The 142,822-nt window shown below is 44.9% G+C and overlaps 3 protein-coding genes and 1 non-coding gene across 16 annotated transcripts; 3 read left to right on the top strand and 1 right to left on the bottom strand.

Annotated features, from left to right (window-relative positions):
- Positions 1 to 9,205: 9,205 nt before the first annotated feature.
- LOC121460991 lies at positions 9,206 to 9,339 on the top strand. Its single transcript, XR_005976134.1, has one exon. It is a non-coding gene; the product is annotated as a small nucleolar RNA SNORA70 (small nucleolar RNA).
- A 19,742-nt stretch (positions 9,340 to 29,081) lies between these two features.
- Positions 29,082 to 113,407, top strand: Septin11 (septin 11). Of its 9 annotated transcripts, none has more exons than XM_041671217.1 (11): positions 29,082 to 29,276; positions 75,559 to 75,673; positions 84,000 to 84,195; positions 90,249 to 90,435; positions 93,100 to 93,261; positions 95,543 to 95,639; positions 96,445 to 96,613; positions 102,470 to 102,602; positions 104,770 to 104,957; positions 110,458 to 110,522; positions 112,954 to 113,407. In XM_041671217.1, the coding sequence occupies exons 1-10, from the start codon at positions 29,250 to 29,252 to the stop codon at positions 110,477 to 110,479; spliced, it is 1,296 nt and encodes a 431-aa protein (XP_041527151.1). In that variant the 5' UTR covers positions 29,082 to 29,249; the 3' UTR covers positions 110,480 to 110,522; positions 112,954 to 113,407. The 9 variants fall into 9 exon arrangements, with proteins under 9 accessions (XP_041527151.1, XP_041527146.1, XP_041527150.1 ...); XM_041671212.1 differs by having other exon boundaries at positions 110,455 to 110,522; XM_041671216.1 differs by lacking the exon at positions 112,954 to 113,407 and adding an exon at positions 112,318 to 112,942.
- Positions 113,408 to 118,481: 5,074 nt separating this feature from the next.
- Positions 118,482 to 133,947, bottom strand: Ccni (cyclin I). Of its 3 annotated transcripts, none has more exons than XM_041671222.1 (7): positions 133,467 to 133,942; positions 130,279 to 130,436; positions 125,511 to 125,639; positions 125,113 to 125,187; positions 124,167 to 124,307; positions 123,675 to 123,905; positions 118,482 to 119,982 (listed from the first exon to the last, which is right to left on the bottom strand). In XM_041671222.1, the coding sequence occupies exons 2-7, from the start codon at positions 130,390 to 130,392 to the stop codon at positions 119,539 to 119,541; spliced, it is 1,134 nt and encodes a 377-aa protein (XP_041527156.1). In that variant the 5' UTR covers positions 130,393 to 130,436; positions 133,467 to 133,942; the 3' UTR covers positions 118,482 to 119,538. The 3 variants fall into 3 exon arrangements, with proteins under 3 accessions (XP_041527156.1, XP_041527155.1, XP_041527157.1); XM_041671221.1 differs by lacking the exon at positions 133,467 to 133,942 and adding an exon at positions 132,679 to 132,745; XM_041671223.1 differs by lacking the exon at positions 130,279 to 130,436 and having other exon boundaries at positions 133,467 to 133,947.
- Positions 133,948 to 136,141: 2,194 nt separating this feature from the next.
- On the top strand, positions 136,142 to 137,732 carry LOC121460846 (nucleolar protein of 40 kDa-like). 3 transcript variants are annotated; one of them, XM_041671490.1, is made up of 2 exons: positions 136,142 to 136,400; positions 136,459 to 137,732. In XM_041671490.1, the coding sequence occupies exon 2, from the start codon at positions 136,479 to 136,481 to the stop codon at positions 137,052 to 137,054; it is 576 nt and encodes a 191-aa protein (XP_041527424.1). In that variant the 5' UTR covers positions 136,142 to 136,400; positions 136,459 to 136,478; the 3' UTR covers positions 137,055 to 137,732. The 3 variants fall into 3 exon arrangements, with proteins under 3 accessions (XP_041527424.1, XP_041527423.1, XP_041527422.1); XM_041671489.1 differs by having other exon boundaries at positions 136,142 to 136,979; positions 137,043 to 137,396; XM_041671488.1 differs by having other exon boundaries at positions 136,142 to 137,726.
- The last annotated feature ends 5,090 nt before the right edge of the window (positions 137,733 to 142,822 follow it).

Here is a 142,822-nt window from a genome sequence, read left to right as displayed (position 1 = left end):
AGTTAGGGTTAACCAGCTGGTTAGTTAGAGTTTACTTCTTACTTTATCTATTTAGTTGGCTTTGTGTATTTATATGCTCATTCATTTGTAGGCAGGATGTTCATGAACTTGTGTGTAGGTGGAAGCCCGGGGTTGATGTTGAGTGTCTTCCTTAATCTTTCTTCACCTTCCTTTTTGAGACTGAATCTCTCAGGAAACCTGGAGCTTGCTGATTTGGCTAAATATGCTGGTTAGCAAGCCCTGGGGACCCTGCTGGCGCCAGCTCCTCAGCACTAAGGTTACAGCTTGTGTTTCTGCACCTGATGCCATTTTCCCGTGGTGCTGGGAATTGAACTCAGGTCCTCGTGCTCCTGCAGCAATCACTTTCCTGAATGAGCCACCTCCCCAGCCCCGGTTAGAGTTTGTCTGCCGCTCACCGTTTCTGCGGTCTCAGCCCAAGGTCAGTTGGCCCTGTTGCCTTTGGGCCTGTGGTGAGGCGGTGTGTTGTGATGGGGTAGTGTCGTGATGGGATGTGTAGAGGAGCAGGCTGCTCACCTCAGGGTGAGCAAGAAGCAGAGAGCTGGAATGGGGCTACAGCCCCACTGTTCTCAAGGACACATTCCCGGTAACCTTCACCCCTTCGAGGTTCTACCAGCTCCATAGTGACAGTGCCAGGGCAGGGAGTGTGACTGATTTCCAGAGATAGTTTTCAGATACTATTATATACGAATGGTATATACTTTAGATATATATCATTATATCCAAACTGTGGTATGGATTCCTATAGCAGTGGTTCTCAACATTCCTAATGCTGTGATCCTTTAATATCATTCCTCATGTGTGGTGACCACCAACCATAAATTATTTTCATTGCTACTTCATAACTGTAATGTTGCTACTGTTATGATTTGTAATGTAAATATCTATGTTTTCCGATGTTCTTAGGTGACCCCTGTGAAAGGGTCGTTGGAATTCCCAAGGAGGTCGTGACTCACGGGTTGAAGCCCACTGCCTTAAACACACTATGACATGGAGGGAACCTGAAGAAAACTTGCTAGGTGAAAGAAGAAATCTCATACAACCACACATTATAGGGTTCCTGTTACGTGATATGTGGGAAACAAATCCCTAAACAGGGCTAGATTTCTGGAGAGTGAGAAGAAGGGTGAGGAGGAGTTAGTGGTTCTAACAGCTTGTGCCCAATTTTCCCCACTACCAAGTCTTAAGAAACTCCCGCCATATTAGGGAAAACTGAATAGGCCACAGGCACAAACATGCACAAGTCCAGAACTTCAATTTATTATAATTTATTGTTTCTGTTTTATGAGCATTGGTGTTTTGCTTGCATGTATGTCTGTGTGACGGTGTCAGATCCTCTGGAACAGGAGTTACAGACAGTTGTGAGCTGCCATGTAGCTGCTGGGATTGAACCTGGGTCCTCTGGAAGAGCAGTCTTAACTGCTGAGACATCTCTCCAGCCCCCTGCCCCATAACTTCAGTTTTTCAGATGTGAAATGCATCACACATGCTGTTTTGAACTACAAATCGGCAAATAAGTATTGAGGGGTTTTGTTGTTTGTTTTGATTCTCTGTGTAGCCCTGGCTATCCTAGAACTCACTCTGTAGATCAGGCTGGCCTCAAACTCATAGAGATCCACCTGCCTCTGCTTGCTGAGTTCTGGGATTAAAGGTATGCTCCATCACCACCCAGCAAAATATTGATTTTTTTTTAATGTAAAAGCAGGCATGTGTGTACTACCCATTGCCAATGGCATGTTCAGGGGCCTTCAATGTTATTACTATCATGTTCTTCCTACCCCACAGTAAGCTCATATATATATATGTGTGTGTGTGTGTGTGTGTGTGTGTGTGTGTGTAATATTTTTATTGATTATTTGGGAATTTCATATCATGAACTCCAACCAAATTTACTTCCCAGTCCTTCCAGATCCACATTCTCACCTTTGTGACCTCCCCCAGAAGAGGAAGAGGAGGGAGAGGAGGAAGAGGAGAAGAAGGAGCAAGTCTAATTTGTGTTGTCCATATATTCACTGCAGCATGGGCAAACTCCCATGGCCAGCTCCTAAGCACAATTGCTAGGATTTAACAGAAACTGTCCATCTACATTGGCTATGTACCTCCGGTTCCTCCTAAAGCCCTTGCAAACTCTGGAGTCTTTTGTCATTTCTCTATGACTTCTGGAGTCAGCAGGTGTGTCCTTTGTCATTCCTACTTAAGTCCCTTCCTGCCTTGTCTGAACTTATGCCAATGCGGTGACTCAGAATAGACCTTTAGTCGGGCTCAAAGATGAGCCAGTCATACCAGGAAGGCTGCGGACATGACTGGAGGGTTGGGCTGTCAACTGCCGTCAATGAGTTGCTTTTCTTATCGCTGTGACAAATACCCGGCCTCTTAAGGGAGAGAGGATTGGGTCTGGCTGATGGTCTCAGGGAATACAGCTCATCAGGTGAACGGAGGGGAGGGTATCTCTCAGTAGTTGCAGGAACTTCGGGTGGTATTTCCTTCCCACATTTTAATGGAATAGAAAGCAAGGAAGGGAAAATAGACAAGATCTCCTGAGTAAATTGGGAGCATGGCGGGGAAGGGGAGTGAGGAAGAGGAGAAAAAAGAAAGCAAAGAAATGGATCAGAAACAGAGCCATGCCCACGACCCATCCCCAGTGGCCTAAGTCCACTTAGGTCTGTCCCTAGCCCTGGAGGTTCACTAACCTCCTCAAACAGCAAACACCATGAGCCTGTGGGCCACATTTCACAGTGGCATCATCGCGCCCGCTTCCACCTCTAGGGAGGGAAGAGGGGTCAAAGAATGAGTCCAGTCCCATGGTTAGCAGTTAGTTAAGCTTCCCAGTTGATGCCAGGCAATGTGGACAGGGGTCATGTCACACACCTCTCCTTCAGAACTGCCACCTCTCCTTCAGACTTCACCCAAATTGTCTTTAATGTGAGACTGTTTTTAAGCAATAAAAAGACAGCAAGAAGAAAAACCAAATGACACAAAACAATCCTGCGGCTATTTCTAACAGAAGGATGGCAGGCGCTCAGCATTTGCTGGGTTCTGTGAGTAGGGGTAAGTCCTCAGTTCTGAAGCGAGTCTTGGGAACCCTGAACTGATAGCTGCACTGGGTAGTAAGAACCATGGGTAAGGCCCTGGGATTACCCATGCTGGTGTCCGTGGGCTGAGTTCCAGATCTGCAGGGCTGTGCAAACTGCAGGTCTAGAGAGAACTGAATGTAACTGCCAGGCGCCCAGCTGGTGCCGAGGAAGTGTTGGAGCACATGCGGCAGGGAGCACTCCAACATTGAAGAACTAACTCTTTTTTTTTTTTTTTTTTTTTTTTTGGCTTTTTGAGATGGGGTTTCTCTGTAGCTTTGGAGCCTGTCCTGGAACTAGCTCTTGTAGACCGGACTGGTCTCGAACTTACAGAGATCCGCCTGCCTCTGCCTCCAAGAACTAACTCTTGAATACTAAACAGAAGCAGTTGTGTGACCAGAGACGTTTCTTCCAGTGAGATTGAAGCAGTAGATCTCAATGTATGGGTTTTCCACCCCTTTGGGAACTGAAGGATCCTTTCACAGGGGTTGCCTACCAGATATCCTGCATATTAGATGTCTACATTACTGTTCATAAATGGCAAAATTACAGTTAGGAAGTGGCAACAAAAATAATTTTATGGTTGGGGTCACCACAACATGAGGAACTGTATGAAAGGGTCTCAGCATCAGGAAGGTTGAGAAGCACTGGATTACAGTACTGACTTTTTAGAAGGTGTATTTATTTTATTTTATGTATATGAGTGTATTGCCTCACATCTATTGGCGGACCATGTACAGACCTCATCCTTCAGTCAGAAAAGGGTGTCAGATCCCCAGGAACTGGAGTCACAGATGGGTTGTGAGCCACTCTGGTTGCTGGAAACTGAACCCATGTCTTCTGCAAGTGCTCTTAATCCTCTGAGCCATCTCTCCAGTCCCAGGATCGATATTAAAAATGATTTATTTTGTGTGCAGGGGTGGTGTGAGGGAGTCCATTCTCCACTTCCTCCATCCCTGGGGATCAAACTCAGGTTCTCAGGGTTGGCAATGGGCATCTTTTCTTACTGAACCATCTCTCCCGCTCTTGAAAATTATTTAAAGTCTCTTGTTTTGTTTTGTTTTTGAGACAAGATTTCTTTGTGTAACAGTCCTAGCTGTCCTAAAACTTGCTTTGAAGCCCAGGGTCGCCTTGAACTCACCAAGATATGCCTACCTATGCCTTCCAAGTCTCTGAGATTAAAGGCACTCACCACCACTGCCAGGCTAAACTAAGTCATTCTTAACTTTACAAATGCTACAACAACAGTAAAAACCACAAACAACTGTCTCTTCTTATTGTTCTACTGACCCCATCAAAGGTAATGAATCTGGTTTGCACGAAACTGTCTTGAGGTGTAGACCCGGCTGAAGGCTTTGTTAGCGGCTTGATTCAGTTTTCTACCATCTGGAGCCAGCCTGCAGGGAGCTCGAAACAAAATAGCCACGGCTGTGGAGTGCCTGGGCTTGGCCCTCTGAGGGGAACAAATTCTATTTCCTTCAGCAGAAATGGTCTTTACATCGATTCTTTTAGAGGAATTACTGTTTCCACACTTGCTCCCACTCTCCTCTTCTACCTGACTGCCCATTATTCAACTTGCTAAATTTTGTCTCAGGCCAGGCTCCCAGACCACACCAATTGAACTAAAACTCAAAGTGAAGGCATTCTTTTTAAAGTTCTATGCAACGAAACTGAATCTAGATTGCTCTCAGAACTTTTGAGACACCAGGAGAGATATAATAATAGCCAATTTTCCCAAAAGAACAATTCCACTTGACATACAGTTTTTCCTGCGCTAACCCTCACCCCTCCCCTTGACCAGGAGTGGAAGTAAGCTGCTGTGAAGCAATCCCTTGGTTGGGGGTGGTTTTTCTCTTACTTTGTTTCCCTGTTCCTGGTTGAAAGGAAAGTAACTTTAACATAACCCGTTCAGAGCTTGGGCTCTAGGGAGGTTGGTAGAGCGTTTTGAGTAGCATGCCTCAGGCCCTGCCTCTGTCCCAAGCACCACGTAAAACCACGTCTGTTGGCACATGTCTGTAACTCCAACATTCAAAGAGTGGAGGCAGGGGGATCAGAGACTAACCTCCAGTCTCAGCTGCAGCATCCGGCACTGGGAGAAGCAGCCAGCCAGATAAGAGACTCTGTGCGCCAGGCCCTTTCTTTGAGGCCACCATTCAGCTCTCAAATCATGACACAGAGACTTATTATCAGTTTTGAATGCTTGACCTAGCTTCGGCTCGTTTCTGGCTAGCTCTTTTAACTTAAATCAACCTGCTTCTCTTCACCTCCCTTTTGCCTCAGGACTTTTTAGCTGTTCTTTCTGTGTAACTTTCTTCCACCACTCCTCTGTCTGACTGGCCAACTTCTTGCCCTAGGCTTGTCCCTCCTTCTCTCCTCCGCTCTTGTTTCTCATCTTCTCAGCTAGCTGTCTCCTCCTATTTATTCCCTCTCCCTACAGACCCTGTCTATCCCTTTTCTGCCTTGCTATTGGCCACTCATTTTAATTAGACCAATCTGGTGCCTTAGGCAGGCAAAACAAATGCAATATAGTTTCACATAATTAAACAAATACATCAAAAACAAAATAACACACCTTTACACAGTTAAAGTAATATTCCACAGTAATACATCTTTGCCCAGTTAAAATAATAATCCACAACAACCTTGTCTTTAAAAATGAATTAAACATCTCTGCTCTGCCCCTTGCATTGAAACTCATGTTCTGCTTTACGGAGTGAAAGTATTACCAGAATCATAAATAAAGTAAAGCTGTTGAAGATATGCAAGGCAAACTGTTTAATTTTGGCCGTAAGACGTCCTTTACTCCCTCATAGGAAGGACATTAGAAAAGCGTACCATGAACAGCACAGTGGCAGAAATACTTTAAAGACTTTAAGAAATGACATCTCTTTAGGGACATGGGGCAAGGGCTATTGCTTTTGCATCCTTAGGGCATGGGCAGTCAAATGAAGGAACACTTTCAGATTTGGAAAAGGACGAAACATTAAACCAATTCATGAGGTACAACATAGACTAAATATTTGCAAAGTGACCATTTTAAAATAGGTTTCTAAAACTAGTTATTTTTTCTGTAGCTTTGGAGCCTGTCCTAGAACTAGCTCTTGTAGACCAGGCTAGCCACAAACTCACAGAGATCCACCCACCTCTGCCTCCTGAGTGCTGGGATTAAAGGCGTGCACCACCACCATGCCAGCTACAGAGAAAAACCCTGTCTTGAAAAGCCAAAAAAAAAAAAAAAGAAAGAAAGAAAGAAAAGAAAAGAAAAAAAACTAGTTATTTTTTATTTTCTGTGTAGGGTGTTTTGTGTACACAACTTTGTGTATGCAAGTATACCTGGCACCCGTGGAAGCCAGAAGGCCAGAAGAGGGTGTTAGAACCCTGGGAGCTGAGGTCACGGAGGACTGACAGTTGTAAGCCACCATGTAGGTAGTGGGATTGGAACCCCCCTCTTCTGGAAAGCAGCCATTGCTCTAAATAAACGCTGGACCCTCAATAAAGATTTTGAGAAGTTGAATCAGATGTGGTAATACACAACTTTAATCCCAACACTTGAGAAGTAGAGGCGAGGTAGAGCTCTGTGAGTTCGATGCCAGTCTGGTCTATACTGAGTTCCAGAATAGCCAGGGTTACATAGTGAGAAACTGTCTAAAAAAAAAAAAGTAAAGACATCGTTAAAGTGTAAAAGAGGTAGCGAAGGCAAGAGAGGATGGAGTCTGCCTTTCGAGGCATAATATCCTCATTACTGGAACTTGATCTTAGTAAATAAGTTAAAAACATCTCACTATTTAAGGTGTGTTTGTTTATATTTTGTTTGTTTGGGTAGTGCTGGGAATTGAACCCAAGGGCTTGTACACGTAAGCAAGTTTCTATCTCAGAGCCATATTCCCAACCCTAAACCTTTTTTTCTTTTTAAGAAAATTTGTTTTACCACCGGATTGAAGCAATAGTTTTTTTTAATGGTTATTTCACATGAAAATATTCATGACTTCACCATTATACTTCATCAAATCATAATTGGAAGGACATAATGGCATTTTTCTCATCTCAAAAGATTGTAATCAGTCTTATCATGATGGTATTATAGACTTCCTTTTGTGCAAAAGATGATATCATGCGTTACCTTCCTAATATTTCAAAACTATATGAAACTGTTGATAATGCCTCCAGAGAACTGTGAACATGAGTAAAATTATGCAATTTTAGCTTGCTAACTGAACAACACTTTAGCTCATCAAAAACGTTCCTAGAGACTATAACTAGGTCATTTATTTTAACTGCTAACTTAATTTCAGCAGTAACAATTTTATTTAGGAAATGATTTCATAGGGGGAAAGTAATAGGCAGCAGGAAGGAAAAAAACCGACTCTATAGAAGCTAAGATTCCATTAGATTTAGACAGAGGATGGAAAAATGGCTCAGCAGTTAAGAGTGCTCTTTTGGAGGACCTGGGTTCAAATCCCAGTGCCCTCAGCTTACAACAGCCTGTAATTCCAGTCCCCAAGGATCCATCCTTTTCTGGATTGCTTGGGCATCAGGAACACACTTGGCGCACAGACATTAATGCAGATAAAATGCCCATAAACATAAAAAACCAAAAAGATTTTGTGAGTTACCAGGTTTATCATACTACTTAGTATTTTATGGGTACAGTTCCTGTCCTAGAAACTTGGCAATGTCTAGTGAGGTCTCAAATTTCCATGATGAATTCCATATTCTCCATAGTATCTAGGACAGTGACTCTCAACCTGTGGGTCATGACCTCTTTGGGGTCACATATTAGATATCCTTCATATCAGATATTTATATAATGATTCATAAAAGTGGAAAGACTACAGTTATGAAGTAGCAACAAAATAATGGGGGGGGGTTCGCCATAACACGAGGAACTGTGTTAAGGGGTCACAGTGTTAGGAATGTTGAGAACCACTGCTCTAGAACATTCGAGTGTTCTGACAGTGTTGATAACCATGGGGTAGGATCATATATATAATATATAGAGAGATATGTATATATATACATATATATGCGTATATATATATATATCCACAAAGATACTTTATGCAGAGCAATGGTTGATAACCTGCACACACAAAAATTTCTATTGCTCAAGACAGGAGTAAAATACCCTCTTGGAGACAGGTAAATGATATAAACATGGAATTTACAAAAAAATAATGGGGCTGGGGAGATGGCTCCATGGATAAAGCGTTTGCTATTCAAGTGTGAGGATCAATGTTTGAGTCCCAGAATCCACTTAAAAGTAGGCAGGTATAGAGGCCACTGTATTCCCAGTACACAAGAGTCAGAGACAGGGAGTCAAGGGCAAGCTGGCTAGTTAGCCGAACTGGTGAGCTCTGGATTCCATGAGAGACCCTCTTCAACAAATTAAATGGAAAGTAATCAAGGAAAACCAACAAAACAACCACCCCCTTAAACCTTGTCTGTTTGGTTGTGAACCTGGCCTTTAATGGTTGAGCCATCTCTTCAGCCCCATCTCAAATCTTAAAAATGGAAATCAGGTGTGTGCACCAACCTACTAAGGCAGAAAGGGGCACTGGATCCCCTGGAACTAGAGCTACAGGTAATTGTGAGCCATCATGTGGATGTTGGGAATCGAACCCAGGTTCCCTGCAAGAGCAGTCAGAGCTCTTAGCTGCTGAGTCATCTCCCCAGCTACTTCTTTTTCTCTCTTACATAATGTATGTATATTCTTATATCCATGTGTGTATGTGTGCCATGCATGCATGTAGGGATCAGAAGACAATTTCCATGAATCTGTTCTCTCCATTCTCTCTGTGGTTCCACAGGATTACACTCAGATTATCGGGTTCAGCTGCAAAGGCGTCTTTACCCTCTGGGCCATCTTTCTGGTTGTCTCTCCAGCTCAAGCTAGTTAGATACTGAGAGATTGGGAAGGAAGTACCACATAGACCCTAGGTCTGAAAGGCTGAACAAGGAGCGACCATTTCCACAGCATTCTGGAGAGGCAGAACTACAGGGTTTGTGAAGAGCTTTGTAGCTGAGAAGAGCTTGTGAAAAAATTGGTGAGTGATACAATTTGTTCCACTGTAATCTATAATTAGGTAATCAATTAACGATTAAAAAGCAGTGTTCCTCTGTGACCAGTTAAACTAATCAGGTTCCTTTTCTCAAGGGGACCTGGTGTGCAATGGGTACCAGCAGCAGCCCCCTTGGGAGTGCATGCGGCCTCTTGCTTGTACGGGTTCTCTAATGAACCCTGATGTTGGGTACGCGTGTCTGTGATCTCACACTGTCCCCAGTCTAGGCTCCAGACAGGTGAGTGGGATGCCTTTCGAAGCCCAAGGCACAGTAGCCAAATTTAAGTTCCCTGACTGACGGACAGAAGAATCCCATTTCAAAGGGGTGGGCTTCATCTACTGCAATGCTCACTACACTAGTCAAGTGTGCTGGTTTGAAAAAGAATGCCCCCATAGGCTCATATACTTAATGTTCAGTCACCAGGGAACAGAACTTTTTGATAGCACTGGAAGAATTTGGACAGGTGACCTTTTAGAAGAAGTGTGTCCCTGGGGGTGGGTTTTGAGGTTTTCAAAAGCCCACACCCAGTCCGGTGTTTTTCTTTTTCTCTCTCTCAGCCTGTGGATCAGGATGTAGCTTCCTAGTGCTCTCCAGCACCATGGCTGCCGTGCCTGCTGCCAGGCTTCCTGCCACGAGGACAATGGACTAAGCCTCTGAAATTATAAGCAGGCCCCCTGTTAATTGTCTTCGATAAGAGTTACTTTGGTCATGGTGTGTCGTAACGGCAGGAGAACAGTGACGAAGACACCAGGAAACTGCTCATCCTGAACGGAACTGGACCAAATATATCCCTAAGCATGGCCCCTCCAGAGGTGGGCCCTAACCTCCAAAAGCTTCCACTGGACCTTATCCTGCCCCCCCCCAGTTATATTTATGAGTCAATCTTCCATTCAGACTAAAACTTTAAAAAATTAAAAGCAGTGTTTTGAAAGATTTTCAGCAATATAAAAGTAATATATGAAAGTGCTCCAGGCAGTGGTGGCGCACGCCTTTAATGCCAGCCCTCAGGAGGCAGAGTCAGGTGGATCTCTGTAAGTTTGAGGCCATCTGAGTTTCAAGACAGCCAGGGATACACAAAGAAAATTTCTAAAAAAAATTTTTTAAGTGCTATCACCATAATACTATAAAAACATTCACTATCTTGGAAGAAAATAGACTCTTGTATATGCTTTTCTTTTAGTTTAGAATAAAGATTCTCAGATATTTAAAAATAAATAAGTGTGCATGTTTTTTAAAATTTGTGCCGGGTGGTGGTGGCGCATGCCTTTAATCCCAGCACTCGGGAGGCAGAGGCAGGCAGATCTCTGTGAGTTCGAGGCCAGCCTGGTCTAGAAGAGCTAGTTCCAGGACAGGAACCAAAAAGCTACAGAGAAACCCTGCCTCAAAAATAAAAAAAAAAATAAATAGAAAAAATAAAAAAATAAAAAAAATAAAATTTGTTTAACTTTATTTTATGTGCATTGGTTTTAATACCCTGGAACTGGAGTCACAGACAGTTGTGAGCTGCCATGTAGGCACTGGGAATTGAACCCAGGGCCTCTGGAAGAGCAGTTAGCACTCTTAACCTCTGAGCCATCTCTCCAGTTCCCAATATGCATGTTTTTTAACATTGCAAAAAATATGTAATTTATTTAAACAAAACCAAATTTAAACCAAGGAGCAGCGTAAACCCTGCTGTTGTAAACAAAGACGGAGTTCACGATACACTTAAATTCCAGACCTTTCTGATTGGGGTATTTGATCTGATTGGGAAAAATGAAAAGAAAAGAAAAGAAAAGAAAAGAAAAGAAACAGAGGGAGGAGGAAGCAGGGGAAGAGACGAGGAGAGGGAAAGGAGGTATACAAGCTGGTCAGATTTGGGAATCTACTGTGGGATTAACTCTAAAAAGGATTGGTGAGTTGAAACCTCAGTTCTTTTCCCCAACCCATCTTTGAGGACCCATTTGATTCGGTCAGTTATTCATCTAGTACATAATATAACTGATCATAGACATGCACGCCATGTTAGCCCCCAGCAGTCATGCCTCCTACTGACCAAGGAAGCCACCTCTTCCCACTGTGAGTGCCCTTTGCAAACTGGTGTTGTCTGAGGCCTTCAGTGGCAGTATGGAATAGACATCTGATATATGAACAGTGTTTGTGCCAGGCACTTGAACCACTGTAACCAAACCTGCCATAATCAACTCATAATGAATTCTGGCACAGTCTAGGAGGTTTTAGGTGGGGTTGGCTGGCCCCATTGCCTTTAGGCCTGCGGAGAAGCATCACATTGTGACAGGGACGTATGGTGGAGCAAAGCAGTATGAAAAAGCAAAAGAAAGATCAGAAGGAAGAGATCAGGGTCCCACACGCTCCAATCCCAGATGGTGTCCACAGGGTCCCAGCTTCTGAAGCTTCTGCCACCTGCAAGTGGTGGTAAGTGGGAACCAAGACTTTGGTGTCCTGCTTCTATTTCTGTTGCTGTGATAAAAGCAACTTGGGGGAGCAGGGGTTTTATGTGTGCTCATAGTTTCAGGTTACCGTCCATCAGATTCAGAGAAGTCAAGGTGTCAGGAACTTAAAACAGCTGGTTACATCACTATTGTTACATCCTTAGTGAAGAGAAAAGGGAAATCCATGCTTGTTTGCTTACTGCTTCTTGCTTGATGCTTGTGCTCAGCTCCACTGTGTACTGCTCAGGACCCCCTGCCTAGGGAATGCTACCATTCACTGTGGGATGGGCCTTCACATTCCGCCAGAGACATGCCCATAGACCAACTCAGTGTAGGTAATTTCTCACTGAGAGTCTTGCCAGGTGAGTCTAAGTTGTGTTAGGTTAACAAGTAGAAGCCACCACCACACGGATAGTCAAAAATTCAAATATTCATTAAACAGTAACAACAATTCAAAGCCACAATCGACAGTATGCTACCACACCAGAGGAGGAGACACAGTATTAGGGCAGGACTTAATAGTCAAAAGTGCCTCATGTCCCATCACACCCTACCACTTTCTCATTGATGGCATTATGTTCCCTGTAGACAGAAGTTTCTGTCCTGCCCAGTCCTGCAGTCATTCAGTCCCAACAAAACACAAGAGGCTTATATAATTAAAAACTGGTTGGCTTATTAGCTCAGGCTTATTATTAACTAGCTCTTACAACTTAAATTAACCCATACTATGTTTAGCCCTGTGGCTTGGTACCTTATTCAGTGAGGCATTGTCATCTTGCTTCCTCTGCATCTGGCTGGTGACTGCAGACTGAATTTTTCCTTTTCCCAGAATTCTCCTATTCTTGTCACCTGCCTATGCTTCCTGCCTGCTACTGGCCAATCAGCATTTTATTAAACTAATGCAAGTGACAGATCTTTCTTTACAGGGTACAAGAACATTATCCCACAGCAGTTCCCCATCTGTGAAATGGAGACAATAGTGGCTCTCCATGCTAATCAAGATGGTGCCAAGTGAGTCTTGCCTCCTGGCACCAACACCTTTTTATAATCATCTTCTATACAGACTTGAGTTGACGCAATAAGCAACAGGGCACTGTAGGCAGGCAGGAGGTGATTTCTATGACTAGCCCATAAAAGACCTCTTTGCTTCATCTTGGATCACTTGTTATAGCTAGCCAGTATTCTATATCATAATACATGTGATCTTTGCTTTCTTTAGCTGCTGATCTAACAAAAGGTGATAGAGAAGGCGAGGTCATGGGGTCACATTTTTGGGAAAGAGGAGGAATGCTGAGGCTATAAATGAAAGTATCAGTTTATACATGTAGGGACATAAGGAAACTCATGGTGGGAAGATGCAGGTTTTCATTTGTTGTCAGAAGGACACATGGGATTGCTGCTAGAGGGACTGATGGAAGACAGGCACAACACTTCTGATAATTGGTGAGTATACAATCTGAACATCTGGCTCTTGTCTTTGTCAACTCTCTGTGACCTAAGGCAGAAGTGATGAAAACAGTTCATGGAGAAAACCCAAGGGAAACGTTTCTCAGTGTCCTGGCTATCCCAGACCCTGGCAGGCAAGACACGGGTATGTTGACTGCTGAGTCCTTGTGTGGCCCCAGGGACTTGTCCTGAATTAGAGCAATGAGGGAATGTAGAAAAGACAAAAACAAGACATGGATGCCATGGGTTCAGGTGCAGTTGACTCTCTGATAGAGCAGTACGGCACCTTGTATCTGCGGAGTGTTTATTATAGAATTGAAGAGAGAGGCGGGGTTATTGCATGCAGCTGGAGGAGGTGGGGTTACTACATAGAGAAAACATGGAGGCAGGGTTATTATACACAACTGGATCAAGGACACGGGCTTAGCTAATCTCAGTAGGAGCAGTCTCTGTAGGGCAATGGTCTTCAGGTTGTAAAGAGCTGAGGGAGAAAGCTAACATGGACATTTTCTGCACACACTGTCTATCAATACCCACTTTTGAACCCTGAGGAAGGATTTGCTATCATCTCTGACACTCACCCCAGGAGGAAGGTTTGGCTATTTCCATCTGGGCCCGTGTCAACCACACACATTTGCCAGGACCTCAGCACTCAGGGCTTCCTTCACTCCCCACAGTGGCTCCTGCTTAGTTCTTTGTATTGTATTGCTGATATTTAATCGCTTTGACCTACATAAAAGCCAGCTTTGAGGAGGTCAACCTATGTTAACTCTGTAAGAATAAATCAAACACGAGTGTGGATGGCTGAACCCGTCTCTTTAGAAACCACATCTTCTGGGACTTGTTTTTTTAGAGATTAAAGGCATTTTTTTTTCCTTAAATAGTCTTTGTTTTCTAGCACCTAAAACACAGTACACACTTCTAATCTCTCTCCCTATCATCTATCTCCAGCCACCCAGATACATTCACATGATTGTAAAAGAAAAATAGGGCTGGGGATATGGTTTATTGGATAAAAGCATTTGCAATGCATTCCCAATAACCTGAGCTTAATCCCCAGTACTCATGTAAGAAGCTGGCTGCAGTAGGGACATCTATAATCCCGGAACCTCTGAAGAGAAGAGAAGTGGAAATGAGAAACTCATCCTGAAGCTCACAGGCCAGCAAAACTGGAATGTGCTGAAAAATGCAGAGACCCTGCCTCAACAAGGTGACAGGAGAAAACCACTCGGTCAGTTTTCCGAGTGCCTAAAGTGTCTGTGTCTTGCCTCATGCCTGCCTGTGCACCTTTCACTGAGGCAAGGGTGATTCCCAGTTTTCTGTGAACCTTACAGACAGTATTCTATAGGTGACTCCTTTCTTCCCTTTTGTACAGGAAGGATGGCACAGGGTACATGGTGTCTTACACGGCTTCCTATAGGACATTGTTGTTAAGTGCTTACTAAATATGATTAGAACATGTGTTTTGTAAGTCAGAGTAGGTTTATGTTCTAACTATGCATCTTGTTTATTTGTCTTATGTGCCCCAATAATGGTAGTCTTATTACCAATATTATATTACTTTTTTTAAACTCCAACAATATTTTTTAGGCTAAGGGGAATCAGCAAGGGTTTTGGTTTAGAATGGGACTAGGAGGTGACCGAGGATCAGCTCTGGCTGACCTCTGGCAGCCACATCAGAAAGAAAGAGAATCCCAAGACCAAGCCATATAAACTGCAGCAATAACAATGGATGCCACTATGTACTTTTTATACACATGCCCATTTGCAATATTTATTTTATACATATACACACATATATACAACATTACAGGATGTATTGAGCAAGAACCAAGTCAGGCCAGGTGTGGTGCACACATCTGTAATTTAGCACTCAGGAGGCTGAGGCAAGAGTTTTGAGTTTGAAGGCAACTTAGATTTCATCATGAGATGCCCCCTCCACCAAAAACAACAACAGTTAGGTTTGCTTGCCCAGCTGTTCATACAGCTAAAGATTCTCCCTGACATACACTCAGTGTTTATTAGTGTTTTAGTGACACGCGTGATTCTCTTAGACTTTCTGAGTGAACTCCAAAGGACTTTGCTAAAACGTGAGTGACACAGCACATGACAGGAACTGGACAAAGGCTCTAAGACATTTGTCCTTGAGTCCTAGATGTTTGGTGAAATTGCTCCTCTCTTCTCTGCCCTCCTCTTGTCTCTTCTCCCAAGAAATATAAACAAAATTAGATGATCTCTGATTTCTAAAGAAAGATACCTTCACTTAGAGTTTTTGATATAACCAAACAACACTAGGGCTGGTGCTGTGGAATAATCCTCCTGTATATTGTGAAGATGTGTTTCTCTTATTGGTTTAATAAACAGCTAACTGGCCAATAGCTAGGTAGGAAGAAGTTAGGCAGGAAAGCCAAGCTGAGATCAAGCAGGGATGAAGAAGGGAGCGCTGCCAGGAGATGCAGGGAGAAGCAGGATGAACATCTCGTGTTGAAAAAAGGTGCTGTGCTACATGGTAGAGTGTAGATAAGAAATATGGGTTAATTTAAGTTGTAAGAGCTAGTTAGTAACAAGCCTAAGCTATCAGTCAAGCAGTTATAATTAATAATAAGTCTCTGTGTGGTTCTTTGGGAGCTGGCAGGTGGGACAGAAAAGTTGCTACAGGCTGGGGATTCAGCTTAGTTGGTAGAGTGCTTGCCTGACAATACGAGGCCTGGGCATCTTGGTGTAATGGCACACCTGTGATCTCAACACTTTGGGAGATGGAGCAGGGGGCTCAGGTGATCCACTTGCTATAGAGGAAATTTTAGGCCAGCCTGTTGTACATGAAACCTTTCCTAGCCCAAGCAAACAAGCAAACAAACCAAACACCAGTAGAGCAATGTTTTTTTTTAAAAAAAAAAACAACAAATTTTACCTACAACCTTTTTATATGATTGTACACAATATTCCATACCCATTTTTAAGATAAGTGTGTTTGTTGGGGTCATTCATTCAGCACCATGCTGACTCAGTGCATTCTCATCACTGGGATTGGTTGGGGGCTCTTTCAGTTTTCTCTCATTGTCCTAGGTACATTTTTGTTGTTGTGGCAAACACTCTGTCCAAAATCATCTTAGGAGAGTAAGGATTTATTGGACTTATAACTCCAGGTGACAGTCCTTTATTGAGGTGAAGACGGATGCTTAAAAGAAATCTCACACTGAGTATAATAGAGGGTTATTTATTTAGGGGTATACTCACAGATTACAGTTCTCTGTTCAAACAAGGAACAGAAACTGAATCCCGCAGCTGGAAGAGAGGTCGGACGTGTGCTTTTCCTCAGCATTTATACTATAAGAGGCCATGCCCAAGTGGGCAGGTAACTTAAAGGCTACTGGCTGTAGGAATTCCTACAGCACCTTCCCCTTTTGTTTAAATAAGAAAGTTCTACACCTAATATAAAATTACATTCAATAAGAACAAATATCAGGTATAAAAACTGGAATTACAACCAACATAAACAATATCAAGCAAGAAACATGATAAATGTTTCAATAATTATCCAATCTTAATGAGTTTAAGTCTTGTATAATAAATAACCTGGCCAAGTCATGATAGGAAAGAAACTACAACTATCTAGTCTTCAACCCCATCTCAGACCCAAGAAGGGAAATAATATTACTTGAGTAAGCAGGAAGTACAATCAAGCAACTTCCAAAATTTGCAACAAATGACAGAGACAACTGGTCACCTGGGCAATCACCCAAAGTCTGGTTTGCAACATTGGAGCAACCAACTTTGGCTAAGGTCTGGAGTAACTGACCATTTTCAGAGGCCAGAAATTTTTCAAAACCATCTTACCCTGTCTTGGCAAGATAAAAACCGAGACTTTATCAATTTTGATGGTATCCATAACTTTTCTTCTCCTGTTGAAAAAAGAACAAAACCCCTTTCCCAATGTAGCACATCACCTGGCTTCCATTGTGAGGTTAACACATCCTTGAAATACACTGGTTGATTTAATTCAGAAGACTTTTCTATTATCCAGTCCCTCTGCTGCTATTGTCCCTTTCTCGTTAGTGTTAATAAAATTCAAGGTTGGGCTGGAGAGATGGCTCAGAGGTTAGGAGCATTAGCTTATCTTCCAGAAGTACTGAGTTCAATTCCCAGCAACCACATGGTGGCTCATAACCATCTGTAATGAGATCTGGTGCTCTCTTCTGGCGTGTGGGCATACATGGAGGCAGAATGTTGTATACATAATAAATAAATAAATCTTTTTTTTAAATAAAGTTTTTTTAAAAAGAAAATCAAGGTTAATAAAGCATTATGTAATCTATTTCTGGGGGCATTTTTCATCCCTTTCTGTTATTTTAACATATCCTTTATAGTGCAATTTGATCTTTCTATAACTGCCTGACCTGTAGGATTGTGTGATATACCTGGAATATGCTTTACATTATGATTAGCAAAAAAACTGTTTCATCTTCTTAGAGACATATGCTGGACCATTATCTGTCTTTATTTGTGCAGGTATACCCATGATGGCCATAACTTCCTAATAAATGTGTGATTACTGAATCAGCCTTTTCAGAGGCTATTGGCAATGTTAAATCCTGTCCTTGTACCTTCTTTCCCTGCTCATCAGCTCCATTAATTTCCTCAGTTGTTTTAAATCTTTTTACTACTGTCCTTTGTAAAGCCTGAATCTCCTGGCTTGTATATATTTCTAGTGATTTCACTGAGGCACCTATCTCCTGGCTTGTATATATTTCTAGTGATTTCACTGAGGCACCTATCTTCTGGCTTGTATATATTTCTAGTGATTTCATTGAGGCACCTAGCCTCTGGTCCTCATTCTGCACATGTGATTCCAAGGTTGGAACTTTTTCCTTTAAAGATAACACCCCATCCTTGGACACTATTGAGATAGCATGCAGATTTCTGTCCTGGAGAGATGCTCTATCTGCTAACGTATCATAACTTTTTAACAAATTTTGATTGTCAAATTCAACAGTATGAATTCTTTCAGATAATTTCTCATTATCCTTTGACATGGATTCAATTTTTTTCTGTCAAATTAATGTTACCCTTTTCAATAGTATTAATTTTTTCAAGTAACTTTTGATTATCAATGGTATTAATCCTGTTAGCTAGCTGTTCATTATTAGTCTGGAAAGACTGTATCATTTCTAAAAGTGCCTCATTCTTGGCTCTGTTATCCAACCATTTTCTTAAGAATATAATATGAAGAAAAAAAACTGAGACCCAGTATCCAATAAATGGATGCATCACAATAACCGTATGACCCTTGCAGAATGCAATCCATAGTATTAGCAAAAAAAAGTTACTATAATTTTCCATGGTAATGTTGTTTGCCATTATATAACTTTCAAGTTTATTGATTTATTAATTACCTGTTATGAGGTCTGGTAAATTGTTTTAGGTGTAATGATCTTTATTTTCTAGCAGGAGTCGTGTTTGCAGAGTCACGACTAGCGACAAACCTGGTACCATGAACAGTCCTGAGCTGCTTTGGTTTTTTTGGCCTTGGTGCTGGTTAAATACTGAGAAATATGCTTTGCTTGACAAATTAAAAGCAATTACATCAATTCTGTACATGGAGCAAGAAGCCCAGAACTCAGGAGCCGGGAGTACAAACTAAAAGCTGAGCAAGTCACCACGTGGCAGGGAACAGGCAGGAAATGTGGCAGGGAACGCGGCGGGGTGGGGGGGGGCAAGGGGGTGGTGCGTGCTTAGGAAATTTCCAAGTCGCCGCACGCATTTAGCTTCGCTGTGGCAGAAGTTTTTACAAAAACTGCTTAGGTAAAAGCAACCCAGGTGGTGGGCAGGGTGGGGTGGGGTGGGGTGGGAGACTTTCTGGGCTGTGGACTGGTTAGGCTTCAAGCCGGTCCACCCAGTAGGTGTGGAGTTCGGATCCACGTGGGGTGCTAGATGAAGACGGATGCTTAAAAGAATCCCACACTAGCTCAGAACTGAGTAAAATAGAGGGTTACTTATTTAGGGGTAGATCCACAGATGACAGTCCTCTGCTATAACCAAATCCCATAGCCAGAAGAGAGGCTGGGTGTGTGCTTTACCTTGGCACTTACAGTATAAGAGGCCAGGCCCAAGTACGTGGGTAACTTAAAGGCTGTAGGAATTCCTACAGCAGTGAGGGGAAATCACCCAAGCAACTGTCATACCCACAGCCAAGAGCATAGAGAAACGTGTGATGCTACTTACATCTAACTCTCTCAGCACCATTTCCTGTGCCTAGGGAATGGTGTAGCCCACAATGGGCTAGGTCTTCCTACATCAACAATCAAGACAAATTTCCCACAGACGTGCCCATAGGCCAATCTGATCTAGACAATCCTCCCTCATTTAGGCTTCCAGTGAATCTAGCCTGTGGCAAGTAGAAATTCCAAACACACTGTAAATAGAGACTGTTCTTTTGTTTCCCAGCTGCCCAGACCTGAGTAACCACAGAAACTATATTAATTACGACACTGACCAATAGTTTAGGCATATTCCTAGCTAGCTCTCACTCTTAAATTAACCCATTTCTATTAATCTGTGTCCCATCATGAGGCTGTGGCCTACTGATAAGGTTCTGGCATCTTTCTCCTTTGGCGGGTACTTGGCATCTGCTTGACTCCACCTTCTTTCTCCCTGCATTCAGTTTAGTTTTCTCCCATAGCTCTATTCTACCCTGCCATAGGTCAAAGAAGCTTCTTTATTAACCAATGGCAATAAACCATATTCACAGCATATAGAGGTGAATCTCACACCAACAAACCATTACTATTGTTGCTAAGGTTTTGAGACAGGATTTCACTACAGAAGCTGGTTTTGAACTCACAATACAGCCTCCTCATTCAATCTCCTTCCTTCGTGCTGGTCCAATAGGCATACATCAGGCACTATTTCTGTCCTCCTCCCTCCCATTTCACATTACCTATGCTTGTCTTGAACCCCTGATGATTCGGTCTCTATCTCCCAAGTGCTAAGATTACAGGGTATGGTAATCAAATGAGGCACAATCTGTCAAAATCCTTCACACCAACCAGTCAATGTCTGCTTCTGCTGGCCCAGGTAAGACTGGTGCACTGGGAGGAGGACACATGAAATGTTGATTATTGCAGGAATCTTAAGATTGGGGTAGAATTAATGGCAAAGGAAAAGAAGTTGGAAAAACGAACAAAATGTGAACATAATTCACAGGCATGGGTAGATGAGGAAGCCAGGGTGATGAGTGAGCTAAACAGAGGAAATTTTACATCACTCACTCAGAGGATCGGGCCATCAATAAGGGAGAAGAGATTGCAGAGTGGTCCTCGTGCATCAGATCTCATCATCTGGTGACACTGATGAGGGAGACAGTGGCTGATTGTAGTGCGTGGGAGGCTAAGGTGCCGCCCAAATGTCCAGATATGTATGGTTACCTTAGTCTAGAGGCAATATTTAGTAGGCATAGAGATTAACTATGTAAAGTTTCCACACCCATGAGAAAATAATCCTGTGACTACTGGTCCCAGGAAGAGAGGAATTCTCAAGGAGTGAGCCATGACAGAGCTAAGGGACACTATCTTGCTCCAGGGCTGGCTGCCAAGGACAGTGGCCAGTAGGCTGTGTCATCAGACCCCAGGGAGTGTGCTGCTTTGTGTAACTCTTCATGCAAATAGATTTTAAAGCACTAAAGAGTGGCATAAACCCACAAAATACCTTATAGGGTTAGGTAGTTTTCATTTTTCAAAAGAGTGCAAAGAAGTGTTAAATTTTGCCTTTTCTTTCCCGAGTCATACTTGCCTGGAGAGGGGGACTAAGGATGAAAGTCCAGTTAGATGCTGATGATATAGTGCCCATAGGATAGTGTGAAAAGGTAAACCTTTGAGAAGAATGTTATAATGAATGTCATAATACCTGGCTATGAGGCCACTGAAGTCCAATATGGTACGTAAGCAACCAACTGTTTTAAATGCGGTAGTGTCCAGGCCTAAGTGAATAATCCATAAAAGACGCCACCTGATGATTGGAGCGTCAGTATTAGTCAGCTTTGGAAAACTAAGACACAAGAGGATTGACAAGGACAAATCCACTCCTGATTTTTCAAAGAGAATAAAAGCCATTGGAACAGTCTGAGAATTAATAGTAAATTTAACATAGCCAAGCATGCCTCAGCAGTGAGTTTTAAATAATTTTCTACTTGTATTTATCTATTTGCTTTTGCTTTTTATTTTTAATTTTTACTTGTATTTATTGGCTTTTGTTTTTTTTTTTTTCTTCAGTGCTATGGATTGAACCCTGGGACTCACACATGCTAGGAAATTGTTCTATCAACTAGCTATATCCCCAGCTAAACAATTTTGCATGTGTGTGTATATGGTGCAGGATGTGCGTATGTGCACATGTGACTGCCTGTGGAGGCCAGAGGTTGATATTGAGTGCCTTTCTTTATTTGTTGTCTACCATACTTCTTTGAGGCAGGGTCTCTTACTGAGCCTCAAGCATACTGACTGTCTAGACTGGCTAGCCCAAGAGCCCTCAGAATCTCCCTGCCTTTGCTTCTGAGCACCACTACTATGGGTGTATGCTGTCATAGTTAGCTTTTACATGGGTGTTGGAGAGCTGAACATGGGTACTCACGTTGTCTGGAAAGCAGTTTACCCACTGGACCAGCTCCCCACAGCCCCTGAATAATAATAATAATGATAATAATAATAATAATAATAATAAATTCTTTTCTTCTTCTTTCTTCCCCTTTCCCTTCCCGTCCTCCTCCTCCCCCCTACTCCTTCTCCTTTTTCTTCTTCTTTGCAACAGAGAGTATTTTATGACTGGAATATTTGCTACTGTTATAGGTTAATTTTCCTTACATTAGAGATTTAATGCAGTTCCAACGAGAATCCCAACATTTGGGATAGAATTGCAGACACTATAAAATGTATGTGGGAAGGCAAAGCAATTAGGGTAGCCAGATAAGTTAAAAAGGAGATTATGGGGTTGGAGGATTCGCTTTTCCTGTGTTCAACACTCAAAGTTACATGATGAAAAGCACAGAGATCAATGAGGCAAAGCCAGTGATTCACATTCTGGTCCTCAAGCAGGAACAGCGAGCTATTCACTAAGCTTTTTCCCTAACCTCTACTGAATGCATTTTTGACAAAGGTACAAAAGGAATCCAGGGATGGGAGAAGGACGGGGCAGGGGAGGGAGAAACTTCCCTACATGTGATAATGGAAGAAATGAGAAAGTCATCACCCTTTTAATTCTTACCTCATATTATACACAAAATAACTAGAAAATAGACTGATTTTTTTACATTTATGTGTTTTGTGCACTCATGCATGTGTGTGCCAGTGTGTGCACGCGTGCACTACAGCACACATGAAGAAATCAGAAGTCAACCTGCAGAGCTGGTTCTCTTCCTCCACATGAGGGCTGAGGAACAAACTCCAGCTGACAGGCTTGGCAGCGAGTGCCTTCATTTGTTGAGCCACCCCTCCAGCCCCAGACATAAAGCTTATCAAGAAATACAGCAGGTGTGGTGGTACACACCTGTAATCACAGCAGACAGGAGGTGGAGGCCTCAACAAATAAACAATAACGGAACAACATAAAAATCCTGAGAACAATGAAAGTTAGAGAAAATAGCCATAAAGGTGGCAAAGACTCCTTAAATACAGAACCCAAACCAAAACATAATCCATAAAAGAAAAAAAGTCACATAAAGATCTCTGCTTTGACCATCAAGAAAAGGAAACACCAAGTTTTGGCCAGAGTAAATATCTGTAAAGGACATTGTTTGGGCGGAACTGTCACCCAGCCCCTGGCATCCATATACCCAAAGAGTCTGGAATGCTTGGGTGGAAGTTCCATCCCAAGCCCCCTTTCCTGGGAGTTGCCTCAGTCCAGACTCCACCCCTGAGAAAGCCTGCCAAATGATGATCCCTCCCCAGAGATGCTCAAGACCACTCCCACAGGGTATTTAAACTGCCCCCCAGAGAACAAACGCATAATGTTCCGACTTCCTTTCCTGTGTCCTCTCTGGAGGGCTGGAAGGCCATCCGGGAGCGTTGGTATCCATTAAACCTGAGCTTTATCTAATTCAATTTGATTTGGTCTGATTCAGATCATTGCATCAGTGGAGGGGCTTATTGGGGTGCAAAAACTTTTCAGAGATACCTGTTAGAGGGCTTGTATCAAAGCTAACAGGAAACGGTTGTGCAATATTATTTTAGCTGGGTAAAGGCATGCTACATTTGTTTCTACTGCTTTTATTAAGGATGCAAAGAAGTGTTACATTTGCTTGATTAAAGAAAATTAGCCTGGGGTCAGGAGGCTGAGTCAGCAACTAGCTGACAGGAAGTGGTAGGGAGGAACTAAGTGTAGCGAGGGTTCTTTAGTGGGGGCTGAGCAGGCGGCCAGCCATTTATTCGGGAGCCGGGAGTAAGGAGAGAAGGTTAGCTACTTGCCAGCAGGATTTCACCTCAATCTTTGAATCCTGAGTTCTACAGAGGGATAGAGATTTAGATGTTTCCTTTAGCAATTGTGAAAGAGCCGGTGCCTGAGGGAACCGAATTACCACCTACCACCTGGCTGCTGCCCCTAATGGCCGAATGCTGCTGGTAGCCGTGGAGTTGCAATTGTGGGTTGGGACAGCTGTTGCTTAAGATGCAGCCACTGTACTGAATGCAAAACAACAGGAAACTCAATTTGAGAGATGAGGAGTTGATTGGGGGAGGGGGAGGGATATGGGAGGCGGTGGCGGGGAAGAAACAGAAATCTTTAATTAAAAAAAGAAAGAAAAAACCCGCAGGAGAGCCAATCATGGTAGCCCGTGATTCTAATGTCAGCACTGGAGTCAGAGGGAGGAAGATTTTCACAAGTTGAGGGGCTGGTCTGATTAGTGAGGTGCAAACCAGTCAAGGCTACAGAGTGAAACAATGTTTCAAACAACCAAACAAAACAAATCAACCAAACCGAAAAACCCAAAACCCAATAGGAAGCAAGGGATACAACATCCAAGAAAGTGTATCCTTGGCAAGTAGATGCTGAACATCATTAGAGATGAAGGAAAAGTAAATTAAAGTCATCCAAGGGAACCGTGCACACAGGTAAAACTTAACGGGCCAAATACACTGTGGCCGAGAGCTTCCTTTAGGCATAGAAATGAGTTTCCGCATATTCTCGGAAACAAAGCCCACGCCTCTTAGCCGTCTCCAGGCCTCCTCTTCCCTGACAATGAGCGGTCTGTCTCCAGATTCAGACATATAAGTGGAGTCATACCATGAGGGCTCTTTTGAGACTCTCCGCTTTCACATAGCATAATGTTTGAAAGGTCCATTCATGTACTATGTATCAGTACTTACCCCTTTTATGGAAAAATAAATACTCTACTGTATGGCTATACCGTATATTATCTGTTCATCAGTTGATGGGGTTATTGCCACTGTTTGGCTATAGTGTTGAACCCTGTGAATGTCATTGTATCCACTGCCTTGTGGATGTGTTTTCATTTCTCTTGGGCATCTATCCAGAAGTGACATTTCTAGGTCATAGCATAACTGTGCTTAAAAACCTTTCAAACTGTGTCATGGCTGCACCATTATCCATAGGACCAGTCTATGAAGCTTCTGACCTTTCTTTTCTCAGTCTTCATCAACACACTGTCAGAGCCTGAGGGTTTTCTGTTTTGTATTTTTGAGGCAGGGTCTCTCTAAACTGGCTGTCCTGGAACTATGTAAACCAGGCTGGCCTCGAATTCACTGTTTACTGCTTCTGCTTCCGGAATGCTGGGATTAAAGGCCATCACCACCATGCCCAGTGGCCTTTGACTTATTATAGCTGTCCTAATAAATGCGAACTGTACCTAGTTGCTGTTTCTCCTTGCATCAGAAAACAAAAATCAAGAAAACAAAAACAAAAAAAGCATACACCTTCCCCACTGAGTGGTCTTACCATCCTTGTTCAATCAGTTGACAGCTGACAGAGATCTGTTTTGGGATCTTAACTCTATCCCATTATTAACGGGTCTATCTTGTATCTGTCTGTGCTACTGTGGTTCCTACTGCTTTGTGGTCAAGTTTTGAAGCCCGGAGTATGAGTCTTGGAACTTGTGGCTGTTGGGGGTTTCTGAACTTGTACAGGAATGGGGGAATCGAACCACCAGTTTTTACCCACAGGTTAACTGAGCTGCTGAGAAGGCTATGCTGACTCTGTAAATCAGCATGGAGTATGTCACCTCATGGGTTTCAATTCATGCACATGAATAATTTTCCATTTATTTGGATTCAAAAATTGGGGTGGAATTTATCTCATTATGGAATGCTTGCCTGGCAAACCCTCTGCAAGATCCCGGTTTTGATTCACAGTGTCTTATTAAAATTTGTTTCCAGAAATATTTTTGCATGTCTTTAAAACCATTTTCCTACACAACTAGTTCCAAAGTGGCCAGAGGTACACAGAGAAACCTTGTCTTGAAAAGCCAAAAATAAGGTTGAAGAGGTAGGTTAGAGGTTAAGAGACTGTTCTTCCAGAGGTTCTAAGTTCAATTCCCAGCAACCACTTAGTGGCTCACAGCTATCCATAATGGGAACTGGTGCCCTCTTCTGGCATGCAGACATATATGCAGGCAGAATACTATACATAATAAATAAATAAACAAAATCTTAAAAAATTCAAAAAACCAAAAACCATTTTCCTAAGTTTTTATTCATTTTTCTGTGAATATAAATGAAAGTGTTTTCTAAATTTTATTTTCATATTGTTCATTGCAAATGTGTTCAAATACAATTAATTTTTTGAGAATTGATCTTGTATCCTATACATCCTTGCTGAGCACATTTATTAGGTTTAATAGTCTTAAGATTGTCTCTGTATAAATTCATGTCATCAATGAATAAAAAGTTTCAAGTTTTCCTCTCTAATTTGCATGTATTTAAAACTTTTTGTTAAATATCTTAACGCAATATTGAAGGAGTTCAGAACCTAGTGTTTTACTCTCTGAATGGAATGTAGTGATGGTTTCTGACTCTTCTTCTTTCTTTCTCTTTTTTCTTTTAGAGGGTTTCACTATGTAGCCCTGTGTATCCTGGAACTGGTTACATAGACCAGGCTGTTTTGTAGTCTATCTTCTTGTATTTGTTTTGTGTCTTTCTCATTGTAACTGTATTGTTTATTATCTGTTTTGTGTTCTTTCTTGTACCGTCAAAGTGCTCTTACATTAGATTTTAAAGAAGAAAGTGGAGAACTACAGAAACAACCTAGATAACTTACTTAAAAATAACAATAAACTCTAGAATGCGTAAGTCCTGTCTTCACGTCCCTTAACTCCAGATCCAAATTTAGCAGTGTCTACTCCTCAAGCTCAGCTCAGGTAATCTCTTGAGGGCTCTGAGGGGAGGAAATGAAGGGTCGGATGAATGCTTTACCTTCAGGAATCTTTTAGAAGAGACATTTACCTCCCTCCAAAGTGTATCATTCACTTGAAAAGCTCCCCAAATAATCAGGGGTTCCACTAAAAAAGGGAATCGATCCTACATGAGTAACGATGTTAAACATTCACTATATTATTTTTTCTAAAAATCTTCTATGCTTACTCACCCCTTGGGCTCTTCACTGAATCCTGCCCATGCCAATGACGATGGTTCATAGCCTTCGTCCCTGGTTCCATCTCCATCCAAACGTGACTCAACATTTATAGACTATGTAAATATTTATTGATCATTCAACTTTACTGAGTGTTGTCGTGTTGCTCAAATTCTTTTAAAGGGAGAGGTGCTAGCAACATCTACCGAAGGTCCAGAGATAAACTGAGGCCCCATTCTACCAAAGTTCACTCTGGGAACCAATGAGTTTATTGGGCTTCCCTAGACCAAAGGTGAAGGGAGGTGCTTACTGGAGGGAGGTGCTTTCTTCCTTGAGGCCGTACTGACAAAGGACATCACCCATAAAGGCTTTCCAAAAGATTGATTCCCTCTCTCCTAATCTTTCCATCCTATACACTCTAACCCTTCCAAAAAATCCGAGTGCAGTTAAGGCAGAGGTACACAGAAAACATGGTAGTGGGTGGCTGGATACCATGAGGGGATGCAAACAGTCAACAGGCCCAGCTGGGATGGTCTTTTGCAAACAGGCACAGCTGAATGCCCCAAGATGGCAGTTGTTTGGCTCAGAGGCTACTACTGTACGTGTGTGCTAGATGCCAGAAGACAAAGACATACTCTTAGGCTGAGTTCATGTGTATTACTATGGCAACCTCTCAACTGCCTGGTTCATTTGCAGCAATGGCTAGGATGCCAGTCAGTCATATCCTGCTTGTTGCCATGTGAAGTTATACACAGCACGAGCCTCCCTTTTTTAATCTTAGACGTTTAAAGTTTGGATGAGAAACTATACATATCCTCTTATCCACCAGCCCCGATACCCCCACCTCGACCAAAGAGCAAGAAGCCATTAGAGTCAGAAGAAAGGAATTCTTGCTTTTGAGCGTCCTTGCACGGCACCCACCCATGTGATATCTTACAACCCTGACAGGGTTTTGCGTACTGTGTTTGTTTGGCGTAAATGAGGTTCCCATTCTCAAAAGATTTGATGTCTATAGAACAGAAAGCGATCAAAACAGAAGTTAGTGCAGGCCTTATGTCAGAGCCCCCACCCTTCCTTCGTCATACTCTTCTCTAGGTTCCTTTGCTAAGGGTGGGATTCACCCACCTATCAGAGCAGCCCAGCATCAGATCAGCCACTGGCGAGCCAGCGCCGCAGGGCCACTCATCCTCAGCAGAAGGCTGGGCAGGGCATCTGAATCCTGCAGCCCACAGTGGGTGGCACAGGAGAGGTACACTTACGCCCTTCTGAAACTTAGATGTTTGAAGTCTCAGGTCAGACTCTGAGGTGCCCAGTTCAAAGAGGCAGCTTGTTAATAGACCTGGTTTCCCTTGAGGGCGCATGCACGTGGGTTGAACACAGACAGCCCTTCAGTGCCTCTTTCCCAGTGCCTCAACCCACCTGGTTTCCTCAACTCAATCAAGTAGCTAGCCTCTTGTGGTCATAGGTTCCCCGTAGAATGTACAGAGTGTGACACCTCTCACTGTTTAGCCTAAGCCTATGTCAGATGCATGCACAAGGACCCATCATAATCGCCTGCCACCCTGACACTAATGATCCATCTGTTGGAATAATCCTTCCTGATGGTGGGGGAGCTACCCAGTCCCACGCGCCGCTGAGTCGCACCCACTTGTCAACCGCTTTGCGCCTTTCCTTCGCCCCACACCTGGCAGCCAGGATTGAGCATGCAATGACTCCCGCCCCTGGGTCATTGAGTCTGTCTCCGGGGAACTAATGTCGTCGGCTGACCTCTCCGCACCAGCGACCTCTCCAGTGATACCGTGGAAAACGCTCTGGAGCAAGCCCACAACGACCTAAATTCTCCAGCGGGCACCGGAGTTTTTCTCCTATCTTCAGCAGCCGAAGGTTGGGTCGTTCACGGCACCAATTACTACAGCTTCTTCCTCTCCAAAAGCGGTCCCCACGCTACAGCGACGGCTTCCAGCAGCTGGTTTAGTCTCCTTTCTGATGGGAAGCCCAGCAGACGGGCAATTCTTTCCTTGTGGGGCATGCTCTGCCCTAGTGGATTGCCCACCACACCTTCTAAGCGGGTTCCACCGGGTGCGGCGTGTCACCCGAGCAACTTTCCTCCATATGCAGCCCCTGCTCCCGGTAGTCCCCTAGCTTCCCTGCCCCACCCGACAGCAGCTCCAGGTGCCGGCTCCGCGCAGCGCGTGGCAGCCCAGGGTTGGGACCTCCGCGCCTAGGTTTTTACCCGGACTCCAGCACGTGTTGCAGTGGGGGGAGGCAGGCAGAGGCCAGGCTCGGGACATCCTAGTGGCACAGTAGAAAGTCACAGAAGGGAAGGTGACTCATTCTAGAGGTTCTCTTCCTTCCAGCTGTCCAGGATCATGGCATGCCCACTGCATTCGATCACTTGGCTGGGGCGGGGAAGCTCCCTACACCCCCGTCCCGAGGCAGCCAATGGTCGCGTCCAGGCGGGAGGCCATGTTGCTGGAATAAAGCGGGCGGGGCGGCGCGGGCCAGCAGATGCGGCTGGAGGCGCGCGGGAGCTGGGTGCGAGCAGGGCGCAGTCGCGAGGGAGGCGCGGGGGAGGCCAGCGGGAACCGGGGCGCCAGCAGCAGCAGCCTGTGTCGGCGGAGAGCAGCCGGGCACAGCCGGAGTCGCAGTCGCGATGGCCGTGGCCGTGGGGAGACCGAGCGTGAGTGCCGGGGCCTCGCTTCCCCAGCGTGCTGATCCTGGGGCGCCGGGTGGGCTCCGCTTTGGGGTGCGTGCGGGTGGAGACTTGCGGGAACAAGAAGGGGGCTCTGGGTGGTGGCTGCTGGGGCTGTGGGTGTGTGCATGCATTTAGGCGCGCATCTGGGGCGGAGGGGAGCTTGGGGAGCCGGCAGGCTCAGAGCCTACCTGATGCAACAGTGGATCTTCTTGGCGCGCCCCTATTTCGGGGATGCGGGAGAAAAAAAAGACCCCTCTGCGAGGCGCCCTTTAAAGGGGTAGCTTGAGCCGCTGCTTTCCCCAGCTACCTCCCTCTCCCGGCGCACGCCGCTCGGCTGCTGATCGTGGAGGAAGGCGCCGGCTGCGGAGGGTTTCCTCGTGGTTCTCCTGCTCCCCGGGGGCGATCGGGGCACGGGAATTGGGAGCCGAAGCGCTGTGTCACACGGCTGTAGAAGCGGGTCCAAGAGGTGGGATTTCCGTGGTCTTACCCCCGGTGTACTGTGAAATTCCGGACACCCTCAGGCGCCCACCCGGGTGACCCGGCCCTGCCCAGGATGTGGACAAAGCCCTAGACACACACACAAAGTTTTCAAAGGGCTCCCTTTCGGGGTGGGTGGAAGTCTTGAAATACTCTGTGGCTGGCAGGCCGGGGGCGGCGGTAGTGAATGCGGGGCTCGTGGAAGAGGAAGGGTGGGTGCCTGGAGGAGGAGTGCCCCAGCACCCGAAGGCAGGGAGGGGATGCTCCTGTCCGGACTCTGGGCCGGGGTACACGCCGCGGGCCGCGCCTCTTGGAGTATTTGCCACTCTGGAGCCAGCCAGACCGAGTGGTACTTTGAGGATGTAGTTCAGGGTCTTGTTCCCAGCCTTGGGTGAAAGGGAGGGAAGGGGCGGTGGCGGCGGCCTTTCCTTTTTATTGAAAGGAGCCCAGCCCAGTGGGAAAGGCGGAGTCCTCTTTTCTTTTTCTCATTTTCTTTGTCGACGATCTTAGCCCACTTTTGCCTGGTCTGCCTTTGGGGCGCCTCCCGTGTGGTCCTTCCCTGTCTAGTACCCCATCTTCTTTTTCTTCCCTTTCGAACTTTGTAGCTTGCTGCTGGTGGTGGCCTGACAATTTGCAGATATAGAGAAAAGTCTTAGGTAGAAGCTGAAAGCTACGAAACCCAGATGCTCAGACTCTTGGCTCCCCCCTCTCTGCGCCTCTCTGCACCCCTGAGGAGTCTCAGCCCTGCAGGAAGTTCATGGGGGGGTGGGTCACCCTTTGCAACACCTACCTCCATTTGGTGGTTCAGTTGCTTTTTCTGCTGTTTGAGGTGCTTTAAAAGACTTTTTCCACGGTGAGAAAATGTGCTTTGGTCATTGCTAAGTGTTCCTGTGGGTCTTTTAGGCCTTTCGAACTCTATTACATGACACAGCGTGGATCTTTTATGTCTTCTGAACTCTGTTTCATGACATAGTCTTAAGAATTTTGTCTTCCTCTTTATACAAATTATGCCCTTGTTAATTGGTTCTAGGCAGTCATTACTGAGGGAATTTGCATAGTCTCTGGACTGATCTCTTTAGAAACCAAGGTTAAATCTTGCCCTCGCCACATTTATTTTCAGGGCACAGATTCAAAGGACTAAAATAACAATATATGTTTTAGATGCATCAGCAAGCGTCTGGGAATGCAAGTATCCTGTGTAGGGGGTGTCTTTTTCAGCAACACTTATTGCGGGTGCATTCTTGAGGGTTGGGGGAGGTGGAAGAAATAATTTGTTGCACATTTCCAATAAATTAGTAGGTTCATATATGTCAGTTAAATAGGAACAATATGTGGCTTTGAGATTTAGTTGTGTGGCTGTAATCATATCCAACACAGGGTCTGCCAGCCGTATGTGGACTTAATCCTACAGAGTTCTCGGGTAAGACCTCGCATTTAGATAATAAAGTATGGGTATACAGAAAAGGCGACTTCTTATGCATATCCTGTGTTGTCACTGGAATTAAGATCAAATTCCTTCAAACTAAAAAACAAGACACCCCACCCCCAGTTGTAAGCGTGATCTGGAATGAACTAGGAAGCTGAATAGCCCCTTCGGAGGCTACTGAGAAAGTGTGACACATTTGCATGGGCTAGTTGGACTGTTTGCCCTGGGGGATCTTTTGAGTGTGGCCTCTGAAACTTCCTTCGCAGATCTTCAGCAGAGCAGCGCCAGCGTTGCAGAAAGGTCTCCGAACCCAGCTCCAAGCTGGCTGTGCTGCATCTCTGGTGTTGAAATTTTCAACCTCCCCAGTCCCTTTATCTGCCCTGGGGTTTGGACAAAAGAAGGGAAAGGGGTAAGAAAGAAGGGAGAGAGCCACCCCGAAGTGGACTTATTCACAAGTGGAATTGCCTTACTTCTTTAGAATTTATTAAAACATTTTAAAAAGAGCTGAGGAAAACAAAACTTTCTCCTGCCTGTACAAACCACCATTCCTGTCCAGAGAGAAGAATGACTTTTAGTAAGTCGCTCTTGGTTTTAGATAGTCTAGTGTGACATTTGCAGTGGATGACAATTGAGTTTTAATGAACAGAAACACTTGTATGAGGGCCTGGTTTTTGCATGGTTTTACATTCTGAGTATTAAGTCCAGGTCCCTGTGCTTATGGTCTACCGCTGAGCTACCTGCCCTGTCCTTCAAATACTGTGTTGTCTATATTATGGAATGTGTATATTCAGTTCCAACTGCTTAAATTTCCGGGTTAAATTCACACGTGTCTTAGGTAGAGAGGCGTGCTCTTGGTGACAGAGCAAAGGCTGTAGTTGGATTGGATGCTCTTCCATTTTTAATCTGCATTCCTTTGCCCACTGGCCCCAGGCTTTGGCCCTGAGAAGACCCCACACGTGCTGTTTCCAGAGTGCACCTAGGGTAGCAGGAGGGCTTCTCTCCTAAGGCCATGGCTCCATTTTGGATGGATTAGGGATTTTGCGTCCACATCCCAAAGCAGCTGTTGATTCTGAACAAGGCATGGTGATTACTCTGCCTGGGAACCAGGCCTTGTGTAGATGCATGTGCTCTCTTTTAGGTCATCTGTGTTACAGTGTCTGGGACCTGGGAAGAACTTTAGGAGTGAAATGGTTTCTGCCCCAGTGAAGAAATATTGCCTCTCTTTTTCCCCTAGCTAAAGCTCTGTTTTAACTTTTCCAGTGGAAATGGCATATGACAGCCTTTAAAGAATTTGTTTACTTGCCCTTTCATCCATTGAGCTGAAAGGAATGGAAAACCAAATTACTTGTTTGCCCATTTGATACTACACGTTTGAGCGCCTGCTTCCTGCTGGTCTCTGTCCCTGGAGTTGGGGGTATAGCTGCGGAGAATAAACTCCCTTCTTCCTTGCAGCAGTTACTTATTTGTATTTATTCATTTTTAAAAGGCTCAGAAATCCCTGTGTATTAAAGTGACATGGGATTTGTAAACTGGGGAGAAAGGAAGTATATGCTTATTAGGGATCAGGTGGTGTTTTTTTCTCTGAATCACTTCAGATACTGCCTCTCTCCAAGACGTGGGGGTTGTCTCCTCAGGAGGTGGGGGTTTTCTTGTGTGAGGAAGTAGGGACAATGACGTGCTGTTCCCTTTTGTTCTAAGTTGACATTACTGAGATTTGAAAATGTGAGGGCAGATGGAGGACTCGGAATTGATGCCTGTGGTGAACGATTGATGATTGATGGATGATTGATGGATTGAGAAGAGCCAGGGAAGAGCCATTTATACAAAGCGTGGACTTTGGCTGGGGAGTTTTCTAAACCATCATAACGCTTTAGCCGGTGATGGGAGCTTTGTACGGTGAGGACCAAAAAGTGTCAACGATTAAGAGTCAGAAGAACACTTTAAAGTGTAGTAAAGCTTCTTCTAAAACTGCTTGGAAACCAGTTAATTTCTTTAAAAGAAATCTTTTAAATGATCTTTAGCAATGTGTCCATACCACAGTGGAAGTGGGACTCAGGAATCCAGTCAGAGAAGGAACACACCCACCACTGTCAGGTGACGGCCTTCCACCAACTTCTAGAGGTTTATTTCCCCAAGCCTAACCCATCTTGCTTAAACTGCTAATTAGAAACCAAACTGTGTGCCTGGCCCAGCCTGACCATCTAAACGCTTTTACACTGGATGCTTAGTGTTGGGCATGGGCCACGGTGTGTCTCGGCCAGGACAAAGGGATGAATGATGGCGGGGACCCCACGTTGCAACGATTTGGAGAGGCGGCTTTGATTGATTGCCAAAGCACTAAGCATTTCCCCCCATTGAAGATGCCACTCCGGAGCGGGCTTCAGTTTCTTTTCTTTATGGGATCTTAATTTGTTTCAGGGAGAAGAGAGGCTACATTTAGACTTTCTTCCCCCAATTGGGACTTGTCTCTTGTGGTCTGGTTACACCTGTCACAGTTGGGGATCAGCAAAGCTGAACCATTGTGTAAGACTAAGTGAATCTAAAACTTTAATCCTTTTTCCCAAGGGGCCCTACTTTATAATTTAACTGATACCCTCCTGTCTTTTACATCTAGATTGACAGAAAACTCTTCCAACTAAACAATACCTCTCCTGACCCACTCAGCGCTGCTGGCAGTCCGTCAATGCCGCTTCTGTTGAACACAGAAACAATACACGGGCTAAGGTGACACAGACAGGCAGGATTCGAAAAAGAATTTGCTGGGTGATCAGAAATAAACTTTGCTTTGTTTCAGCCCTGGCCTGACTTAGAAATCAGGAGTGTGTTCCCTGGTGTCACTGTAGTAGAATGTTAACTTCTCTAGTGTCAGCACCCGTGAATGGGAGCACGGTACTCAAGCCCGGTGATACCGGAAGTCATGAGTGCAGATGCTGTCTGTACACTCTTGGAACTGTGGCCCCGTGTGATGGAGTGTGGTGTGTCGAGCGAGGGAGCAGGCTCGAAAAAGCAGGAAGGAGTCATCCTCCAAGAAGGTAACTTTGGGCCCTATGAGTAGGACTTCTGTTCAAAACAAACACACAAAGCTTTGTTTTTTTTTTCTGTTGTGCAAAAGGAAATTAGTATGAAACTTGGCTTATTTCTTTTGATAAGTAGCATTGGGGAAGAATTTATAATTTTCTTAGAAATTGAAAACAGTCATATTTTTCTGCAATATTTTATCTATTTTATCAGGCGTTGCTCTCTCACTTTTTGTGCTCAAGCGCCAAGATTGTTGCGGTGATTCACACATAGTCCCTATGTCTTACTGTGGTTTGTCTCTTTTTTTTTTTTTTTTTTTGATTTTTCGAGACAGGGTTTCTCCGTAGCTTTTGGTTCCTGTCCTGGAACTAGCTCTTGTAGACCAGGCTGGCCTCAAACTCCCAGAGATTCTGAGCCTGGAAGTGGAGCGAGGCTGTAACAACCGTCAAGGCCACTTCCTCAGCTAGGCCCCACCTCTGAAAGCTTACACAGTCTCCCAAAATAGTGCTACCAATTTGAAACCAGGTGTTCAAATATGTGAACCTGTGGGTGACATTTTGACATTTGAGCCATACAAGGAACCAAAGCTCTTAGATCAATAATGCACACAGGCCTACCATCTGTATCCATTAGGTTAAAGTGTGTTGACGTAATAAAATGACTGAGGTTTGGTGGTTTACATAGCAAAGAGTTATTTCTCATTGAAAGTTCTTACCAGTTACATCTTTGAGGGCTGGTCTGTTTTGACTCCAGCACCCAACCCAGGCTTGTGTGTCTGGTGGCAGAGCAGAAAGATCCTGGCTCCTGAGCTGCCTTTGATGGGTCACTTGCCCTTGGATCTCATTGGCTAAAATAATGATCATCCCAAACTCATCAGGATGAGGATGAATAATAGAATGGTAAAGAGTAGCCCTGGAAGTTACTTGGCCAAGCTTGCAAGCCGTGGGATGGGAGGTTGGTCCTTCAGGGAGAAGCAGCAAGTATTTTGAATGACAATTGACCATAGTGTGCTATGCACTGAATCTTCTGGATCATCGTGAAGCCAAGGGTCCCTATTATTAGTAGGGATGTATGTGTGTATGTGTGTGTGTGTGTGAGAGAGAGAGAAAGAGAGAGAGAGAGATTTACTCAGCAAAGGTTCATTGTTCATTCAGGATTCTTTTTTTTTTCTTTTTTTCAGTTTCTTTTTCTTTTATTTTTTTTTCCGAAACAGGGTTTCTCTGTGGTTTTGGAGCCTGTCCTGGAACTAGCTCTTGTAGACCAGGCTGGTCTCGAACTCACAGAGATCCGCCTGCCTCTGCCTGGGATTAAAGGCGTGCTCCACCACCGCTCGGCTTCATTCAGGATTCTTGAATTGAATTCAGAGCCTTAAAAAAAAAAAGAGATTGGTCTTTAGTGATTGTCCTCACTCTCCTCAGCCTGTTCTGATCACAGCTTGTCATGGTGTGATGATGGCGAAGGAGTAAGGAAAGCTAAAGAAGGAGGAACAGCCGGAGCGAACTGAGGGCACACAGTGATGGCGTCTGTTGTTCTCCGCGATGAGCTTCCAGTGGCTTCATCGCCCAGCAATGTGGTGACCTTCCGAAAGACCTTCTGTACTGCTTGCTGGCTGCCTCAGCTTGGGACTTTACTCGATGGGAAATAGCTGTGAGGCCATTAGGATTTCCAGCTGCTTGACAGAATCATTTCCCTTGGGAGGCATCCAAAGCAGCCCGTTCCCAGCCGGTCTGTCCTAAATGCAGATGTCTCACATCCTCTCCTTGCCTCCCTCTGCTGAGAGAGGGGCAGCCTCTCAGCATTTGGGGGGACAGCTGCAGTCTCTGAAACCAGGATGCTCCAGCAGGATGTGCCAACCTCTGTGACCTCAGGCAAGTTACTCATCTTCTTTGTAGACTAGCAACAGCCCTTTATGAGAAGATTTAGCAATGTATAGTTCAATACAATCAAAAAAAAAAAAAGATTAAGCCGGGCGGTGGTGGCGCACGCCTTTAATCCCAGCACTTGGGAGGCAGAGGCAGGCGGATCTTTGTGAGTTCGAGACCAGCCTGGTCTACAAGAGCTAGTTCCAGGACAGGCTCCAAAACCACAGACAAACCCTGTCTCGAAAAACCAAAAAAAAAAAAAAAAAAAAAGATTTAGCTTCCTCAACCATGCTTACAGCGATACCTTGATGGTCTGCTATAAGACGTGGTTGGTGGGGGGCAGGGGGCAGTAAATGTTGAGGTAGTAACAGCTTTGTGCTGATGGCGGGGTTCAAACTTAAGACTGCCAACTCCTCACTTTAGCGGGAACTGAGCCTTGGAAGGGTATAGCCCCCATCTTCTAGTTAGCACACCTTTGAATCATGTAGTAAGCATTCCAGCTCTCATCATAAACCTCTCATTGTATGTGGGCTTTGGCCAGTTTCTTCTTTGAATTCCCACACTAGTGACTGACTGCAACATTGTATCATCCCATTTACAGTATCTTTTTTTAAATGAATAGTTGGGGTGGTAGTGTACCTCTAATCCTAGCTCTCTGGAAAATGAGGCAGCAGAATTATTGTGAGTTCGAGGCCAGCCTGAGCTACAGAATGAGCCCATTCCAAAAAAAGAAAAAGAAATCTCATAAGCAAATGAATAAATAAATCTGTAAATAAATAACAAGGGATTATCAGATATTGATATGAATGGTAAGAAGCAAGCAGGCCCTCATCACATTGGCAGTGCGTTGGAGCAGCTCTTGGGCATGGTCATGTATCCTTAGTCTGGGTGTCGGAGTGAGGGACATGTCTGTTGTGTACCTACCTTCCCTATCAACATTGGCTGAAGAAGTGAAATCTCATTCTGCAAGTGTGCTGCCTAAGACTTGCATTTAACTCACGTGTGGACCCTACCTCCACACGGCTTCCTTTGATCTGGTGCTATGTGAATCTCAGGTAGATGAGAGTCACAGCTGTGCTGATGGACTCAGGCTTAGCTTTCCTGACCAATGTGCACATCTGGATGCACAAAGGATGGCTGTCCCAACGGGAATCCATGACCGAGGGCACGGAAGGTGGTGGTTTGAGACTCACTTCAGCCTGATGAGCTCAGGCTTAGCTTTCCTGACCAATGTGCACATCTGGATGCACAAAGGATGGCTGTCCCAACGGGAATCCATGACCAAGGGCACGGAAGGTGGTGGTTTGAGACTCACTTCAGCCGGTAAGTTGGACAGCTCTGAGGTACAGGATACCGACCTTCCGAGGCTTCCTCAGTCTGCAGGGTCCACTAGCTTCTCCTCCTCCACTGTGTCTAGTCTGTACTCGGGTTCTACCGCATCCCACCAAACAACTCTCTCAGGTCCTTGCCTTTTAAGGAAACCTGGATGACATCACATATGCTCCTGTCTGGGAAGCTCTTTGACTTCATGTAGTAAAGAAATCTGAATGTTTTATAAAAGCAGGCTACCTGGGATGATAATATGATCCTCAAGTGCTGGGTAGTGATGGCACCTGCCTTTAATCCCAGCACTCAGGAGGCAGAGACAAGCAGTCTCTGTGACTTTGAGCCCAGCAGTCTCTGTGACTTTGAGCCCAGCTTGGTCTACAGAAGGAGGGAGTTCCAGGACAACTCAGGTTACACAAAGAAGCCCTATCTAGAAAAACAAACAAACAAAATGCTCAAACAAATTGAGCATTTCCTAGGTTTTTACCACCATTTCATGGAGGGCAGGCATCAAACTTTTGTAAAAAGTAGCCTCTGAAAAGAAGAGAGTGTCTTGGAGAGTTCTTTGGGATTTTCACTTGCAGATCTTCGGCATGGGTCTCCCGAGTTCTCAGGTTAGATGTGCTTACTTGGGAATGGGTAGCGTTCATTTAAGACTGGATTTACCTATTTCAGGTAAATTTCATTTCCTGTTAGTCCAATTTGGAATGATTGAGCGCCTTTGTTTTCCTCTCTGTATAATTTGCTGGCTAAGGATAAGATAGAAGACAAATAGATCTTTAGGGTTCTAATTCAGCCCGCTCTGATCGCCGGCTCTCAGAATAAAACACAGCATAAAGATTGGACTCATGTAATTCATCCCTGTGATGTGTAGCAGGATGCTTATCTTGTGAGCTCATGAATACCACAGCAATGTCTGTTAAGAAGACAGTGTCAGAATGTCTCTTTCTCTTCCCGCTCTCCCATCCTCTCTCTCCTGTCTTCTGCAGTCTTTCCCAGGATTTTGAGTGAGTGATAGAGATGCCTCCTCTCAGGGCTGAGCTCTCATCAATGACTTCTTAGCCCTTTGAAGAGTTCTGGGTCTCTGTATTAATTTACTGCAAACAGAAACTTGTCTGACTAAAGCTGAGAGCAGCACTAACCTATGGGTCAAACAAACGTTCAAAAGGCAGCGTGACCCTGTCCAGTGAGGACAGCGACAGTAGTAGCTCCCTCTGACAGGGCCTCTGACCTTCCTGGTCACAAGCTTTGCACCAGGTGGACAATACCAGGCCTGAATTCCTTGCTGTGGGGCAAGTCTCAAGATTGAGCAATATTAAGGCCCTGGATTAGTTTGTTTACCCAAGAGTTTTTAGGATAATTGCTCAAATGATCTCTTTACTTGGGCCAGCAGCTGTTCCTGAAATCCTGGAGAGTTTCATAGAAAGGTCACACAGCAGGTGTCACCTTCAATGGCACTCTCCTTCTCCCAACGTTAATTAGCATCTCTCCGCCCATTTTGGTTCCCTTTGGCTTGTGTGTGCCCCAGCGGCCTGGGGCCTGTTCCTACCTTGGATTAGTGTGTTTGCCTGTTAGTTCCCTATCTCTTTGTTTTCCGGCTCTTTCCATCCCACCTCATCCTCTTAGTCACCTCTCCCCGAGGGAATGATGGTTGCAGAGTTTGTAATTAGGCACACAGTCATCTCTGAACCCTCTAAGAAAGTTTTCTAATTGTTGCTCGTCAGATTTGCCTCCTTGTGAAGCTAAAATTCCTCGGCATTTTCTGGTTGTAAGGCAGACAGTAAGGTTTCAGCCATCGAAATGACTAATTACTTCACTGTCTGCAGTTGCAGCTTTAGAACTGGCTTTTAACTGTGTGGTTGAGGATCTGCAACTGAAATGGGCTTTTTTAAAAAATGTTTTATTTAGCATATGTTAGCTATACATAGTAATGTGTTGATTTATGACATTTTCGTGCATGTGTGTAATGTATTGGATCGTAGTCACCCCCGTTACCCTTCTTACCCTCCTCCAACTCCAGCGAACCCCATTTATTCCCCATCCATTCTCTTCTACTTTCACATCTTTTTTTACTTTTTCAAAAATTCTTTTTTAGTTTAAAGAATTTTTATTTTGATATTATTGCTAATTAAAATGTGATTATGTAACTCTCCCCTTCCTCCCAGGCCTTCCAAGTGCCTCTGCCTCTCCATAAACCTCTGCCTCCCCATAAATTGATAGCCTCCTCTGATTATTAGTCTTACATATATGTGTTTATGTACACACACACACACACACACACACACACATATATATATATTATGGTTTTAGGACTGGCCACTTTGTATTGGCCAACCAATTCTTTTGTTTTTGTTTTTTTGATGACCAATGGGTTTCATTAAATTTGCTCATAAGCACAGTGAGAAGCTGTTTACACCATGTTGCCTGGGCACCCAACCTTTGGCTACATTGTTGAAGAAAGTACCCTCCCTCTCCCATCAGCAATTAACAGGCTGTCAGTCCTCAGAGGTGAGGCCTTCGGAGCCCCTCCTCCCCACTTGACAGTGTATGGAGGGCCCCATTGTATGCAGGTGATCACAGCCACTGTGAATTTATATGTACAGTGGCCATGCCATGCTTGGGAGACAGTGGTCCATAACACTTCTGCCCTTCTGGCTTATATAGTCTTTTCATCTTCCTTTCCACCGTGTTCCCCGAGACTTGCAACTGGTGATACAGAGAGTTCAAGGCCAGCCTGGTCTACAAGAGCTAGTTCCAGGACAGTCTCCAAAGCTACAGAGAAACCCTGTCTCAACCTCCTCTCCCCGACCCCCCGTTTCAAGATGTCGTGGATGATGATGACTTTTTGACGTTCTCTGGTAGGGTTCATGTAGGCATTTAGAGGAGCTGGCAATGTTGCAAAATATTGTCAGATCTCTCTCTCTTTAAAAAAAAATTAAATGTATTCTTTGATTATTTCATATATCTATATAATATATTTTGATGATATTTATTCACCCCCTTCATTAGTGTCTCTCATCCCCTCCTACTCCTGGAATCCCTCTTCTTTTCATCAAGTCACCTTACTGCTTTCATGTCTTAAAAAAATTAATCCTCTGAGTTTAATTAAGCTTGCTTGTATGAGCACCGGTGTGAGGGAGGCTGTTTACAGAGGCGTGCACACTCACTATCAGCTTTGCTCCTGAAGAATAGAAAATGACTGGCCTTCAGCAGCCAGTACCTGCCTACAGCTGCTCAGGCAGTGTGCGTGCGTGCGTACGTGCGTGCGTGCGTGCGTTCATGTGTTCATGAGGCCCTTCCTCATCCATGCTGGAAATCCTTCTCCTTCTTGAAGAGCTGTTCTTATTCTTCACTGGCTTTCCCTGTTTCCTGTTCTGTAAGTCAACAGCCCTTGTCCCCCAGCTGACCCCAGGCAAGAAGGAAGAAACCCAAACCACATTCCTTCTCACTCTCCTACTCCAACCACACCAGATAAATCCAAGGTCCGTCCTTGGTCCTTGGTTTCAGGGCTGGGTGAGCTGTGCAGACTTGTCATTCCTACCTCATGCCTTAACTCCTTCTGACAGGCTTCCTCAACCAGTGTGGTAGCTGAGACCCTTCTGCGATTCTAGCCCTGTCTTCTGGACTCTTGGCAAGTGTACAGTGTTTCTGATGAGACCAGGCTGAGCCTCAAGGATGCCCAGCTTCCGTGACTTGGAGGGTCTTGTACTGTAATCATTGGCGTTCAGCTCTTGCTCTTCTCTTGGATAAACGTGGGGATTTGTCTCCTGTAATCAGAAGGGGGGGGCTTATTTTATTTTCCTTTTCTTTTATTATGGAATTTGATCAGTAATTGAAAGCGAGCCAAGAGCTTTCTTAGGCTGTCCTTTTGGGAATATTCTTTGGGTTTAAGGCTGGGTTAGAAGTGGCACACACAGGGACCGGCAGTGTGTCAGACTCAGAAGAGAATGTTTTCTGACTCTGCTGGCTGTTTTGCACTGCCCACCCTCTCCTCAGAACACTCGGGCAGCCCAGCTTATGCCAGCTGGCTCTGACCAGCACGCTAGTAACGGCAGCTGTTCAGCCGAGGGCAACAGGTGCGGCGGCTCTGTCCTTTCAGTTGTGTGCCGGGTGGACCAGTTGTCTGTTTTTAAACCCGCTCATGCCAATTGTAGAAGTCATCAGACATGCGTGGTTTAATTTCATGTTCAGTGAGTCTATGAAATATAAGTGTGAAAATCGACTTGCTTCTAAATTAGAGGTCCTGGAAAGATTCATCAGGGTAAGAACTTTACTAAAATAGAACTTGTGAGTTTTATATAGGTAAGATACTTGTCAAAAAGATGGAGGAAAAGATTGGGTTTAAGCAGAGTCTGGAATTTTGGGAGAAGGCTAAGTGGTTAAATAGCACTATCTGCTCTTGTGGAGGACTGGGGTCCAATTCCCAGCACCTACACTAGATACATACCCCTACACAGACAACACATACATAAATTATGTCTATAAATATATGTATGTGTTATAGATAAATATATGTGTATGTTATATGTAAATATGTTATATATAAATGTATACATATTTTGGAGACTGGATCTCTCTACATAGCCCTAGCTATTCAGGAACTCACTATGTAGACCAGGTTGGCCTTGAATTCAAACAGATTCACTTGCATCTACCACTCCAGTGCTGGGATTAAAGAAAGGCACGCACCAGTTATGCCTGACAAAATACATTTTTTTTAGTAAAATAAATGAAATTGCCAACAATGTCTGTGTGTCTGTACTGGAATTGCAACCTAGGCAGACTTGTTCAAATTCCTCTGATGAAAACGCCGTGGCCCTTTGTCAAAAAGCAAAACAATAACAAAAAAAGCCCCTCACAAATGTTTAGATGTTTTGAGGTGAAATCAAATATTTAGGCTATGACTAATTTTTTTTATAATATCTTAATCTTTAAATTCCTTTTTAAGATCAATCCTGTTCCTTTGGATAAAGGAACTTTTGTTTAACAAAACTATCCCTTTTAACTTATTGTTCCCATATGCTAGCTTGCATTGTGTGTGGCTTCTCCTCACATGACTAAATAGGGGGAAACATTTGCTTTTAAATGAGTGGTTATGGGGGTCTGGAGTGATGGCTTAGCAGTTAAGAGCACTCACCCACATGGCAGCTTACAACTGTTTGTAACTCTGGGATCCAACAGCCTTACATGGATATACATGCAGGCAAAATATCAATGTGCATGAAATAAAAACAAATTATAAGAAAGGAGAAATGAATGGTTTGTCTTATGTTCAGATGCACTTAGTTATCTAATACAAATAATTATCTATCTATCTATCTATCTATCTATCTTTTCTGAGACAGGGTTTCTCTGTAGCTTTGGAGCCTATCCTGGAACTAGCTCTTGTAGACCAGGCTGGCCTCAAACCCACAGAGCTCCACCTGCCTCTGCCTCCTGAGTGCTGGGATTAAAGAAAGGCATGTGCCACCACCGCCTGGCTTATTGCTGTATTTTTGATAAAAGATTTAGAGATAAAAGGATCCTGTTTGGTTGGCTTCTCTTAGTTTAGCCCAGAGTAGAGGGAGCTAGGATTCTCGATGCAGAAATAGAACCTCATCTTGTAAAGGCAGCATTACTGGTTTTTATTTTACTTCTAGTTTTTGTTTGTTTTCTTTTGTCTTTGAGATACAGTGCCAGGTAGCCCAGGCTGGACTTCAACACTGGATCCTGTCTTCATGTTCTCCATGGCCTCCAGACACTAGAACTCTAGGCTTCCAGTGTCCTGTCTGGCTAAGGCTTCTCAGTGCTTCCTTTGAGATTTTCTCTAGTCTGTCTGTCTGGGAAGGGGAAGCTGTTTCCTTATGCGGAGATGAAAGCTAGGACCACAATCTGAACTATTAACTTTCTTGGGTCTTTGCATTCATTCAAATACTCTGATTTCCCCAAGTGGCATACACTGGCTGTTCATCTGGCCAGTCTGTCATTGTTGAATCCTTAATTCTTTCAGAATATATTTTTAAATGACCAATTTTCTCTGTCTCTCTCTCTTCTCCTCTCTCTCCTCTCCCTCTCTTTGTCTCTCTTTCCCCATCTCTCTCTCTCTGTCTCTCTTTCTCTCTCTAGATATTATAGATATGTGTGCAGTTGAGTCCAGGTTCTCTAAGGGGCAAGAAGAAGACCTTAGATCCCCTGAGCTAGGGACTGTCGTGAGCCATCCCATATAAATGTTGAGAACCGAACTCTGGTCCTCTGTACGAGTAGTACAAGCTATTAACTGCAAAGCCATCTCTCCAACCCCTTTAATCTTTAGGTGTTAAAAAAGTAAGTTGCTTGGGGTTGGAGAGATGGCTCACTGGTTAAGAGCTCTAGCTTTTCTTCTAGAGGACCCGGGTTCAGTTCTAAGCATCCATGTGACAGTTCACAACTCTCTGTAATTCCAGTACCTGGGGATCTGACCCCCTCACACAGACATGCATGCAGACAGAAAACCAATGTGCATGCAGACAATACCAGTACGCATGCAGACAGAACACCAATGCACATAAAATAAATAAATAGTAAAAAGAGAGCAAGTAGCTCAGCATACAGAATATGCTTTACGGAAATGTCCTCCTGTAACACGGCTCCATGCACAGTGAAATCAAACAAACACAGTGTAAGAAATACGTGTAGTGGCAGCTCCAGGCATGTGGGAAATGGAGGGCAGGGGCGTCAGGAGTTGAAGGTTATCTTCAGCTCTGTAGTAACTTTGAGGCCTGCCTGAGCTATAGCCTTATCTTCAAAAGAAGAAAAAGAAAACAATGGCAAGTAAAGCAAGTAGGAAGTTATTGTTCTATTCTAAAATAAAGGGTGTAGTGGAGACAATTGGAGGCTGTGATGTGTGATCCTTCATTCCTCAGTCTTGAACTGGAGCCATTTACACGTACTCTGAGGATGTTTGTGCACCTTGCATGTGGGTGTTGCACGTGGGCCTCGCATGTGGGCCTTGCATGTGGGCCTCCCATGTGCGCCCTGCCTAGACTCCTTGTCCACATCCCAATGATTTCCTAATGGAAGTTTTGTAACTGCACATTTTTCTGTGGTTGGAGTTCAGTAGGTAAGTGTTTGCCTTCACGATAGCTTTGCAAGTGGGTTTGTTAGGTGTTCCCCTCAGCCCAGTGCCTACAGCTGCTGTGTGAGGGATTAGGATTGAGACATGCTCCCTGCAACCAGCCATGTTCTCAAGGCTGAGTCCTGCGTGTTGGTTAAACCCTCTTACCATAGCGGGGATACCAGCCTCAACTGCGGAGTAGCTGTGGCAGATAGGACTTTTAGTGATGGAGGAAGTATTCCTCTACTGGATTGTCAAACATGGCAGTCACCAGCCATGTGCGGATGGCAATTGTACCCTTAAAATAGGTCTAGTATAGCTGCAGAACTCATTTTAATTTAGCTTGATGTTAAAATTGTTTATTTTTATTAGACTTATCCATTTCATTTATGAGGAGTGTGTTGCTTGCGTGCGCATGTGTGCACATGGCATGCTTGGTACTGGTAGAGGTTAGCAGAGGGCATTGGACCCCGGAAACTGGAGTGACAGAGGGTTGTGAGCCACGTGTGGGTGCTGGGAATGGAATCCAGGTCCTCTGCAAGAGCAACCAGGGCTGTTAACTGCCGAGCCATCTCTTGGCCCATTAATTCAGGTTAATTTTAATGAACTTATATTGAAACAACCACATTGGGCTAGTGGCTCCCAAATTGTATAACACAACTTTAAGAGTATAGTCTGGAAATATAATTGTAATTTGGTCTTTCTCTAAAATTTTTTTGAAAATAGAAAGCATACGGATTATAACCAAGAGCTACCATGATAGCTGCAACCTTTTTATTAAAGTGAAGATTTCAAACATCTGCAAGAGTTGGGGATGGTGTGGCAAACCCTTCTAACCTGCTACCTAGGGCAGTCGCTAGTTCATGACCAGTCTCAGGCCATCTGTTTCCCTGAGTGTTCAACTCCCTCCCTCCTCAATGGGTTTGAGTAAGTCGGAGACCTGGACCAAACTCTCATCTGGAAGAGAGGGAAATGAGTGGCATCAGAAAGAAGTACACAGTGACTCTCAGAGGATTCTGTGACTTAACAGTGCCAAGTCTATATAGGTAGGGAAGGTTATGATTGGCAATGATAGTAGCGAATGCATCTTTGAATCTGTACTGTTTCACCAGTGGCACCCCTATTGTCATTGTCATCAGCCCTGTTCCCCTCATCACCATCATCATTGCCACCACCACTACCATCATCGTCTGTCAAAAAAAAAAAAAAATCAACCTCAGCAGGCTAGTCTCTTGCGCCAGGCCTTGCTTACCTGGGCTTATTGAACCTTGGGCTTATGCATAATTGAAAGCGTGGAGACTCTACTCATAGGCAGTATTTATTGAACGGCAGTGGTGCTGAAGCATGGAAGCTTCAAAAAGAGTAAAAGGGCTGAGGCCATTTTTAGCCGAGACTCCTCACCTAGCGTGGCTCCAGAGAGAAGCAGCTTGACTGGGGCTTGCACACTGGGCGCTCTGATTCCCTGGGCTAAGCCTCACAGTGCTCCATCACCCTTACGTGGGGGTTTTAGAAGGGTGTGACCTCCCGAGGGCAGACACACTTGCAGTATTGCAGACACTTGGGGGAGGCGGTTTGTGCCATTGACAAACTATAGCAGAGTCCTTTGTGAAACTGTATCTGGGAGGTTGAATTTATGACTATTTCTGGTAGAGTAATTGTGGGAAATGCTGCTGATAGAAGAAAGCCTTGTAGCAAGGGCCTTGGAGTCTTGCAGACAGTGTGAGGGAAATAGTCCCTGTTTGGAGATATTGGAAGTGTATTTCCCTGCAGCGAGATATGTAGCCGAGATATCAATATTGAGTTTAAGAGTTGATAATAATTTTCTTTTTTGTGGTAGAGTGCAGATATGGATATTCTAAATTTGGAAACCTGTACCTGGATCTCAGGAGTTAGGGGGGTGGATTTGCCATGACTGGGAACTGGGATTCCTGTATTATCAGAAACACTCCCAGGTTTCGGCTAAGTGGTTCTGTTGCTAGAAGACACTGCGCTGGAGAGGAAGGGCTCTGTTGAAGCTGCCAGCTCTTTCTGGAGCACGACAAACCTTCAACTGCATCAGGATGGGGCTTCTTTTTCATGTCCTTATCTCCTGCAGAGCCCACCCCTTGGGATCTCTTGCCTCTGTGAAGTGTTTCTGGGAGATGGGATGGGTCTGTGTTTAAGTGCATCGGTTTTTATTCTGTGTTTCATGGGCGTAGTGGACACTCAGATAGCACCCTGTGTGGTCACTCTCCACTGCTGGAACAAATACCCGAGGCAATCAGCCTACAAAAGGAGCAGTTTTAGTTCTCAGCTCTGGAGGCTCCTGTCCATGATGGATCTGTCCGAGATGCAGAAGGAGAGATGAGGCTTCGATCCCACTGTCCCCTTCAAGGGCAAGTCCCCAGGTCCTTAGTGACATAAGACCTCCCTGTACGTCCCATCTTTTAAAGTTTCCACCATGTCACAATAGCACCAAGATGGCGACTAAACCTTTATTTAAACTGATGGCTGGGGAGGCAGTCAAGGCTCTAAGGCCAGCCTATTCAATATTTTAATGCTGCCTCCTGAGTCAAGATTTCTGTCATTTTATATGTAGTACCCCCATGAAGCAAATCTTATCTTTACTTGACAGGAGGCCTTTGAATCCATGGGAGAGCTAAGCCCCAAGATTTAGGACGATGCTTCCTCAAATCACTATACTGTTCTTTCCAGGAAGGAAGCCATCAGGTTTTTAAAATGCCCGACCTGAGGGAGCAAAGGCAGCAACATTTTCAGCAAAGAAAGCACAAGATTAGTATGAGTAGATTTTTTTTAATGTTAATTTTCTAGACTTCCAAACACTTTTTATATAGTCTGGATTTAAACTAGCAGTAACACATCTTGAAAAAGAAAATACATTTGCATAATGCAAATCTAGTGCCTATACATCAATGCTGTTAGTAAAATGCAAAATACTCAATGATATTGCCATAACATTAATAAGAAGTATTTATTTTTCAAGACAGGTTTTTTTTTTTTTTTTCTGTGTAGCCCTGGCTGTCCTGGAACTCAGTCTGTAGACCAGGCTAGCCTTGAACTCAGAGATCCACCTGCCTCTGTCTCCCAAGTGCTGGGACTAAAGACATGTGCCATCATGCCTAGCTACTTTTTTTTTTTTAAGTAGTTCGTCTCTATGATTTATCATGTGGTTTTGGTAGATTTATGCAATTTTTTAATTGCAGCATTGATGACATATATGCTAAGGTTGTAAAGTGGGGGGGGGCTAGAGTCATGGCTCAGTAGTTAGAGCACTGGCTGCTCTTGCAGAGGACCCAGGTTCGATCCCCAGCACCTACACAGAGCCCCACAACCTTTTGTAACTCCAGTCTCTGGGGGAAATCCAGCTGACACCTTCTGGTCTCCGAGGGCCCTGCACACTTGCAGTGCTCAGACATTTATTCAGGGAGCACCCCCCCCGGACCCCCCAACCACCATACACACAAGCTAGTAGGAGTCCGTGTGGGGTCTGGCTAAGCACCCTTAGGTGACTGAGGCAAGTGCCATTATTGGAGGCCAGAAAGCACCAGAACGGCCAACACCCGGAGTCTTCTATTGCTGTTTCCACGCAAGTACTTACCACACGGGCTCTGAAGAGAAGTGGGGCTATGGAGCTTAGACTCAGTGTTGGAAAAGAAGACGGGCATTTAGATTAGAAGTCAAATTTTCCCTTTTGAAAGTTTTGGCAACATTAAACCCATGTATTTGGAAAATATTGTGTGGGATACATAAACACATTAGTAATCCGACTCTGGTAATTTGAAATCTGATTTCCCCTGGAAGAAACTCATTTGGTTTTTCTTGTATTTCAATAAAGAAACCATTAAAAATTGACACGCAGTGGCATTTATTTATGTAGACAGGGCTTGTGTAGCCCAGGCTCATCTTGAACTCACTATATTGTTGCAAGGAGAGCCAGGCCACTTGTGCGTCCCTGCCGCTGGGCTATCTTAGCCCCGAAATAACCACACAGTAATTGTATTAATTAAAGCACGGCTTGGCCCATTAGCTCTAGCTTATTATTGGCTACGTCTTACATCTTAATTTAACCCATTTCTGTTCATCTGTGTATCGCCACAAGTCGTTGCCTACCAGCAAATATTCAGCATGCCCGTCTCAGGCGGTGGATGCTCCATGGCGTCTCTCTGACTCTGCCCTTCTTTCTCCCAGCATTCAGTTCCATCTCCCTGTCTACCTAAGTTCTGCCCTATCAACAGGCCAAGGCAGTTTCTTTATTCATTAACCAAGAAAAACAACACACAGATAGAAGGGCCTCCCACACATTTCCCCTTTTTTGTTTAAACAAAAAGGAAAACTTTAACATAGTAAAATTACATATAACAGGTATCTAGCAAGAATTGCAGTTACAATATTTATATCTACTTTATCTTTTATCATAACCAAGGAAAACCAATGAAAGCAGCACAAAGACAGAAGGACCTCCCATACCACTATGTAGTCAAGAATGAGGAACTGTTGGCTGCCGTCTCTCCCCACCAAGTGCTAGGGATTCAGGGATATATCACCATACCTGGCTTTATGCTGGAGATGGAGTTCAGGGCTCCTTTTATGCTAGGCAGTCATTTAATCAACTGAGTTACATCCCCAGCCCTGAGATGCCTTTTAGAATACAATAAACTGGAAGAACTAAAGCCTTTCTTGTGTGTGTGTGTGTGTGTGTGTGTGTGTGTGTAATATGTTTGTTTTAAGTAGATGTGAAACAAATGCCTGAACTGTAATCTGACATCCCATTGGAGAAGAGGAATAGATTCAGGTCTGGCTGATAACATGGCTGTCCAGAGAGAGCCTGGGAGTCATTCTAGGGTGTGTGGGAGGTGAGCAAGTGCGCATTCGGCAGAACATGTGCTATATATAGTGAAGGGCTGGACCTTTCTTTTCCAGCTAGGTCCAATGACAGTTAATGGCTGTTCCTACAGACTATAAATTATTTGTGAATCTGGCAAGACAATGATATAAAATGCAAGTGGATATAGGTAGAAGAAAGCCTATTGCCAAATTCCAATAAATTGTTAGCTCTGGAACCCGAAGAGAGGTGAGAGGCCACCTCATCCAGGGCTGTCCCTTTGGTGAAGATGCTGAAGGCTGGAAGTTGAGCTGAGCTATAAATTGTTCCTCCCTTCCCTGGTACTAGGAGGATGGCATTTTCTGTTCTTCTTGCCTATAGAAATGTATTGTCTATGTACTATTGGGGACAGTAACAGTCTGGGTTGAACCAGAAAGAGAGTTGCTTAGCAAGTTACTTAGAAATGTCTTCCTAGAAAGTTGACTTTGTTTACCACATTTCTGTTGCTTTTATATGTGTTTTGATACTCTTTTCCCTAAACCTGCTTTCTTACATTTCTATGATGTCAAAAAAATAATTAGATCATCACTATTAAAAATCTGGGCGATAACTAAACTTGGGGCCACATTTCTGTAATTGTGTTATTCAAGAAACTGAAGCAGGAGGATTACAAGTTGGAGGCCAGCCTGGGCTTTGCATCATAAGGACTTTAAAAAGAAGTGGCAACATATCCTACTAGAAGATTGAGTTCCGTGAAATAGTTGATATTGGGTTTTATGAGATTCCAGATGTCAGCTTGAGTAAAGGGAATAAGCAGGATCAGGGCACCCTCCTACTGGAAAAGACATTTGGGGTATTCCGTGTGGCCTTGCTTCTGACCCCTCTAAAACACTTCCATGGAACATCTGTACCCCAAAACATGGCACCTAGTCAAAACTCCATGTACGTATGTGGAGCTATGTGCTGTTCATGTGTTATGTTTGGCTTGAAGGACAGACTCCAGACTCAGGTGCTGGCCTTCTATCTCGCACTTGGCACTGGTCAAGAGCACAGTGGCTTGATGCGCAGCTGTCAGTGCCGCAACTTGCACCTGGGCCTGGTACTCCTGGAAGCCTCGCTTGTTATTGTAGCTACCCTTTTAATTCGGATTTGGAGATGAATTGGTGCAGAGAGCAGAGGGAGCAGCTCCAAAGACTTGAGACTTTTGAATCTGCTAGTTTTCTAAGTGGAGTATGTTGAATGTTTGCTTTACCTGAATGGCTTTTGGGAAAATGTGTCATTTTAGCGTTTTGCGGGGGAGTGGGGGAAGCTTAAGAGACATCTTGAGTGCTTAACATTGAAAGTTATGGAAAAAAATGAGATGATGTTGTGATCTCCGATTCATATTTCAGGCTCCTGACCAAAGAAAACAAATCTCTGACTTTGGGCGTCAAGGGAATTAATAAATGCATGCACGTTCATTTTTCTCAAGAAAAAAACCCCACCAAGCTCAAGTGATAGATGCGAGTCCAGTTCCCTGCAGTCCACAGCTCATGAGATCCGAATGCACCACAGCTGAATAAACCCAAGTGGGGTCTTCGTGGTCAGCAGCTTGGAAGTACGGCTGTACGGCTGTATCTTACTGTGTTTAGCCAAGCGGTTATTTAGGAAATCTATCATTTCCAGGCCCTTTGATTCGCTAAGATTTCAAACGCTAGGAAGTTTTAAACAAGGACTCACACTGTACCCCAGGCTGTCCCTAGGTCTTTAGGCTCCTGCCTTGCCTCACAAGTGTTGGGATTACAAGTATGAGCCACCATGCCTGACTAGGGTGTTGGTGTGTGTGTGTGTGTGTGTGTGTGTGTGTGTGTGGTGATTGTGGTGGTGGTTTTGACACAGGCCAGGAATTTATTATACTACTGTAGCCCAGGCTTGCCTTGACCTTGGAACCCCCCTGCTTTAGTTTCTTGAGTGTTTATTAGGTTCCAGAGATAGCCCACCTTACCCAACTTTTACTCCAGTTCTTAAAAAAAAAAAAACAAAACACTAAAAAACTCAATACTTTCACATAAACTGTTGAACTATACGGTCTTTCTGTTAGGATAAAACACTTCCCAAAGGAATTCCAGTTATCAGAGACGCAGAATCTATTTTTTAACCATCTTAAATTATTTCTGCATAGATGCCCTGCTATGTTCTGTTCCCTTCAGGATGCACAAGGGCTCAGCTCCCCAGTGGCATGCCTGTGCTCCTGTGCTCTGCAGGCCCAGCCTGTGCCCGCTGCCTCACATCACTGAAGGGCCTCCCCTCTGCCTCTTCCCTTCTTCCACAGGTCCTCATCCTCCTGGACTCGGTGAGCTTCCCTTCTCCCAGGCAGAGATGAGCTTCTGAATTCTTGTTTACTCAGGCTCCTGCATCTAGCAGCCATGTTGTTTTATTGTGGTAGCTTTCATGTCTTACTCATATTTCTGCATTTAAAAAAATGTATTACTTATTTATTTTATGTGCATCGGTGTTTTGCCTGCATGTATACCCATGTGATGGTGTCAGATCCCTTGGAACTGGAGTTATAGACAGTTGTGAGCCGCCATGTGGGTGCTGGGAATTGAACCCAGGTCCTCTGGAAGAACAGCCAGTGCTCCCAACGGCTGAACCATCTCTCCAGCCCCCCATTTCTGCGTGTTGAATTCAGTACCGAATAGCTGGCACAAGGAATTGCTTGATAAGCGCCTCAAGATCAACTGTCTTTCCGAGCTCAGGTCCCTTCCCGTGTCGAGGAGTTAGAGCTGGAGGAAAGACTGTGGCACGGCATGCTTGGAGAAGGTTCTGGAACTAATGACAGTCTGCTAAATTTCTCTGGGGAATCCTCAGAGCTGTCGGTGGTTCAGGGCTGAGGAAGGCCCAGCAGGGAGCGTTGAGGCCTAGAAAGGAGCCTGTGCAGCCGGCTTAAGATTGGACTTTTTTCACGTCAACTCTTTGGTTGTCTCAGCATAACTTTCGCCAGTGCTGGCCTGCCCAGGCCGTTGACATTTTCATGTCATTTACTCCTGGATTCAGAAAACACTGCCTTCCCTGGGCCAGGCAGCCCCTGTACATGGCATGACTAGTTCTCTTTGATGCTGTGTTCTGGGCCTTCCCCGGGGCTTATTTTTCCTAATAATTGAAATTATATGTATAGCAACGAACCCTGACGCTCGTTTGTATGCAGATTAGCAGGTTGCTTGTGGTATTTTCATTTTTGTTGCTTAATTACCTTCCCGAGAACCGCCAACGCGAACGGTGAACGGTCTAGAATTAATAGGGTCGGAGGTGGTTATTAATAGATGTCTGTGACCTCCAAAATGGGGGTCACGGACTTCATGGGAAGAGTACCGCTCCTATTGTACAAGTCCAGCAGTATCTCATGCAAACATCAGTGCCTGTCAGACGTGATGCTAGTTGATAGAGACGGCTGTTTACTTTTGAACTGCTTATTGTGGGTACGACTACCTCGTGCCGCGCGTGTGTGTGTGTGTGTGTGTGTGTGTGTGTGTGTGTGTTATCTCAGTGGAAACAATAGCCAATTTACAGCACATACTTATTATCCACATTTGACAATTAAAGAGACTTAAAAGCCGGTCAACTAGAAAGTAGCAGAGACGGAGGTTTTGCCCTTGGTTGACTTCCCAGCCAGTGCTGTGACGCTGTCCCCACTGAATCATATATATATATATATAAAAGTCTGTGTGTCATTTAGGATATTAAGTTGAGATACTAGATAACTAGAATAACACCTGTTTCATGCAGATCCATCTGGGTGTATATTGATAAGAGGAAACGTAGATCATTTTAAAAATTCACATCATTTTCCATGTGTTTCTGGAACAGAAGGTCGGGGTGGTTTAGAGAGTGCCTCCTAATTATAATCTTTGAGTTTGTGTAGGTGTAACACCATCCAGGTGTAGCCCCATCCCATCGTTAGGAACAGGCAGGGCTTTTATGAGCTTCATAATATGGTAGCATTCACTTGGGAAAGTGAAACAGAGAAACCACTTTAAGGTGAACACAACTTCGGAGATAATCGGTGATAACACTGTATGTTGAAAGACCAGGGATAGGTACCCTCCTTTTGGCGAGGCCACCCCCCAAAGTCAGAACTGTCCTAAGCTGACAGTGCCAGAAGCATGAGGGACTGAGCACAGATTCCCCAGCACCGTGCAGTAAGAGGGCCAACCTCACTGCTTGGGTGGCCAAGTCAGAAGATGCCCTGAGCGCCTCCCCCAGCCAGCTTAGCTGTTTACATGAGTTTCAGATTTAATGAAAGATCTTATCTCAAAAAGTACTGGTAGAAATGGATGAAGACATGAGTTGACCTCCACCCTCTAGTTCAGATGTGTGCACCCACGTGAACATGTACATATAATATACCACGCACAACACACAGAGTCTGTAAGAGGAAGTTGGGGCTGGGTGGCAGAGGCTCATGCCTGTAATCTCAGCACTGGGGTAGTGGTGAGTCTTTGAGTTCAAGGCCAGTCTGTTCTACAGAGTTGAGTTCCAGGACAGCCAGGGCCCCAGAGAAACCTTGTCTGGGTAGTTTCACGGGTGGGGCAGGAGGGAAGGTGCCAGGGGAAGGTTGAAATTTCCTGAGTTGAACTGTGTCATATGGAAGACCGAGCTATGCGTGGTTGGCGTTAGTGCCTTTGTCCTACCCATCCTTTGTAGTTTTAGGTTAAAACAGATGTGGTCCATACCATATTTACCCTAGTGATCGTGGTCCCCAGGTCCAGAGGTTTAGTGGCCAGGCTGGGCATTAGTATTTATTTTATTTATTTTTGTGAATAGCCTATATCTCTCCATACCTTCTCTTTTCTCCCTGTCTGTAGACACCATTCTTGAAGTCTAAATATCGCCTATTTATCCAGATCTCTTTCCTTTGTCTCTGCTGTCTTACACAGAAGTCTAAAGCATGCTGTCTTTCCTCCGTGGCTTGTACTTTTGGCATCTAGCTCACTTTTCACTGGTTTGTTTAACTGTAGTTAGCTGTGGTAGTGACTGTCATGAATGAAGTGTTCATTCATCCGGGAGATGCCCTGAAATAATAATAATACATTGGAAGCAAGTCAGCAAGGCCAGAAAGTGAAGAGGCTGCATCCCAGGACATGAAAGGCAGAGGCCCAACAATCTAGTGCCACGGGTGGTGGTGGGGGCAGCCAAATAATCTCTGTAATTTGAAGAACCTTTTTACTAGATAATTAGCATGCAACTCATAATTAGCCGTTGGGTGGAGGCTGAGCTGAGCAAAAGAGAGCAGGGAAGGCAGCAAGAGAGTCGCTCAGACCCTGAAAGTTAGCCGGTTGGGGCAGAGACCTCTTTTTAACACCTCTTTCAGTGGTCTATAGATCGCATTGAAGCCATCAGTAGAAGCGGTTGTAGTACTGAGTAGTTAACGTTGCAGCCTGCGGCAGGCAGGCTCTCTGAACACTTCACCTATACCATCTCATTTCCTACGCAGCCCCCTGTGCAGCGCCACCAGGGCAAAAGCCCACAGAGGGTCAATAGCTTGCCTGTTTGGCAAACAAATGTTCTCAAGGTTTTTTTGTTTTGTTTTGTTTTTCAGAGGACTAAATCTACAACTGTAGATTTAAGTTGTTACATGTTTGTTTGTTGGTGCTGTGTTGAGACAGTGTTTCACTATGTTTCCAAGCTGGCCTGGAACGTAGTATGGAGAGACAAGTGTGGTTTTGAACTCACAGAGCTCTATCAACTTTGCATTTTGAGTGCCAGGATGAAAGGAGTGTGCCACCATGCCAGGCTGATCGTTGAATGTTTTTCAAATAAAAGTCATAGAGATTCTTCTTTTTTTTTTTAAATATTTATTTAGTTATTTATTTATTATGTATACAATATTCTGTCTGTGTGTATGCCTGCAGGCTAGAAGAGGGCACCAGACCTCATTACAGATGGTTGTGAGCCACCATGTGGTTGCTGGGAATTGAACTCAGGACCTTTGGAAGAGCAGGCAATGCTCTTAACCGCTGAGCCATTTCTCCAGCCCCGAGATTCTTCTCAGAGTGGAAGATAGCCAAACCTGGAAGTGCCCAAGCCAAGCCCCTGTGTAAAACAGAATGGTGTTTGCATACAGCTTCTGCATGGCCTCCTGTGCTTTGTTTATTGGAGGTCAGCCCTTAGGCTGGACTTAGAGCAGTAATCCTTCCGGGAACTGATGCTCCCACATTTTCTATGTGGATCAAAGCATCTTCGTGGTTTCTAGAGAAGTGTTGTTTGTATGAGCCCCAGACGATGGCCCTGGCTTCGTGCCTGTCATCTTCACCAGTTCTTTTAAAAAAATTGGTGATTTTCTACCTTCACTCGTTTTTTTAAATTGCTAAGTTTGTTAAATTCTTATCATTTTATTAATAATTTTAAGATGGTAAACATATTATACTATTTTTAAATTTTTATTGTGATTTTCAGCATTTATATTTTACTCATGTAGCCCACATTGGACTTCATTCAGTTCCCTGGGTAGCTGAGGGTGGCCTTGAACTGCTGATTCTCCTGCCGCCTCTTTCTCAGTGCCGGGATTACAGGTGTGGACCACCATACCTTCATTCTTTCCTTAACTTTTTGGTTAGGATAAAGTAATGGGTTTCACTATGGCAGTTTCTTGCATGGATGCATCCTTATATAATAAATGGTTATGCTTATTAATATCGTTATTTGCTCTCTCTTCTGCCTTTCTGTCACGTCTATTCTAAGGCCCTGTCTTGCTCCTCTTTCCCTTCCCTTTAAATCTCTTCCTCATCTTTCAAAGTTCACTGTGTGTGTGCGTGTGTCATGTGTTGTGCGTGTGCGCATGTGTGAATTCACACCCAGGTTCTGCACGAGACACTGTGGGTATTTCTGAGTCTAGATGGTTCTTTTCCATAGTTCTTGCTCATTCAGATGTTGTGTGCCCGGGCCGTCAGGACCTCTTCCCTCTGGTGTGGGGTTTGTAAGTTGTCTATGCAGGAGCCAGTGTCAGGATGAAAGCGCCCAGGTTACTTTTTCCTCCTGCCCCTTTCTGCTGCCTTCTCCCTTCTTAATACCTCTGCGCAGCACTGGGGCTCGACTGGCTGGAGGTTCGCATTGACACTCTGCCAGTGTCAGGGCGAACTGCTGGGGAGGCGGGTGAAAGCCCCTTTGGCTGCTGTTGTTCGGGGTTTTGTAGCAGTGCTAGTGCAGGAAGGACTATTAAAGAACTCAGTCCTCCAGTTCTTTTCTTGTAAGAGAACGAAGCCGGGGCCCAGGAGAGTAAGTGACCTGCTTACGGCCCACAGACCCAGAACTGAGCCAAATCCCTTGACTTGCTTACACTAGAAATTCAGGGCCAGTAGAAGTAAGGCGTTCTAGATAGGCTGGTGGCAAATTCTTGCCACTGTCATCGATCCTGTTCAGGGGCCTGGTCAATGTCTGCATGCGGGAGCTGGCTGCAGATGGTTTAACTCTGGTTCTCAGTGCAGTATAGTGTTTATGGGGAGCCGCCCTTGGTAAACAGTGAAAGCCCTCGTAAAGGCGGTGTAATGCAGTTTGGGTGCAATTGGGTTGCTTGTGCGACCCTCAGCACAGGTAGTAAAGGGCATTGATGGCCTCCCAGAGAGTACAAGGCGCGTTTGAGACTGCTGTACTATCTGGAGTGGACTCTTTGATGGTGTTAGCTTGGGACATTTTTGGTTAGTTGGTACACTTTGTGCTAAAACAAAGCCTGTCTTTTGGGCGTTCCCAGGGCTTCTTGTTACAACTTCAATCTTCTGTTACTAAACAGAGCATTTGTAACTTAAAGTAACAATGATAATCCTATTACATGTTAACATAAACATTGTTTTATGAAAAAAAAAACTTTCAAACCAGGAATGTCGAGTTGATACATAATGCCACATTTTTGCAAATCTTTTCAGTGGCCTGTTTAATGGAAGACAGCTGGTCTTTGGGTCAGCATGCCATTGGCGCTAATGTAATAATGTTTCTGCTGAAATACGTGAAGATACAGCCCTCAGTGCACTCGAGGCTGGATGACCTCAGCTGCCTTGGGTTCAGGTGATGTGGGGGACTGAACCCAGGGCCTCCCACATGGTAGGCAAGAGCTGTGCAACTCCAGCACACCTGCTAGGCTCTGAGGGCGGAAACAAATGAACTGGTGCACCCTGGAAATGGTCCTCAGGGATCTTCTGACTGCATGCACCGGCGAAATGTTCCCCAGGGATCTTCTGACCACATTTGCAGGGCCACTTAGGAAGTAACCTCTAGTCTCTGTTCTTGTTCAGTCTGCTCTAGGTGGGAGAAGTCCTCCATTTCCTGGAGGATGCCTCTGAAGTGGGAGGCGCACGTTCTGGGATTTCAGAGTTAGGACTTCTGGTGGCTGCATGCAAAAGTGGCCTGTAAAATAACACTAAGAGGAAAGACAAAATAGGCACTTTTTTCTCATCCTTTCTCAATTTTTCTTTTTCGCTTTTTAAAATATTTCCTTTCTTTCTTTCTTGATAGGTTTTTACTATATCCTGGGAGTCATTATAAAGTTCAGACTGGCCTTGAACTTACAGAATTCCACCAGCATCTGCCCCCTGAGTTCTGGGATTAAAGACATACACCAATACAGCTGACACGATACATTTTTATTTGTGTGTATGTGTGTGTAGCGTGAGTGAGTTTATGTGTACCACATAAATGCACGAGCCCATAAAGGCCAGAATAGGTTCTCAGATGTCCTAGAGTGAGTGAGGTACCATTGGATCCTGGAACCGAACCTGAGTCTTCTGCCAGAGCGGCAGGTACTCAAAATCTCAGCCTTCTCTCCAGCTCCAGTCTTGACTTTCTGAGGCAAGGTCTCTCATAGCCTGTGGGAATAACATTGTAAAGAAAAACCAAACATGGTTTTATTTATTAATTTCATATATAGACTTTTGGAGACGGCATCTCATGTAGACCATGGGAAGTATGACTAAAAGCAAAATACAATTTTCTTTTTCTTTTTTTCCTTTTTTGCCCCTCTCACAGATGATGGCAGTAAAGGCCAGAGGGATGGTGCCCCGTGTCTTCTAGAGTAGTTTGCACTCACAGCTGGGTTCCTCCTACTACTCACGAGGCCCTGGATTCAGTCTGCAGTATTGCATGCACGGTGGTGCTGATAATGTTGATGAAGCTGACTCCACAGGGTTATCTCGGAAGGCTTGGGGGATCTTAAGCTGTGGAGTGTAGTGGTGGACGTAGCTTTGTTTTTGCTCCTGTTGGTATTGAGATAAGACCCACTACACAGCATCATGTGGTCTGAGGTGTAGCGAAGAAGGCGGTGCTTTAAAGGAAGAATGTTTGGTGGAAGAGGAGTTTAGAATGTAGAAAAGGCTCAGGGAAAAATGACTGCTGATCTTTATAGTGGTGCGTTATTTGTATTTTAATAAAGCTTGCCTGAAGAACAACAGCAAAGCCGCTAGAGGTCAGGCATTGGTGACACACACCTTTAATCCCAGGATTTGGGAGACAGAGTCAGATGGATCTCTGTGAGTTTATGGCCACCCTGGGCTATACAAGATCAACATAGAAATAAATCCAGGTGGTGGCCGCCTTTACTTTTAATCCCAGCACTAGGGAGTTGCACACCCTTCATCCCAGCACTAGAGGGAATGTGAAATGGAGGAGAGAGAGGATGTCTGTTTAGTCTGCAGTCGCCCAGCCGTGCAGAGGTAAGACTTCCCTAGTGACTTGGATGCTTTGCTTTTCTGGTTTTTAGGTTGAACCCCAGTTTCTGTATCTGGGTTTTTATTACTTGTGCTTCAGCTCTTCATCAGCAGAGAATATGATATCACACAATAAGTGATTGGAAATTTATTCAAGTTTGCTTTTAAAAGGTGTTTCTATTGGTTGCACTTATGAAAAAAAATTATTATTAGTGCCTAAGTAGATAACAACTGGATGGGATTTCGAAGGTCCAGGCAAACTCGTGTCTTGGTTCTGGAGCTCACTGGAAGGCCAGCACACTGAGCCTTCTGTGTTGGTGCCATAGTGGCTGGTGACTTGAACTTCGTTCCCAATTGGGAGCTGCAGAAAAGTGCACATTCAAGAATGTGAGTAGAATTTAAATGCCTTCAGGAAAGGGAGCCTGAGTAAATAAAATATCAACCAAAACAATTTAAGTGAAATTCCCTGAAGCCCAGCCTAGCCCAGGCTGCGGGAACTAAGTGTTAGTCGGTGAGGATAAAATCTTACTAATAATTAAAGGTGTTTGAAATTTTGAATTTATTTTTATTGTGTACATGTATATACTTGATAGGAGAACACATGTAAATCAAGGGCAACTTTGGGTTCTGTCACTGCGCTTTTGTGGCAAGTGCCGTTGTCCATGGAGCCATCTTGCCAGCCCCATAGGTTTGTTTTTTTTACATAAGCTCAGAATCATATAACAGTGTTCCATCAGCAAATGTGTGCACATGTGTGCGTGTGTGTAAGTGTGTGCACATGTCTAATTTTAAATTCTCAACCAGTAAGCCTCCTTCACTTTTCCTCTAACAGGATGTGGGAATGGATGTGGAAATGGCTTCTTTCCCCAAAGGTTCATCTTTTCTTTTTTTAGTACTAACTTGATGAGGTGGATGACTTCTTCCATGTGGGAGGTAGGAGTGTGGAGAATAGTTGTTCTCTCTTAACTGCCCAGAGGGTTGGCTGCACCAGTGTGCTTGTTCCTCAGTGAGGGGTCTGTCGGAAGCCAAGGAGGGGGTGATAGGAATTTCCATGCTTCAACATGTGGTTTGAATCAGTTGTACTGCTGCCTCCCGCCGCCTTCTGCCTTTCATGCCTCTGCTTCCAGCTCCACGAAGGCGAGAGGAGCCTTGGAGATCTTACACCCGGAGAGGAAGAGTGGTTGCTGTAGGCTGCTTAACCTTGATCCATGATCTTTAGATTAGAAGTTTTACTCCTTTTTTGGTTTTGTTTTTGGAGAGGGGGGCCACTTGTAGCCCAGGCTGGCCTTGAACTCACATTCCTCTTCCTCAGAGGCCTGGAATTCTATGTCTGCAGTGTGGTCGTGGCCCAGACTTTCTGCTCTTCTTTTTTTTTTTTTTTTTTTTTTTTTGGTTTTTACAAGACAGGGTTTCTCTGTGGTTTTGGAGCCTGTCCTGGTACTAGCTCTTGTAGTAGACCAGGCTGGTCTCGAACTCACAGAGATCCGCCTTCAGGAATCCATTCCAGCAATAGCTGTGGACTCTCCTCAGATTCTTCTCCTTCCTGCTGCCTGCTGTGCCCCTGCCCCTTAGCTTCCATCGCTCTCTCCCACGTAAGCTCCCACATGGCAGCCTGCAGAAGATAGTGTGACACCCCCAGTGGGGCTGTGGGTACTCAGCTCTGGTCAGCATATAGCCACGTCACACTTGTTTATAAAAGGCTACCAAGAAATAGTTTTATAGACTCTCTAGGGCTGCTCATATTCCTGGCGACAAGGACTTGGCTGCAGCCTGCTTCTGACTGAATCCTTACAGTGGTTGGGGGCCGAGCTTTGGAAGAGTCCATACTGCAGCTGTGTTTAGAGCATTCACAGCTCAGTTTTTGCTTTCCAAAGTCTCCCTTAAACTTGACCTCCATCAAATGTGCCTGAGGCGTCTCAGCCCAGTCCTTGTGCTGCGGGTCTTCTTCATTGCTGCTCAGTCACATTTGGGTTTGCTTGAGCAAAGCAGGGCAGATAAACTTTCTGACAATTTCATCTCTGTAGCCACTGTCTGTAAACATACAGCCCTTGTTCCAGATGCTATGTATTATGGTATGGACAGTTCAAAGTAAGATGGATAAGAAACCCTGAATTCCTGCTCTCAAGAAACACTCTTCTGGAGCCCCGACAAGCATGAAAACCGAGCATACTGCTAGTTGTAAGATGTGATGGCCCAAATATGGTGGGCATTGGTCAAATAAAAAGGAAGGCGGAGACACTTCCTGGAGAATGCAGCATTTTGCCTACAGGCTCAAGGATGCACAGGAGCTGACGGGCGGGTGGTGCATGGGCCTCCTTTGAGAAGGTTTGGTTGTCGTGCTGTGTAAGGCACGAGTGGAGTCAGATTTGGACTCTGGTAGCACTGGTTTAAGCTCTGGCTTTGCCATTTCATTGAGTTCTGGTTTCCTCATCTGTGAAAAGGGACCAAAACCATGTGCCTCACAGGGTTAGAGGGTGGGAGTGTTGTCATAGGTGCTGGGTCTGGTGCTTGCTATAGCTGTCCCTTGGTGGTGGTGGGAGGGGGTATACTGATACCTCAAAGGGTAGGTGGTCCAGCAGCCTCAGGGATCCTGTCTGGTTTGCTAGTGTAGGCTCAGTGCTGACCTCAGTAGGTAGTGGTCTGCGGATGTCTGTTGGTTGGTTAAGGGAAATGTTAGACTCATTTTTGCTTCTTTGGGTGGTTAAAAAAACGTTAGAACTGGGTGCCAGAAACATTGTTATGGAATATTTGTTTACACTGTGATTGGTTTAATAAAGAGCTGACTGGCCAATAGCTAGGAAGGAGAAAATAGGCGGGACTTCTGGGGAGAAAGAGGAACTCAAGATAAATCTAGGCACAACACAAGAGACTGAAGAAGGCAGACATGTGGTACAGAGGAGAGGTAACCAAGCCATGTAGCAGGACGTAGATTAATAGAAACAGGTTAATTGAAAGTATAAGAGCTAGGTGAGAGAAAGCCTAAGCTGAGGCCAAGCTTTGATAATTAATAATAAGTCTTCATGTCATTATTTGTGAGCTGGTGGTCCAAAGGAAAGTCCAACCACAAAGGTGGCTCAGCTCTAGCTCCTCGTGCAAAAACTGGGGTTCACTTACCACCCACACGGCAGCTCACAATCACCATCCACCTCCGGGGGATTCAACACCCTTTTTGGCCTCTCTGGGAACCAGGCACACACACGATGCACATATGTATATACAGGCAAGCACTCATACTCATAATAGTGGAAACAAAATTCTTTTCAAAAAGTATTTATGTGTGTGTATGGCAGGCGGGGGATTCATTTGTTCTTTTGTGAGTGTTCTGGTGTCCACATCAGCCTCTTTCAGCTCTGAACTGATTTCCCACCCTGGGGCTGGAGCAGTAGATAAAATGTATGACACCTTTGTTACTCTGTTACTATGTTTCTACCCTCCATGGTGACTGAGGCTTCATCAGGTTCTCTGTCCAAATACATCTGGCTTTCCGGTGATCTCCAGGTGTCCATGAATCGGTCTGTCTGTCGCAATGTCTCATGAATTAGTATGTGGTTCGAGTGGGAGGGATTTGGACGGTGAAGGATCCATCCCAGGAGGAGCTGCCAAGCCTCATTTCCCTACCTGTGGTTGCAGCTGCCACATTGTGCTAACCCTGCTCCTGGTCACCACTGACATTAGGCACAGTTGTGGCAAAAGGGTTTGGTTTTTTTAGCTGGAGCTATGATTACAGGAAGATAGGCAGGTTGGTCCTGTCCGTATAGACAGGGTCTTGAGACTTGGATTTTTCTCCAATTCACATGGCCAAGGTAGTCCTTAGTTTTGCCAGTGTTGACTGTCGATTACTCCCTGGCCTGCCTTTCACTTTCTCTGCTTGGATAATAGTTATTCTGATAAACCACTTGGCAGTGGGAGTGTTTTATGGCAGCTACTTGGACCAGGGCCTAAGCCTTATGCTAATTCTGGTCTTTTGTTCACCCTGGGTCAGTTAACTTTCTCACAGGTTTCTCCTCAGAATCTATGAAGCTCCACAAGGGTCTCCTGCTGAGCTGTATCATCTTTTGGGTTTTGATTTCAGTGTGATCCTTCCCTGTAATCATGTTATTAGAGGCGGTCAGAAATAGTCCCCGTCATAGATCCCCCGACTTTCAATCAATTAATCTGAATGTTGCAGGGGAACTGGATGCCATCAGTGAGCCCTTTGCCTGTGTGATAACCTGCTAGGAGTGAGAGCCTGTGGTGTCATATGTTTCAGCAACTGGTTTTGAGAGCTGCTGGGGTTTTTATAGAGTTACTGTCCGAAGAGAAGTTGTCCCAGAGTTCTGCTGGATCATCCGCCTGATCATAATGAAAACGTAATAAAAATGCCTCTGTGAGGTTCGGTGACAATGGAGGGCGGAGGGCACTGTGGGAACATTCTTGCAGTCCAAGCAGGCAGCCTGGGAAAACAAGGCTTGTTTTCCAGTAGCTGATCAAGACAAGAAAGCCAGCATTTAAAACCACCCGGCAGGAGCACACACTTTGAAAATGATGTGCAGTCTTGGGTCTGCCTCCCTGAGCACACTGGCATATGTGAGAAAACCCTTCAGCCGGCTTGCTTTACCAGCTAGACGGATGCTTCTGAGATGTGCTGTTAACCTTGCCAGGTAGAAAGTTGCCCCTTATGCTACTGGGAGTGTGGATTCGGAGGGTCCTTTATTTGAAAAGAAGACCAAGAAAGAAATGAAATCCCGCGGCGCATCTAGAAGGACAGGGGTTATAGCTGTAATGAGGAGATGCTATAGCTCTGTCAAGTTCTCTGCAAGCTGTGGCCTCCCTCCCACCCCCCGGGGAAAGTTTGCATCAAATAGCAAACTATTTGGACGGCTGCCCAGCCTGGTAATGTGGGCTAGAGCCTTGGCTAGAAGACAGTTCTATACTCGAGAGTCCTTGTTCTGCTAGAGGATGGGAAGATAGGTTCATGGCACACTGGGTGGGAGAAATCAGGACTCTTCCCAACACGCCTGCTCACTGGATGTTTCTGGATCTTTCCACACAGCGCGGAAGCATGCAGTGGCAGGTCTGCTGTGTATGAACGTCCACTGCTTGGATCTGTCTTTATGATGCTTTATTCCAAGAAGCCTTTAGCAAACTAAACCGCAAAGCCTCTCGCAAGTCCCTGGGCCTCAGCTCCAGGTGTTTCTCCTTTTCCAGTTCCTTCTTCCCATGTCTTTGGACTTCTTTTCTTGGTGCCTTCATGATCAACGTCAGCATTTTTCTTTCCTCTAATCTCTGGTCATTTCTGCAACCACTCCATTCTGTTTCTGTTTCCTGTGCCTCTGATCACTGCTGACTTACTTGGCTATGTGAACGGCCATCACCTAACCCTATAACCTTTGCGCTATAATTCATCATAAAACCCTTGGAAGTCATTCTCTCTCTTATTGCACTGATTTATCTTCTGAGTAATCATTCAGTCCCTAGGATTCCTGTCACACAGCCAGCACCTCTCTCTTTGCAACATTCTTTTGTACTAAATTCTTTTACAAGCAGAGAGGCTCCAGCCAGTCAGTCCTTGGCCATGTAGGACTGTCACAGTGTAAATGAGAGGCGGACGGCACACTGACCTGGGGCAGTCTAGTTTGCTCTGCCATTACTAGTGTCTGTCCCTGCTCTAGAAACTTGGTTGTGTTCCTTTCTGAATTGAGGAAGTAATATTCTTGATTATGTCCCATCCTGATGCATTCTCAGATTGACAGAACCCTGAGATGGTCCACGACCACAGTTGCCCAGGAAACACACACTCGGTCGTCTCCAGGGACTTGGCACCAGGGTGAGCAGGTTTAGTTCTAAAGCAGTCTACTTAAAAGTGGAGATTATCCAGGAGAGACCGGATGTGGCCAGACTGTCCTTTATACGGAACTGAACTCTTCCTGATGAAGGTGACCGCAAATGAGAGAGGTACTCCTGGAGACTTTGCATTGCTGGCTTTGAGGGGGGGTAGCCGCTGGAAACTGTGGTGACCTTTAGCACCAACCTCACCCTCCAACAAGGAGAGGCATCTTTATAGTCTCCTGGCTTCAGGGACTCAAATCTGTCAATCACCTGAATGCACTTGTTTGTAGACCTTGCCCTGGAGCCTGTGGGTGAAAGCTCAGCCCAGCTCAGTCAGCCTGTGGTGCCAGCCTTGTGGTCTCCTGAGCAATGACCCCAGCCCTGTGATCCCCAACTCATGACCTGTGAAACTAAGAGAGCTAGAAGAAGCGAGTGTATTCCAAGCAATAGAAATGAATATGTACCCCAAATTTATGTGAACAATCTCTGTTCCTTTCTGGCAGTTGTCCATCAGACCTGAGGCTAAGCCATCATGCCGCCCTTACAAGGGTTGGTGAATTTGGGCCGTAATCATTGGGTGCTATTTGTAGAATAAGGTCAGGTGTTCACTTGCGTGTTTATGTCCTAAGAACGTATTTATTATACTTTGATATACTTTGGGTACAGTTCTTCGATTATCAGGTGTTACAATGTGTTTGAGAAGATGGAGTCTTAACTAACATGGGGAGGAAAGAGTGGCCAGGTTGTGGCTGAAGACCAACCCTGGTACTTTTGCCCTGTTTCAGAGTTGGCCTCACTTGTCTCTGAGAGATTGCCAGTTCATGTTCATTACCGTAATCAAACCCCCCCTCCTCTTTTAAGAAAGGGACAGAAATAAATGGTATCTTTGAAAAAGGAAGTGCTAATGGTGGCTTAGGGAAGGAAATGTCCCATCCATGCTTTATTTTTTGCTGATTAATGCACTCGGCAAACAGAATATATGAACTAAGCCACGGTGTTGTTGAAACAGGAAATGCCGGGGAATGGATTTTTGAGCCTGAGGAATAGAATGGTGCATAAAAATTGAGGGGGGGGGGGAGACTTCCAGCTGACTCCGGCATCCTAGTTCTCCTGGTGGCAAATTTACCCCGGCTTTTGGAAAATATGTCTAAAAGGCGTAGTCTATCGTAAGGCGGCAGGAAGGACCAGCGTGATCCCAGTGAGGGATTGTGTGGCAGCTGTGTGGTTAGAGGCCTGGTGAGTGGAGTTGGGGTTCCGCTGGAAACCCCGAGGGCTCTGAATGGTGGGTGCTCCGTGTTGGGTGCACCAGTGTTCCAGGTGGCTGTGATGGGGAGGTGGTGCAGAGGTGACAGCTGCAGCATCTGCCCCTGTGCCATTGTGCCTGTTTGTCGCGCTGCTTCCCTCCCACCCTTCTTCCTCCAGCAGTGTTCTAAAACGTAAGCATTCCTGGAATGCACACACGGACCCTGTCATTCCCAAACGTGGGACTTTGCTCCGGTCAGCACTTTTGTAGGCGTTAGTCGCCCAGACTCCAGCAGGAAGGCTGTGATCTCTAGAAATGCAAGAAATGGCTTTTTGTTGTTGTTAGTTCTTGGCTTCCAGTTAGATCGGACCTCTGAGTTTAAACAGACATTTTGAACAACATTATGTTTGCAAGGGAAGTTTTGCCCCCACTTTGTTTTTTTGGGTCATCACACTGGGTGGTTATTTGCCTGTGGGCTATTTTATTAATGACCCCTCCCCATCTAGGGTTGGAAGGTGCTGTTGGGGCACAGTGCCCTTGGGTGCTCCTGGCTGAGGTCTGCCTTCCTGCAGTGTCCTTTCTAACTGGTATCTGAAAAATCTAATTTTGGAAGGAATGAAGCCGAAATGCTAGCCCTAGACAAAACAGCCCGCTCTCAGGAAAGATCCATTTAGGAATTTGTTTAGCTGAAGGTTGGGTGTAAAGAAGACAGGGTGAGCCTAGTGTGGTGTTTTCAGGCCCCTTGTAGACTTTACCAGCACCCATCTGAGCTCTTCCCCAGTCTGTGTGTGGTGAAGGGCATTGATTCTTCCAGTGCTCTGCCTCTGTTTCCCTGGTCCTGTGCTGTAGAAGAAGCCAACTGTGCCCAAGTCTTCACCTGAGGGATGACAACGACCACACGGGAGGCAGGCTTGAGTGAGGTCTAGGTGGAGAAGGTTAGGAAAAGGCAGCGCCTGCGAATTCCTGGCTTTCCAGGTGTAGCTTCGTAGGCACTAGCTGGTAGGTTGGCCAAAGAAATACCAGTGAGAGAACATGGCAGGAAGAGGTTGTCAAAAAAAATAAAACAAAACAGATATGCCGGTGTTTGAAGTATTACATTTGGCCACAGATGGGGAAGCCAGCTTGGTGGGTAGGACTTGAGAACCCCCCCACTGACCTTGTCAGAGTGTAGGGGAAAGTCTGAAAGGGGCCAAAGTGGACTCTGGTTTTCTCCACAAAAGAGGCACCTCTACCCCACTCCCAAGATTTGGAGAAACATAATTCATCCCTTTCCTGAAGAATCTTTTAAAAGGGAAAGTTACTTAGAAGTAACCCTTAGGGACTGAAGTGCTGGCTCAACTGCTCAGGGCTCACAACCAAAAGACAGAGTACTCGGAATTGGGGCTGTCACTCAGAGTTTCCTAGCGTGCCCCTGGGGCTGGCATCTACCCCCAGCTACCTGACTCTGACCTGGGAGCAGGCCCCGGACACCCTTTTTCTCAGTTCCAGCCGTAGCTGGAAGAGAAACCTACACTATTTTCTTCCCACCCTGCCCCCCCCCCCCCCGTCCTTCCTCCCTCCCTCCCTCCCTTCTCTCTAGCTCATCCTGCTGTGTGTGTGGTGTGTGTGGAACAGTTTCCCTGGGAATTTTCTTGGCTCCAGCCTTTGGATTTCATGGTATAGATGACAAGCAGACTTGCAAGTGTTATCCAAATCATCCTTCAGGAATGTGACCCTCAGTGGTAATGAGAAGCCTGAGACGTTTGTATTTTTGAAAGTCGGCCCAGCAATGCCTCGGATTGAAAGGATTCCGTGTGGGCTCATAGTTGTGGTTTGGGTCAGTAACTCGCATTCCCTTGCTTTCCCTTTGGCTTGGGAACCGAGCGCAGATCTCATCTACACGCCGGTCTCTCTTAAGAAGAGAATCTGAGACCGACTCGGTTCCCTCTGGGTTGTAGTTGATAAGGGCATGTGTTTACAGAAATGCTGAGTTAGAGACTTGGGGGAAATTGAGCTCTTGGGCAGTTTGTGAGGTCAGGATTTCTTCAGGTGCTGGGAGGTACCGGTGGCGTAGTCACATTTTGCAAGAGAATCTGCATTTTCTCTTCAGCCGGGTGGCATGTCTATCTGTCCTCCTGCAACAGGACCATCAAATAGAAACTTCTTACAATGAAGAGGTTTCCTCTCCTCCCCTCTCATGGGGGAGGAGAGACAACAAAGGAACATACTGTCTGTGTTTATTAGGAAAATGTCCTACTTACCTGCAGTCGTATGGGTACGTCTGTGCTCTGCTTGAAGTTGTATGGATGACCTCTTCTGCCTCCTCTCATCCATCATGCCTCCTCCCAGAGAGACTGGTGGTGTTCACTGACTAGACAGCCTAAAGTATATAGCCAGCACTTGACTCTGTTGCAGTAAACTGCTTACTTAGTATTCAGAAGTACTTGGGTATTTGTACATGTTTCTACATATGGTAGGTAGGCTGGTGAATTTACCAGAAATCTGAGTAATTACGTGAGTTACAAAGTTGCAAAGCATCCCTTATTTTCAACTTTTTGAGTAACACAGGGTTTCCCTCTACTGCGGTATGGCTCCACAGTTACAGGTGCTGTTTCCTCACCAGCAGATCCTGGGCACTTAGCAACGGTTTATGCGCGCGCTGGCTTATGCACACGCTGAGACTCAGTAAGCGTGCAGTACCTTTGTGGCTGTTTGACTAGCACCCACCTGCTCCTAGGCCGACACATTTCACAGGGTGGGAGCGCTCTGCATTTTCACTTAGTGTTTAGCATGGTGTCTAACACAAATTTCTACTCAGTGTGTGTAGTGCCAGATGAATGAACATGTCAATAAAGATTCACTCTGGTCCCGGACAACAGATAACCAACTCACACATGAGCTACTGGGGGCCCTTTCAAAACTTCTGTGAGAGACTGCAGACACAGGAAACAGTAGAAAGGACAATTGAGAAGATGGGGGTGGAAACTTTTCTTCTCTTCCTCTCTCCCTCCTTCCTGCTTCCTTCATCTTTTCCTTCCTCTTCCTTCCCCCTCCCCTCTCCTTATTCATCTTTCCTCTCCTTCCGCTGTGCCTGGGATCTTAACCTTACAACTGTTGACTAATTGATACTAACTGCAGGAAAACAAGCAGAAATGAGAAGTTCAGGTGGAGAAATGCATGCATGTGCACATGTGCGCACACACACACACACACACACACACACACACACACTGTCTCCATTGGTTATAGTATCCCAGGATGACTGATGGACTCTTTAGCCACCATCTCTCGTAAAGAAGCTGTCCTGATCTGGCAATCAGAACAGTGCTCCCTAGAGTTTCTTCCATGTTGCCTTTCCTCAAGTGACCGTTGTGGACTTAGGCACCTCTTGTTTCCAGACAAAGGAACCCTTAGAATTGGAGATAGGACCGGAGACTCTACTTAGAGGGTCCTTTGGCTAAATTAAATCACGTAACTTTACAGCTGGATCACTATGATTTACTGTGCACAAACTGGGGCTATGGCAAGATTTTCCTGTACACAAAAATCTCCAGCGTGCTCTCTGAAGACATAAATTATATCACAAATAAAATTTATATGTAAGAGGTGGAAACCTTTCTTGACCTTAAAGGTAAAAATTATCTTGCTTTCATAATCTCCTTCTGTTTTAATTGTAACAAAACATCACCTTGGCAACGCACTCTCTTGCTTCCGCCCACTGATAAGGATCAGAGGGTATAGGATACTCTGCTAACCACATCTGATGCTCAACTGCTTGGCTTTAAAGTAAAATAAGGGTCTGTCACTTGGACTGTGGAGAATAGAGTCCATCTGGGTGCATCAAGCTTGTTAATTTCCAGAGTCTGGGATGGATTAAAATAGAAGCAGGGGAGAGGGTGGGGATGCAGAATGGTTTCTAGCCTTGGAGCTGTTGATGCCATTTAACACTGGTTCTGCAAACGGGAATGCATCCTGCATGTTCTTCCAGCTTTGTAACGGAGCTGCCTCTCTTCTCCAGAGTCCTCAGCCTCTCTCCTGCCTTCTTTTTGTTCACTCTGCTCTTCTGGGGTGATTTTAACTTATTGTTTAGTCCAAGAGCTTTGCCGATCAGTTTCTCCTGCAATGTCTAACAACCATCACGGAACTAATTCAGTTTTTCCTGCAATGTCTAACAGCCATCACGGAGCTAATTCATTTCAGATTTTAGAATTGGATCTGTCTCTTCCTCCTCCCTCACTTGGAGAAGGAAACTCTTGTTTCCTGAAGACCATTAAATGCAGCCCTGCCAAGTGCTGCATTTTTATTGGGGAGAGAACGAAGACAGAAAGCAAGTTGGAAAAAGGGCTGGGATTCTAACCCAGGTCTGTCAGAAAAGAATGTATCCCAACACCTAGTTCTGAGCGTCTCTCTAAACGGTTCCACAGGTTCACGCTACAGAGCAGGATGACAAAAAGCCCAGAGTTGACAGCCAGATGGAAGAATGCACAGGGCAGGGTGTGGAACACAGTTTAGAGAGATGCTCACAACTAGGTGTTGATACACATTCTTTTTTGTTTCTTTGTTGTTTTTCGAGACAGGGTTTCTCTTTGTAACTGTCCTAGAGTTCACACTGTGGACCAGGCTGGCTTGAATAGAGATTCACTTACCTCTGCCTCTCAAGTGCTGGGATTAAAGTCCACCACTTGGTGCCCATTCTTTCTTATATAATTCTTATATAAACTGTTTTATATTGTTTCAATAATGAAGTCAGTGGGGCATCTCTTAAAAACTTCAGATTATAAACTTAGAATGTACGTTCATTGCCAGTTGCCCTCTTTTTTTTTTCAGGCTGGCCTTGAACTCACAGAAGATCCTCCTGCCTCTGCCTTCCTAGTGCTGGGATTAAAGGCGTGGGACATCACACCTGGCCACTGGTTGACCTCATGGACGTGCGTAGCTTTTGCTTAAAACTGTTCTTACAAGCTACATGCTTGTCTCAGTGATGTATTCAGAGGACCTCCTATGGTGCCCCAGATTTCTGCAGCTGAAAGTTACTTCTCCCTTCCCATGTCCCCCTGTTTTTATCCTCAATAGTATTGTGTTTAGTATGGCCTGTCTACATTGTAAGGCTTCTTAGATCTGGGAACAGTGCTTATCAGTGAGTAGCAAAACAGCACACTTTTAGTAGCACTTTTAGGTGAACAAATAATTATATCCAAGAAGACATGTTCTAAAAAGACAAAAACGAAATGATCAAATTAAAAACTGGCTATTTTGTACGATCAAGTTGGGTCCCAGCTCCATTAAGGATGGAGTGGGCTGTGGAATTCACCTAGTAACAGATCTTCACTAGCTAGATTAGCAAGGGGGGCATTAAATCAATTAAGGTCTTCTAAGCACTTACTTAGTGGCTTCCTGTTGCTACTTTTGTTTCGAAAATGGTTAAAACTAAGCCCTCTATTACAGGCTTCATTTGCCATGGCTGCAGAAATCAAAGTGTGTTGACTTTGCCAGGGCAGCGAAAGTATCCCGGGAATAGGTTGCCCATTCCAATTCTCAATTTCCAGCCTTTATGGTTGCCAAAGAACCAGGATTTTAGAGGAATTTTGTTGTTGTCATCTTAACATACTGGATGTCTGTAGTAGCTGAAGGCTCTGCAGTGTTCAAGGCTGCCTGGCAGCATCGTAGATCAGCCCACACAGTGAAGGCCAAGTGCACGGCCTCTGCCCCTAGGTGCTGACTTCTTGATTCAAACTCCTGTCTTTCAGCTTCAGTAGCTGTGCGGCCTTGGGTAAATTACTGATTTCTCTGCCTCTGTTTCTTCACGTATAAATTGAATTTGGGTGTTAGCAGCTGTTTTATGCAGTTGTTAAGAAAACAGCATCAGGGCAGGCAGTGGTGGCACATGCCTTTACTCCCAGGACTCGCAAGGCAGAGCCGAGTTCTAGGTCAGCCTGGTCTATAGAGCAAGTTCCAGGACAGCCAGGGCAACAAAGAGAAACCCTTTCTCAAAAAAGGAGAGAGAGAGAGAGAGAGAGAGAGAGAGAGAGAAGAACAGCATCAGTTTGTTTCTGTTTAGAGCACTTCTGGAACATTAGCCACTATGATATGTTAGTTGGTATAATAGCCATAGAACATCAGAAGTTTCTTCTTATTGGAAATGGCAATGTTTACTCAAAATGTTCTCCAAGATTTCCTAATAAAGGTAAGTTTGGCAGTAACATTTCAGTGGAGCCCGTAAGGTATGGCCGTGTCTGTATTAGAGCTATGAGGCCCTTGTAGGTCAGAGGAAATGGGAATCACTATTCTCTAGTGGGAAGGTACCTGGGTTTGCTCCAGGCTCGGAAAGTGACTCATCAAGGTGCCAAGTACTTCCTGGTGAGATGTAGACCAAGGAAGAATGGAGACCTGCACAGCCTTCAGATGGCAGGGAGTTTGGAGGGAACCTGGGGGTACTGAGACCCCTTTGGCATACAGGTAGAAAGAGAGGGTTAGAGAAGGATAGAATCAAGGCCCAGAAGCCAGGGGAGGCTGTGAGAGAGGAAGTATCTCTGGTGAGAATTGAGGAGTTAGAGGTCTCAGTGGTGGGTGTTTGATTGAAAATGAGACCCCAGCCCTTGGCCTGGGAATTGCCTTGGTCCGGACTCCAACTCCCAGCCTGCCAAGCGCTGACCCCTCCCCCGGGAGGGTTAGGACCACTCACACAGGTAAAAAAGGAACGTTGTCTACAGGGTTTGCATGGGCTCCTCTCCCTGCCATGCTGTCCTGATCAACCTGGGAGTGTGGCAGTTATTAAACGTGGGCATTTTTGGTTCAGTCTAATCTGGTCTGATTGGAATTATTTTGCGTTGGCAGAGATGCCCATCTTAAGATTTTTCTTAACACAGAGAGAAACAGGGAATTCTGGGGAAGGGCGAGTTAAGGATGGGAGGGGTAGGCTTGCAGTGTTGTATCAATTTACAGTATAGATAGACAGGAAAACCCAAGGAGAACTACCTCCTCCCCCTCCAATCCCAGTTCAGAACCGGAAGTCAGGCAAACAGCGGGTTGTGTGGATGAAATTCGGGAGTCATTTCCAGATGTGTGATAGTGTTGGTCTGTGGGAATATATGTAGTTCTCTGAGACTTGGGTCTCTAGACTCAGAAGGGACTGCGTGTCTTGGGGAGTGAGTTCTTAGGTGCGTGTCCTGAAAGCCTGGGAGTGGAGCTTCCTTTTAGTTGTCTGAGTCACCAGGTGAGTTTCTCAGCTGGCCCTTTAGTCACTCTTGCGTCCCAGTCCCCGTCCCGGTCCCCATTGTGGAGCTGGTGAAGAACTTCCTGTTTCCTTTTTGCTCACTGTGCACTGATGGGCAGTGACTCTTCTTTAACACTGGGAAGAATTTGGTTTAAATTATAAAATTTCAGAGTACATTTAAAATCTTAAATATCTCACAAGACACTCTAAGGACAAAGACCATGCTTTAAATTTCAAAGCTTTCAAGACCAGAATGTTTTATGACCCTGCAACTCGTGTGTGGTTTTCAATGGGGATAAAAATACTCGGTGGGTATGTGGGTGGTTTCTCGTGTTTTGGGTAACGGTGAGAATATGAGATTCTGGGCTCTGGGAAGAGAGCTATAATTACCAACCGGTGCCTTCCTGGGATTGGTTTATGGGTGGATATTGGTTATCTAGAAATCCAGCAAGCCAGAATTCATAGCATCAAGCCTGGCTTTTCCCCTGGAAGTTAAAATTGTGATTGACAGTCGAGGAAGCATAGGCTCGCGTGTTTGCTTGTCTTTTTCCGTCTCTGGGACCATTCACGTGTGCAGTTGGGTAGGACTGAAGGCTGGTATGGTGGCTTCTCCAAGCCTAGTGCCCGGCAGCCACCACACAGCTGCTATGGAAACATTTCTAAATATAATCTAGGACTGACTTTACACGCTCCTCCCCCACGACTCGGCGGATGTGGTAAACACCCTAAAAATACCTATGATCTGAACTTTTGAGGTATCTGAAAAGAAGGGGCAGGCACAAGGACTGGGGTTGAAAGTCCGGCACTGTTGGACGCAGGCTCATTCTCATCCTCTGGGACCGTTGTCCCCCTGGGCCTGTGTGCGAAGCTGTTTGCTGTGCTGTGGTCCGTGTTGTTCCCCTCAAGGCTAAGAGCTTGCTCTCTGGTCTTATGTTTACTGCTGGCAGGTTTCAAGGAAACTATTCATAGAATGACATCTGTTCTCTGTCCCATTGACCAAACCTGCAGCTGCTACCATACAGGCAGGGGGTTGAGTTTTCAGTTTATTTCATAAAAATCAGAATTTTATACCCAGTCTAGTGTTCACAAAACCACTACAGTTTATCAGTCCTGGCCTTAGGGAGTCTATGCCCATGGAGTAGCCATAGAAATTTGAGAATGGAGCCTGCTTGGGTTATATTATTATCACACTCATAATCCCACAATATAAAAGTAGAATAAAAAATCTTTAAAAATTATTGACTAAGTGATTGTGCAAAGCCTTTTTACTAAAAAAGAAAAGAAAAGAAAGAAACTGTGAGGCTGGAAAAAGAACTCATTCTGTAAAGTGCCTGTTGTACAAACATGAGGACCTGAGTTCAGAACCCCAGCCTCCATGTAAAAATCCAGGCGTGATGATGTGTGTCTACAGTGCCAGGTTCGGGGAGAGACCCTGTCTCAAAAAATAATGTGGAGTGTGATCGAGGAAGCCAATCAAGACAGACCTCAGGCCACACATTGGTGGGGGGGTGGGGGATACATAAATACATCAGTAAGTCAAACAGTGAAGCTCATTTCTTCACCCACTTTGAGTATTTTGAACACAGAGCCCGTTGGTGACATAACTGGAACACCTTGTCTTGTCTCCCAGAAGGCTTTTCATGTTCACCTCCAGACTTGAGCCTAAGGTCCTGTAATTGACTGATCACCGGCAAGTTCTGTTTCTGCTGAAAGAAAACCTTCATGGTTGGTCTCTAATGCCCATGAGATGTGCTCACAGTTGTGGAAATGGTCAACACTGTCATCCAGGACAGATGAGTCTCTAACTCTTATGCCTCCCCCAGCCCCCGCCAGTCCACCCTGAGGAGGTTGAGTGTGCGCAGAGCCCGCGTGAAGAAGCGCCACTATGTCTGGACAGTACATGGAGGAGATGGAACGGTTTTGTGTGTTGAGAGTTTAAGGACTTTGTGTTATGGTGGTTACAAAAGCGTCCTTTGATTGTAACCCTCTATCTATATCTTCTGCTGTGAGCATCTCAGAGCCCCCTTGTGCGTCTGGAAGAATGTTTGCACGGGTAGAAGATAAACGGGATGTTTCTCTTGAATGATGGAAGCTGTTAAATGTTTGTGTTGTCAACCATTGCATGTGTGAACTAGCCACTTGTAGGAGCTCCTGTTTCCTGGACCCGTCCACTTAATGCAAGGAATGCAGGCCCTGGGGAGGCTGCAAGAGCGGGAGGTCCTGGAGTTGGTAGTGAAGAAGCCAGGGAAGGCATGGACACCAGGACATGTCTCTGTGTCACGAGGATCGCGGCAGTCACGTCTGGTGATGCAGATCAGGTCTCTCAAACGTGTCTCCTCTTCACTTCCAGAATGAAGAGCTACGCAACTTATCACTTTCAGGTCACGTCGGGTTTGACAGTCTTCCTGACCAGCTGGTCAACAAATCCACCTCTCAAGGATTCTGTTTCAACATCCTGTGTGTGGGTAAGTGAAGGTGTCCCCTCATGAAGGGGGCGTGTTTCTGGGGCGGGCGGATGATAGTTTATCCCGCTTCCCCCTTTCCTCCAGCTATATTTGGTAAGTGTTTTGCAGTTTTGTGGTGGTACTCAAATTGTCTTTATTTCTGTCATGTGGTCATGCAGCTGGTCAGTCTTATTTTGTTATAAAAAACATTGTCATTTTTTGTGGAGAGCAGGCTCTGGACCCTCACTAGACCATAGGAAGTTGAGGGAGCTCTGGTATGTACTGGAAAAGCCTCTAACCCAGTGACTCAATCTGTGGGTCACGGCCTCTTGGGGGGGGTCACATATCATATTTACATTACAATTCATAACAATAGCAAAATTATGAAGTAGCAACAAACATAATTTTATGGTTGTGGGTCAGCACAACCTGAGGAGCTGTGTTAAAGGATCGCAGCCTTAGAAAGGGTGAGAACCGCTACTCTAAGCAGTGGATTCCTAGGGTCCCTGACTACGGTGAGCGCCTTCTAAAGACACGTGGAGTCAGGGAGAGTTCAGATGACTCTGATACTTGAGCAAGCTTTAGCTCTCAGGACAAAAACAAACAACAAAATAATCTAGACTTCTACAGCTGCCCTTGCATTGGGATTTAGATTTGACCTTCGTTTTATTCCTTGTAGACAATGGGAAAAATCCAAAGAGATCTGACTCTCACACCTCAGTGTGTCTTATTCAGCCCCACCTCCAGCCTTACCCCAGTGTCCTGCCTTAACCCAGGTCACCCCTGGTGTGGGAGGGTGTGGTGGCGGCGGCGGTGGTGTCTTTTCTCTCTCTAGCTACTTCCTTTTTAAACTAAGATGAGAAAGGTAGAAAAGGGTGACAAACACGAAAATCAAGATATAAATCTGTAAACTTGATTAAAAACTGTTCCTGAAACGCTCTTATGAAGAGCCCTGAGCCCATTTGCCGCAGAATTTTGCTGCTATGGTCTCCTTTGCATAATCCTCAAGACATCACTCTGAGACAGGAGCATTCCTCTGTGTGGCCGCGTGAACCATTCCCCCCTCTAAACCTAACAGAATGGGTTAGACTGATTTCCTGGCTAAGTGAGGTGAAATCAGAAAGGTTTGCCTTCAGTGTGAGAAGCACGCTGGCTCACCCAGATGAGGGACACTAGGGGAGTGGACGCTTTTCTTCGGGAGCCTGTTGCATGTAGCCGGAAGTCAGCAATGCAGAATGTGACACCTGGCCAGCACTCTGGGCCAGCTTGTTCTCTGGCACCGTGTTTTAAACCGTGGATAAGAGAATGGCAGGAAAGATGTGGTCAAAGCGGCCAACTCCTGTGTCTTTTGGTACGTGCTCTTTGCAGAGGAGGGCAGTTCTTCATTAGTGTAGCAATTTGCTGGTTTTGTATTGAAAAGTGTGGTAGATTATAATTCTGAACCAATTGCTATTCTGACTTCCTGACCAAGCCTTCTCAAAGCCCTTTCCAAAATGGTTCCGTGAATTGATCTGAGAATGGTGCCATGGCTCCTGCACTAGAATGAGAGCTGTCTTGTGGGATCTGACTTGCTATAGGGCAGGATCTAGCGGGGTATATATACAGTGGCTTAGTGACCGACCTCTCCTGGTGGAACACAGTTTTGATGCAGATTGGATTTCCGTATGTTAATGCTGTCCTGTGAGGTTAGAAAGAACACTGGCCATGTCACCTCTCCTGAGTAAGTAGTAATACCCTATTTCATACATGGGCACTTTGCTTCAGTTCAGAACGTCTGGATAAGCTTGGTGCATGATGCAGGCTTTCATGATTCCAGTTTATCTCTGAGATGGAGGTGGAGGCAAGGAGCTCATGGGCCAGCTAGTCTGGCATGCATAGCCAGAAAACAACAGAGACCCTGGTCCAAATAAAGTGGAAAGACCAAGGCTTTCCACTGACACACACAGAGAGAGAGAGAAAGAGAGAGAAAGAGAGAGAGAAGAGAGAGAGAGAGAGAGAGAACGAGAACACAGCTGCCTCCTGGGATGGCAATATGTGGTCAGAACACTGTCTACTTCTTGATCTTGCTTTCTTCTAGTAGCTTCTTTGTGTTTTTGCTTGCTTTTCCTTCCAGCTGTCTGGCTTCCAGCAGTTACCAGCTTAACAATGGCGGGAAGGAACAAACCATTCCCTGACACAGATCACTGGATATCACAGATTTTTCTGAGTGTGGTGTCACATGCCCAGCCTGGCTGGGAGTGGAGGTCCGTTTACTCCAAACCACAAGTGGTTCCCTAAGGAAAGAAAGGCTTTACCAGAAGGGAAAGGGGTGTGGGGCCCCACACCCTGGACAGATAAGGACTGCTCACAGGTGACAGGTGTTTTGATTTACACAAAGGATCATGCTGTTTCCATGCTTTAATTTTTTTTTCTCACACCATAATAAATCTGGATATACTTCCAAGATGGAGTGTGATCCTTCAAGTTTTCCAGATTTCTTTTCACTACGATTTGGCTGTGGCTTGAGTTCATGTGCTGGGGACCTAGGCTGGACCTTTAAGAATGGGCCGTCTGTGACAGACACTTAGGTTCTGCCTTCAGAAGGGAGGAGAGTGGTTCTCCTGGGTCTCTGTGCCTGACCTCCTGAGAGGGCATGACAGGATTTTTTTTCTGGCCATTCCTCAGCCTCTGGCTTTCTGTCTGGCCATGAGCTCTCTAATATGTATTCCATGTTGTCATGACATTTGCCATTATTAGATCCTCATTAGCACCAAACTGAGGCTGGCACCATGCCTTCAGACCTCCACAAATGTGAGCTAAACACACTTTCTATAAAATTATTCTGTCTCAGGCCTTTAGTTATAGTAACAGAAATCGACTGATGCAGGACTGATGTGGAGACAGACACTGGGTGGCACCTCATACCGATAGGCCACAACGACGTTGCGTTACACAGATTAATAGAATTGGGTTAATTTAAGATATAAGAGCTAGCCAACAAGAAGCATGAGCTAATAGGCCAAGCAGTGTTATAATACAGTTTCTGTGTGATTATTTTGGGTCTGTGTGGCTGAGAAGGGAACAAGCAGCCTCCCACTACAGAGTCCTGTCCCTAGTAGATTGTCTGTTAATCAATCAGGTGGCACTTTGAATGTAATGCCCCCTCCCCCAGCCTCATAGGGAGTGTTATTTGAAGGTGGGGCCTTGTTGGAGGAAGTGTGTCACTGTGGGGGTGGGTTTTGAGGTCTTCTATGCTCAAGCTATGCCTAGTCCAGTTCACTTCCTGTTGCCTTTGGATCAAGATGTAGAACTCTCAACTCCTTCTCCAGCACCATGCCTGCCTGCGTGACACCATGTCCCACCATGATAATGGACTGAACCTCTGAGCTGTAAACCAGCCCCACTTAAATGTTTTCTTTTATAAGAGTTTCTGTGGTCATGGTGTCTCTTCACAGCATTGAAACCCTAACTAAGACAATCAGCATACAAGCAAAACACTTAGACACATCAAATAAAAGTAAATCTTTTTTAGAAAGGAGGGGGGAAAAAAGACATGGTTTTGCTTTAGGAGAGCTTCAAGGTACAGCCAGTGCATTGAAAATCTCCCCTGTGCCAGGCATGGTGGTGTGGGCCTCTAAGCCTTACACTTGGGAGGCAGAGGCATGAGATTGCAAGTCTGAGGCTTACCTGTGCTATATAGTGAGTTCAAAACCAGCCTAGGCTACATACAAAGCAAGACCTTGTCAAAACAAGAGATAACACATGCCTTGGGTCCCAGCGCTCTGGGAGGCAAAGGTCTGCAGATCTACAGAGTTCAAGGCCAGCCAGGGCTACGCCATGAGACCCTGTCTCAAAAACATGAGACAAACAAAAGACGTTGTGAACAGTTAGCTACGAGATGGAACACTTGTGGAGCCTGAGCAGGACCCCAGAACTGCAAAGGACACACCCCTCTTGGTTCTATGACCCTTCCTGCTGCCGCGTCCCACGACTGCTCTTGGTGAACCAACCTTGGTTAGTGTTGCTGCATCTATTTAAAGCCCTTAAAAGCACAGAGAGGGCTGGAGAGATGGCTCAGTGGTTAAGAGCATTGCCTGCTCTTCCAAAGGTCCTGAGTTCAATTCCCAGCAACCACATGGTGGCTCACAACCATCTGTAATGAGGTCTGGTGCCCTCTTCTGGCCTGCAGACATACACACAGACAGAATATTGTATGCATAATAAATAAATAAATAAATAAAAAGCACAGAGAGAGCACAGACCTGGGAAGCCAAACACTTGGACATTTAGAGGAAAGTGGTTTTTGCAACCGGTTGATTAACTTTTTGCTGTAAGTAGGGTCCAGAATGCTAACTGTTCACAATTTCCACCTTAATGTAGACGATCACTCAACAGCCTTATCTTTTTAGAAAGATGATGGGTGGCATCCCCAAGTGGCACGAGCATCCTCAGCTAGTGAAAGGAGAGATTAATTGCAGTCTCGGGTAGAATCCTTGCCTTGTAAGTGGAAGTTTTATTGCTGCCCTCAGGGAAACGTGAGAGAGAAATAAGTCACTCTATGACAACCTTTGACATGCTGGAAACTTCTGGGGTGGGGGCCCTGCTTGCCTCTTTGCTGGTGTCCTGCAGGGACAGTTTTCAGGGACCCAAATAGTCCCTGCGTGACATGTGCGCACGGTGGTGTGGGCACTGCCACCAGCAGGCTGCCCAGCACAGTCTGAGTCTCTTACGGGGAGACTGCTCCTTCTTATCTGTGTCTATCACACAGTAATTTTGTTTTGCTCATGGCTAATTTGTGAGGAAGGGAATCATGGGCTTGGGAAGGGCCACTCATGAAGAAGCAGACTGGCTTATTTTTTTTTATACTGGGGTGTGTGTGTGAATGAGAAAATGCATTTTCAGCAAAGTAAGGAAGACCAAACTCAGTCTCAAATACTATCCAGCCAGACGCAGAGCCATCTGGAGCGACATCCAGGTAATAACCGAGGTGCAAGCTGTCAACAGTTTGTTGTTGTGCACCCTGCCATCCCCACATCTATCCTCATTAGGATGCTGAGTCCTCAAACACCAGCTTTTTTTTTTTTATTTTTTATTTTTATTTTTTATTTTTTTATTTTTTTGGGTGTGGCGCACGCCTTTAATCGCAGCACTTGGGAGGCAGAGTCAGGCAGACTTCTGTGAGTTCAAGGCCAGCCTGGTCTACAGAATGAGTTTCAGGACAGGCCCCAAAGTTACAGAGAAAACCTGTCTTAAAAACAACCCCCCCCCCAAAAAGGTAACAGGCTAGTTCCTTGGTGGAGAAAATATGAAAAATTGCATATTGTTGAGTCTGTGTAAAGTTATTGTTGATAATGCTTGCAGAGGTTTGCAGTGAAGAAGAACAAACGATACAGAAAGAAACACAAATATAGTTTGAACATTAAGAAGCTTAGTGTTGCAACTGAGGTAGATGCTGGGGGGGGGGTGGGTGCTGTCATTGTTGAAGGAGATTAGCACTCTGTAAGAGAGGCTTGCTCTCTGCTAGATAGACAAAGGGAATGGTGCCCTTAGGACCAAACCCTATCCAACTAAACTTTTTTTTTTTTTTTAATATTTATTTATTTATTATGTATACAATATTCTGTCTGTGTGTATGGATGAAGGCCAGAAGAGGGTGCCAGACCTCTTTACAGATGGTTGTGAGCCACCATGTGGTTGCTGGGAATTGAACTCAGGACCTTTGGAAGAGCAGGCAATGCTCTTAACCACTGAGCCATCTCTCCAGCCCCCTAAACTTTTTTTTTTTAAATTTATTTATTTATTAAAGATTTCTGTCTCTTCCCCGCCACCGCCTCCCATTTCCCTCCCCCTCCCCCAATTAAGTCCCCCCCCCCAGCCCGAAAAGCAATCAGGGTTCCCTGTCCTGTGGGAAGTCCAAGGAACCCCCACCTCCATCCAGGTCTAGTAAGTTGAGCATCCAAACTGCCTATGCTCCCACAAAGCCAGTGCGTGCAGTAGGATCAGAAACCCATTGCCATTGTTCTTGAGTTCTCAGTAGTCCTCATTGTCCGTTATGTTCAGAGAGTCCGGTTTTATCCCAGGCTTTTCCAGACCCAGGCCAGCTGGTCTTGGTGAGTTCCCAGTAGAACATCCCCATTGTCTCAGTGTGTGGGTGCACCCCTCGCAGTCCTGAGTTCCTTGCTTGAAACACCAGCTTTATAACTCCGCATCTAGTATTGCCCTTCTGTATCAACCTGTTCTCGTCTCCATGAGTTCGTAGCCTTCCCTCCCTCATCATCTCTGCCTGTTTACGTCTCTTGCCATGACAGTGTGCTGACTGTCTCTTCTTGAGAAGCGCTCTACTTGGATGACTCTCCTATGCAGCGCTGTAGCCTCCAGGCTTCTGTGGTTGTCTTTGGGTCAGAGGCCAGGACGTCGTCCTGTTTTCTGTGGCAACTCACGAGGTTGCAGGGGAGAAGGTGTGGTCTTGCTCAGGAGCACAGTGTGGCTGTCGCAGGCGCTTCGAATGATAGTCCCCTAGCTCGTCCTTAGCAACGTCCAGTTGGTATTTGGTTACATTCTAGACCAGATTCTAAGATATGAGAGAACACCGTATCAGCCTAGTTCATTGTTATATTCCTAGAACTTGGCACAGGGCTAAGTACATAGTAGGCACTGGAAAAATACTGGCTGGCTGAGGGCTGATGAGGGAGGAAATTCTATCCGTCGGGGACACACTGGGAAGGTTACAGGGTAAGGAAAGTGCACTCGAGCAACTTTTTATTGAAGAAACGAATCAATGCTAAGTGGCAAGCCACATCAGGCTGCGCGTCAGAAAAGGCCCAAACCAGAAAGCTCCATCCCACTTTATCTTACATTGTGTCGAGAAGCAAAGATTACGACAATGTAAAGCTCTCATTGCTCAGTTTTGTCCATATTGTGAGAGAGTTGCCGTAAGGCTATGGATTCTAGAATTTCTCCTTTCCCTGTGGGCTTTCACCATCTGAAAAATGACTCCGGCTTTCCTTCAGGAGACGGGACTGCAGGAAGGGTTGCCAGGTCGGGGTTGGGGATTGCTGGGGGGCTGATAGACGTTGAGTCTAAGAGGACATTCTGCTGGCTGCATTGAAAAGGTGCATTTTATGACGAGTGCGTCTTGATTGTTCCCTCCTCCTCTTGCTAATCATGACAGCACCCTTGGCCTCAGCAGTGCATGGGCAGCGACAGGCTCAGTTCCCTGTCCCATAGCTCCGGGACGGAATAGATGAACCGAAGTTATGAGAGATTTTGCTTGGTCCTAAGCTGGAGGTTTACAATCCTCAGTTCATCCCGGCTTCACATTTGGCTCTCTCTGCCTGGTGCAGTTGTTTTGGTGACCTTCCCTCTGCTTTGTGCCTATGAGGAGCCCGGCACACAGCCTTGGCTTGAAATAGCTCTGTAAATCAATAGAGCCGTTGCTTTAAGTCATGCTTAAAATATCATCACAATTGTGGCCATGAAATCCGTAAACTAGTATTTGTTATCTTGGTTTCAGCTCAGTAGAGAGGAGGGGAAAGGGTGGGGAGAGCAGAGAAATCAGCAAAGATGCCGAGCCATAGCTATAACAGATAATCGGAATAACTGTGAACACTAGGACCATAGACACTAGGTTTGAACTCTGGCTCTGCCACTTTACACTGTGACTTTAAGAAAGATATTCGGAACCTTAGTGCCTTGTCTGCCAGTGCAGGAAACTCCAGTGCCTAGGTGATGGGGGAACGGGGAGAATAAATGAGGGACTGTGTGGGACCTCCTATCTTGGGCCTGGCACAAAGTAGCAACTTAGCAACTTTGGTGATTATTGTTATCAAAGAGTTGTTTTGAAACATACACTTTTTAAACATTAAATCCACTAATGTATCTTTCCTTGATAATCTTTTCAGGCCGTCAGGAGAAAAAGAGATAGTTTTTATCCTTGTGGTATACAAAGTGGCCATAGGCAGACTCACAGGTACTGATTATCTAGGGGTTAGAAATATCCTTTTTTCCAACCCAGGGCCTCCTGTGTGCCAGGCGGGTCTGCCACTAGACTGTATCCCTAGCCATTTCTGTTTACTTTTTATTCTGAGGCAGTCTCACTTAGCTGTTCAACGTGTAACTCTGCTATCACAGCCTCCTGTGTTGCTGGGATAGGAAGTCTGCACCATCAGGCCTGGCTACTAGAAAATATCCTGATCTGTGACTTCAAGCCCTCTTCTGCTGAATAGTTGATAGATTTAGAGGCTTTCCTAAAGAAGTGTTCAATCCATAGACCATCCATAGAAAGAACTATGGGAGTCACAGTGGAATTTCCAGGAATATTGCCCTCCCCTCCTAACCCAGTTTTGGTTTTCTTTTTGTGGTTATATAGGTGAGACGGGTATTGGCAAATCCACGTTGATGGACACTTTATTCAACACCAAGTTTGAAAGTGACCCCGCTACTCACAACGAGCCAGGTGTCCGGTTAAAAGCCAGAAGTTACGAACTTCAGGAAAGCAATGTACGGCTGAAGCTAACCATTGTCGACACGGTGGGATTTGGAGATCAGATTAATAAAGATGACAGGTATGTCTGAAGATTTTTGTAGCTGTAGACATGGGTCAGGAGAGAGGCAGTTCAAGGAAGCTCCATCTCAAGGAAGGTCCATCCCAGATACATTCAGAGGCCTAGAAGAAGACTCTGGTTGCAGAATTACCAAATAGTGTCTGAATAACAACTGGGGGTCAGGGAGTTGAGCCTAATGCGGAATTTGGATCAATGGAATGAATTAAAATTTCCTCTGTGCAGAGAGGATTAACTAGGTAATTTATACTACAAATTCCTGTGTATGTGTGGGAAAACAACTCTTACTAAAGAAGTGAAATGTTTTAAAAGCATTTGGCATGGTGGTTTGTGCACAGGTAGAGGTCGCTCAATACCGGGGGATTCTGTGTGGTCCTAAAATCAGGCCCTGACTCATCACATAGACTTGAAGCTATACTGTAAAATACTGCAGCGAGTTTTTATTCTGTGAAACCCCAGCCCCTTTGTAAAGCCACATAAGTGTGGGTCTTCCCCGCGAGTGGCTGTTTGCCTCTTTGAGGGAAGCTGTTAATTCTTAGAACTTGCCAGAGAGCCATGATGCGTATGTTAACTGTCCTCAGGGCCACATCCTCTCCCCTCTTGGTCAGTGACCCTGGTCTTCCATCTTCACTTCAGATGTTTAACTGTTTAAAATGTTCCACTTGTTCTCAAACTGAGCTGAGTCTTTAGTTTCCCTGTGAAGTGGGTTTCCTTGCAGGTTGGCCAAACCAATTAGAGAAAACCTCATTTCTACCACCATGCTTATGGCAGCCTTATAATTTATAGGAAACCACGAGACCAAGGCCAGACCATGTAGATTTCATGGTCCTTCTCGGGGGGTGGACAACTAACATGGGAATTCTGCCTTCCCCAGGATGCCTCCCCTGCCTGCCTTCTCAGTGTGGAGGCCTCTAGACCTTCAGGAATTATGCTCGTACAAAAAGCGATTTAAGAAGGCTGAAACCATCTCGGGCCCAAAGATGATTCTAGACACATTTTTGGATAGTGACTGCATTATGGGGTTATCTCACACCCTTTTCATGTTCAGCAGTTGTGGGATGTTATGCTTACAAAATGTGTCTGTGACAGAGTTTTAAAAAATCCTTCCCTCAGAATGGCGTGTGTATTTCTGTGGATGTATTCTGTAAAGTGGAATTTGAAATCTTTTGTGTAGGAATGAGTGTCATCTATATACATTGTAACAGTACCCAGTAGAAGTAAGGACCGCAGTTCCTGACAGAAATGTGTCATTCATTCTTTAGCTGAGCAATGCGGTCTGTTTTATTGTTTTATCTGCAGAGTACTTTAAACACTCATAGTAGACACTGTCCTGTGGTAACATGGGCAACTGTTACTTTAGTGAAAAGGACTTGGTTTGCATATGATCAAAGTAGGGCCATCTGTACTGCCCTGGGGAAGGGCCCGCCAGGCTCTGTCTGACCTCCCTCTGACTTTCAGCGCCTAGCCGTGGTGGTGGGGAGGTTGTGTCTGAAGGCCATTTTAATGTGAAGTGCAACACATGAGGAGAAAATCCTGGGGACCAGGAGAAGGGCACACTTGCATTATGGGAGCTGGAGACAGAGCAGAGCCAGGTGCATTGTGGGAGCTGGAGACAGTTCCCTGTGCTGTACAGGACTATGCTCAGTGGAAAGCCTGTCTCTTGTCTCTTTGTGGGATAGATTTCTTCTGGGAGTTGGGGAATTTCGTGTTTATGTGTTCCCTGGCTGGATTCTTGTCAGGCTTCCCACAGGACTGAGCAGCGGCCTCTGTCTAACATCTGCAGAAGGACCACATTGCCTCAACACCGCCTCTGGTTTTCCTTTTGCCTCACCCTAACTGAGACTTCCCCTTAGACTGGTTTTCAGTGGCCAGCAACAAGCTGCCGAATAGCTAAGCTAGCACATGCAGATCCTCATCTCTGCATCTGGAGTCCTCTTTAAGAAATGAGCTGACTCATATGGGTCAAATAATAGTTTCCAAGGAGACTCCGAAGACAGGAAGTGTGATTTTTAACCTAACCTAGATACCAATTATTTTTTCCTATTTAATTTCTTGACAACTCTCGCATAACCTTTTTGAATGACTTTTGAAGCTCTAGACCCATGCCTCAAAAGGCATTGTTGACAATTGACTATAAACCTAAATGGCTTATCTAAAAGCAGTTGCTGGACAGTCTCTTTCCATCAGAATATTGGAAGTGGGATATGCATTTTTGCATCAGTGTGTAACTGTATAGGAAGGGATGCACTTTCTCAAAGTCAGGCTTATCTTTTTCTCTATTAGGCAAGCTTTTCTGCCATAGATTCAGGGCCTCAGGAATGTCCCAGTGTGTTTATAGACTTGGGACATGTCGGCATTCTTGGAACATTATCTGCCCCTGCCCTGGCTAGCTAGAAGGAGGCAGGAAGAGGGGTCTGGGAGGATTTCCTGTTATGTTTAAGTCTTGTTTAAGGACTTCCTTGCTCTGGCTGTCTGTACTCATGCATGAGGGGCATGAGGGGAGGGAGATCTGGAGAGGCAAGAGCCAGCGCAGTCCTGCTCCCTAACTAGAACCAGATTAGTTTGCCCCACCTTTGGGAGGTACCATGAACTGTAAGGTACCTGCCTGGAAAGTGGACAGTCCAGCCCACTGAGAGAATCCCTGTCTCCACCATAGTTAGGAAACAGCAGTGAAGGGTAGTGTTTGCCCTTCCAATTCAGGTTTCTAGTCAGCTTCCTGGCAGAGGCGCCCAGAGGTAAGGAAAACAGTCTTTGGTTAACAGATAGCGAGAAAAGAGAGAAAACATGGTCACACAGTAATCATGGGAAATGGGGTCACGTTTCCACTGGCCATGTTGCAAGAATGATCATAGAAAAAATCCGCAGAGAACGGCTTTTCCCTGCGATTTGAGGGCGAACACATCTCATTTCACTGTGTCCTCATGGCTAGCGTATGCGCAGAATGCATAGTGGAAGGGATGGTCCCTGAGAAGGAGATTATGTTCAGTATAGCAACCCCTTTGTTCTCGCTCCTACCTCCTGCTCACGTGATAGGGCCGCAATCCAGACGGCAGCACAAAACTAGACAGGTGTCCTTTCTATAGTGATGGGGACAAAAGGCACTTAGGTTCCGCTCTATCTTTCTGGGAGTACAGAGAAGAGTGGAAGGGGTTGAGACACAGTGGGCTGCTTGTTTCAAGGAGACTGGGGAGAGAGCAACCACAGGCTGGCCTGTTTCCCCAGAGGAAACTCTTCATTGTCTCATTCCCATAACGAAACTTTAGCCTAAGGACGTTGTTCTCCGAGAGCCCAGTGGCTTTTGTTTGTTTAGAATGATATCATTTCCTCTCTCCGTTTCTTCTTTTTGGTCCTTTTTCTCCCTCCTCCTTGCTTTAAAAAGCCTCCTGGCACTTAGCTAGTGATGTTGGTGAGGACAGTTCTATTTCACAGAATAGGCATTCGCTCCCTTGTGCTAGCTGGAGATTTCACCCTTGGCTGGGAAGGAAAGGGGCTGCATGTTGAACTCCAGGTTTGGCACCCACAGGCTGACCATAGCGAGTAGGGAGGAAGGGCTCCTATGGGGTGTAGAAGAGAAGACCCATCGGAAAGATTCGTAAGCAGTCGGATGCAGGGATCTAAAACTCATCGGAAAGACTGGACTGGAGGTAGAGGGCTGTGGCTTGTCATCGAAGGGATGGTCAGAATAAATGTGGTTTTCCAGGGTAACCACAGAGGAAGAGAGGGTGAAGGGCTGGCAGGAGTTTGGTAGAAGCAGCAAAGGAGGCCTAAGGGACAAAGAGAGCAAAGGATCCCAGCTCTCCAAGCAGTCTCCAGCACGCTCTCACCCCACTCCACCCCAGCGTGGAGGCGGCTTAAGACCAGAGGCAATTAGTAGAAATTAGTAGAAAGCAGAACCAAGCTTGGGACTGCTCCTGAGACAAGGCAGGGACGGCCCAGACTCAGAAACAAGGAAGCAAGAACACATTGGTAGTATCTTCTTCTTGGTGGGATAAGGGGCTGCTGACAAGAACAGCCTGCCCCAGTTAGGAAACTCTGCAGCTCAGCCCCCCAGACATGATGGGTGACCTCCTGGGCTGTCCACTTCCCCATAGGGTGGGGCTCAGTACTAGGGAAGTAGGTACTGAAAAGGGTGTGGAGTTCTTGGGGCGCTTTCTCTTCCCCCCTCCTTTAAAAAAAACCCCAACCACTTTCCTTGGATTTACTGCATTCTGGGTTTATTTGTATTACCTTTTTAAAGACAGGGTTTCTTGTAGCCCAGGCTTGCCTGGAGCTTGCGCAGCTGAGGCTGGCCTTGAACTCTCGGTCTTCCTTCATCTGCCTCCTGGTACCAGGATTGGAAGTGTGTACCAGGATCTACTCAAGCTGTTATTTTGGTGCTTGGCTTGTTTATGGGAAAGTGAAACACAGAAAGGTTTAGGGACCGGTCCAAGGCCATGGGGCTGGTGACTATGATGCTGGCTGGCAATTTGACCTGAATCCATGATTCTCTTACACAACTACCTGAAAATGTCATCGAACATGGGTATTGTTATGTAATTTGTACCTATATTTCAAAACTGAGACAGTAAAGATTCTCGTTATCAACCGCTATCCTTTGCACTGGGGTTTCACAATTATAATTTTAATTGATGAGACATAGTCTACCTTTTTTTTGTTAAGCCTGTAGAGAGACTGTTTACATTCTTCCAGTGGATTATGATCAGATCATCAAAGAAGGAATACAGTGAGCAATGTTTAGTAGCTAAGTGTAGGAATACGTACATGTGGTCCGGGCACTCGGGAAACTAAGGCAGGAATGCCACAAGTTTGAGCAGAGGCTAGCCTGGGCAACATAGCAAGTCCAAGGCTAGCTACTTGTCGAGACTTTGCCTCCAAACACCTAAACAAGGGGCTGTGGAGATGTCTCATTCCATATAAGTGCTCGCTATGCAAGCACGAGGACCTGAGTTCACCTCCTGAAATACATACCAAAAACCACGTGTGGTGCTGCGTGCTGGTAATTCTGGTTCTGGGGAGGAGACACCAGCGGATCCCTGGTCCTCAGTGGCCAGCTAGCAGCCTGCCTGGCAAGCCCCAAGCCAGCCAGAGACCCTGTCCCAAAAAAAGAAAGAGAATGGCTCTTGAGGAGCAGTGCCTGAAGTTGCCCTCCAACCTACACATGCACGCACGCGCACACGCACGCGCTCCCTTCCGCTCTGCTTCATCCCACTGTAAGGTTTTGTAGCGTCCTGTGGGAGCTTTCAGTTTAATTTATGGGTCTAGGATCTAGATGTTGAAAGACTTGCTTTCTTACTACTGAACGGTTCTTATAAACTTACAGCAGAAAGTAAGTCTGGAGAGAAGTAAAGCCTCCGTTCCTAACAGATCTGTGCCTTTGCTGCTAAAACCAAGACCCTCTGATTGGTTCCCTTAGAGACTGAAAGGGTTAATGGACCTGTTGCTTACTTCCTGAAGAATGTGTTTCTGGTAGGCTGTGGATGATTTTCATGGCCAGGTAATAGACTCATCCCTAGTCGTCCAAGACAGAGTTAGCTGTGACTTGGTGTGGCAGGACGGGGAACAGAAGTTATGGTTAGAGGACGGACAGAATCTTAAATCACAGTTGTCCAGGCTCTTCAGTGTCTTGATGAACTTTCTGGAAGGCAGAGTTCAGCCTGCGTGCCTCTAGGGGATGTGCAGAGGACCCGAGGAAAGCTGGGGACAGCGATGTCCTGTTCTGAAGTCGCAGGCTGGTGTCTTTCGCTGCACCAATGCCAAGCAGGCATTAGAAGCTGTCAGAATCACTTTATTAAGACGGATTGTTTTAGAGGGTCGAGCTAAAGGACCTTGCCAGCAGAGGCATGAGGCACGTGCAGACGGATGTCTAGGGGCCAGTACAATGGCTGTGTGCTGCTGGAACCCAGAAAGGGAAGGCAGGAAGGTCAAGAACTTGGGTCCTGGCTCTTAGGGCAGAGTGAGTCACCCATGTTTCCCAGAAGACTTTTGCCCCAACCTGCAAAAAAAATTTTTTTTTTTTGAGACTAAAAAAATTGAAAAATTGTTCTTCTGCATTCTAGCTACAAGCCTATAGTGGAATATATTGATGCCCAGTTTGAGGCCTACTTGCAGGAGGAATTGAAAATTAAACGCTCTCTCTTCAACTACCATGACACGAGGATTCATGCCTGCCTTTACTTCATCGCCCCCACGGGCCACTCCCTGAAGTCCCTGGACCTGGTCACCATGAAGAAGCTAGATAGCAAGGTACTGGATGCAGTTCTATCCTCTCTGGCGCTGTTTCTCTAAGGACCCAGGTTATTTTCTGGAATGCATGTAGCTGGGTTTTGTTAACGCTTTCTTCCTTCCTAGATTACAGAGATAGAGGTTGTCCGAATGAGATAAGTGCCTAAAAACCTCTTGTGAGTGTTGGTCAAGAGGAGACAAAACCAGCACACGGCACTATCCTTAGTTCTTAGACGGGGACTGGTAGATAAGCACGGAGTTTATTGGCCCTCCTGGAGGCCTATAAAGCCCTGGCTATAATTTGAATTTAGTGTGATATCAGATTTTAATGTTTTGCCTGCTTGAGGACACTCAGCCTTCGAGATTTTCAACTGCACTCGTCTCAAAAGAAAATAAAGTCTGCATTTCGTTTTTGGCCCTGGGCCTGGCATGTTTGTAGCCTCTGTTTCTACAGCTCTTGAAGGAAGGGGGCCCGTCGGCGTGATATAATCTGATTCCAATTTTATAATTAACTTAGTTTTCTGTTTTGAAATAAACAGAAAACACTATGTTCTGAAATGGATGACTCAAGGGCGTCAGGAACAACCACAAACTAAGCTGTGGTACTTTCCCCCAGACTCTGAGCCCCTCTGGCACTCAGTGGAGATTCTCACTGGGTGATCAAAGCCCTGGGATGTGTTTTTGGCTGTACCCACCCACCCCCTGCCCGCAAAAAACAAAAAAACTGTTAAAGAGATTCTTTCTCTGCAGAGAACTAAAACATAGAGAGAATGTTCAGTAATTGATCTGTCCCCGAGCTCCTTTCTGAACCAGCCAGGCTCTTTGGGCTTCCAGCATTCATGGTGCTCTACAGAAAGATACTCTACTGGCCTTAAAGTATTATTATTATTATTATTATTATTATTATTATTATTATTATTACCGCCACCACCATCATCCCCACCAGACTCTGCAAGGATAACATTCTTCCTCATTCTGTTCAATTCTCTGGACTTCAGTTCCTGGGAGTTTTACCTTGCCCTGTCTTGGTAGTGGCACATTCCACATGGTCCTTGGAAACCTGCAGGCCCTTCTGCTCTCTAAGCATCCATTTGTTAGAGACATTCAGGAAAGGAGTCAAAAGGAAAAGGGAGAAACCAGAGGCCAAACAAACCAAAGAGTCCAACCGCTAAGCAGATTCAACTTTCAGACAACTCAGAATGATATTATCGGGGATCTAGGTGCCCTCTTTCAGTGTTGTTTAATTCAGTTTCATTGAAAAAGGTCAAGGGAAGATGATCAGTTATGATCATTCTAGAAGATTGTAATTACCTGCTCATATGATAGTTGGTGTCTCTATTTATACTGGTCAGTTTGGCCGAGAAAGCCGTGTTTTGTCTGTGTCTTTGCATCTCAGTCTGCAGTGTGTGCACAGGTAGTCAGTCAGCTTTGTCCCTCGGGTTCTGATGAAGCCTTTGTTTGCTGTTAGGGATGCTCCCCTCCACTGGAGGAAGCCCAAGCCCATGGCGTTTGGGAGGATGTGACAGAGAGATTGAAGACAGACTTCAGCATATCTCTTGTTCTGGTTTGTCAGGAGTTTGATTTGGCCCTTGAAGGGGAAAAGCAAAATATTCAAATGTGACTGAAAGACCATGGGCTCCTGAACTGGGCGGAGAGTCTAGTCTAGATAGCTGTCTGTAACATTCTCTAAAACCCCTGTGCCTACGAGAGAGAGAGAGGGAGAAAGTTCATCTTTAACCACGAACGAAAAAAAAAATGTTATTTTGTCATCCTGGCACTAAGGAGGTGGAGACAGGGGAATCAGAGTCCCAACCAGCCTGAGCCCAGAGTGGGTTTACCGCCGGCTACATGAGACCCTCTCTCGAAAGACTGTGTCCTTTCAACAGGGTTTAGGGAGTAGGAAATAACGTCCTTGGGGCTTTGTGCCTGCATTCCCAGGTGTCCTGGCTCTCACCCTGGACTGTCTGTCATTAATGTCAAACTCTAAATGCTCTCCTTTTCTAACTGAGACTGAAAGTGAGCCTTGCCGCTTTTGAGCCAGGGTCTCACGTAGCTCATGCCAGCTCAGACTTCCTATGTAGCTGAGGATAGATAGCCTGGACCACTTCATCCTCCTGACTCTGCCTCGTTAGTGCTGGCATTTGATGTGTGTGCCACCATGCTCAGGTGAGCCTTGCTTTTGATCCTGGATGAAAAGGTCATTTGATAAAAACTGATCTTCAAAAGAATTAACTCTGAGTTAGGAAATTTAAAAAATAGGTAATTTAAAAAAAATATCTTATTATTTTTTTATTTTTGGTTTAACACTTAAATCCCCCAAATTTTCAGAAAGGAAAGGGGGTCCTGCATAGTGCCGATGATGCTCCGCTTTAGCAGAGTTGCCTGGGTCTCCACAAACCACGCCCTGAAAGGAGTAGCTGTTTATTCAAAGAGTGGCCTGACTCCCTTGTTGTCACTGTTGTCATAGAGTAAAAGCACTTCCTTTTACCGTGTAAAGCGGGAGGCGGTGCAGGAGAGGAAATTACAAGTGTCGGTGTGGGATGCGAGGATGGCGAGCTAAGATGATCCTGTGCCTGCATCTCACATCACCTGCATCTTACAGTGGTGCCCTGTAGCTTCTGTTTTTTTGTCTAGTTTTATTTCTCGCAGCGGGACTGTGTGAACGTGGACATGCTTGCTTTGCAGGTGAACATCATTCCAATAATTGCAAAAGCAGACACCATTGCCAAGAACGAATTGCACAAATTCAAGAGCAAGATCATGAGTGAACTCGTCAGCAACGGAGTCCAGATTTATCAGTTCCCCACAGATGAGGAAACGGTGGCCGAGATTAATGCAACCATGAGTGTAAGTCATCAGTCAAGTGGGGAGCGGAGGGAGGCCGTCCAGAACGCGTGTGTAGTGGCAGCATCGAGGGGCTGGACAAGCCTGCGCTGGGGTCTTCAGTGGGACTCTAGCTCTGCTGTGGCTGCGAGTCATGAAACTAGCCAGTGCCTCAGTTTCCCCAGCTGTCAAGTAGGGAAGAGAGTCAGGATTGTTTTAGCTTTCTGTCCACCACTGATTTCTCCGGGGAGTCTTTGTGACACTAGCCTGGGACCTCATACAAAGCCTCTCAAAGGAAAGAGCCCTTGCTCTGTCTGTGCTGGCAGAAATATGGCTGCCTGGCTCCCTTTGCCTCAGTACTGCTTCCCCCTCTGAGCTGTTTCTCTGAATCTGCGGGTAAACAGGAAGGTAAGAGGATGCTGTCCACCGCAGAGAGGTAGCTATCAGGAGATGAAGGTGTTATCTCACTGGCCAGGTCTCCTCTAGCCAAGCTGGGCCTCAGACTCAAAGTATAGCCAAGGCTGACTTCAAACTTTTGATCCTCCTGTCTCAGCCTCTTGAATGCTAGGGCATAAACCACCTTGACTGGATCAAATGCCTTTAATCCCAGCACTTGGGAGGCAGAGGTAGGCATATCTCTATAATTTTGAGGCCAGTCTGGTCTATATAGCAAGTTTCAGGCCAACCAAGGCTACATAATTAGACCCTGTCTCAAAACAAAACAGAATTATTTTTAATTATGTGGATGTGTGTATCTTTCTGTGAGTATTCAAGATGAATCTTCTGCTGGAAGCAGAACTCTGGTCCTCAGTAGGAGCACTGCACTCAGTTGTAACTGCTGAACCGTCTCAGGTACCCTGGACCAGGAAACTCTGGTATCTTGTGCATCACACAGAAGCCATGTGTGCAGCCTGAGCTATGGATGCTGCCTGATTCTGTGTGAAAGAAGATTCATCTTGGAAACCTTCGACCCCTTTTCCACAGTGGACAGGGAGCCGTAAACAATTCTCAGAGCAGCCACTTCAGATCTCCTGACTCCTGTGTGCTAGTAGAAAGCAGTTTTCTCCCCCACTTGGCAGTGGGGGAGCCATAGCTACCAGATAACCCCGTGTGGAAGAGTCCGTTGTCTTGGACACCGTACCATCTCTGCTTGAGCTAAGCTCGGGTGCAAGGCTGGAGCCAGTATTTAGCAAATATATTTCTCACTTGACATTTGTGTATTGACTAGCCATCTGAAATAGTTGTGGAGCTGGGGGCTCAGCTCAGTGGTCAGCTCACACCTAGCTCATGGAGGGCCTTGGGTTCCACACCACCTCTGCAAAGCCAGGAAGTAGAACAACCACATTCAGTAGAAATACAATGTAAGCTAGGCGTAGTCCATTTATACCTCACCAGTGCAACGGTTCCACCGCAGGCCTTTGGAATCCACTATTTGCTTCTAATGACCCCGAGCCTCAGGTCAGAGTTCACACCCATCAGAAACAATTGATCTGCATTTACCTGTCATGAAATTACAATCAAGAGGCCAATCATGCATTCGTCATTCCTAACATGCTTTACAGTTTTTCAATATGAAGACAGTTACCCAAGATAATTTTTCTTTGCCTTCATAAAGCCCTTCTGTATCTCTTGTTAAAGATTTGGTTTGAGCTCAAAGCTAAATGAAATGCAAACTCCTACCAATCAATAAATTTAATATTTAATGGGAAGATATTTTGCATTGCTTTCATTTTTAAATTTAAACATGAATCAATTAAAAAGTAATTGAAATTTAAAAGTGATCATCTTGATCTCACAAGCCGTGTATATATGTCAAAAGATTTACTTTTGTTTGTGTGTGGCAGTGTTTTGCATATGTACCACGTGCGTGCAGTGCTCATGGAGACCAGAAGAGGGCATCAGATCTTCTGGAACTGGGAACTGAACCTAGGTTTTGTGGAGGAGTGACTAGTGCACCTAACCACTAAGCAATCTTTCCAGTCCTCCACAAGTCATGTTTTAAGTGTCCTGTGGACACAGGTGATGCGTGGCAGCTGTGGTCGATGACATGTAACTCAAGCTCAAGTTGATCCTCAAGTCTAGTCTGTATTGGGCTGGAGAGAGTATATATACTTCATGAAGGACATTTGCCTAGCTACAGGGTCTGTAGGTCCATCCCTGTCCCCCATCCCCGTCCTCCCCCCATTTCATGTGACCATCTTTTCTCTACATAAAGAGGCCCCTCTCTAGCAGGAAGAGTGATGGGGTCAGAGGCTATGATTGGAGCTGCCGAGGATAACCACTTGCCTCTTCTGTTGCCTGACAGGTCCATCTCCCCTTTGCTGTGGTTGGCAGCACTGAAGAAGTGAAGATTGGCAACAAGATGGCCAAGGCCAGGCAGTACCCTTGGGGTGTGGTGCAGGGTATGTCTTGTCGTGGGAAAGGGACTCTCATGTTAGTGCGTGTGATGGAGAAATGATGGCCACAGTCCTTCTCTCCCTGTGTCGTCTAGGGAGGTGTCCGCCTGGTGCAGGTGGGAAGGAGTGGTGCCATTTAGCCACCGTGGGTCTGAGGAAGAAAGAAACGGTCTTCTGTCAGGTAGACAGGCTAAGCAGCAGCTACAGGCCCTGAGCCTGAGGCAGCCCCTCAAGATGTCGGGCTGTGTGGGAAATTAATAAAAATTTCTAAGATACGAAAGAGTTCTTCCCAGGGAGTTTGAGCCAATGGCACCAGCAAAGCATCGGAAAGCTGGGAGAGAGCGCAAACCTCCCAACAAGGGGCTCTTGTTTCTTCCTCGTCGCTGGGAAAACTGTTTTCCAAGGAAATGTTATTTCAGCAAATGTTATTTCATATCGGGTGAGCGGGAATAGTGGTGGTATTTAAACACCGCCCTGCTGGGTTGGGGCAGCACAGCATGGTAGGTAGGAATCCCACTTTGGAGCCAAACGTTACCCCTGTTGGGCAGTCAGCTGGCACCCCAGACCTCTGCCACAGTCTGCATGGCAGAATGGTCAGGAAGGTAAAGGAAAGATTTGGGGAGCCCCTTCTTCAGCACTCTCTTTACACCATCGTGGTTAGTGTTTTATTGGGAGTGGAGGGAGGGACCACCACGGCATCCTCCATGCCTCTGAGACCTCCGAGGGTCAGTGACAACCCCTCTTGAGTGTCACTTCTGTTGTCAGTGACTTCGCTGTAATGGCCTTCCTCCCCTTTGCTGGTTTCCTGTAGTGGAGAATGAAAACCACTGTGATTTCGTGAAGCTGAGGGAGATGCTGATCCGCGTGAACATGGAGGACTTGCGAGAGCAGACGCACACGCGCCACTATGAGTTGTACCGGCGCTGTAAACTTGAGGAAATGGGCTTCAAGGACACCGACCCCGACAGCAAGCCCTTCAGGTAGGAGTGCACACATCGGACGGGTGTCTTGGCTGTGCGGGGCGGTGTATCGGCGCACCCCGGAAAGGATTGTCAGGACTGAGGCTCTGGTACTACAGAGGCTTGGTAGGGAGGGGTTAATAGCGCAAATCTTAGGGGGCTGTGGTACCCACTTATCTCTGCTCAGTGAAGTGGGTGTTTTTATTGCTGACACTCCGGAGGGGTTGTTACAAGTGCTAACATTCAAAGCACTCAAAATGTAAGCAACTGCCTAAAGTTCCATAGTCAGGGAAAGGGGGTTGTTCTGAATCCTGGCTCCTGACCCCAACAACCAAAATTCTGTTTGTGGGGTGTAGTGACTGACCCACACCCCCACATTCGCCACATTCATTGTGCTGAACAGATTTAACTTCCTAAGGCCACTAGCTTTCAAATACTCGTTTTTTACAAAAAGAGTGTGCGCGTGCATGCGTATGTGTATGTGTGTGTGCATGCATGCTTGTGTGCGTTGCCACAGAGGCCAGAAAGCAGGGGGTGTCAGATCCTCTGGTGTTGGAATTACAGGTGAGCAACTTGATGTGGGTTCTGGGCACCAAACTCGGATCCTCTGTAGGAGCAGCCAGTGGCTTAACCACTGAGCCCTCTCTCTAGCCCTCAAGTTCTCTTGATTTTTCACACTGGTGTTCAGTTCTGAAAGCGGGTAGGAAAGATAAAAGCTTCGATAGCTTACGTATTTTCCACCTCACGGATGGATGGACAGGTGAAGTGTGAGAGGAAGAAGAGACGATTGGAGCTGGAGAGGTGCTCAGTGGTTTGATCCCAACGCCCACATCAAGGCTCGTGGCCATCTGAAGCTTCAGTTCCTGGGGATTGGATACTCTCCTCTGGCTTCTTTGGGCACCAGGCACACGTGTGGTGCATACATAAATTCAGGCGAAACACCCCTACACATAAAAATAAATTTAAAAGCAAGCTAGGCTCAGCGCCCTAGCAACTGCCCACCTTCTGATAGAGCTTGCCGTGGTGGAGAAAGATAGCTGGTTGGGTTGATTGGAAGCATGGCTCTGAGTCACTGTGGAAAGTGAGGCTCAAGGCCAGATCGCCACCTCCTGGTAGAGGAAGGAATCGTCCAGTCTGAGCCTGAGCAGTGTTCTTAAGGACGATCTCAGTTGAGCCAACGGGAGGTTTTTCTGGACCCTGAGCCTCTTCTGGTAAAGGCTGCAGTGCCTTTGAGCGACTTGTTTTCCACCTCTTGTGCACCACGAGGACACGCTGTAAAATGTATGAGCCACAGAACTGATGGCTGGCCAAAGAACCCGAGCCTCCAGTGCTGAGTGAAATAGTCTCCAGTCATCTGAACAGCCCCTTTGGTGGGAGGAGTTCTCTCTTGGAACCACTTTAGAGAAAGTTCAGTACTTTCTGGGCTAGTTCCCCACACAGTGAAACTGCACTCCCATAAGCTTGCCTGAGTTTGTGAGAACAAATGTAAATCTCACACAAAGGACTGGCTTCCAGCCGTTCGTCATGTAATCTGGTCCTGCAGGCGTGTGGACTGTCTTCAGCCAGGTAGGATGTGGTTCTGTGAAGGCAGGTATAGCAGGTCTCTCTATGGTTGCAATGTTTTGTTGTTGTTGTTGGTTTTGTTTGTTTGTTTGTTTGTTTTACACCAGAAACCAAGTTCATAAAGCCAAGCACATTTAAGGGTTAGTAAGTCTGATGGAAAATGGCTTTTGTATAGTGTATTTGTTTCCATGTTCAAAAGTGGAACAAAGAAACTTTGTAAAGTTGGATGCAGTGGCCAGGGCCAGACAGTGTGGAGGAACACTGCATCAGGGGCCCGAGTTCAAGTCTTGGCTCTGCTGCTTCTCATGTCCTTAACCCATCTGGGCCAGATCAGGGAGCAAAGCGGACTTAGCAAGAGGACTTTCTTTACTGATTCAGTTCTACAGACCAGAGTCTCATCACCGTATCCAGTTCTGCTTGTCTCACTGGGAAGCACCTTAGACTGTAATATAAATGAATGGGCATGTCTGCATTCCAGCCAGTAAAACCTTACCGGCAATGACAGGAAGTAGGGGCTAAATCTGTTTCCGCGATCTCCTAACATCTGGACTAGGTCATGGCCTGGACTCCTTGCCGCGTAGGTTGTTAGGGGTAATTTGCCTCTCATTGTGTTAAAAAACCATTCTGCACACCTGTGTTCTTTTAAGTCCTGGAATTTGAGAAATTAGAGGGTCTGGGATGCTACCTGTTCCTGCTAACGCAAGGAGAAGCCAGGTGGTCTGTCTGCCTTTCATCAAAAAGACCGGCCTTCCCATCAGGATGGCCAGGGCTGCCTTCCTACCTGTGCAGGCAAGCAGTCCGTCTGTCTGTCCACCTGCCTCCCCCCCCCCCCCCAGTCACCCCACTGACTCTGTTGCTGGTATTTTTATTAAGGCCGCTCCTACAAGCCCAGGAGGAGGCCCAGCAGGGCTGCAGGCTACACCATCTTCCAGGCTTCAGATTTCGCTGATGACACTGGAGTTATGGTCCCCACCTCCTTCCCCATTTGGTCACATTTCTATAGGCCCTAAATTTCTTTTTTGATGCTGAAATAGAAAAATGTTTATACCTATATATTATAACCAAGGCCCATATACATTATAACCAAGGCCCATATACATTATAACCAAGGCCCATATACATCATAACCAAGACCCATATACATTATAACCAAGACCCATATACATTATAACCAAGGCTTGTACCTAAAAAAAACAAAGGTGAAAGGAAAGATTTTAAAAATAAATTGATTACCTCAGTAACTAGGACAGGGTTTTCCATTTAAAGTGTAGATGGGTCCTCCTTGTGCAGTCACCCCTCACTCAGACGTCCTTCCTGCTGTGGGAAAGATCACCACAGAGACCTGGCTTTGGCCCGGTGTGAAGTGAGTGTGAATCCCCTTGATGGCACTATGTTAGGAAGTCAGCCTCTCCCTTGGGACTCTTGGGCCTACAGCAGTTCCTAAGCCTTGGGGACAGTGTAACAAGGGGCGCAGAGCTAAAGACACAGAAACCACAGTTGATCTTTGACGGCACCATTCCTGGATGTTCTGATTTTCCCTCCTTCCAATATCAACATTTGATGTTTTCATTGCACGTCAAGTCTACCTTGGACAAAGCGAGTGGAAAAGGGACCCGGTAACTGACCGACCTTGTCCAAGTTTAAACCTTTTACCACATCAGTGTCTTCTTAGGCCTCCCTGTGTAATCCTCACTGGCCTCTCACTCGCCAGACTGGGCTCAAACTCAGGGAAGCTCAACCTTCATCTACCTTCCTAGGGCTGGGATGAGAGGTTTGTGCCGCCAGGTCTGACCTTCTCAGGAGATGCCGCCGTTGAGTTGATCTCTAGCAGCCTTACTAGGAGAAAAACCCCAAAAACAAACAGAAAAAGGATTGCAGCAGAGTCAGCTACTACGGTATTCATTTAGTAATTCAGTGCTGTTTCTTTTACAGCCAGAAATTACTACTCCATTGACGTTAAGACCTTAACTCCCTATGCCTTTCTATTTAGCTCAGATCTCTCAAGATGAAAATGCTCCTGGATGTACCTGGGAGCTCCCCTCCCCAGGGGCAGTTGGGGTGACTGGGAGAAGTATAACTGAAAGGCTAAAAGTTTTTAAATTCTTCCAGCAGAGGTTTCCTGTGAGGTTGGATGTTGAAATCAGTCCTTTCTTTGGAGCAGGCTGTGACCTCCGAGGCAGGTTTATTGGGCCACCAATTCTAGTAGTGGGAGCCAGTGGGAGCCAGTGGGAGACCACATAGGGTAGGGCTGGGCAGTTCTGGGCAGCGAGAGCACTCGCGCTCACCCATGGTCCTGGTATTGTCCTTGAGCCCACCTAGATTTCGCCATGTGCCTTTCTTGATCTCTAAAAGATTTCCTGGATACCGGGGCACCAGCTGCTCTTTCCTCTGTCCGCCTTTCCTGTTTGCCTCTATGCATGTGGCTCTGTGGCCTTGGAGCACAGTTCTGCCAACCAGAGCACCCAAGACCTTCTTGGCTAAGGTCTGTCCTTCTCCGAGCCCCTTTCTGTCTAGTGTTTCTGGGCTTTTCTCCTGAGATACCATTGCCCTTTATGGCATACCCTTGTCCAAATTGTTCATCCTTCCTCTCAAAGTGGCATCTTCTCTCTGACTCACAGAAAATGCTGGGGTACCACCCTCTTCTTTCACAGAGTCCCCTCAGGCTGTTTTAGGGGTATATAAGGCCCTGGCTCACCAGCCAAGTGGAAAGTGGGTAGGGCTCCCATCAGTGAGTGGCCTAGGTTCAGTCCTGGTACCTTGACACCTTCATGGTGCAACCAAGGCAAATGACTACCCTGTGCCCACATTCCTCCATCTATAAGATGGGGAATGGGAGATGTCTACTCTATGACCTTATTACAGGGTTTAATGCATTCATGTGTAAAAAGTGCTCCGTAAGTCCTGGTGACAATGATCAGACCCTGACATACCTTCTATCAGATGGTTCCAGGAGAATCAGACAAGGAGGAGGCTGCTCTCTATGGACCCCTAAGATTCGGGGCGTCCTTTTCCTTGATGCCAGCGAAGAAAACCTGCTCCTATGGGCTTCCAAAGAGAACATCAGGTCCTCCCGACCAGCTGAGACCCTTGTGAGCTGACCACAGTGTCTCACTTAGCAAAGGGAGTCAATGGCTCCTGTTTTAAAGTTGGGAACTGCCAATGATGCCCTTGCTGTGGTGCCCCTGTGCACGCAGGGAGTCTCCTAAGCCGGATAGGGGTCCATGCATCTGTATTTAGGAAAGTACACTAAGATGTGTCCGTGTGGCCATGGTGTGCTGTGAGGGTGGGCCCACCGTGCATGGCCGATCCTTGCTGTTTTGACTCCAGAACCCGTCCCTTTGAAGTTCTTCTCCTGAAGCCAGGTCATGATTTCAGAACACAGGTTGGGTGTGTTTCTGCATAAGGAACACTGCTTGACGAGAGAGGTCTGTTCGTGATACTAAATAGAAAACTAAATTTTCTGTAAGATTTTATAACAGGGCTAGGCTATCCTTTGTGCAAGTCTGATTCACAGATAAAGGTGATGAGTTTATCACAAGCTGATGGAGACAGTCATTTGTGAGTTACTTTAAAGGTAACTACTGATAAAATTCTAGGTCTCTTAAAAATCACTTTAATGTTAGCCAATACTAGTATTTCCAACTCGTTTTTGTCTCATATAATAAAAGTAACTTCTGAAACTCAAAGCGCATGCTTGCTTCCCAGCAGAGAGCATTGGCAGTGTGCAGGGCAGGAGAACTTGTCTCCTGTGGGCTAATGAGGTATGACATTCCGAACCTAGTCACACTCTTCATATGACTGTAACTGTCTACCCGTTGTGTTCCCGCACCAGAGTGCCTCCCCACTGGGTGTTCCTCTCACCACCTGAGTGGACAAGTGTGAATTCTGAGTGCCGCTAGAGGGTTCCTGGGAGTACCCATGGCCGCCGTCTAGTCTGCAGTAAAGTTGCCCTCGGTGTGAATTCAGTCTGCATTAAAGGTAGACGCCACCTGCAGGTTCTGTTACTATCCAGCTGTCCTAGATAAACTGCTAAGGAGAGAAGGAAGTGCCATTTGCACAGGAACTCCTGTTTCTTTGTGGTACACGAGCTCTGCCATTTCACCCAGGATACTAGGTCCGCCATCTTGCAGAACTCTGTGGACCTGGCGGGGTAGCTGCAGGCCTTGGGCACTGCACTGTGCTTTTGGACATATTTGTCTCAGCACAGAGAGGAAGAAAGCCCATTTCGCTCGCACGTTAGTGTGTAAATGACACTGTGCACTGAAATGTATGATGGTGTCTCATGCCCCGTCTTGGTTTGTGGGTTTTTCGTAGTCTTCAGGAGACGTATGAAGCAAAAAGGAACGAGTTCCTGGGAGAGCTGCAGAAGAAGGAGGAGGAGATGAGGCAGATGTTTGTGATGAGAGTGAAGGAGAAAGAGGCGGAACTGAAGGAGGCTGAGAAAGAGGTGAGCTGCACGTCCTCCCGGAGCCTGAAGCCAGAGGCAGGCTTTCTCTCAGCACTTGTAATTAATTAATGGCTCTTCACACTGGTGCGCGGTGCCTTCTCCTTCCCCTTTGATCTCAAGAGCAGCTTCCCCACCAGGCAAGGGATGCCGGCCAGATATTCTCGCCCCTGCTAGCAGATGGCAAACTGAGAGCCATGAAGTTGAGTGATTTTTACAGTCGCCAAGGCTAAAGCCAGTTCTGAAGTCTCTACCCCTGATCACGTGGTTTTTTTCAGCTCCTGAGTTCCTCAGTTTATAAGTCTTAAGATGTGAGATTTGGGGTTCAGCTAACTAAACAGTAGAGGAGCTTTGCATTATTGGTCTTACCGTGCCCCAAGCTCCTGCCCACGGCTTCTATTCCAGCACATTCCCTGCTATGGCACCCTCCGACTCTACCTGGGTCCCCACCCAGGGAAACCTCACTGTTGATATGAATTTTTGCCACAGCTCTTCCCTATGGCTCAGTAGTCTTTGAAATAATGTTTGCATCTTGTTTTTGAAGACTAGTGAAGTGCAGAGATGACCCAATGGGTGAGGGCACTGAGTGCTCTCTCCTGCGGGCAGGGCTTCAATCCCTAGCACCCACATGGTGGCTCACAACCGTCTGTGACTCTAGTTCCAGGGGATCTAAAGCTGTCTTCTCATCTCTGTAGGCACCAGGCATGCAAGCGGTGCACAGACATAGATGCAGGCAAAACACACACACACCTGAAAATAAATAAATCTTTTTTGAGAAGCTAGTGAAGCTCAGAGGTCATTAAGTAGCTAAGTGCTTAAAATGGTTTTGCTGCAGAGAAAGGAAAACTGAGTGATGGGCTGAACTTGAGACTGGTAACCTATTGGTTTCGTTTCTGTTATTTTTATTGTTTGGTTCTGAAGATGAAGACAGAGCCTCACACTTGTGTGGTACACCTTCTACCACTGGGCTCTGCCCCAGCCTGTGGTTGTGATTTTTTTTCCCTCAGATGTTAAAAGTTATTCTTCTTATTTAAACAGTTAGTGTGTGTATAGCTAAAATATATACGTGTGCATATGTATGAAAAGAGAAGGGACAATAAATATGTATGAACACTGTGGAATCTCTAAATATTTTATATGTGTTCATAAAGGCCCCCAAACAAGAATCCACCTTTGTCATAAGAGTGACTTTGTTATTAGAACTATGGTTAATTTTTACCCTTTTCATGCTTTTTAAAAACAAAAACAAACAAACCAAAAACCCCTACATTATCTAAAATTGTGTGTGTGAGGGGGTGGGTCTGAAGACAACTTGTAGGAATTAGCTTTCTCCTGCCATGGAATATCCAAAGATCAGACTCAGGGCAGGCTTGGCAGCAAGCCTTTAGCCACTAAGTCACCTTGCTGGTCATCTTTATGTTTTCACAAATAATGTACTTTATTTTTGAGTATAGTAGTGTATGCTGTTAGTCCCGGCACTCAGGAGGCAGAGGCAGACAAATCTCTGTGAGTTTGAGGCCAGCCTGGTCTCCATAGTAAGGTCCGTGATCACCAGGGCTACACAGAGAGACTTTGTCTCAAAATACTAAAAATAAGAAGAAGAAATTAAACAAGTACCTGAGGTGCTTAGCCCCAAGGAGCTCAAATGGCAGATGCTCAGGGCTCAGTGGCCTGTCTTGCTCCTCCAGAAGCCACCCAGATTCTTCCTCTTGTCTTAGTCCCTCTTCTGTCTCCGTGAAGAGACACCATGACCCCAGCAACTCTTAGGTAAGAGAGCATTTAATTGGGCCTGGTGTGCAGTTTCAGAAATTTAGTCCATTATCATCAGAGTGGGAAGCCTGGCAGCATGCAGGCAGACATGGTTCTGGTGACGTAGCTGAGAGTTTGAGATCAGGGTCTGCAGGAAGAGAATGCTGCAAGGACCGGAAGCCCCCTCCGACATTCCTTCAACGAGGCCACACCTCCTAATCCTTTCCAAGTAGTGCCACTCCCTAATGACTAAGCATTCAAACATCCTAATGACTAAGCCTATGGGGGTGCATTTTTATCCAAACCACCATTAAGTAAGTACAGCCATTGACGGCACTCTGATTTTGCACGTACCCACACAGCCTGTACCACTCAGGTTTCTGTTCCTTTCGCCGAGCCCATTTTCCTTTCTCCCTCTCAGCTTCATGAGAAGTTTGACCTCCTGAAGCGGACACACCAAGAGGAGAAGAAAAAGGTGGAAGACAAGAAGAAGGAGCTTGAGGAGGAGGTGAGCAACTTCCAAAAGAAGAAGGCAGCGGCTCAGCTCCTGCAGTCCCAGGCCCAACAGTCTGGGGCCCAGCAAACCAAGAAGGACAAGGATAAGAAAAAGTAAGCAGGTGTCGCCCGCCTCCTGGGGACCGCTAACAATCTCTTCCTCTTGCATGTCCACCTTTCCTACTTACAGACTGGAAACCGGTCTGTGGCCAGAAAAATAAAAGCAAGTATTTTTCTCTACAGTGCAGGGAAGATGACAGAGGTTTTTAGAGGGTACAAGAGATTGATTAACTTATAAACGTCACTGTGGTGATCACGCAGTCAGGACTAGAGTAGCCTGTGCCTCTTGTAGCAGCTTCAGTGCCAACTCTAGGAGACTCAGAGAAGATGGGCTGGCTTCTCTTAGTGCCTCTGGAGGGCTTCTCATGACCCTTGGTAAAGGAGCATTCTAAAGCTCACGGTTGCTCACGTGGTTCCCTGCTCTGTTAGACAGGATGGGGAACGGCTACTGGATGTTATTCCCAAGTGCAGCTAGTGGGCGCTGTTTATTTTTTTTATTTTTTCTCCTAAATTCAACAAGCTGAACGACTATTTTATTGTGTAACTCAACCAAAATGCCCGCCCATTTAGCAGAGCCCTAGCAAGCCTCATGCCACTCCTGAATCCCACACAGGAGCAGTTTCGGCACAGTCTTGATTTCAAGTACCAAAGGGTCAGTTGCTGCTCTTGTGTGGTCACTTCCGATGGCACCCCAGAAGAGCTGTCAGATCAGCGAAGAGGTGCACTTCCTTAGACTTCTGTGATTTGAAGCTGTCCATTGAGTCGCCTTAAAGAGCAGAGGGGGTGGGTGGTGCTGTGACAGTAGCTGGGTTTGACAAGTAAGGTGCTACGGAAGGACCACTTTTCCACGGCCCCGTTACCAGCCCTGGGATGCCACGCTCCTCTCGAGAACCTCCTCTCGAGAACCTGCTGGGCTAGTGCGGCCGTCCAGGCAACCCTGGAGCCCGCTTCGGGGTTCTCATTCTTCATCCTTAGATGCTAAGGTGCTGGGAGAAAACAGTGCAAACGGTAGTGCTGGTGCGAGCAAAGGCTTCCTTTTTTGACTGAGTTTGCACAGTCCTGATTGAGAGGCAGGCAAACCAGCCCAGTTCTGTCGCCACCTAGTCCTGGCTCGTGCACAGCAGGCTTACCCCTGAGGATCTGTGGTGTGCCTGTAGCCTTTGCAGCACTCTGGTGACATATTGGAAGGCTAGTAAGTCATGCTCCGCACACATTGCGTTTGCAAGCTCTGAGGCAGTAGGAAATGTTCCAGCGAACAAAGGAGCGGGAAGCCGCACAAAGCAATAACAGGAGTAGTCTGTGTAGATAACGTATGGTTTTAATTGGGGTTGGTATAGATCCAACTCATCAAAGGGGTTCAGCAGCCCAAACTGTGGGCCAAATCAGAGAAACCCTGCCTCGATAATCTAGTTCAATACAACGCTTTGTTGCTGTGTTGGAAAAGCTTCTAATACTGATAGTGGCATCCTTACACAGTGAGTGGCATCCCCAGCTAGCAAGCCAGAGGCAAAGCCATTTGGTATTGAACCCTGATCCAAAGCCTTTATCTGAAAAAAAAAAAATTACAGGTGTGCGGGGGAGGGGGGCTGCTCACTCAGATCTTAGGAAGCCCAAGGGTCTGCTTTCTTACCCTGAAGCATTAAAGGGGCGGAGGTACAAGTTCTAAACTAGAAATGTTTATTATAAAAGACCAGCAGTGTTAAAGAGGATATTTCATGTATCCTAGATGTGCCTTTTAGCAATAAAAATTCTAAAAACTGATGATTATCGTACCTCCATCTAGAAATGGACATTTTGGGCTCTGGACCATGCTGGCTTCTTTCCTTCCCGCCCTAGGCTTTACCAATGTATAATGCTTTTAAAGTTTATACGAAACCTGTGTTAAAATCTATTTTAGCTTTATTTATATATTCTCCTTTATTATCAATGGTGTTAGACTCGGGTCACAATAACCACCAGGCTCAGTGCCTGGCATGTATTTTGTGTGTCACTTCCCATACTCCCGCTTGTATAATGAAAGCAAAGGCTAGGTGGAGGCCTGAATTCAAAAATACCCCTGATAATTGTTGCTGACAGTGGAAGGCTTTGGCTAGAGAGGACCACAGAGAGACAGTAACTGGGGCAACGAGAGCAGCGCTTTGAGCTGGAAGAGGAAGGTTCTTCCTCCTGGCCATCCGTGCAGCCGGTGCGGGTGTCACCCCGTTGCGCTTAGGAGCTGTCTGTGCTGAGCAGAAAGCTTCAGAAGGGTGCTGCTCCCCCATCTGCTGCGCACGCCCCCATCCTCTGGGTGCCCCTTGCCAGTCTTAATTCACTTTCTAATAATTTTAAACTCTTTAATTTTTTTTTTCTATTCTAACAACACACTCCCTTTTTGAGCATAGGTAAGTAGGTGGCATGAGGGCATATAGCATTTCCTAAGATTCCAAAGTAGAACTAACCCTGGCTCTGCCTTAGTGGGACCCCACCTTCTGCCATCTCTGGCCACCAAGCCACTTTTCCTCATTCGAGGCTGCCCTGCTGTGGTAGGACTACCTGAGGGGACAGTGTCCCCCCTCGCTCTCCTGAAAATGATCTACACGGTTGCCAGGAGGCCTTCACTGGTTGAGATGCATCTGACCCCAGAGAAAACTGAGTCTTCATTTTATACTGGCATGCACCGACTGCGCTCTCCACAACCGTCTCTGCACTTTTTTTTTTTTTTTTTTTTTTTTTTTGGTTTGGGTTTTTGCTAAGTAACAAAGTTGCATGTTTGGAGTTGCCTACAATTAGCCTTGCAGATCCCAGGTTTGGTATTGCTTTGGTCTTAGGAGTGGGGGGGAAAGCTCCTGGCCTTGCTGTAGCTCCACCGTGTTCCTGTTCAGCTCTGCCCAGCTAGACCAGTAGCATGTCCTCTGTCCACTGTATTCCAGTTTACAAGCCTCCTTAGGCGTCTTCTCCCGGTCACCTGGCAGAGACGCCTATTGTCTGTTTATTCTCTGACTCCTCCCTCAGCCCAGAAGTGGAAGATGAAGTTTCTTTTTAGCCTGGTGTGATCTCCACTCCTCACAGAGAGTGGTTTTGTGTTATTTGAGAAAACAAACCAAGCAGTTGGTCCTTGCACTGGACTGTGCCTTGGTTTTAGGAAGTCACCCCTGGATAGAAATTCCATGCAAAAGGGACGCGAGCACATGCTCTCTATTCGGTATTCAAGGTTTGCTTTGCTTTTCCGGCAGAATAGCCTACTCGAGTTTTTTGCCTTTTAATTTCTGTCCGTCCCATAATCATTGCATGAGCATTCGCCACCGATGAATGCTGGTGCTGGCGCTCCTAATTTTCTTTTTGTTTAATTTGTTATCATCTCTAACTTTTTTGTTTTGTTTTTTTTAACTTGCAGTGCAAGCTTCACATAAAGCCGGGCGAGCCAAGGACGCTCCCGCACTCACCTGCTTTGGCAGTAATAGCGCATCTCTGTCGTCTGTGCCCTGTTTGATTTTGTATTGCACCCTTCCCCACACACCAGTAACCCTTAGCTCATTTTGCTGAATGTTGTCGGGTGATAGAAAACCGTAGAACAAGGGGGTAACAGCAAATGCTCGTGCGGCTGGACCGGGTTTCTGGAAAGTCGATGATTTGCCTCGTATGCCTGTTCCAAGTGGCAGCAGGAAGCATGTCTGTCACTTGTATGTCATTTTGGACCAAGGAAAGTGGGGTAAAATACTACCTGTACATTTGACGTGAGAGCTCACCACCTCAGCAGCTGAACTAAAACCCTGAGTAGCCATGACAACAACTTGCATTTTCTTGATGATTCATCTCATGCTTGCGCAGCCCCTGAATTCATTGCTCTTCTTCACACTTGCCGCAAGCCCAGCGTGGGCTGGAAAGTAGGCAGAATGCTGAGTGTATCATAGACAGCTTTCGGCTTGTCTGACTCTTTCATTGAATTGCTTGGTTATTTGGCGTGAGCTTGTGGTCTGCTCAGACCCTCTTAGGGATGGAGTCCACATCTGAATGCCCATTCTAAAGCCTGGCCCAGCTACTGTGGACCGGTGTTAGGAACATGACTATGTTCACCTCCGCCAGGGAGCCCCTGATGCTTTCACAGGCCCAGATCCCAAAGAGCAGCTCATTAAGTATTGCTTAGCTAAGGAACCTTCCACTGAGGACACTGGGTCCCCACTTACAGTGAGGGGTATACCCCATCCCCTTCCCCAACCCTTCCCCACACACCTGCATTCGCTGTAAGCAGGCTGGCTACTTCTAATAGAAATTTTCACGAACTGCAATGAAAAAAACTGCCATAAAAACTTGAAATAGAAAGGATGCTATCCAATGCATTCCCTGTAGCACAAATCGGAAAGGATGTCCTCAGTTTTAAGGCAGGATGGGACTGAGCCCAATGCACCATTACTCAGCGTAGAGGATGGTGAGGCTGTCGGTCAGCTTCGGCTTCAGTTCAGCTCCTTACTCGTGTTGAGACCCAGTTGTCTCTAAGGAATTTTCCACATTCACCCCCTCACTGTGACTAGTTCTGCCTGCTCTGTCTCTTGGGGTCATAACTCACTCTGCCTCCCCTGGGGCAGCGCTAACTCCTGTGCCAGGACACGCCCCATCTGCCTGCTGTGTGAGGGGGAGAAGAGCGCATTCTCTCTCCTCTCTCTTGTCTTCTGCTTGGCTGCCCCATGCTAACATGATCCCCTGGCTTTTCCTGCCCTCCTGACGTTGCTCATGAACCCAGTCCTTCGCCTCCACATTTCTCCTCTGACATCAGCAGTTCATGCGAGTCGGGTAAAACACGCTGCATCTCACGCTGTGACACACACTGATAAAAAGAGAATTGTCCAGTCAGTCCCTGTCTGGTCCCAGCCAAGTTTTCATGTTCTTCCTTTCTTCCTTTCCCAGTCATAAGAAAGCGGTGGTCTTTCATAAGCTGATTTAGGCTTCTTTAGGCACAGTAAGGAAATGGGCTTCACTGGGGTGCAGACCAGGCTGGGACAGAAGCCACAGAGCAGCCGCCACCGCCATCATCTTCACTGATTGAGGTGCCCCTAGGCAGACCCTGGCTTTGCGTCCATCTCTCTAGCTGGCTGTGGAGCAGCAGGCACTGATGGCATGCTCACTAACCGTGGCTGCATTTGCTTCTTCGCTGCGCACCACACAAGAGCTTGAGTATTTGTGTTGTATGCTTGCTCCAGCCACTGCTTGTGTGAGCCGTTTTTTGTGCCTTGTAATAGAAAATAACCCTTTGCATTTGATTTCTCACATCCCTAAAAGCTTTTTAAGATAAGCTCAGCAAAAAAAAAAAAAAATTTCAAAAACCATCCAGTTGACTTTTTGATGCCAAGATTATTGATTGGATTTCTTTCTCCTTTTTTTGGCATTTAATTTTTTCATAGTAAAATGAAACCTATGGAGAGTCAGGGAATAAAAAAACTAAGAGAATCCTAAGAAAGTTAAAAACAAAAACAAAACCATATTGCTTCTGAAACTGTTTCCTCCCACCGCACCCAAGCCTCCCGTAGTTTTGTTACTGCTGCTCTTTTTCTTTCCGTATCTGTGCCTTTCTTCACAGTAGTCCCTGGCTCTGCACGGAATAAACGATACTCTCAAATCTAGTTGGATATGCTTTCACCTTTGCATGTAAGTACAGGACTAAGACTCGGAGATCTTTCTGTTTCAGATGAGGGAAAACCATTGGGACAGCTGAGTTTTTCTTTTGGAAGGGGTCCTGAAGGTACAGTCTGAGTAATTTTTTTTTTCCTTAAGTGAAAACATCTATATACTGGCCACATTTCTATTTTGCTCCACAGTTTTTGCTTCCTCTTGACCTCAGTGGAAGTAGGCAGGGTATTGGATTTGCAGAGCATCATGTGGTCGGCCTTGGATTCTGACAATGGGAGAAGGGAACTCCTGCCAACCACTGGATAAAAGTCCAGAAAACAATGTCTCTGCGGCCTTTCTATACCCTTACAGTTTGGACCTTAGCCTAATGGTCTCTTCTTTGTGCTAACTGCATAGTGGCCACTCGTTTTTATTTTTTTATTTTTTTGTCAAGACAGCTTTGGCTGACCTCCCTGAGCATCTTTTGCTCCTTTCTGAGCATCTGTGCTTCCTGTAACTCTCCCGTGCTGCAGGGTATGATGGAATGGCCAGCAGGAGAGTTCAGTGGCAGGTCAGGACTATTTTCCCGGCTTGGGCTCTGTATTAATTGGTCTCAAAGGGCATCTCTCAGCTAGGAGGACCATTCCACTTGATTTTGGGCACGGGTTTCTTGTTCTCCTCCTCTACTCACCAGCAACAGCTCTTGCCTCCTCTCCATCCTCTGCGCCTCTGATGGGTGGACTTGGCTGTCTCACTTTCCTGACACCCCCACACCCTAAGTGTTCCACCAAGTCTGTGTTCAGCCCCTCCCCCCAAATCATGCTGTCTCTGTGTGGTCCTGCCGGAACTGTCCATTTGAGCCCCTTGCCTTTGCCATTCACAAGGGTCTGGACTTGTCAGGTGTCCGTTTTCAAAAGTCCTAGTTCCGCTGACAGGACGCTTATTATGGAGTTGTTACCTGAATTATGACCTATAGAGTCTAGTTTGTAAGTAGGTGTGAAGGGAATTTTTGAAAATAAATTGAAAATTAAGCTGTGAACAGCATTAGAACTTTTGTCTACTTCTTGATTTTAAAATATGCTGATATGCCTTAAACTGTAGTTGTAGAACTGTTGTTTTTGCTGTTTGGAGATAACCAATGTTTTCTAAACTGTTGTGTATTCTTTCAGTGTTAATGCAGAATTGTCATGTATGTAAGCTGCATGTTAGACACGTGTCTTTTTTAAGAACTAAAATAATTGTATTGATATGAAGCGTATCGTTCCTGCAAGTATGAAAGTGCTGGCTCAGCAGCCCGCTGAGTAACTCCAGTGTCTGTGAATGTGGTGTGCCAACAGGTGACCTATGCATTTATCACTAGTGCCAAGACTTAAAGTGGGGAAATATATTTTTACCCAACCGTTGTTCTGTGTGCCCGTTTGTGAGTTCTTTCCAGTCCCTGCCTGACATGCCTATGTACATACACGTGATTGTCACATCACATAAAGAAATGGAGATGGACTGTCTCCTGCTTCCTTGCCTTGTGTGGTGGACTTCAGTGGTTGGCCCCGCTTCTCCAAGACACCTTGCCCTATGGCGTCCTCAACCCCACACTTGTCCTTCCTGTCCCTGCCTGAAGTGCATCCATGACTCACAGTGTCCAGCAGAGGCATCCTCCCCTCCCTTGGTCCGGTGTCCACACTGCCACCCACCCCTCCCAGCCGTGCTTAGTGACACTGACCCTTCAATTGCCACACTGCTACCCTCACAGCTGGTTGTAAAGAAGCGCCTTTTTTTTTTTTTTTTGGCTTTAAGAATCAATTTGAATCTGAACCTTTCTCTTTTCTCTCTGTAGCTTCTTCTTTATGTAGCCATCCCGTTGCCAAGCCCTACTCTCTCTTAATGGACAGCATTAGAAGAGCAGGAGCTGCCTGCTCATACGAGTTTGGGAAGAGTTACCTCATTTCCACCATCGCCTCCTGTCCTTTAAAGTCTGGGTCAAATATTGCACCGCTGTTTGTATTTGTCAATGTCTGTTTACAAACCACCACCCTCAGTGGCTACCGAAGTGACTTCAACTACCAAAAATAGTGACAATAATATTCATTAAAAGAGTGAAATAGAGAACTTGGGCCCTGACTCAGACCCGGGCTGGAATCCTCTTGCTTAGCTGCCACTTTCTTGAACTTCCTGATCTAAGACCTTATGGACCGAAGAGAGCATGTAGCCCACTTGAGGTGGTCAACACCTGTGGAGCACTCTTAGCTCATGGTACCCCCATCTCTATCCCCTGGGCAGCTCTCACCAGCCTCTCAGGATCCTCAGCCATCAGCAGGTCACAAGAGCGGGACAACCCTTGCCTTCTGTTAGTTTTGTGGGTTGTTTCGGGTTGGGATTAAAAAAATATATAAATATTTGCTATTGCATGTGCAGAGGTGGCTGCAGTTTTTCTTCTGGAACATCCTATTGATACGGTGTTTTTACTTTTCAGCTGACCATCTGCCTCTTGAGAGAAAGAAGTGGGCATCTTCCTTTAAGTTCAGCAGCCGTTTTTATTTGACTCTGTTACCTGTACCCCTTATATAAACTGTCTGGAGAGGGAGTTCTGTTCGTTTTGGGGGTGGGGGATTCCAATTAGCCAGTCCTGCTTTATGTATGTTATTCAAACTTAGTTTTGGTAACAAAAATTATGCCAGTCTTAAGCTCACTTCAAGGGGAAGTACTGTTAATTTTAAGGCTCAAAATTCTGCTTAATATGTTCTTATCTTAGATGCAATTTGAAAAATGCCCCTTTTTGTTACTAGAGTTTTGATCTACAAGTCTTAATTACATTTGAATTGTGCCAGTGTTGGGTAAATGACTTTTCTGCCTCTGAGGCTCAATTTATATTTAAAGATATCTTAAAATAACTTTTGGCCCGTCCCTGCTTTTCTGTTTGTTCTGAAGCCCTACTTGACCTCCTGTCCATGGTTTTGGTTGTTTTTTTTTTTTTTTGGTTGTTTGTTTTATTTTGTTTTTGAAATCACGAACACCAAATAATGTATATATCCCTTCACCCTTAATGTATATATAATGTATATGTAACTTCATTGGTAACAAAGGTTCAATTCCTGTCTTTTCAGAGGGATCCACATGACTTTTCCCCTATACTATCTGCAAAAAGCCCGCCCACATCCAGAAACACTGTGTCAATTGAGTGAGCTTGTGATTTCCAGTGCAGACCTGTCTGTCAGGCTCAAGGCTAAGACACTCTTAGTCACCTCTCAGACAAAAGTCAAGGCCTATCTAGTGTCAAGAATGAAGTTACCTTCCAAATTCACTACTTGCTATAGCTTTGCTTGTTTTCATCTTAAAATATTTTCATCTCCTATAAAGGAGGTAGCTCATGGCACTAGTGTGAGTTACCTTTGGTCAGAATCCTTTCATCTTAAAATATTTTCATCTCCTATAAAGGAGGTAGCTCATGGCACTAGTGTGAGTTACCTTTGGTCAGAATCCTTTGGAGTGGTCCCCTCTGTAAGAAAGGTACAGTGCTTCTGTGGGTCACTGAAGACAGTAGTGCTTATTCTGATTGCTGGAAAGCAACTGGATGCATTTGTTGGCAAGCAGCTTGCATTCCTAGAAAGTATTCCTAACCGTCAGTAAAGTCAGTTCCACTGGAGCTAGCAAGAGACCCAAATGTGCCTTCAAGGTGTACAGTGGCAGAACTTCAGTGCTGTGAGTACCAGAAGGGGAGTAGTTACCAACTTTGATGCCAGACTGTTGCTGTTAAACCTGAGGTCATGCTGAAACCACTAAGTATAATTTGCTTAATTCTTAACTTCTTTCAATCACTTAATTTCAATTTTATACTATCGTTTGTTTTGAAAAAGCATTCTGTTTCAGATCATAGTGTGAACAATGTTTAAAAATCAAGTCTGGAAGCAGAGTTCAGCCTGTGAAGACTGTCTAGTTTCCTTTTTCCCTTCATCCTGCTGGGGTCAGGGAGTTTGAAGTAGGCTAGCCTCTTCAGTGACCATGGTGACCCTGGTTGTGGAACTCCTTGTGGCCTGTCTCCTAAGATAGACTGCCATTCATCTGGCATTTGCTTCAGGTGGCTCCTTTTCTCATATGCTGGCAAACTGGTGGGTCCTCAGGTCCTCCTGTGAAATTATACTGAGGACAATCACCAGCAATAATAAACATGCTAGCTTATCCTAATCTAGATTGTGGGAAAGAAAAACAGAACCGAGCTACTAGAACCTGTTTCTGATGGCAACAGCCTTTTTATTTTTCACTCAAGCTTCAAAAAATATTACTCAATTTCAAACATTTGCTTATCTAGGTATATAATGTCTAAGTGTTCTGCTTGAGGCCAGCACAGTATATTATGAAGGAGAATGATGTCCAGAATTAGTGTCTGCTGAGCTGGGGCGATTGCCCAAACATCCAGACATTTCAGCATCGATGACACCAATCATACAGAACTTTCTAGTTTTTGTTCACCACTGAGACAGACTACGGGGCAATCACTACTAGATGTTTAAGAAATACAACTGTGACCATATTTAATGACCTACCCAAAGCCTTCTGCTTTGCAGATACTATCTTTCTGCCATGGAGATCAACAGGGCATTGTGGCTCCTTCAAAGATCCTTGTGCTTCAGTGTTTATAGTGACACCTAGTCCTTCATGTTGCTACCAACTAGCTTTCAGATCAGTCGCTAGCAACTGCCGTACTCAGACTAGTGAAAGGAGTCAATGTGTTCATTTGAGCCTCATTGCAGAACATCACGAGAGATGCAGAAATTCCATGTCTGCCTCATTGTTGGTGGTTCCTTTCAGTCCTCTGTGGAAACTGTGGCTGCCAAATGAGTGGAGCAGAGGCTGTTACCATGAGCTTGACTCTTTCCCACAAAGCACAACTTAGTGTGTGAGAAGAATGGAGTAACATCCCATGAAAAGTTGGGCTCATCATGTTTTCTCTCTAAGATTCGGGGACAGCTCTTCTTCCTAGCTGTCCGTATCTACCCTTTCCCCCTCTGAATACTGCATTGTGTACCATGTGCCCAGCCCACACCAGGAGCTGAGAATGTGGCCACATGCTTACTTGTACTTATCCCTCAGTGTACCTCCTGAGCACAGCAAGTGTTTGGAGCAAAGGAAAGGGATGCCTGCCATGTCTCTTGCTCGTCTATTAGGGAAAATCTTACTCTGAAAAGCAGCAGGGTCCATCCTCCCACAAGCACATCTCATGCTGTTTGCTAACACTGGTTTTCATTCTCGAGTGTCCTACTCTTAAACGGTTTCCACTAAACGAGCAGCAAGTTCGCTACACACAGAGGTGTTCTTTTTCCTTCTTAGCTACATGCCACACAGTAAGTTTAAAACAGTTCTGGCATTTGATAGATTATGAAGGTTATACCGAGTCAAGAGTTCTTTTTGTTCTCAACCCAGAACTTCTACAGCAGGTAAGACATTCTTGGTTACCTCTTAATGCCTTTTTTTTTTTCAAAGAAACAGTAACAGAGCGGGCCCAAGCAGTTTATCTCTGTCCTGCATCTGCATCTTATACATCGGTGTATCCGAAAACAAATCAATCAGGAATAGAAAACTTTAATTCCTTAATGACAACTGTCCTAAATGTATGAACGTCATCTCTTATGTCCCAATGATCGGTTAAATCCAAGTCAAACCAAAAGCAGCAAGACCCTGGGATCTGGATGCCTTCACACCTTTTCTATTTATTTCTAATGTCCTTTGTGGAACTACACACAACTTACTCATCAGGGCACTTGATGTATACTAGTGGTTCTGCATTATTTGCTTGAGACTTGGTATGTAACCATTACCTGCCCCTTGCTAATTTCTTCAGTCTCGCAAGCCCACACCTATATATACCTTAAGCCATGTACAATTGCAACCACAAAGGTCAATGAGATGGCTCAATAAGTATTCTGGCATACAGTGATGGAAGAAGAAAACCAACTGCTTCCAGTTGTCTTCTGACCTCTGTCCATACACACCTACACATATACACACCCTGAAATGGACTAAATTATAACCACAAAACATTAGGATGCATCAGGAGGGACTTAGTAACCAGGTGTTGATCATTTATCTGCCTACTAGTACCACAATCAAATCCAAACAATTCAACTTCTCACCAAGTTAAAAAGATGACTTACTCTTTTCCTGAGAGCACCATCTAGTGGGCAGAACTCAAATCATTATTTAATAATGGGCATAGACCTCATTAACATAGTTTAAAAGTTCAAGAACTTGGGAGCTTTCAGAAATAGCATTCCTATTAGAACTTCCTGTCAGATAAAAGGTGATGTGAGATACTTTTAAAGATAACATCATTCACCCCTCAATGTTTGTGATATGAAGATATTCACCTCAGGATGGTGAGAACATTGACAAAAAAATTCTTCCCTCTCCCCTTGAGAGCATGTTTGAGGAGCATGATAGCGTAAACCACATCTTCTCTTCAAGGGAGAGGCTATCACATTGCTTTGGACAGTGATGCTCAAGTACAGCTTGCCTTCAGGATCTTGAGTGAAGCAGGCATGTCAAGGAGATACAGCAGCCACTGGGACAGTTCTTAAGCAGGCAAGCACTAAGGTGGGAACTTGTAAGTTTTCACCACCTTCCCCTCAGCCAACCATGGTGTCAGAAACACCAACAAGAAATGTATGTGACCTTCCATTTGGGGTACGGACCACTGTCCCAGCTCCCCTTACTCTTGTAGAGAAAGCATTCTGCTCTCCACTGATAACCAACTTCTCATCCATCTTTTAGAGGACGCAGTCAATTGCATCTAGTTTCAGCCTGCAAATCCTGTTTTTTCTGGGGATTTCATGCATTGGTTAGCATGCCCATCCTTTGACAGCCTCCTTTCTGGAGGATTCAAGGATGATGCACCTTTTAACCACCAGGAGGCAGTAGACAATTACAACAGATGAAGCTCAAGCTTCTAAACCTTGGTAGTTTGTAATGCAATACCAAGAAGTAACCTGAGCAGTTTAAGGCAGACTAAGCTCCAGGTAAAGCAACAAATGTTCTTAATTCAGGAATATTCTTCACTGAAATGCTAGTTTGCTTTGGGTCTTAGGCTGAAGTTCTGAAGAGTGGGTTTTGAGGGATGGTTGAGGGCTCCAGATATTTACTAGATTTAGCTGAAAGGAGAACTTTCAACTATAACCACTGAACCAAACCAAGAGCTCACTTGTTTCAGTGTCCCATGGAAACAATACTCCAAACTCACTCTACTGGTTTTCAAGATGAGATCTCACTACTGCCTGGGAGCCCAGACTAAAGCAGTGTTCTTGTTTCCGCCTCTTTAGTAGGTAGGACCACAGTTGCATGCCAGCACTAGGCTACCATTAGCTTAAGAAACCTGAAGACCAAACAGCTAAAGTCCTACTGTCTCCCAGCTTTTGCACTTTGCAGCTTCTGGATTATAGATTAGCTATGCAGACTTTTAGACTCAAGTTTTATACCATCTGAGTGGGGGGGGGGGGGGCGCTCCATTCATATCATAAACATTATGAACCTGGAGCTCCCATTAATTCAGAATCAAGAAAACTAAAAATCAGAATTTTCTAAAAATATCTGAGACTAATCCCTTGCACACAAATCATTTTTTCACTTTTCCCCACCTCTCCCAACTCCCATCCTTACACACATAATGCTTCCCCAATTGGATTTTTAAGGTCATAATAAATGTGCAGTTAAGTCTTCCACAAGTTTCTAAAAAGATGTTAACCTGGAGACACTCTTGCTCTGTTAAACTTAAAATCAATGACCTAAAAATATTATCTATATGTAGGCTGGAGTCCGCCCTCATAGACCATCCCATTAACCTGTTGTTAACTGTAAGGTTCACAGCCCACCAGCAAGAAAACACTAAAGGGCACACCCTGTGGTCAAAGATTGCTCTCAAGTTTTTTTTACTGCTTTCCTTGGTTGAAATGAAGTGCCCAGGAAGTCAGAAACCTTACCTTCCCATAAATAAACAAAAGATCCTACAGAAACCAGGTTTAAGGACAACATTTTATTGCTACCAGAGGCTTTATCACCAGTCCATGGTTCAGACTACAGTGCCTTCTTCAGACTGTAAAGGGAGCTCAGGGTGCAGAAGTCACTCAGAGAAAAACAAGGGGAATAACTTCTTATCAAGAAAATCCTGACAGCTTAATATAAACTAGGGTACTGAATTCAATTATAAGTTAGACTCCAATCACAGCTGCCCCATAGCTAGGCAGTTGCTCCTACTCATTTTAAAAGAACGAGAACAGATCAGTTACAAAAATCCAAGTATGTGTTACATACATGTTTCTTTGGTGAGCACCCAGATATATTAACTATAAGAAATTCTTTATACAAATGTCAAAAATGCTCAAAATGTCCTAATTACACACCATTTTTAAACTTTAAGATAAGCAAAAAGGTAAAAAAAAAAGTCATCTTGTTTTTCAACTAAAATGAGACACACAAGGAGAACTTTTTCAGTTACCATTGATTCATGAGGATAGCTCAAAGTGCCCTTTTTGAACTAACTAACTTGAGCCATGGATTAACATGGATGCCACACAAAAATTTGCTTACTGAATTGTTTTTTTTTTTAAAAAAAGGTGGGGCTACCTATTCAGTGGGAGTCAGAACACATACATCAAGCACAAAGATTATTAAGTATCCAACAGAGAGGCAAGAAAACACAAGAGAAAAACCGAGGACACTGGAAACAAGGTTCCTAGCATTGAATTTTGCAACTTTCCCCCTTAAACATTGATTTTTATTTTAGTTTTTTGGATATGGGGCAAACTATTATTTTAACAAAGAAAAAAGTGGAACTGACATAGTGCAAAGAACTTTACCTTTAAATATATTTTGGATCTTGAGTCTATAAACATATGCCTTTATATTAAATAATGTTGAATTGTAAGTAGCCACACAAAGGAACAAAAAGGGCACTTGTTTTTCTTTTCTCCTGGCTCACTTCACTCAGTCTGATAAAGCTCATGCCCTTCTCTACAGCCTTTCCTGGTTTTTATTGTCAGCCCTAGTGTGCACCGGAAGGTAACACCTGAAACTACATGACTGAAACAGGCTGCAAGGGTGGACAGGGAGAAGCATGCCCTTCTTGCCTTGATAAATCAGTGCCGCACACAGAGCCCACATTCTCTGAAGCATTATCTTCATTGTAGAGCCGCTTGATGCCATCGTAGAAGTCATCCACTTCCATTTCCTCCACTTTGCGTTTAGCAGAGGTATGCTTGCACCCACTGGCAGCTGGGAGGTGATGGTAGAAGGCTGTTGTACCTCTGACTGGCACTTCTGGCTTGCTGTTGTCCTTGGAGAAACCTGGGCCTGAGACAGAGGAGGGATGTAATTTCAACGCTCCTCTGTCGCAGGACACCAGGGTGTGCTTGAGGGGACGGTAGACATAAACGGAATTTAGAGGCAGGGAAGACTGCAGAGCAGAAAGGTGATGTGCTGCTAGCTCCCGACAGTGGATCAACTGCGAGCTGTCCATCTGGACCAGGAAATAAACAAAACGACGTCGATCATTAAGGAACACAGTCCACTGTTGCCTTTACCAGCCACTGTTCCATCCTGTGCCTTCTCTCCCTTGAGCTTTATTTTCTCTCTACCACATCTTCTACGTCACTCATTGATTCTTCCACCTACCAAGCATTCTCTGAAATATGCTTATATCCATGCTTCGAGCATAAATCTGCACCTGTGTGCTGGGCACTTACATCAACAGAAACTTTCTTTGTTCACTGCTCTATTAGCAATGGAAACCATTAAACTAAAGATGATGGGAAGTTTGCTTAGCAGAAAATGAGTATTTTTTAAACAATGTTTTTTTAAACATTTAATTGTGAGGATCAAGTTGTCCCTGTTGTACCTATACATTTTTTTTAATTTTTATTTATTTATTATGTATACAATACTCTGTGTGTGTGTCTGCAGGCCAGAAGAGGGCACCAGACCTCATTACAGATGGTTGTGAGCCACCATGTAGTTACTGGAAATTGAACTCAGGACCTTTGGAAGAGCAGGCAATGCTCTTAACCTCTGAGCTATCTCTCCAGCCCCGTGCCTATACATTTTGTAGCACTATGAAGTTACTTTCCTTGTCTCTTTTGTTCTTCTTCTAGCTCAGGCTGGCTACCACTCTTGGTTCTCCTGCTTAGCCTCCCAGGTGCTGGCGTCCAGGTGTGCCCATCACACTCAGCTTACTTTGCACATTTCTTACCCATATTTAACTTATGCCAACAAAGCCTGCTCTACATAGCAGAACTGTCTGCAATCCTATGGGAAATAAATTCCACTAAAAGAATACATTTTGTTACATTAGCTGATCACTAAATATATTCACCGTGTTAATCAAGAATCAACTGGAAGAATACACATGTAGAATTACATGAAACTATCAGAATACGTAACAGAAAACGTGGCATTCACCCCTGGTTCACTTAGCCTTCCCCTTTGTAAAGAACTTCCTAAGACACTATGGTAAGATATATTAATAGTCCCTAACTGTTAAGTTTTTGTTTTTGCTTGTGTGTGCACGCATGCATGCGCATGTCTGAGTGGGCACATATGCCATGGCACACACAAGGAGGACAACACAACTTTGTGCAGTCAGTCTGTTTCTCCCCTTCCACCACAGGCTCTAGAGATTGAACTCAGGTGGCTCGGCTTATATGGACTAGATCTAATTATTAGCACATTGATGTAGGCCCTGCTAAAAAACTAGTAACAGCAGATAAGAAATAGGGTTTCCAATCATTTCAAGCAGCATATAAAAGAGAACAGATAGACAGAAAATCATAATGGACAAGCACTTAGCATCCTGAAAAGAGTAAAAGTGCCACAAATATTCTAACCCCTTGTACACTGGTCATGATCCTGAAACTGTATTTAAAAGGAGCAATGTTAACACTGTTGATGAAGATCAATGAGTTATTTTTAATGATTCATTTTCATTTTATGTGCATTGAAGTTTTGCCTGTATGTATGCATGCCTGTGTTCCAGGGACATCAGGTCCACTGGAACAAGAGTTACAGACAGTTGTGAGCTGCTATGTGGGTGCTTGGAAGTGAACCCGGGTCCTCTGTAACAGCAGCCAGAGTGCTCTTAACCACTGAGCCATTTCTCCAGCCCCTGAGAGTTATTTTTTTTAGAGGTGAAGACCATCAAAAAATGTTAAGACATTAGACATTAAATAAATAACCTCTATTTGAATTCTACTTTCCATTGGGGTCCCAAAACAAACTTTGTCCAAAATAAATCCTAATCTTGCACAATATGAATTTGTCCTTTTAAAACAAGTCAGCCCCAATCTTCTGCTTTTGTAGTAAAGTGTACTTGTTTTAAGAACATATACTACAATTACCAACTCTGGATGCAAACAAGTCCTTGATCTTTCTCTTAAAATTTAAGCATTTAAAATGAACCATCTATTATCAGCTCTGAGAACCTTACTAGCCATTTTTATTACCGTCTCTCCCCATTTCAATATAGTAACCATTGTCAAAAATATTACTAATTACAGCTGACCAGGGGTCTGTGTCAAGTAGCAATAGAACACACTATCACATAGGTTCCCAATAAAAAGGAGCAGAATAGCATGACACATGTGATAGGTCCCAGAGAACCCACACGTGGTGAGCAGGGTGAAACACTGAAAATACCTGTTGGAATATCAGGTACCTTTCAAGAGTCACCAGGAGTCCACGGTAGGACTTATTTAATCCTCTAGTTTTAAATAAGAACATCTACTTTGACCATTACTTAGCAGGCAGCTAGAGAGACCACAACAGAATTCACACCTAATTACTACCTGATACGATAATCAGGGTGGGCCCCTATAGGTCAGAAAGTAGACGACATGAGCATAGCCATATAAATCAACTACAATAAAGGAGTACAGAGAAAGATGTGGCCATCCTAGTGTGGAGATGCACAGTGACACAGGAGCATTAGAATGGGCTGGGTAGGGGGAACGTGAGGAACAAGAGGCAGCTTGCCTTTCAAATCAGAGGATATGTGCCAAGTTCAGAAGGAGCACAGGCAGAGTGAAGACAGAACAAAATGCATGCAGGATGGGGTGTGACTCAATGGCAGAATACTTGCTGAACAAGGGAGGGGGCAACACTGACACGATCTGATGTAAGGTTCTGATACTAGAACCTCAAGTCTAGGTCTCATTAAGGGGATACTTACAAAGAAAAAAAGACCTTAGATTCTGAGCTAAATAAAAACAGATGAACTTAGCAAGGATAGAACTATGCCCAGAACTAGCCACCACTCCAGCCCTGGACTAGACTCTTTAATAAAGGTTTGGGTGTTAATAAAACAAAAAGGGTTGGAGATGGCTCTGTGGATAAGAGCACATACTGCTCTTGCAGAGGACTCAAGTTCAAATCCCAGCACCCATATCAGATAGCTCACAAAATATACACAGCAATCAAACCACCACCAGCTCCTTTTTAGCCTTCACAATCACGAAGTTCTATGTCATCTAATAACTCTCAAATTCTCCAAACTGAAACTAATTGATGAATAAATTGATTTCTAAGATCCTATCAAATCAGTTAAGGAAAAGACAAGTTTAAATGAATTTCTTTGAGCCCCAGAACATATACAAAGAAAATCACCATCTCGAGGCTGGAGAGGTGGCTCAGAGGTTAAGAGCACTGACTGTTCTTCCAGAGGTCCTGAGTTCAATTCCCAGCAACCACATGGGGGCTCACAACCATCTGTAATGAGATTTGATGCCCCCTAGAATATATGTAGGCAGAATACCATGAAGAAAATCACCATCTCTGAGCTGTGTACTAGAGAAGGGAAAAATTCATCAGTCTCTATGGATACCAATGTGCAAATATAAACCTGAATTCTCAAGTGGCATGAACAGAACAAGGCTTTTAGAAAGCTACTAACACACAGCACTATTACTTTACACATCTGAACAGAATTTTCCTTATCTAAACTTTTCAGTATACTGAGGTAGTTAATATTTGAAACCATTTGAAAATGCCAGTTACAAACTGGTATTTTTTTAAGCTGAGTGAGAACTGAACCCAGGGCCTTTTCTACCACTGAGCTAAATCGCCAATCCCTCTTAGTTTTCTTTTAAAACCATACAGTACCCTCTCAGTTCCATTAAGGAAACAAAAAGTGTGAAGAACGTAAGTGAAGCTGGTAGCTACCTGTGCTTTCTGAAGCAGTTCAATCGTAAGAGGAAGCCAATCGGGAATGAGTTTCTCCATTTCCAGACTAACCATGGCCAGAGCAAGCATGGATCCTTTGAACTGCAGAAGTTGGTTGCAGGCCATACAGTGAAGTAGTTGCTTGGTCAGGAATGCCAGATGTTGAGACGGGCTCAATTTGGGTAAACTGAAAAGTAACTGAGGCCTAGTTGACACCGCAATGGCATGGAACTGCGGGGGGGGGGGTGAGAAGAAAAACCACAAAATTGTTATTTAAGGAAAATATCTAAGTATACATAGAAATAACTTCTCACGCACTATAAAGTTTGTAATTCAGTGATTTGATATATTTTCAGAATCTAATTTTTCCTTGACTAATTTCAAAGTTTTCTCCAAATCCATACAAAATACATCAACAGGTAACCTCTGTCCAAGTTACTGGACCAAGACTGTGTGTTCATAGTAAGAACTAAACATTCTGGATATACTTACAATGTGAAGAAAATCCAATGGTGTGGCTGTGTGAAGATCCCAATTCAACTTATCCAGAATAATTCTCTCCATTCTCAAAATCTCAGATGAGGAACAGCCACAAAAACTGTCTCTTGCCAATACCTTTAGTGCTGGAATTTTCTATCCAAGCAAAAGGAACAGGAAACAAATGAACTCATTTTCAGTATTTGTTCTGACAAATAAAATGTAAAGTAATAGAAAAAAAATTAAAAAAAAAAAAAGAACTAGAGAGGTGGCTTGGTGGTTAAGAGTAGTGGCTGTTCTTTCTGAACCCAAGTTCAATTCCCCATATCTACACGGCAACCCACAACTGTATTAACTCCTAGGGAATCCAATGCCCTTTTCTGACCTGTGTTCACCAGGCACACATGCATACAGTACACATACATACATTCAGGCAAAACACTAATATACATAAAATTAAAATAAATTTCAAAAAGATAGCTGATGTTCTAAAGCAAGCATTTTAGAGGGACAACACATCTAAACACTTAACTGAAACTGCAGATTATAAGACAGTATTCATTTTACACCCCTAGAAGCACAAGTGGTCAGGCCCTGCTCCCAGACTACTCTAATGGCTTTGTCCAGTCCCTTGAGACCAGACAGAGGTGGCCAAGCTCCGTCCTACAGAGAAAAAAGACCAAGATCAGGCCACAGAGTCCCACCAATTTTGAGCTACCCCAGGAAGCCCTCCTCCTATATAAACCTGCCTCCTTAGTTCTTTGCTGTGTTTCTTCACAGCAGAGGCAGCCACCCTCTGTGTCATTCCCAATAAAACTCTTATATGACATTTTTTGTGGCATTCCTTGGCTCCCAACCTTTCCTCTCATAGCAAAAAAGGTTTCAGTAACAATAAATGAAAAAAAACCTCCAAGCAAGACCTATCAAAACATAAAGAATAAATCTTAGAAGGATTCATTACCTCATCTTCTTCAACAGTCTTAGCAGCTAGAAAAAAACAGCTGATTGCAATACAATTCAAATATTTTGGATGAGCCTAGAATTTCGAAAAGAAGAAGAGCAACATTAGTGATCATACTGAGCTGAGGCTTTGCTAACTGTTTTTAAAACTGAAATATACATTTAGCTCACAGTTCCCCCAGTTTACATCTTCCTAGGCACAAAAATAAGTTTCTTTTTTGTTAAATACTATGTAAAGCTCCAAACCTGAGTCATTTCCAAAATTTTAAAACAAAACAAATACTGTCCTCGCAAGATCTCTCCATCTGCCACGACAGCATGTTTACTAGTGACCTATGGTTTAACGTGGAAGTCGTCCTTGAACAGAAGCTATGCCTGAGTGTATCTTACAATACTTACTTTTACTGTAGCTAAAAACCTGTCCAAAAGACTGCTTGCCAGAGCAAATGTTTCTGGGTAAAGGTTGAACTGGTATTTGAGTTTGGCCAACCATTGAATTACTTCATCTCTCTGGGATGGAGAAACATTCTATAAGGGAATAATTAAAAAAATAAAAGATCATAAGGTTTCAGTTATCATTAGGTGTACATTTAGAGTTCTCTAAACATAGGGCTGAACAAACAGCTCAGCAGGTAAAGGCATTTGCTGCCAAGCTTGATGACCTGAGTTCAATCAGTGAGATTTGCACAGTGAGAGAATCAACTCCCACAGTTGTCCTCTAATCTCCAACATGTGCTGTGGCACACAAATGCCCATACACAAAATTAATAAATGTAACATATTTTTAAACATTAGGAAATACAAGAGAAAATGCACTAATAAGTTAAAATGTTTTAAGGTCATTCAAAATTGAGATAGATGAAAATTTTATATACTATATCATATTTAACATTATAATTTACTTTATTAAAATCTTCACAATTCATTTCACCAAGTATCTACAGATTGAATTAAGTTCAGATATTCAGGAAACACAACATTTTAAAATTTGGGTAAATTATTACCAATTGATAATTTTGAATTTTCTCAACTCTTTCTGAGTGAGGAAATACCACTCATTAGCTTATCTTAGGAAATATAAATGGACTATCAAGCAGAAGGATTAATTCACTAAAAACAAAACAATCATCTTAATTTCCCTAAATACTATTTTGAACTTCTGAGTAAAGGTCTATGTTTTAAAAGGTTAAATACACTTTAAAACAGTAGGGATTATTTTACTTTTATTTGAGTTTCAGTCACTACTAAACAATCAATGTACTCCTGATGCTAAGTAGTCCTTTTGAGGACTACTTACAGGACCAGATTAGCCCAGGTATATCTCAAGCTCACGGTGTAGTTGAGGGTGACCTTACAGTTCAGATCCACCTCTCAAGTGCGGGGACACAGATGTGCACCACCACACCGAGTTTATGTAATTCTTGGGATTCTAGGGCTTCATATGAGGAGACAAACTTTACCAACAGAGCCATATGTCCCAGCCCCTCATATACCACAAACTGCCATGTAAACACAATGAAGTACCAAACTGGAATAGTGTTTCCAATAAAGGATCATCCTACAAAATACAGTCAAGCCCTGACTTATGCTAACTCATCTTTCTTTATGAAGTACAGTACAATGAAAATACTTTATTTACCTGACTGCTGTCAACCTAAGCTAATTCTTTTATCCTACAAAATTACCTAACATCTATTAAAATATTCAATGATGGTCTCTGTAGAGTGCAGCTCCTCAAGTAAGAATCACAGCTAGAACTACGTTATTGTTGTTCGCTTCCTCTAGTTTTACTAGGCATGACTTGCTCATTCAAGTCCGTGCCACTGCATCGCCGACTCCTCTCATTCTAATCCTCCTCCACCTGCTGTCACTTTTGAGACGGCAAAGTGTTCTTCTACATTACCAAACCAACTAACACACTTGTATAATTCTTACATCTAGCTCCAAACTCAGTTATAATTGCTATTTTTAGTGGAGAATTAACATACACCTGATGGAGGAAGGTCATTGGCTAATAAAGGAACTGCCTTGGCCCATTTTATTGGTTAGAGGATAGGTGGGAGGAGTAAACAACAGAACGCTGGGAGGAAGAGGAAGTGAGGTCAGACTCCACATCTCTCCTCTCGGGAGCAGACGCCTCAGAGAGACGCCATGCTCCTGGCTCCTGGGCAGACGCACGCTATGAAGCTCCGACCCAGGATGGACATAGGCTAGAATCTCCCCGGTAAGCGCACCTTGGGGTGCTACACACAGATGATTAGAAATGGGCTAAATTAATATGTGAGAATTAGCCTAGAAGAGAATGGGCCAAGCAGTGTTTAAATGAATACAGTTTGTGTGTTGTTATTTCGGGGCATAAGCTAGCCGAGCAGGCGGCTGGGGTGCCAGGGATGCAGCCCCGCCGCCCTTATTACATTTTCTGTGAAAACAAAATAAGAAACTCCTTTCCAAAGTATCATATCCTTAGATCCAAATTCAAAATATCTATGTTGGATTAGTTCAGAAGCATTTATAAACAAATATCTTTTAGTAGCTTTTGCTCTTTCCTCAGCATTCAAACAATTCAAAGAGAGCACAATAGCATACAGTATCAAAATTCTCTGTTTATTTTCCATCTTTGTACACCTTTGTTTTAACCTCTATTTCGTTTATTTTTACTTTTAACTTTTTGCTTTTTGAGACAGGTTCTCTGTATCTTTGACCTGAAGTAACTCTGTAGATCTTTGAAAGACATGAAGAATGTCTATCTAAAATATATCTCTATATACACCTACCTTCTGGTCAACCCTTTAGGAACAACATCACAATTATGAACAAAAATACTAATAATTTACAATATGTTTTATTCACAACTCACTACAAAGTTGGTAAGTGAGTGAAAGTTACGTAAGTCTTATAGCTAAGCAGACTATTAAATGGTATTAAGCCAGAGTTACATATGGTGCTCTAGGGACACCTGGCCCTGTGTGGGAGTATAATAAATCTTAGAAGAAACAGCAACTAACTCATATCTTAAAAAAATGAGGTGAGGGGGGCTGGAGGGATGGCTCAGTGGTTAAGAGCATTGCCTGCTCTTCCAAAGGTCCTGAGTTCAATTCACGGCAACCACATGGTGGCTCACAACCATCTGGAATGAGGTCTGGTGCCCTCTTCTGAACTGCAGACATACACACAGACAGAATATTGTATACATAATAAATAAATAAATATTTAAAAAAAAAATGAGGTGAGGGGCTGAAGAGATAGCTCAGAGGTTACAAGCACTGGCTGCTCTTCCAGAGGTCGTGAGCTCAATTCCCAGCAACCACATGGAGGCTCACAATCATCTATGAGACCTGGTGCCCTCTTCTGGTGGGCAGGTATACATGCAGACAGAACACTGCATACATAATAAATAAATAATTTTAAAAAATGAGGTGAGGGAGTCCTCTGTGCTACAAAATACAGGAATTTTGATGTTTAAGCCCGTGGACTTTGCTATGGAGGATAGAAATGATTTCAAACTCAAGGCAGTAACATAGTTAAGCTCTGCTGAAGAGCAAACAAGAATAAGGTGGGTAGAGAACCAGGGACTGTTGCCCAGAGAATCAATCCTACAATTCTATAATCAAAAAAATAAAGAACTTAAGGCAGTTTTGAAAATAAAGCTGTCAGCCTGAACATTCTTATTGCATAGAGTAGCAGATAAATTTATGTCCTGCAGACTTTTGCCAGTTTGACAGAAAAATGGAGTGAAAATTTTTTTCTTTAAAAGACAGGGTCTCATGAAGTCCAGGCTCACCTCAAACTTGCTATGTACCCAAGGATGATTCCCCTGCTTCCACTACTGGAATTACAGGTATGCACCACCACACCTGGTTTATGCAGTGCTGGGTACTAAACCCAGGGCTTCACGTAGGCTAGACAAGCAGTCCAACAACAGAACTACACCTAGAGCCTAGATCAGGCTATCAATAATGTGGAGTTGGATCAAACCTTTGACAAAACACCACTGTCTAGAGCTATGGCTTCTTTAGGTGAGAGGACATCAGCACAGCCTTACAGTTAGGAACTGAATTAACTATCAGTTGGCAAGGTCCTTAATTACACAATTTCCTGTATTTTAAGAGCCCCATGGTGCTACTAATAAAATCTAGCTCTGTTTCCTAAAGATCTCTGAGAATTTAAATAAATAAATTATGGCTTCTTTATAATTTATTTAAGTAGTGGTCTATTATGTGTTCTTGGTACTTACAGAAAAGTTCTATAGAATAGTTGAAGTTTTTTATAGTTGCATTAAATAAATTTAGGGAAAAATTGAAAACAGTGACCTTTTCAGATAGTCTGCATTTATTTTTGCTAAAGTGCTTTCGATTGCAAAAAAAAAAAAGTCCTGTTACAAACTTTAAAGTGGTTTTTATTAGAATTTTTGAACACTAAGGAATCAAAGGCCATCTGATTATATGGTTCCAAAAGCAGGATTTATGCTAAGGACAGCTGAAACACAGGTTTACACGAACTACTTGGAGACTAAATAGATCAGAATTACCTAAACTTTTAGTTACTAACTACCAGAATATGATTAAAGTACAAAAATGTCTGAAGGAGAAGTGTATAGACAATAGCAAAGAGTTCACCTTACTATTTCTTAAAGACTTACAACACTGCCATGACCTTAATAACTCACTTCAACTCCTTATAAATACTGACAAAGAGGTAAAGATGTCCCTCTAGAAACAGCTTACTACTGAATTAGTCTACAAGAAAAATGAATGCATGTAATTACCAGTAACTCACGTAAATCAAAAGTTTTATCTTACTTTATTCAGAAAGATGTTTCTTTTCTTTTCTTTTTTTTCGAGACAGGGTTTCTCTGTGGCTTTGGAGCCTGTCCTGGAACTAGCTCTGTAGACCAGGCTGCTCTCGAACTCCTGCCTCTGCCTCCAAAGTGCTGGGATTAAAGGCGCGCGCCACCATCTTCTTAAAGAATGTTTTTTCCTTGTCTTTGCAAGGTCTCGTGTAGCTCAGGCGAGCCTCCAACTAACACTGACCTTGAACTTGTCTTAAGTGCTAGGATTGTAAGTAGGCCCCCCCACCCAGCTGAGAACATCTGTAATAATACAAATATTCCCCATGAAGCATTAGGATAATGCATTTCTAATAAAACACTTGTTTTAAGAGAAATTACCTGATTTGTACTCATTTTCGGCACATTGACCTTCCACATCTGGGCTTCCCTGGAGATTGCCCTTTCCAATAGGAATGACAATCTCTGGTTTTCCAAAGGTCCTGGAAACTTCATGATATCCCTTTGGATCTGCCTGTCACCCAGCTTGATGTGGCTACCTAGTAAAATCAAATATAAATAATGTTCATTGCTTAATTACAGAATAAGTACAATATACACATTTATAAATGTTAGCATTTATTAAATAATTTATAAAACAAAATAAGAATGTTATGAGGCAGTATAGGATTTTATAGCTCTTTAAAATGCCACATGTTTAAGCTAGCAGTAATATTATATAAAACATCCTCACTTTAAATCTGAAATTCTAAAACCACCGACTTTTTATTTGAAATTCTTAGCAATAGTTGTCCCAAACCTTCTCCCTAAAAATAAAGTAAAACTACTAAGGGCCATTCCTTTTATTTATCATTTAAACATATTAAATATTACATTAACCATTTTAAGTTATGTAAAGGGGAACAAGACTGATTTAAGGGATTGTTATCCTATGTGTAATTAAGGCCTTCAGTAAAATGTTCAGATGTTATCAAGTGAAAAACAGAAAATATTTTTAGACGAGTGAAAAATAAAGACAGAAAACTTACAAGATACAAAGAAAGCTGTGGGCATTAAGGGGAAGTTTAATTCCTAAAAATGCCTATATTAAAATATTCCAAATCATCTGCTTAACGTCCACCTAAAAAAACAGCCTAAATCACGTGTGGTGGTGAATGTACTCTCAGCACTTCCGAGGACCTGTGCTGTACAGCAAGACCTGGTCTTTTTTTTTTTAATATTTATTTATTTATTATGTATACAAATTCTGTCTGTGTCTATGCCTGCAGGCCAAAAGAGGGCACCAGACCCTATTACAGATGGTTGTGAGCCATCATGTGGTTGCTGGGAATTGAACTCAGGACCTTTGGAAGAGCAGGCAGTGCTCTTAACCTCTGAGCCATCTCTCCAGCCCAAGACCTGGTCTTAGAAAAAGAAAACAAAAATGGCAGGTAGTGGTGGCACACACCTTTAATCCCAGTGCTTGGGAGGCAGAGGCAGGCGAATCTCTGTGAGTTAAAGACCAGCCAGGTCCACAAGAGCTAGTTCCAGGACAGGTTCCGAAGCTACGGACAAACCCTGCCTCAAAACAAACAAAAACAAAGAACAAAGAAAAGAGAATATTTCCTTAAACATAAAACAAAAACAAAGCCCAAACTATAAACCAGGTCTGGTGGTGCACACTTGCAAACTTGGGAGATAGAGACAGGAGGATGAGAAGTTCAAAGTCATCCTTAGCTACATTGCAACTTTAAGGTCAGCCTGGGCTTTTCAGATAATCATTTAATTACTGGAGCAATGTGATGAAAAGGAGAAACAACGAACTCAATTGAGAATTAGTATAAAGAGGTACAGTTTAAATGTACTTCTAACTGAACTGGCTCCTGTACTGAGTAAGAAAAGGTATATTTTATTTTTTTTTAAATATTTTTTATTTATTTATTATGTATACAATATTCTGTCTGTGTGTATGCCTGCAGGCCATAAGAGGGCACCAGACCCCATTACAGATGGTTGTGAGCCACCACGTGGTTGCTGGGAATTGAACTCAGGACCTTTGGAAGAGCAGGCAATGCTCTTAACCTCTGAGCCATCTCTCCAGCCCCCGAAAAGGTATATTTTAAATGACACTACTAGATTAAGGAGATAAATGGAATGTTGACTATAAGTTAGTCTATATGCATCAAAACTAATTTACTAAAATTTAAAACTGTACTGTAACTCTAAGAGAATACTCCTACTCATAGGAGATACTGAGCCTTAGGAATAAATGGTCCTAATATGTGCCACATACAAAGACAAAAAATGAGTATAATTCGGAAAAGGCATTTTTGCACTCCTACTAAGGCAATCACAACACCAACTCTATTATTAACCCTGTGCGGACTGTTGGAGTCCAGTTCTTCCTTTTCTGAACAGGGATTATCTTATCTGTTATCCACCAGAAATACTGGGTCATGGGTGATTCATGTCATCCACTGTTCATCCGACTTGCAGAGCCTTCTGCAGCTCCAATTCCTCCCGCTAAATTTGCTCTCAATCTATTAGCATCACGTTTTGGATTTGTGCAGGCACACCCCACCTTCCTTTACCAGCGCCTGGACATAATCCTACCTTTGCATTTAACTACGACCACTGCTTTTTCAACTAATCACGAGATTCTTGACCACTAACAGTTTCCAGAATTTAGCACCGTGCCCAATAAATAGCAGCTTACACTTGTCAGGTGCTTATAAATCAAACCGCGATGGGCAGCTATTTTGACCTAGATAATCCTCCATTTAAAGATGAACAAGCACATACTGGTAAGTTGAATGCTCTTCATTTCTAAAGAAGTACACGATCAGAACAAACTCTTCGCTTCTAATCTTGACCCCTCCCTCCTAAAAAAAAAAAAAAAGGCAGGGTCTCACTAAGGTAGCCCTCGCTGTCCTGAGACTTGCTAGCTATACGAGCTGCTGTTCAAATGCTCAATGGCTCCTCGGTGAGGGTGAAGTAGAAGTATTTTACTTTGCTATTCTACAATCTCCAGTTGACCCATCTACCTGACACTTCCCGCTACTTTACCACAATGTTCAGCTTCTGTCTAAAAGATCTGCGGTGGAGCCGGTAGCAGAGGGCACTGAGCTCTTTAAAAATTCGGCATTTTTCTGTCCTTTACGACGCCTTCTAGTATCCTCCACCAACCCAAGCCCTAGGTAACGTAATCCTCCCGCATTACCGCGGGGTGGGGGTACACTATTTGCTTGGCATTCACTCTGCTCTGCCCCGTTATATTATCTTCGTGCGGCCCCGCGGGATCGGTAGTCCCGAAGGGCGGGGGGTGTGTCCGCTTCTTTATTAGCCTGGCTCGCGGAGTCTGTTAACTGGCACCCCAGTCGATAACGCACTGTGGCTACAAGTTACTTGGGGGACAGAAACACCGGGCTGAAAGGAATCCCACCCTGCACGGCCAGAGGTGGCGGGGTAGGGGAGCGTCCCCCAAGGTGCCCAGGTAAGGCCCACAGAAGGACCGGTCCTAGAGGAGCGGCGCGCGCCCCCGCGAGCTCCCCCTCCGGTGGCGCGCACGGCGGCCGCGCCGCCGCCCTCACCTTCTTCTCCTCCTCTTCCTCCTCCTCCTCCTCCTCCCCGGCAGAGCTGTAGGCCTCACAGTGGTGACGCGGGGTCATCCGGGGACCCGTTACCACCTCATGATCCTCGGCGCGCGGCAGCGGGGCGCGCGGGACCAAGGGCCGGGCCGACTGAGGAGGGAGAAGAGGGCGAACCGGGCCGGCGGGCGCGGGCACTCGGGCGGGACGCACGGCTGCGGCCGAAGGGTCAGTCAGCGAACTAATTCCATGATGACCCTGGGCCCGAGGCCGCCGCCGCCGGTCCCGCTCCTCCGACCGCCGCCGCTGGTGCCCGGGTGAGGAGGGGGCGCCCTCTCGCCATAGGGCGGCGGGGGCCGGGGAGAGGCGCGGGGTGAGGCCGGCTCTGCCCCTGCCCGGGGGAAGCGCCTCCGAGGGGAAATGGTGGAAGGGGGGGAAGGGGGAAAAAAAGAAAAGAAAAGGGGAAAGGGGGAGAAAATAAGAAAAAGCGAGACAGAGGCGCTGGCGCGTCCGCTCGCGGGGAAGACTGGGGAGGGAGGGGCGAGCAAAAGGCGCCGGCCGCCTAGCTCCGCCCTCGCGGACTAATCTCGTCCGCGCGCGGCTGTAAACAACACCAGGGTTCTCCCTGCAACTTCCGGTGTCCCACGGACGCATAGAAGACTTTGAGCAAAGCTGAACCTCTGGAGAAGATCTATGGAAGGAGCTGGCATGGGTGAGATAGGAGGAAGTGCGTTTGGTGTGCACAAAGAGAAGGAAAGGTGTGCGGACTCGTTGATCTTAGGGAGCGGAAGAACCCTTCTTCTTCCGTGCGGTGACGTAACGGCTTGGTTAGCCGAGGAGGCGTGCAGCAGCCGGAGAGTGTGCTGCGCATGCGCGTCTGTAAAGAAAGCCGTCCCTGGGCGCTCGCCTCAGGGAAGGGTTTCTGGGCGAGCGCCTAAATCCAGATTAGAGTCTCCCGGTACTTTCCAACCCTGCTTGTCTCTAGAACTCCTAAGCGAACTTCCTGAACGGGGCTGGTGATATTTTGTGTAAAGATCACATTCTCTACTACTTCGCCAAAAAAAAAAAAATTCTGTTGTACCCTTCATATTGACGATGATGGGCGTGTGGCTTTTTACTGGTCTGTGGGTGTTGGGAGACTCTGAAGCACTTTAGAAATCAGAAAAACTAAGAGGATCATATCCTGGGTACTTAAGGCCACTTTTTAAAACAGTAGATTTCGCTACCGACCGACGCCTTGGCATTGTGCCAAGATTCTAGTCACCAACCAGTATGTCTAGGAAGTTTTATTCCTAGTGATAAAACGGATCCTGTTTTATCCTATTTTATCAGGGTTCATTTTATCGCTAGGTAATTAACGAATGTGAGATGTGTTTTATTAACTTGGAGTCCTTTTTACTCCAGTCGGTAGATTTTGCTTGTCTTATAAATGGTCCTATTTGCTAACGCTCCATTTATAAGACAAGCAAATAGTCTTAGCAAATAGCTTTGGGAAAGGGGAAAACTGGAACTCAACCATTTATATAGTCACGTACTCATTTTACATCACTGAAAAAAAATGTGGACCAGATTCTTACAAAACTGGGATTAGCTTGAAGACAGAGACGGGCCCCTGCCTTCAAGGAGTGTGCAGTTTAAGCACAGTGAATAGCCAGGGAACTAATTATCACGCTTGGAAAAGGCCTAGTACACTGTCGTACTGTACAGCCATCCCCTCCCTAGAACAGAAGGTCATAGATGTCAGGAATCTCGTAGCCTTTGTTTTACGCTGCCTCTCTGTGTTATATTGAGAAGATCTGACAACTGGCTGGATAAACGGGCGCCAGTAGCAGAAGTGTCAAGATGGAAAATTACAGGCTGCTTTGGAAACACCCTTAGCTGGTTGGGCTCCGTGAAGGTTTCTTTGTAGAAGTGACTAAGAAGAGACTTGAAACCACTGGGCAAAGGAAAGTCCGAGCAAAGGAAGCAACGTGTGCAAAGGCTCATCTTCCTCTGAGACTCGACTGGGAGAAGGCTGAGGCCAGAGAGGAAGAGTCCACGGGAGACAGGTGAATAGGAAGCGCTGGAAGGATTTCAAGTAGGTTATATGTGTCCCCTGCACGTCTCCACCTCAGGCTTATTCTGTATTGTTACCTGGTTTTTATTTTATATGACCCATTGGGGTCCGGTGTCAGCTCAGACACTAAATTATCTCTCTGGACCAAACCCCAACATAAACTATCTCTCTCCCGTCCGGCATGGAGGTGCAGGAATAAATACACAACTCACATGGTTTTATCGGGAGGGAGATTCTCAGAGATCCCTCATGAAATCCTGAGTTCATGTGCTGAAGAATTTCTCTCTTTATTCTCCAAACAGCCTTATATATCAAAACATAACCCGAGGGGGAAATCATTAGCATTCTGTCTCCAAGGTAACCAGGTGAATGGCTTTTAGTCTCGTCCACAACTGCCTGGGCTTTCTGTCCGTCTTCCTGGTCAGTATCTAGCTCTGTCACATAGGCTGACTTAGCACTTCTTTTAAGGCATCCTCCAAATTACAAAGAAAGGAGCAGAACAGCATCCTGACCTTTTGTTAGGGTAGCAACAGCCTGCCTTAAGGGTATGTGACTACTTCAGGCAGGTGGATCTCTGTGAGTTCAAGTCCAGCCTGGTTTACACAGTGAGTTTCAAGACAGCCAGAGCTACACAGAGAAACCCTGTCTCGAAAAGGGGGAGGGCGGAAGGAAAGAAAGAAAAAGAAAACAAACAGACTAAGGGATACCAATAAAATAATATTCAACAGGCTGCGGCTGCCGGGCTAGGAGCCGGCGCGGAGACGTTTGAATTAGCTTTAGCAGAAGAGAAATGGAGAAGCCGTAGAATATTAAGGATGAATTCAGGAAGGCCTGAGACCATGGAAAACTTGCCTGCACTCTATACTATTTTTCAAGGAGAGGTTGCTATGGTGACAGACTATGGAGCCTTTATCAAAATCCCAGGCTGTCGGAAGCAAGGTCTGGTTCATCGAACTCACATGTCATCCTGCCTAGTGGACAAGCTTTCTGAGATAGTAGATGTTGGAGAGAAAGTGTGGGTGAAGCTCATTGGCCGAGAGATGAAAAATGATAGAATAAAAGTGTCCCTCTCCATGAAAGTTGTCAACCAAGGAACTGGGAAAGACCTCGATCCCAACAACGTTATCATTGAACAAGAAGAAAGGCGGAGACGCTCCTTCCAGGATTACACCGGGCAGAAGATCGCCCTTGAGGCTGTCCTGAACACTACCTGCAAGAAGTGTGGCTGCAAAGGCCACTTCGCAAAAGACTGCTTCATGCAGCCAGGTGGAACCAAGTGTTCTCTGATCCCTGAGGAGGAAGAGGAAAAAGAAGAGGCAAAGGAAGAAGGAATTGAGAAGCCTGATCCCACAAAGAATTCTTCCAGGAAAAGAAAGAAGGAAAAGAAGAAAAAGAAACACAGAGACAGGAAGTCATCTGACTGTGACAGCTCTGACTCTGAGAGTGATATGGGCAAGAAGGCAGGGCATGCATCTAAAGACAGCAAGGCTACAAAGAAAAAGAAGAAGAAGAAGCATAAGAAGCATAAGGAATGAGGGTGGACTGGGCTGTGGCTCCAGCAGCCCTGCTCCTGGAAAGACTCAGTAGTGAGAATATGGCCTCTGACTTTGTCCCTGTGGTCTCAGATGGCTTCTCGTGCAGCAACCAGCTTGAGAAGCTAGAGGGAAGCTCCCAAAATGTTTTTTCCTTATTGCTTCTGATCCCTTTGCAAGTGACCCCTGCAGCCATTGCATTCTTGTACACAATTTTCTCATTCAGCAGAAGGTTCTAGTACCGTCCCCGGCTGCCACTACCAGAGCTGGTTTCTTTGCAGGAGTCCAAGCTAGAGCCACAGGTGCTACTGTGGAGATGAGCCTGGCTGTTGTGGGTGAGCGGCCCGTCTGCCTGCTATTTGGGACCAGTTGTGGGTGGACTCTGCAGCCTCTGTTGGTAGCAGGAGGGAGAAGTGTTCCCCGGCTCCATTCCCTCAACTTGGGCCTGTGCTCAAAGTGAAGGCTGTGTGCAGCGACTGCTCAACCAGTGCTCTGAAGCCAAGGTCATTGCTCTGCTTTCTGTCCATCACTGTGTGAGTGACTCTTCCATTTCAGGTCTCTGCTTAAATTCCTGGCATAAATGGAAATGTGTTTGGTTTTAAACTTTCCAGAAGGCCTTATTCCTATATTCCTTCCTGAGTTACCTACAGACTTAGCACACTAGTTCACAGAATACACTTAATATGTCATCCAAGACCCTGGAAAGAAACCAAGGCCACTAGAAGTCACAAAGTCACAGCTTTTTTTGTTTTTGTTTTTCGAGACAGGGTTTCGCTGTAGCTTTGGAGCCTGTCCTAGAATTCTCTCTGTAGACCAGACTGGCCTCGAACTCACAGAGGCCTGTCTGCATTCTAAATTCTGGGATTAAAGGTGTGCACCATCACCACCCAGCAAAATAATAATAATAATAATAATAATAATATTCAACAAAAACTAACGTATCTGAATATGACAAAACAAACAGAAAAGAACCCAAGCAAAGGCACAGGAAACAGAGGCAGACTCATTTGCACACTCAGGAATCCCATAAAAACATAAAACTGGCCGGGCGATGGTGGCGCACGCCTTTAATCCCAGCACTCGGGAGGCAGAGGCAGGCGGATCTCTGTGAGTTCGAGACCAGCCTGGTCTACAGAGCTAGTTCCAGGACAGGCTCCACAGCCACAGAGAAACCCTGTCTCGAAAAACCAAAAAAGAAAAAAAAAAAAACATAAAACTGGAAGCCATAACATACATACAAAGGAGAGAGAGAGAGAATATATATAAAATAAAGAAGAAAAGATCTGGGCATGCGGCTTACCCTGAAGACTAGTGTGTTTCCCCATTAAGACTTCTTTGGAGAAAACTTAAATTTGCATTTGCAAGTGGTGGTCAATTGGAGGTAGCTCTGGGTTGGGGCTGGAACATGTGTCCATATGTCCGCTTCTCTTTTCAGCTCTAAGAGCCCCCGTCTGGTGCGGACCTGTGCATGCTGCCTCGGTCGCAGAGGTTCTGTGTACACATTGACCCTGTTGCTCCAGAGACCTTTGTTTCCTCTCTGTTCTGGCTTTTCCGTGACTTCCACCTCCTTTTCTCTAGGGTTCCCTTAGGGGAGAGATCTGAAGCTTCATTTGGTGACAGGAGATGCCTAAATGGGGCTCTGTCTCTCCCATTATTTTGCAATTTCATTTAGATAACCTTCATGCATGTATATTTTGTAGGACGATTCTACGGTATTGTTTCCATACTACCTCTCAAATGGCCCCTAATTTTAGCTGTTTCTCTTCATATTCCCTCCCTTGTCATCCTCTTCTCTCCCACACCCCGCTTGATCATCTTGTTCCAGTCCCCCCATCTGTCCTATTTCCATTTACTAGGGAGATCTGTCTGTCTTCTTAGCCCCCCATCTGTTACTCTGTATCTAATCTCTGTGGTTCTATGGATTGTAGCTTGGTTATTATTGACATAATGGATAATATACATATATAATTGAATACATATTTTTCATATTTGTCATTCTGGGTCCGAATTACCTCACTCAGGGTGATTTTTTTCTAGTTCCATCCATTCACCTGTGAATTTCATGATTTCATTTTTGTAACAGCTGAATAATATTCTATTGTGTAAATGTACCACATTTTCTTTTATCTATTCATTTGTTGAGGGAAATCAAGGATGTTTCCAATATTTGGCTATTATGAATGGAGCAGCAGTGACCATGGTTGAACAAGTACCTCTGTGGTAGGATGAGACATCCTTTGGGTATATGGTCAAGAGTGGTATAGCTGGATCTTGAGATGAATTGATTACCGTCTTCCTGAGGAAGCTTCGTGCTGATTTTCGTAGTGCAAGCCTTTTAACCTTGAATGACTGGGATTCCCTGTCTCCTTTGTCTTGAATGAGCTTTTTACATGAAGTTTTCATGAGACAGTTTATGAAGGTACCATCATATAGGAGAAAGAGTGAGAAGAAGAGAAACCATGGATACCATTGCAATCACTTATCTTAATGGATAAAATTCATATATAATTGAATACATATTTTTCATATTTGTCATTCTGGGTCCGAATTACCTCACTCAGGGTGATTTTTTCTAGTTCCATCCATTCACCTGCTGTTTCCACCCAACTGTCCAGAGACAGAATGTACCAGTAAACTTCCCAAGCCAACTACTATGACGTCAGGAAAGAGGAAGCACCCATTAAACAAATAACATAAAGATCTTTTAATGCCTATGAAATGGAAAGGAGGGTGTGGAGGAGGTGTCAAAATCAAACTGCTGGGGAAGAGGTGGAGAGTCAACCAGAATGAAATATGATGCCGTAAGGAGGGCTGGAGACATGGCTCAGTGGTTAAGGGCATCGACTATTCTTGCCGAGAGTTGGGCTTTCGTTGTCAGTGCAACCAGCTGTAACTCTGCTTCCAGGAGATCTGATCTTCTCTTCTGGCCTTCACAGACACAGGAAACTGAGGCAGAATGATCATAAGCTCAAGGTCTGCCTGACAACTTAGTGAAACCCTATCTCAAAGCAAATATAAAAAGTCTTCAGGGTGTATCAGGGTAGAGCAGCTGCCTAGCATGTGGGAGACCAACATCTAATCCTCAGCATTGAAAAGCACTCCTATCTGTGTTAATAACCACTTGGATTTTGAAGGAAAAAATTATACACACACACACACACACACACACACACACATATTTATACACACATTGTCAAATCCCCTACTCTATAAGATAATGTTATTCCAGAATCTAAATTGCTTCCTGAATACTTGAAGATAATGTTGGATATTGAGGGAAGAAAATAAAATCAGGAGATATGTAGTGAGATGAATCGATCTTTATGCAAGAGAAGCTCTCCTCTTCCCCAAATATCAGATATTCTCTACCATGTGTTTTGGAGATGGCCCCTGTTCCATTTTTATTGGGCCACAGAAACTTGACCTCTGTAATTCAGAAAGTTACAGCATCCATATATTAGGTAATGAATATTAAAAGACTGATTTGGATGCCAAGTCAGTTTTTTTTCCTCCCAGAGTACCACTGAGCAGGTTTAGAACAGACTGCGTTTGACAGGTGTTCCCACGTTCCTCATATACCATGTTCCTCAATCTAGAAGGTTTAACTAAGATTGCAGAAACCGGATCTTACTTATCTGCATGAAAAAAAAGATATGTTAGTAGTAGTATTTTTAAAGTTTTTTAGATTGTATTTTTATGTATGTGTGTGTGTGTGTGTGTGTGTGTGTGTGTGTGTGTGTGCACATACACGCACTATGTATGTGGGTACTCAAAGAGGCCAGAAGAGCTCACTGTATCCCTGGGGCTGAAGTTAGAGACAAATGTGAGTCACCTGATGTGGGTCCCAGGAACCAAACTTGGGTCCTCTAGAAGAACAAGAGGAGGTTTTAACCCCTGAGACATTTCTCCAGCCCCAGTATTATTTTTCAAAGGATATATTTATTTGAGATAGATATTTGAGAGTTTCATAACATATTTTACTCACACCTACCCCATATCCCCTCCCACCAGATCTTTCTCCCAGCTTCAAATACTTTTTTCTTTAATCGCTGAGTAGAATTAGTGCTGAAGGTGCATGGGTAGAAGACCATTCACTGGAGCGGGGCAAGCTACCTGAGGAAAACTGACGCATCCGTCTCCCAGCAGCCGTTAGCTGCTAACTGCCCCTCAGGGTGCAGACAGTTTTGTGAGCTCCTCCCCAAATCCACGTTGGAATCTTAACGGCCTTGATCTTTCTCAGGTTTCATGCATGCAGCCGCAGATGCTGTTAAGTTCATGTGTTCAGTGGGCCTGTCCAATCAGGAAAACTGTCCCTCAGCAGCCCTTGCAACTTCCGGCTCCTCACAGCACACGGGACTTTTATGATCTGCTGTTTGCTTTTTTTCCTCCTAAGCTTACTTCCTGAGAAGGACCTGCAGAGGAACTGCAGGGAAGAAGAGGTTCCCAGAACGCAGCTCTCTTGCCAGAACAACGTCATTCAGTGTTGTATGCCAACAAGCTAATGAAATTATGCTTTTCCAGTACAGTCTCCATGTCTGTGACTTCCAAGATTGGGCATCCTTTTTTCAAAGGGAAACTTAAGTGCTTTCAATTTCAAGATCCAGAATACAAAAGACTTCCCAAGCCGTTTCTTCTTTCAACACAGAATGATACAGTGTGCTGGAGGTTTGTTCCGGCATCTGTCAGCTTCACAAGGCGTATTTCCTAGTGAAAACTGGTGCTGTTTAACCCTACTTGATTCAATAAACAAATATCCGAATATTTATTAAACATCAGCTATGAATGAGACCCTGGGATGAATTAAATGCTGGACCATAAAGAGGAGATAACAGCATAAACACCCCTTTTCTTTTTGGTAAATACATACTGGTTGTATTTTTAAAGGAAAATGGTGAGCTACTGAAAATTTTCTGTGTAACAAAATTAGAAATCTCTGTATCTTGAATGAAGTTACCCATGAAGTCTGTGGCGTTTTGAATGAGCTTGCCCCTCAGAGACTCATACTGCTGCAGGCAAAATCTTTTTCAATGTTGAATTGGGTTTGTGGTCAATATTCTCCAGAATTTAACCAGATAAGAAAAAAGAGAAAATGCCCCAAAACTCATAGGCCAACTGATCATTACCCAGTGGTCCCTGTGAGATACTGTTGGCCAGAGTAGAGTCACGTATTTCTACTGGTTTTCTAGTAGCACAGTGATGACTGAATGTGTCTGTCTCTCCCAAATTTTTATGCGAAAGCCAGATCCCGAAAGCAATGATATTTGGAAGTGTGGCCTTTGAAAAGTAATTCTGTCGAGAGAGCGGGCCCATCCAGCACCTCATAAGATGCGTATGGAAAAGATGCTACCCCTCAGCCTTTTGAGGACCCCACCCAAAAGCGCTGGCTGTGAGCCAAGAATGCTGTCCAGCTGGCACCAAGCTCTCAGATTTCCTGATCCCTGAAAACTAGATTTTCAGCTTTTAAGCTTTAATAGAGTTTGTTTCTGAAAACCCCTTTCTCAATGACTTCTTCAAAGAAAAAGTCAAAATACAATCACCGCTAAGAAACCGCTTCTTGTCAACTGTTTTGTGCATCTCCTCAAATCTCTTCTTTCATTGAACTCAAACTCATTCCTCTTGCCACATCAGGCGTCTACTTAAGGACAGTCTTTTTCTTTCTTTCTTATTTTCTTTTCCTGAGACAAGGTTTCTCTGTGTAGTCCTGGTTGTCCTGGAACTCTCTGTAGACCAAGCTGACCTAGAACTCAGAGATCACCTGCCTATGCCTCCTG

Source organism: Microtus oregoni, unplaced genomic scaffold (assembly GCF_018167655.1).
Source record: "Microtus oregoni isolate MIOR12 unplaced genomic scaffold, Mior012 000021F_ref0000039, whole genome shotgun sequence".
Lineage (NCBI taxonomy): Eukaryota > Metazoa > Chordata > Mammalia > Rodentia > Cricetidae > Microtus > Microtus oregoni.
Note: the sequence above shows the minus strand (reverse complement) of the source record. Positions and strands in the feature narration are given on the sequence as shown.

Coding starts and splice junctions, on each gene's coding strand:
- Septin11 (XM_041671212.1), top strand. CDS start 29,250: ATGGCCGTGGCCGTGGGGAGACCGAGC. Junction 95,640..96,444: donor CCCTTGGGGTGTGGTGCAGG/GTATGTCTTGTC, acceptor GGTTTCCTGTAG/TGGAGAATGAAAACCACTGT. Junction 96,614..102,469: donor CCCGACAGCAAGCCCTTCAG/GTAGGAGTGCAC, acceptor GGTTTTTCGTAG/TCTTCAGGAGACGTATGAAG.
- LOC121460846 (XM_041671488.1), top strand. CDS start 136,335: ATGAATTCAGGAAGGCCTGAGACCATGGAAAACTTGCCTGCACTCTAT.
- Ccni (XM_041671221.1), bottom strand. CDS start 132,700: ATGAAGAGCATTCAACTTACCA. Junction 130,437..132,678: donor GAAGAGCATTCAACTTACCA/GTATGTGCTTGT, acceptor TGATTTTACTAG/GTAGCCACATCAAGCTGGGT. Junction 123,906..124,166: donor CATTGGATTTTCTTCACATT/GTAAGTATATCC, acceptor CCCCCCCCGCAG/TTCCATGCCATTGCGGTGTC.